Raw genomic sequence first — 131891 nt, 5'->3', positions numbered from 1 at the left:
TCCTCCCGCTATAGGGGCACTTACCACATGGCTGAACCCAAAGCCTTCCTGTCTCCCCTGCTAGACTTGAGTTCCTGGGCACCTTTATTCCTCAGGGCCTGGCATGGATCTGGCATAGAGCCGAATGAATGAATGAATGAAGCTTGCAGGTGTAAATGAAGGAGTGAATGGATGCATGGATGAACAGATGGGATGGGGAGTGAATGGGTGGTTAGAAGAGTGGGAGGATAAATGGATGGGTGGGTGGGTAGATGCATAGAGGGGTGGATAGCTGAATGGATGCATGAATGGATGCATGGATGAGTGCATAGCTGGATAGATGCATGGATGAGTGGATAGCTGGGTGGATAGCTGGATGGATGCATGGATGGGTAGATAGCTGGATGGATGCATAGATGGGTGGACAGCTGGATAGATGCATGGATGGGTGGATAGCTGGATGGATGCATGGATGAGTGGATAGCTGGGTGGATAGCTGGATGGATGCATGGATGGGTGGATAGCTGGATATATGCATGGATGGTTGGACAGCTGAATGGATGCATGGATGGGTAGATAGCTGGGTGGACAGCTGGATAGATGCATGGATGGGTGGATAGCTGAATGGATGCATGGATGGATGCATGGATGAGTGGATAGCTGGATAGATGCATGGATGAGTGGATAGCTGGGTGGATAGCTGGATGGACGGATGGGAGGGTAGGCGGATGTGGGGTGGGTGGGTGGATAAACAAACAAGCGAGTGTATGGTGAACAGATGAATGGATTCCAGACAGGGTCAGGGAATGAAGGAGGAAGTCACCCTCCCGAGGAAGTACGGGCTTGCCCCTCTCTGTCCTCTAGAACAGCTTCCCTTTCGAAGAGCCTCACTCCCTCCCACAAACTGAGACCACTGCAGGGTAGATTCAGAGAATTCCTCTGGATTCCCCTTCTTCCTTTAGCTCTAGGCTTAGCATTTTATGGGTTCAGACAAGGCAGGAGAGGGGAAAATTTACTGAGCTCCCACCATGTGCCAGACACCGGGCTAGATATTTCTACAGGCGTCGTCTCATTTAGTGACCACAGCACCACAGTTTTGTGAAATAGCTTCTATTATCCCAATTTTACAGCTCAGAAAACAGGCTCTGAGAAGCTGAATGAATTGCCCAAGGTCACATAGCTTATGCCTAGCAAGGATGGAATTTGAATTCAAAACCTGCTCCTGCAGCCACGGAGGGATGTGCTGGAGATCAAATGACACGGAGGACTCAGAGGCAGTGCTGGCTCTGAGTTCCAGTCCTGGCTTGCTCTCTGTTTTACTGGGAGACTCTGGATGAGACCTTGTCCCTCTCTGGGCCTCCATGTCCCTGTGGGGACTTGATGCCCCTGGAGGTCCCTTCCAGGTGAATGTTGCAGAAATTGAGGTGGCTGTGAACAGCTCCTGGCCCTCCCTGCAGGATGCTCCCTCACTGTCCCTGCCAGATAGGGGCCAAAGAGCAGGGCCACCCATGAGGTAATGGTTAACTAAACCTGACATCCCATCTATAAGGAGCCACCCCAGCTGGCCAAGACTCCACAAGATGCAGGGGGTGAAGGTGCTTGCGGGGGTGGTGGGGGCTGCTGCCCTTTTGGGGTTGGGGATCATCCTGGGCCACTTTGCCATCCCCAAAGGGGCCGACTCACCAGCCCCCAGCATCTCAGCCTCCCAGGACCTGGACCTGGGGATCCTTGAGACCATCATGGAACAGCTGGATGCCAGCAGGATCCGGGAGAATCTTCGGTGAGAGGCCTGTCTCCCCGCCCCTCCTGTGTGCCAGGGGGCTCTCCCTGACCTTGGCCACCCTGCCCTCTGCCCGCCCCACAGAGAACTCTCCAGGGAGCCGCACCTGTCCTCCACCCCCCGCGATGAGGAGCTGGTGCAGCTGTTGCTGCAGCGCTGGCGGGACGCAGAGTCAGGCCTGGACTCGGCCGAGACCTTCGAGTATGAAGTGCTGCTGTCCCTCCCCAGCCAGGAGCAGCCCAATAGCGTGACCGTCGGTGAGTGCCTGTTCAGGTTTGGGGAGGCCCGTGGGGCGGGAGAGCTGCTGGGCCCCGCCCTGACACTGCCCGCCCTACAGTGGATCCCACTGGGAACATCCTCTTCTCCTGCCGCCGGAGCGAGGAGAACGTGACTGGGGAGCAGGAGGGTCCCGATGTGGTGCCACCTTATGCTGCCTACGCTCCCCCCGGAACCCCACAGGTGGGCCTGGAACACCCTCTCCCCACTGCCATGGCCCAGCTCCCCCAGGCTCCCACCTCAGCTTCTCCCATCCTGACCCAGGGGCAGCTGAGGAAAAGTGCGTCAACTAGGCTCATTCTCCCCTAGAATTTACTCGCCTCCACACTCCACTGCTACTCCTTTCCCCCATCACTTAGTCATTCAACAAACACTAATGGCCTCTGCTCAAGGCCAGGCCTGATACAGGGTACCTGGACACAGAGGAAACCAGGTGTGACTCTGTCCTTGGGGCGCTTACAAGCTCTGGGTGAGGTGGGGGAACAGAATCTAAATCCTTCATCCTTCCACCCAGCCTTCCCTCTCCTTAACTCACCCCGCCCTTTTCAGGGCCTGGCTCTAAAATCACTTCCTCTTGGGACTAGGGCCTCCTTGTCTATGCCAACCAGGGCTCGGAAGAAGACTTTGAGGAGCTACAGAATCGGGGCATCGGACTCGAAGGCACCATTGCCCTGACCCGCTACGGGGGTGTAGGGCGTGGGGCCAAGGTGAGCAGCAGCTCCAGGGCAGGGGGCTGGGTGGGGAGAGGAGCCCAGGAGTGGACAGGAGGAAGTGAGGGGAAGGGGAGGGAGCAGTGGTGAGTGGGGAGCTGAGCCCTGGGCTCCAGGTAGGAGGCGAGCTGTATTTGTGCTGTTACCACTGATGTGCTGTGTGACCTTGGATGACTCCCCTAACCTCTCTGAGACTTAGGAAAGAAAAGAATCAGGCAAAATTTTCAGCTTGGATGTTCTGAATCTAGTCCTCCTGTGAAGTCAACCTTCTGAATATTCAACTTAAATCCCTCCTTTTGCCTTCCTCCCAAACCTGTTTCTTTTCAATTTAAAATTTTGACTAAGTATTACATATCTATGGTTTAAAAAAATTTTTTTTTAAATAAAAAGATATAGAATGACAGAAAGGAATAGGTAGTTAGTGTTTAGTGGGTACAGAGCTTCAGATTTGCAAGTCAAAAAGAGTTCTGGAGACGGATGGTGGTGACGGTGGCACAGTAACATGAACGTATTTAATGCCACTGAACCGCACACTTAAGTGGCTAAGACAGTAAATTTAGTGTTATGTGTATTTTATCACAATTTTTAAAGAAATGCCCATGATAAGAGCTGCAAAAAAAAAAAAAAAAAGAGAGAGAGAGAGAGAAAGAGAAGAAAATGAAAGAAGAAGGCATGGTGGAATTATACAGATTATAGAATTTCCAGTTTTAAAAAAAAGTAGAGGGCCAGCCCAGTGGCGCAGTAGTTAAGTGTGCACATTCCGCTTCTGCGGCCCGGGGTTGGCCCGTTCGGATCCCGGGTACGGGCATGGCACCGCTTGTCAAGCCATGCTGTGGCAGGCATCCTGCATATAAAGTAGAGGAAGATGGGCACGGATGTTAGCTCAGGGCCAGTCTTCCTCAGCAAAAAGAGGAGGATTGGGAGCAGATGTTAGCTCAGGGCTAATCTTCCTCAAAAAAAAAAAAAAGTAGAAAGTGAAAAAGTCCTCGTGTAAGGCCATCCTCCAATGAGGTAGCAACTTTTTGTTTGTTGAGGGGATGTCTCCCCAGAATTTCTTTTGGAAGAAGCACGTATGAATATATAGTCTTATTTCCCGATCTTTTTACAGAAAAGTAGCTTACTACACCCACTGTTCTGAGATGCGCTTTCTTTACCTTAACACCTTCTGGAGATCATTCTCAGGTGGTACCTAAACTCTGCCCTTCTTTGTCTTTTTTTTTTTTTTTTTTTAATGCACTGTTTTGTTTTCATTGTGGTAAAATACATGTAGCAAAATTTACCATTTTAACCATTTTTAAGTGTCAATGCAGCAGCATAAAGAACGCTCACAATATTGTGCAACCATCACCACTAGCCATTTCCAGAACTCTTTCATCATTCCAGACAAAACCCCGTACCCGTTAAGCACTGACTTCCTCTTTCCCCTCTTTCCCCTCCCCAGACTTTCTGTGTCTATGAATTTGTCTATGCTAGGGACTTTGTACAAGAGGAATCATACCATATTTGTCCCTTTGTGTCTGGCTTATTTCACTTAGCATAATGTTTTCAAGGTTCATCCATGTCATATCAGAATTTCCTTCCTTTTTATGGCTGAATAGTATTCTCTTGCATGTTATATACCACATTTTGCTTTTTCATCCATCCGTCGACGGACATGTGGCTTGTTTCCACCTTGTGGCGATTGTGAACAGTGCTGCTATGAACATGAGTGTAGGAGCCCAACCTCGTTCTTTTACATGGCTGCATAGTATTCCATTGTAGGATCTTCTGCGTATTTAATCAGCCCCCACTGATAAGCACTGGCTTGCCTATGCCCAATAGTCTTGTGCTATCTCAAGCAGCATTGCAATCAATGCCTTGGGCAAGCATCATCTTGCAGACTGGAGGGTAGATCCATTCCTGGCTTCCACAGCGAGGGAGGGAGAGGAGCAGGACGTGCCCCCTCCCTGCCCCTCCCCTAAACACAGCCTCCTCTGCCTCCTGCAGGCTGTGAATGCCGCCAAGCACGGGGTGGCTGGGGTGCTGGTGTACACGGACCCCAGCGACATCAACGATGGGCAGAGCTCGCCCAGCCAGACCTTCCCGTACTCCTGGGGCCTGCCTCCCTCGGGGGTGGAGCGAGGCTCCTACTTGGAGTATTTTGGGGACCCCCTGACTCCCTACCTTCCAGCAAACCCCTCCTCCTTCCGCCTGGACCCTGACAATGCCTCCGGATTTCCCCCAATTCCCGCTCAGCCCATTGGCTTCGAGGATGCAAAAGTCCTTCTCTGGTGAGCTTGGGTCCTGGGGTCTCCTTGCCCACCCTCCATTGGTCTCCAAGCTTCCCCCTTCACACCCGTCCTTGCTCTGAAGGGCCTCTCTGTCCTCCTCAGTAACCTCCAGGGAGCCTCGGCCCCAGAGACCTGGCAGGGAGCACTGGGCTGTGAGTACAGGTTGGGGCCCGGCTTCCGGTCTGATGGCAACTTCTCAGCAGACAGGTGAGAGGGGCCCTGTCTCCCCACCCTCCTCTCTGCTTCCTTTGTTATGCTTCCCTGGCCCTGAGTCCCCTCTGCCCACTTGGAGGCCTGGCCTTTCCCTTTCTCCTCTCGGCCAACCCCTCCCCTGACTCCAAAATATCCGTCTTGTCTTTGAGGGAAGCCAGTGAAACAGCTGCGTGCCCCATAAGGCCCTGTGGGGTCCCCCCCATCTCATCTCAGACCTCCACTCTCCAGCCATGCCCTCTCTTAAATACGGCAAGCTCACTCCCAGATCAGGGCCTCTGCACCTGCTGTTCCTTCCGCCGGGAACACCCTTCCCTACGCTCCTGCATTCGTGAACTGCACTAACCCCCTTACCTGCCCCTAGGTATCCTCTCTCACGTCAACGTGTTAGTGTCCTCCCAGGCCTCTTCGCCTCCTGCAGTTAGTTGCCCACTTCCTTGTGGTCTGTCCCACTCAGGAGACAGAGGCCCACGAGGGCCGGGCCACATCTGTCTTAGTCATTGCCCAGAGCCTGGGATGCTGCGGGCATACACTAAGCATCCAATAAGTGTTTACTGAGTGAATGAGTGAGTGAAAGGAGAATTGGAATCAGAAGTGCGGGCTCTAGCCGTGCTGCTTCTCCTGGTACTTCTGGGCAAGTGACCTTGCCATGTCCCCCTCCCGCTCTCGGCCTCAGTTTCTCCTGCATGCGGGAGGGGGGAGTGGGCGGCGTCAAGACATTTGTCACCTCCGTCACTCCTCCAGCCAGGTGAACGTGAGTGTCCACAACCGCCTGGAGCTGCGGAACTCCTCCAACGTCCTGGGGATCATCCGCGGGGCTGTGGAGCCTGGTGAGCGCCCCTCACGGCTCCCTGTGCCCTCAGGCCCCGCCCCCTCCGCCGGGCCTGCCTGACCCCGGCCCCCGGCCCCGCCCCCAGCCCCGCCCGCCTGACCACGCCCCCCCCCGCCCCGCCCGCCTGACCTCGCCCCCTCCTCCCCGCCTGCCTGGGCCCGCCCCCTCCCTCCCTCCTCTCCGGGTTCTGACTCTGCTCCTCCCGCCAGACCGCTATGTGCTCTATGGAAACCACCGGGACAGCTGGGTACACGGAGCCGTGGACCCCAGCAGCGGCACTGCTGTCCTCCTGGAGGTCACCCGCGCCCTGGGGACCCTGCTGAAGAAGGGTGAGGACGCTCCCTCCCCTCCTGCAGGGATGCTCCGCCCGGGAAGCACCTCCAGCCCACTCTTCTTTGAGCTCGTGGGCGTCCTGCCCCAGCTCCTCTCTCTCCTCCTCCAGTGTCCACTTGTGCCCAGAGCGAGGGCCCTGGGGGCGGGCATGCGGGGACTCCAGCCCTCGCCTCGCCCGAGTAGCCCCGTGTGGTGGAGCTTCTGAGAGCCTTCTGTGCCCTCCAAGGCCCGAAGCCCGGATGCTGCCGAGAGCAGGGCCGTGCCCGGGCTCGTCCCCAGGGGCTTCAGCTGAGGCGGGGATCGACAAAGTTGTAACTTAACAAATATGTCCCCGTGCCTCCAATGTGCTAAGCCAGTTCTAGGCACCGGAGATCCCGCAGTGAACACCCAGAGTTCCTGCATGAAGTGACAATTGTGATAGGTGCTATGAAGAAAATACGCAAGGGGCTTCCCAGGGGCAAGCCATGGCCGAGGGCGGCTTCTCTGTGGAGGCGGCAGTTCGGGGAAGGAGGGGGAAGCTCCCCGTAGAGGGGACGCCGTGTGGGAAGGAGGGGTTGGGCCAGGTGGCAGAGGTGGCAGGGCCAGGCCACTGGCAGCCCAGTTGGGGAGTGGAAAGCTGGGGAGGGATTTTAATCAAGACGGTGACATGATGGAGTACAATTCTAAACGGCTTCCCCTGCTACACTGGGAGAGGGCAGGGCAGGCCCTGCTTGGAGGGACCAGTCAGAGGTATCGTCATCCTCAGGCCAGGAGGGATGGCGGGGCTTGGACCAGGCGGGGGCAGGGCAGTGAGGAGGAGAGAGTGGGAAGACCTTGGGGTCTGTTAGCGACAGAGGTGAGGGGGTCTGAGCAACCCAGCGCATGGCAGTTCCATTTATGAAAAAGCAGAGTCAGAGGGCAGATCTAGGGGGAAGAACACGAATTGGGTTCTTCCCATGTTGATTTTTTTTTTAGTTTTTATTGCGGTAAAATATACATACCATAAAATGTACCCTTCTAACCATTTTTAAGTGTACAGTTCAGTGGCACTAAGTACATTCCCAATGCTATGCCACCATCGCCACCATCCATCTCTGGAACTTTTTCATCTTCCGTGACACAACATCCTAAAGTTATAAGTACCTAATCTGAATTGGTAGCATCCTAACTTCAAGGGCACACAAAAACTCTCCTCCCATAAAGCTGTCTTTCTCCTTTATGTTACTGATGTCACCAATTACATCTTTATGTGTTGCGTGCCCATTTGCATATTGATTTTGAGGTGCCCAGGAGTCACTCCGGGGGACAAGGCGAGCAGGCAGTTGATGGTGCTGATCTCCAGGTCAGAAAAGAGAGACACTGGGGAGCCGGTGGCATAAATGGTCAGTGACCCCACAGGTGTGCTTGAGACCAGCTGATAAGGAGGGTTGGGGGAGAATCTTGTGGAGAGAGGCTGGGCTTTGACCGTAGTGCAGAAATTACTGTCTTTGTCACTGTTGTTGTTGAAGTGTTTTATTTTGAAATGATTTCAGACTTACAAAAGAGTTGCAGAAATAGCCCCAAGAGGCCTCATATACCCTTCACCCAGATGCTGTCCCGTTACTCATAAATACATCATTGTATATTCCCTAAAAAAAATTTTCTTTCATAACCACAGTCCCAGGATCAGAATCCGGAAATCAACAATTTTGCCAATTGTTCCTATAATGACCTTTAGAGCAAAAGAATTTTCTGGAATGAGAGCCAATCCAGGATCACACGTCACATGTGTGGCAGCTGCCCGTGTCCTCTGTCATGATTCCTTAGCCATCCTTTGTCTTTCGTGATCCTGATTTTATTTTGCTGAATGTCCTTCGATTTGGGCTTGTCTGATTAGATTCAGGTTATGCGTTTTTGGCAGGAAAAAGTATGGGAATTTGTCAGTGCAAGCATGTAATTACTTTATACTTTAAGAAATTTCATTTACAACAAAAAGATGAGGAAGGATCGAAGGGGACCGAGTTGCAGCCAGAGAGGGGAGCACAAGCAGGAGAATGTGGCCATGCAGGGTGAGGGGGAGTCTGGAGGAGGTGAGGGGGCAAGCAAGGAGCACCAGCGCTTCTGGGAGCAGTGTGAGCACAGAGGCTGGAGATGGAAGCCAGGCTGCATAGGGCTCGGAGAGGCGGTGTGGGGCATTGTTAAAGCCTCTGAAGTCTGGAGCCAGACCCTGCATTTGAACCCTGGCTCTGCTGCCTACCAGCTGGGTAACCCTGGGCAAGTCGTTTAACTTCTCTGTGGCTTGGTTTCCTCAGCTGCGAAATGGAGACAATAATAGTCTCCCCTCAAGGCCTTGTTGTAAGGATTGGCTCAATGTGGATAAAGCCCTAAGGAGAACGGAAATGTATTGTCACCAAGTAAGGAAGGTTATGGGCGAGTTTTACAAAGGCAGCATGGAGGAGAGATGGGTGGAGGGTCAGGAGGTCTTCTCAAAGCATACCTAAAGAAGAGGGAGGCAGGGCGTTCTGGCAGAAGGGACCACCTGGCCGAGGGAGGTTGGTGTTGGGGACAATTTGGGGGGGTGTCACAGAGGAGGGGGCTGGGTAAAGAAGGATGAAGCCTCCAGGAAGGCTTGGCTGAAGAGGTCCCGGGACCTGCCTCCTGTCACCGGCTGCTTCACCCCTTCCAGCCCTTCCCTCTTCTCCACGTCCCCAACCTTTTCCCTGAGCCACCCGACGATCCTACCCTCCAGCCCTTTATCCCGCTCCCCAGGCACCTGGCGTCCCCGCAGATCAGTCATCTTCGGAAGCTGGGGGGCAGAGGAGTTTGGGCTCATCGGCTCCACAGAATTCACGGAGGTGAGTGAGCCCCGCAGGGTAAAGGATGGTGGGGGGGGGGGTTCCCAGAACCGGGCAGCGCCAAGCTGATGTCGCCTCTCGCACCCGCAGGAGTTCTTCAGCAAGCTGCAGGAGCGCACGGTGGCCTACATCAACGTGGACATCTCGGTGTTTGGTATGGGGCGCGGCTGGGCTGACTGGGGGAGGGGGAAAACGAAGGGACTGGAGCCCGAAGAGAGTCATTCTCCGATCCTCCCACAGCCAATGTCTCCCTGAGGGCGCAGGGGACGCCTCCGATCCAGAGCGTCGTCTTCACTGCAGCCAAACAGGTGGAAGGGGCGGGGCTGTCCTGGGGGCGGGGCTGGGTGGGACCGAGCCTGGGGCGGGGTTTGTAGGACCTGCGGGAGTGTGCCTAAGCTGGAGACCCGGGTGGGCCGGGCCGAGGACCCGCGTGGTTGTTGGGCCTGGGGAGGGGCCAGCCCGAGACTAGATGCCCCTCCCGGCCAGATCCCGGCACCAGGCCGCAGCAGCCTCAGCATCTACGACAACTGGATCCAGTATTCCAACCGTAGCAGCCCAGTGTACGGCCTGGTCCCCAGGTGAGCCCAGGTCCAGGAAGGAAGGGGGGCCCCCCGGGACGGCGAGCGGGCCTAGCACCCTCCAGCCCGACCATCTTCCTTCCTGCAGCCTGGGCACGCTGGGTGCTGGCAGCGACTACGCACCCTTCATTCACTTCCTGGGCATCTCCTCCATGGACCTCGCCTACACCTATGACCGGGTGAGCGGGCACCCCTCCTTCCTCTAGCTCGTTACCTCACTCTGCCAGCCCTCTCCTCTCCTGCGGGCTGCGCTAGTGCAGACTGAATCCGGCGCCATCACTCCGTAGCTGTACTACCTCGGCCAAGTTTCTTACCCTCTCTGAGCATCTGCTTACGCTCATCGACGTTATTTTATCAAACTTAAGATGCTACTGATTTGTAAGCTGCACCGTTATGATATGCACTACTCAGGAGGGAAAAAAAAACACTGCCAATCAGTTGTAGGATGACATTGACTATAAGAAGCATCCTGACTCCAGAGATCTTAAAGTGCGAAGACACGTTTATCTCGGAATAAATAACAGTATAAAACAGGGATGACTTATCACATTGGTGTGAGGGTGAGTTAAGGGATGCAGGGGGCCCAGCCTGTGTCTCCCATTTGATGCTCCAAAAGCCCCTTCTCCCAGTCACGGCCACACTGCTCCTGGGTTGGGGAGCTGGATTTGAATCCTCTTCTGACTCCAAAGCCCCAGTCTTTTCTCCGTCATGTGACCTGGGAAAGTGATACTTGACCGAGCTCTGCCGCTTATTAGCTGTGTGATGTCAGGAAGGTTACTTAACCTTTCTGAGTCTGTTTGCTCTCCTCTAAAGTAAGAATTCTAGAACCTTCCTCATGGATGTGGCAATGAGTTAATAGAGATAATGCCCCTACATTGCTCACTATAATTGAACTTCCTCCCACTTTCCATCCCAAGCCTGTCACCTCTGGCCCTTGTTCCCCTAGAGCAAGACTTCAGCCCGGATCTATCCCACCTACCACACAGCCTTCGACACCTTTGGCTACGTGGACAACTTTGTGGACCCTGGTGAGGAGGGGACCAAGGAGCGTCCTGAGGCTGGAGGAGGGTGGGCTCAAGACTGAGCCCTGACCTTGTCGCCTTCCCTGCAGGCTTCAGCAGCCACCAGGCCGTGTCCCGGGTGGTGGGGAATGTGCTTCTTCGGCTCAGTGACAGCCTCTTCCTGCCTCTCAATGTCAGTGACTACAGCGAGACCCTCCGCAGCTTCCTGCAAGCCGCCCAGCAAGACCTCGGGGCCCTGTTGGAGCAGCACAGCATCAGCCTGGGTACGGAGCTCCCCGACACTGAGGTACGGGGAGCCCTGCACCCCCAGGACTAAGACACTGGCCGTTCCCCACAGGGCCTCTGGTAGCCGCAGTGGACAAGTTCGAGGGGGCAGCCGCGGCCTTGGACGAACGGATATCAGAGCTGCAGAAGGGCACCCCCGAGTGAGCAAGGGCGCAGCAAAGAGGTGTCTGGGAGGGTGGGTTTCAGGGCAGGTTGCAGGCTGGCAGCTGGGCCACTGGCTCCAGAGTGACCAGCAGGTCCTGCCGCCTCCAGCCCCCTGCAGGTCCGCATGCTCAACGACCAGCTCATGCTCTTGGAACGGTCCTTCCTGAACTCGCGAGCCTTCCCAGAGGAACGCTACTACAGGTGAGCCCATCCCGGTCCCGGGAGGTGTGTGGGGTGAGGCTGGGCACTGGGCACCGCCTGAGGGGGAAAAAGGTCAGAGTCTCGCTAGCCCTTAGAGCACATGCCAGCCCGAGACTCCAGGCTCAAAGGAGGGAAGGCAAATCGGTCAAGGTCACCCTGGGACTAGAAGCTGCATCTCCACTGCTGTAAGAGCCTGAGCTTTGAGGCGGTCGGCAGGTGCTTTTGTGCCTAGCTGTATACAGGAGCTGAGCCTGTGCCAGGCTGAAGCTCCTCTTTCCTGGCCCCCGAGTGACCCTGGTCCTCCCCCATTTCTCCCGTCAGCCACGTGCTCTGGGCACCCCGCACGGGCTCCGTAGCCACATTCCCGGGCCTGGCCAATGCCTGCTCTGCAGCCATGAACACAGCCCCCGGATCTGCAGCCTGGGCTGAGGTGCAGAGGCAGCTCAGCATTGTGGTGGCGGCCGTGGAGGCTGCAGCAGCCACCCTGAGGCCTGTGGCTGACCTCTGACCCCAGCCCTCATTCTTCAGCTGCCCCACTACCCTTATCCTACCCACCTCCAACTCCGGGACTCCAGTCTTCCTGATGCCCGGAGAGGGCATGACCACGGGACCCTCTCAAGCTTCTGAAGCAGCAGCTAGGGGTCCCACCAGTTGTGGAGACACGAGGGAGTGACAAGCCCCAGATGAAAATCTCCCTCATCCTGGCTCTTGGTTGGCAGAAGGGGACAGTGGGAAATGGCAAAACCACCAACTGCTCTTGCTGGTGATTGAGCGAGGATGGGATGCATAATGCCAACCTTAGATGCCAACTCAGACCACCAGGGCCACCCCTCAGGGACCAGCAGGGAAAGTGAGGCCCAGGGTGGACAGGGCCTTGCCCAGTCTGGGTTCCTCTCCCCATGCCCCTGGCATGTCTTAACTCTTCCCTGCCCTCCCCCAAATAAATCAAGCCTAGCTGTTGTCCCTACAAAACAAGTTCCTTTTATTGTGTGGGAATCATGAAAAAAGAAACCCGAGTGCTAGGACCCAGTCCTGGCTCTGGGAGACTGCACAGCCCCTCATGCTGGGGACGTGGGTCTGTCCACACCCTCATCTTCCTCCTCTGCCATGACCACCTCCTCCAGGGTGCGCCCTCCGAGTTTGCTCCCCACCAACACTTTGCAGGTCCCGGCAGGCGGCAGCCCCTCCTCCGTGTAGCGACCCCTCAGGAACACAACTCTCTCCTGTCCATCCAAGGGCAGCCCGTGGGCCTGGCACAGCTCCCGTGCCTCCTCGGGCCCGTCCAGGGCCAGGAGGTGGATCATGAAGCCCAGGGGCAGGGTCTGGCCCTTGGGGGTGCTCAGGGCACGAGCGAGGCGGGCCAGGGCTCCGCGGCGGGCACGGCCCACGTGGCACTGCACGGCGCAGCTCTGCAGGTAGGGCAGGGTCCGGAGCAGGCGGAACAGGCGGGCGGCGTTGCCTTCCCGGAAGGCTGAGTCGACTGCCAGGGCCGTGCGCAGGGCCGGGCAGAAACGCAGGGCAGCGGGCAGCTGCAGAACCTCATGAAGGGCCTCCACCGAGCCTGTGAGGGCGGGAAGCCACAAAGAGAATGCATCCTTCCTGGATCAGGCCCACCTTCCATCCCAGCCCCTCCTCCCATCTTCCCTCCCACCAGCTCCAGTCCTCAGCCACGCCCACCTCCTCGGGCCCTCCCCCAGGCTCATCTCCCGCCCTCAGTCCCGCCTACCTCCCGCTCTGACCACGCCCCCACGGCCACGCCCACCTTCCCTCCCCCTTTCCCCACCAGCCCCTTCCTGAGCCAAATCTGAGTGAGTTTCCTGAGGTTCCAGAGCCCCTTCAAAGAGTCTGGATCCTCATAATAAAGTGAGGCAGCGTTTAGGGATTAGGGAAAAGGCCCAGATAATTTAACGACTTGCTTGAGACTGTCCTAGAATTCGTATGAAGTAGAACCAATCAAATCCAAGTTGTTTTTTTTTTTGAGGAAGCTTGGCCCTGAGCAAACATCCACGACCATCTTCCTCTACTTTATATGTGAGGCGCCTGCCACAGCATGGCTTGATAAGCGGAGTGTAGGTCCACACCTGGGATCCAAACCAGTGAACCCAGGGGCGCTGAAGCAGAGCATGCGAACTTCACCGCTGCCCCACCAGGCCGGGCCCCCAAATCCAAGTTTTCTGACTTCCAGCCAAGCCCTTTCTCCACTGCCCTAGCGGACCCACAGATTAGGGAGCGGGCCCTGCCACACCTTCTCCAGTCTGGCTGGTAAGGCCATTTCTTCGAACAGATTTTGCCTCTGCTTCCCTTCGAGGAGAAACACAGGCACGGGAACCTTGGGCCACTTTTGTAAACTGAGGCTTCTGACCCATTAGCGGGCTGTGAAGTCAACAGCATTTTATTACAATTAAATAGAACAGAACTTATTAGAATGCACCATCCATCCGAAGAAAGGATCTAAAGTCTTGAAATTTCTGTCTCAGATATATTTGTGGACACATGTATTCTTGGCTGCCAAAAAAAGTTTGAAAATCACTCTCTAGGACAACTCACCATTCCAACTCCATCCCCTCCACTTTTATTACGAGAAAACTGAGACCCAGAGATGGGGAGGGACAGGCCAGAAGGCCCCCGTCGGGGCTTGGTGGATCTTGTGCATTGACTCGACACACATTTAGGAGGCAGGGACGGAGAGGGAGCCAACGGTGAGATGCTAAAGCTTCCCTTTCCTTCCTGGGCCCCCGCCTTCGCGCTCTGCCCGCCGCCCGGACCCCGACTCACCCAGGTTATAAAGCAGAAAGAGGCCCTGGAAGGCGGCCTGGCGGGGGTGCGGCCCGGCGCCCCGCGCGTAGCAGCGCCGCAGCGACCCGAAGCCCTCCTGCACCTGGGCCTGCAGCAGCCCCGGGTCCGCAGCCCCGCGCGCGGCGTCCGGTCCGAGCCGCGCCACCACGGCCAGCAGCACGGCCAGCGCCGCCTCCAGCACCACCGCCGCCTCGGCGTCGCCTGCGCCCTGCAGGGCCAGGTCCAGCCGCACGGCGCGCAGCCGGTCCGCCACGAAGCTGGCCACCTCAGCGGGGGACGCGTCGGCGCGCTCGGCCACCTCGCCGGCCAGGTAGCGCACGGTGGCCAGCAGCACGGGCGGCGGCCGCAGCTGGTTCGGCGGGGGCCGGGCCTTGCCGGCGGCCGGCCGGCTGTACTCCTTCACCGCGCGCTGCGGGTCGGCGCGGGGCCGGTCCCCGAGGCACCCGGGCGCCACCTCGAAGCGGTGCAGGCGGCGCTCCTTTTCGCGCTGGGCGCGCTCGGCGGCCGGGCACATGTCCGGGCACGTACCCACGGGCAGCTCGCAGCCGGGCATGGGTGGGCTGCGGGGACAGGATGGGCGCTCAGCATCCCGGGGACGGCGGCCGCCGCCCGCCCCATTCTGCCGGAGGCACGCCGAGGCTGCCGGAGGCGAGGCGGGGCCTACCCCGACTGGGCCCTCCTCCCCGCCCGGGTCTAAGCGTCCCCGCCGCCCATCTGGCCACCGCCGTCCTCTCACCGCGTCATGTCACCTCCCACTAATCCTCGAGCAGGCCTCCCGAGATGCATCGCGCTGTAGTTCAGCGCCGCCACCTCTGCTCGGCGCGCTGAAGCCGGGTTAGTTTCCCATCATGCGCCGCGCAGTCCAGGTCACTCCCATGATGCCCCAGTTTGTAGTCCCTTCCGCAACCAATGGCTTTGCAGGAGGGGCGGGACAGAAGCGGAGCCACGCCTCCCCGGGCTCCCGCCCACTGAACCTTCAGTGTTTGGCTTTGGGACCGTCTCCCTAAAAGTAGGTAATCTGGTTCAATCGGCCTGTCGTTCTCCGCTCCGTTCCTTTGGAGACTTTTCTCCCCATTTTCTAGATCAGGGGTCAGCCAACTTTTTCTCCAAAGAGCCAGATAGCAAATGTTTTCGGATTTGCAGGTTGCAACTGCTCCACTCTGCACCTATTCAACTCTGCTGGTATGGCAGGAAAGCAGCCATAAATACTAAAGAGATGAACCCAGTTGTGTTCCAATAAAATTTTATTTCTAGATACTTAACTTTCATGTAATTTCCACCTGTCACGAATATTATTCTTTTGATTCTTTTCAACTATTAAAAAAATGTAAAAACCATTCTAGCTCATGGGCCTTACAAAAAAAGGCAGTGGGCCAGATTTGGCTACAGGCCGTAGTTTGCAGACCCCGGTTCTAGATGGGTAAACAGAGTTTAGTGACCAGAGCTGCTGCTCACACATCAAGATAGAGACAGGCAGGATCAGAAGTGTGAGTCCCTGATGCCAAGGTGGCAGGTGCGGTCAGTGAGCTAAGAATTCGTTATTTTTCTCATTCTTGGTCCAGTTACATACAGAAATGGCCCCTGGAGTTACGAGACCAGGAGATAGGGCCAGGCACCAGGGGAAGGCAAAGGGGGTGCTGGCAGTGCTGGAGCTGGAGTCCTGGGGAAGGGTGTGCTCCCTCTCAGGGCGGGACTGGGGACAGGTGCAAGTGCAGGATTTCCTCTGCCCGCTTCAGGTACTCGGCTGCCTTCTTCTTCACACCCTCCCGGCGGGCAGGCGATGGGTCACCTGTGGAGAGAGGATGGCTCAGCTGAGGTACCTGGCCCAGGTACCTAACTTCAGAACCCCTGGTCTGGCCCCTTCCAGTTCACAGAGCATCAACAGGTGCCTTTACCCCCCTCCCTGGGAGTCAAATCTATTCTCCCCATTTTACAAATAAGAAAACTGAGGCCACAAGAGGAAAAGAAAGTGCCCAAGGTTACACAGCTAGCCAGTGAAGAGCAATTCTGATGCCTGAACTGCTGGGTTTTGACTCTGCCTCCCCTTCACTGCACCATCCAGGACCCCAGGCCTGAGCACCCCCTCTCTAACCATACTCACTGGGAACTCCCTGGAGCAGGATGTGCACGCCATCCCGGTAGCCCTGCAGAGCTGCAGGGTAGGCGCCTGCCTTCTCGTCTCGCAGGGCCTGAGTGATGAGCTCTGTGGCTTGGCTCAGATAGGCAGGGGCGGGCCCTCCTTCCTCGTCCGCTTCCTCTTCCTGCCCTCCTGGCTCCCACGGTTCCTGGTCCAGCCTTTCGGTCTCTGCCTCCATCGCTGCCAGCTCACTTATGTGGGCAGGACTGGGGCCTGCACCTTCTACAATCAAATATGGAGGACTCAGGCCAGACTGGCCATCCCTTTCCAAGGGCCTGCTGCTCATCCCTAGACCTCTCTTGCCCATCAGGGTACCAACCCAACCCCAGTGCAACGGAGCAGTGCCCGAGCAATCCAGAAGCCACTTGTGCAGAGCAAATTAGCCATGATCTACTTGATCGCTGGAGTTCATGTGCTTTTGTAAAAACAGCCTTATCTTCCTAATTCTTTCTTTAGGGACACTTTGCCAGTAGTTTGCAAGCTCTGGGTCACTGTGCTACTTTCTTTTTTTTTTTTTTAGTTTTTTTTTTTTTTTTCCTTTTTCTCCCCAAAGCCCCCCAGTACATAGTTGTATTTCTTCGTTGTGGGTCCTTCTAGTTGTAGCATGTGGGACGCTGCCTCAGCGTGGTTTGATGAGCAGTGCCATGGATTCGAACCAACGAAACACTGGGCCACCTGCAGCGGAGCACACAGACTTAACCACTCGGCCACGGGGCCAGCCCCTGCTGTTCTACTTTCTTCCTGACTACAGTTGATCTATAAATCTAAGAGTTCCCTCCACAAAGTTTACTGAAGGATGCTAGACCAACGACACCAGGCCAAGGGTAGAAATGCTCCAAGCCTTGGAATAACAGATTCAGAGAATCTCAGGGCTTTTTTGAGGTCTTACAATTTCAGCTGAGGCCTCACATATGAAGACAGTGGTGGTAGGCATCCTCACGTTCCAGAGAGAGGGGCTCATTATATCCCCTAGGACTGGCAAAGAAGTGGTCAAACATCCCCTCTGCAGCTTGCACACAAGGAGGCTAGAGATCTGGTGAGTCTTTGGCATTTCGAAAGGACTTTGAAGGGAAGGTGCGAGTGCAGGAAGCGCCATAGCACACCCCTGTCCTGGAGAGGGAAGGGCGGGCATCTCTCCAACCCCATCCAAGTGACCCCAAGAGGAGACCAGGGGCCTCAGGCACGAAGGGAAGATGGTATGTCACTTCTCAGCGGGACCTACAGCCCTCCCTGTGTCGCTAATGGAACAGAAGGCAGAAGAGTTCTTGGGACACTCGAATGCTCTAGTTCAGGAGTTTGGTGTATATGATGAAGACAGAGCCAAGTGCGGGCTCCTTGCTGGAGAAGTCTGATGGTGAGAGGGTCGCTGGAGCTGCCCATAACAGCAGGGCAAGGAGAGGAAGCAGCATGGATTCACAGGGCAAGGATTTGAGAGCTTTCCAGTGGGCTGAGGGAATGTCTCATGGGAGTCACCTCTGAGGACAGGGTCCTGCCCGAGCAGCTGCCCACCGGGCATCCCAGGGGGCTCAGCTGGGGCAAGGCAGAATAGTGGCAAAAAAGGGAAGCCAACAAAATGGGCTTAAAAAGACTGTTGAGGGAGCTGGCCCCGTGGCCGAGTGGTTAAGTTCGCACGCTCTGCTTCGGCAGCCCAGGGTTTCGCTGGTTTGGATCCTGGGCACAGATATGGCACCACTCATCAGGCCATGTGGAGGTGGCGTCCCACACAGCAGAGCCAGAAGGACCCACAACTAGAATATACAACTATGTACTGGGGGGCTTTGGGGAGAAGAAGAAGAAAAAAACAGATTGGCAACAGATGTTAGCTAGGTGCCAAAAAAAAAGAGTGTTGAGGAATAAAAAATGAAACTGTTTCATGATGACGCCAAAGTGAGATCAGCCACTTCAAGACCCCAGTTGCTGTAACAGCATAAACTCAGAGATTTCAGAACAAAGGGATCCAGTGTGTCAGAGCCTGGGACCATCAGATCTCTAGATCTCAGAGCCAGGGACTCAGGACCTGGCCCTCCATGGGGGCCCTTCTGTCTCTGGTCCCCCGCACACCGGCAGCTGCTCTGGGGGCTTCCCCTCTGCTCTCTGAGCCAAGGCCTCACCTCCCTTGACTAACAGTCCTCTCCTGCCTGCAGGATCTGCAGCCGGACCCTGAGCCAGCCAAGCAACACCCATCCTGGGCTTCCAATGGAAGGAACCTAAAACCCTCCTAGAGCAGTGTGACCCCTGCTCATTCCAGAACTTTCTCAGGGAGCAGATCCCATCGTGGGAAGTGGCTCATTCTCTTTGTCCATCATTGTTCAGTGTACAGCAGGGTACAGCTTGCAAAGCCATAGCCAGGGCTGAGGCACCCGGGGAGGGGCGGTGGCTTCTAGTTCTCATCAACGCTGCCATTTGCCTGCAGGGGGCGCCATTCTCGGGCTTACACAGGCACCACAGGGCTAGCTCCTAGCTCTGCCTGCCTCCTTGTCCCTAAGGAGCTCCTGCCCCAGCCCCCCGCACCCCTGCACCAGCTTGTTACCTTCCTTAGAGAAGGGGTCGAAGAGGGCAAGCTCAGCCTCCGTGAGGGGGCCTCGGGCAGGGGAACTGGACGCCTCCTCGGTGCTCCCACAGTCAAAGAGGAGATCCAAGGCCTCCTGGGCAGGGCTGGATGGTGGGGGGTCCCCTGAGGAACAGATCATGGGGGACATTCACGGCTGCCCATCTGTTCCCAGCTTTCAAAACGGAACAACCCTCTCCCTGAACCCCTGCAGCCATCAGGGGAACAGATAAGCCCACTTTTCGGGTTTGTGCCCATTTTACAGATTAAGAAACTGTGGCCGAGAGAAAGGACAAGGCCTGTACAGAGTCCTTAGCAGGTTAGTGGTAGACCAGCTGGGACACACCCCAGGCTTTTTACTAAGATCACCGAGGAAGGAGTGTGCCCTCCACCTCCAGACCCTCCAGCCCTGGCTCCCTCGCCCTCTCTGATGTACCTGGCACCTCCAACTCCTCCAGGCCCCTCCTCTCCGCAGGGAGTGGCTGGGGCAACCAGGGCTCATCAGGCGGGGGTGTGGGGATCAGAGGGGGTGGCAGGATGTGCAGGTCCCTGGACACCTCGGAGGGCTGTGTCACCTCCCCTCCCTGCAGGAGAGAGAGACCAGCATTGGGGAGTGACAGGCTGCAGCCTGGTGGGCAGGAGGCTTCCCAGGTGCTGGGGTGGGGGGCGAGCAGGTGCACATACCCGGAAGAACTCCTTGAGTTGGGGGCTGTTGTTGAGCGCAGGAATGTGCACAGTGAAGCGAAGCAAGTCCTCAGCCCCTTTCCGCCGCTCCTCGATCACCGAAGCTTCGAAGCGGCCTGCAGCAACCCAGGACGAAGGGTGGGGACAGAAGCAGTGACCACTTTTCCTGGTTCTGCCTGAGAGGATCCCAGCAGCCCGCTGTCCCCTCCCCATTCTCCCAGCAATCTTCCCTGGCGCCTCCAGGGGTGAGGGCGCTCGCAAGGAGGGACCAATCTCCCTCTTCACCCATTTACCAGATATTTATTGAGCGCCTACTATGTGCTAACTTCAGAGGGTGAATGAGAGAGAAGCAAGGTCTCCGCCCTCATGGATATTACATCCTAGACAGGGGAGGCAGGCAACCAACAAGAAACCAAACAATCTCAGACAACTTTGATGTGACGTGGAGGAAAGTGAGGCTCCGAGAGGGGAAGTGACTTGCCCAAGGTCACACAGCAAGCAGCCCCATTTTTATAGTTTCACTGCTCTGTTCTAGGTATCATGCAGAGTTCTCTAACTCTGGCCTGGTTATCGTGCTGCCAAGGGGAAAAGCCTGCTGCACCCCCAACTGCTGCCATAACCTGCCGGCAGCGACCCTTCATCTTGCAGCAAAAGGCATGTCATGTGACTCTAGACACAAGTAACAGCTCTGCCCTGTCCAACAGAGATATAATACGAGGGGCTGACCCGGTGCCACAGAGGTTAAGTTCGCACGTTCTGCTTCTTGGTGACCCAGGGTTCGCTGGTTCGGATCCCGGGTGCAGACATGGCACCGTGTGGCAAAAGCCATGCTGTGGTAGGCATCCCACGTATAAAGCAGAGGAAGATGGGCACGGATGTTAGCTCAGGGCCAGCCTTCCTCAGCAAAAAGAGGAGGATTGGCAGCAGTTAGCTCAGGGCTAATCTTCCTCAAAAAAAAAAAAAATTATTGAGCCAGTTGACACTCTTTTTTCAGTGTGCATTCCACTCGCACAGCTCAGACTCGCCACAGCTCTGCTGCTCCACACGGGGCTCACGGCTGCTGTGTTTGGACAGCGCAGGTCTAGCAGAAACACTGGCTTGTAGGCAGGAATTCTGGTTCTGCCACTTACAGGCCAATCCTCTTCCTCTCCCTGAGCCTCAGTTGCCTCATCTTGAAAATGGGGCTAATGAGGACAGGACTGTTAAAGGGCCACACACTCAATAAGGGCGAGGCTGCTCCGAGCCTCAGTTTCCCCATCTGTAAAGTGAGACCATCTTGAAGGGCCCTTCCGGCTCTCTGAAACGTGTCTTTGCTGGGAGCTTCAGGCACCCTCCATCCAGCCCCCACCAGCAGGGTCCCCTTTGCCAGCTCTCCCTCCCTCTTTGGCCTGAAAGCCTGGCTCAACACTCACCAAACACCTGGGCGCGGGGGAAGGTGGGAAACTCCTCCAGGCGGCGGAAGAGGTTGCGGTGAGTGTAGGCCAGGTCTCCATGCAGCTTGCGGAAGTCGCTGTAGCGCTTCCAGACCACCACCTACGAGGGACGAGGGTCGAGGGATGAGGGATGGGGGACAAGGGATGGGACGCTTGACCCGGCCCACCCCCAGCCTGGTCCTAGGGTGGGTGTGGACAGGGCACAGCGTCCCCTCCTCCCAGGGCCAGGGAGGAAGCGGGGCTGGTCTCCTCGCAGAGTGACCAGTGGTTCCTTTACGTTTCCAGATCTGGAATGGGGGAATGGTCCCCCTTCCTCCCAGGAGCCTCACCTCTTTGACATCCTCTGGGTCCCTCTTTGAGATGAACTGAGGAAAAAAGGCAAAAGCCAGGTGAGACCAGAGACTGACATCCGATACCCCATCACCCTGTACGATCCGAGGACGCCCCAGGTACCTCCCAGCCCCTCTCAAAGGGGCAGTGCCCTTTGGCCACTGGCGTCAAGGTGTCCTGGCTTTAAGACTTTGAGCGTAACTTGGAGCAGTTTTTCTACTATGAACCTCAGCTTCCTCATCTGTCAAATGGGAGGATCCCCACAGGCCCGGCCAGACGGCTCCATCCTCAGCCCAACTTTGATCGCAGTTCCTTCAAAGGGCCAAGTCCCGCATCTTCTTCTGAAACCACAGCACCCCAAGTTCTCTCGAGAACCGAGGTTCCATCCCAGGAGCCCCTCCTTCCTTAATGGAGGAAGCCCCTGCACTCAAACACTCCGAGACCCCAAAGAAACCGTCATGGGGTTGTGACCCCTGGAGGAGCAGACTGGGGTCGGAGGTGGAAAGGAGACTCGCTTCCATTACTACTGGTTCACGATAATTGAAAAATAACATCCTACAGCTTGGAATATCTGACAGTTCTCAACAGCTCCTGTTCGTTTTCCTAGATTCCCAGCAAGGCAGACATGATTAACGTGCCCATTTCAAAGATGAGGAAATGGAGGCCCAGAGGGGGGGCCGTGACTGTGCCAGGTCACACACCCAGTAAGAGGGACTGATGGGCCTGACACCCTGGCCTTTGCTTTTCACAACAGATTTGCCTAAAATATTTTGAGTAAAAGAAACTATGATTAAAAACCACTGAGGAAGGTATACCTGACAAAGGACTCATATCCAGAGCATATATAAGGAACTCCCACAAATCAATATCAAAAAGACCAACGACCCAACTTTAAAAAACGGGCAAAGTACTTGAACAGGTGCCTCTCACAAACGAAGATGTTTGAATGGCCAATAAGATTATGACATATGCTCAGCACCATTAGTCATCAGAGAAATGAAAATTAATACTTCAGTGAGACACTACATACCCACCAAGAATGGCTACAATCAAGATGCTGATGCTATTGCGTGCTGGTGAGAACAGGAGTCTAAAACGGTACAACCACTTTGGGAAACTGGCACTTTCTAGGAAAGCTATACATCTGCCCATCAAATGACTGAGCAATTCCACTCCTAGGCATATATCAAGGAGAAAAAGGGCATATTTCCGTAAAAAGACTTGTGCACAAATGTTCATACGACTTTACTCAAAACAACTAAAAAATTTTTTTAGAAACAACCCAAATGTCCAACAACAGGAGAATGAATAAACAAATAGTGGTATATTCACACAATGGACTACTATTACAAGCAATCAAAAGGAACAAACTACTTACACATCCCACAACACAGATGAATTCCAAAAACACTAAGCAGAGTGAAAAACAGTACTTGCTGTGCAATTCCATTCGTATGAGGCTCAAGAACAGACACATTAATCTATGGTGACAGAAGTCAGGATAGCAGTTACCTCTGTGGGAAGAGGACTCTGATTGGAAATGTGCAAAGAAGCTTTCTGGGGTGATGAAAAGGTCTGTATCTCAATCTGAGTGGTGTTTGCACAGATGTATACATGTGTAAAAATTATTGAGCTGTACACTTAAGATCTGTGCCTATTACTTTATGCATATTATGTCTCCGTTTAAAAAATTTAAAAAGTGAAGCAATAAAAAAATTGAAGAATACCAGCAAATGACAAACACAAGCTGCAGAACGCCACTGTGTGTAAATAATGGTAATAAAGTGAACGCATATATTTGCTTTTAAATGAGTTTATCTGCAAGAATAAATAAGAAACTACCAGCAACGGTTCCCATGAAGACAATGAATGGGGATGGTAAGGGAGGAATAATGATTTATCTTTAAAAGTTATAAAAACATGAAAGTAATGCACGTTACTTGGTTAAAAAGCCAAAAGGAAGATTTAAAGGAAAAGGTTACAGTCCCTCCCCATCCTTCAGTTCATCTTCTCAGGGACGCTTTTTATTTGTATTTTTAGGCATAGGAAAGATATTATAAAAGATTTGGGGAAAGTTCATTTTAAACATCTAGGATTCTGCACTTAAATCCCTTTGGAAGCGTCTTCACGTTTTGCCTCATCTCAATAGTTTCTAACGCATCGGTTTAATAGTTGCCCAGTTCAAAACTCTAAAGGGACAAAAAATTTACAGTGAGAGGTCATCCCCCAAAGATATCATTCTGCAGATTTTCTGTTATACTCTTACTATTTTAGATTGTTTTCGTGGTTTCCAATGTGTCTCTACAGATGTGCCTATAACGCTGTGACCGTCCCGTATTTCACCTTTAGTCCTTATCGACTCCCTGCTGCGACTGTGAAGGCAGAGACTTACTCCTTAAGTTCTTTTCGTATGAATATTTCAAGTTAAAGACAGATTAACTTTTGGAAAATTAAAAATAACTAAACTCTTTAAAGGTCTTTCATGTAAATATCAAACAAAGCAATAAACAAAACTTACTCCAACAGACTGGAGAACTACTATTTGGGCTGAGTCACAATTTTCATATCAACTTAAAGAAATTCAGTCTGAACCCCAGACGCGACGGGTCGAGCGTGGGCACCCACACCCCACGGGTCTGGGAAGGGCCGTCCACGCCCTTTTAAAAGGACAGCGCCCTCCGATGGCCCCGCCCCTTGAGGGCTAAAGAAGTAAACGAACGCTCCCGGCACAGCCTCCCCTTAAAGGGGAAATCCATTTCTGTCGTCTAAGAAGGGCGCTTCCAGCAGCTCCTTGCCTTAAGGTAAAACACGGCTCCGCCTCTTGTTAAAAGGGTAAAGGTCCCCGCTGGGCCCCACCTCACCTGCGCGGTCACTTTGTACTCGGTGTAGCCCTTGGGGTGCGTGCGGGGATCGGAGACTGTGTAGTGCCGCAGGAAGTCGTCCTTGGCCTGGCGGGACATGGCAACCGAGCCGCAGCGGAGCCGACCGCCGGCCTCCGCCTCCTCCGGCGTCGCCCCCGCCCCTCCGGGGCCGCCTCCGCCGGCCACCGCCTCTCCTGGGCCTGCGCCCTTCATCCCGGGGCCCAGGGAGCTGGTCGCAAGTGACGGCGCAGTTCTCGGCCGGGCGCGCTGCCAAGGGAACGTCTTAAAAGTTCTCGGTCGTTGGTAAAGCGTAAACTAGGTTATTTAAGAATAAGGATTCGGGAGGTTTGATCTCTCATCTCTGCCAAGCGATCAAGCCCACCCTATCCGAGCGTAAACCCTCATCACGTGTCTCCAAACGACTTCTCATCTGCTTCCAATTCCCTTCTTTCATCCATCCACCCAACTTTTATTGTGTCCAATACGTGCCAGACGTAGCCAAGTTATTTCCCTGTCTCCCTCCATAGGATTCGCTAAATCACGTTTTCTGGAAGGGTGAGGGGAGCACGAGGGTATCACCGGTTCTGAAGTCAGACTTCTTACTTAGCTGTATGAGTTTCCATGACTACTCAAGCCTCAGTTTCTCATCTCTAGAATGGGGATGTTTATAATGGAATCTGCTGCCGGGGATGTTTCTTTTTTTCCTTTATTGATCTGTCCAGCATTCACCTCCGCTTCTGTTAGTTCCGTAGCACCAGATCTTTGTTGGAGGGAGTTCTCTTGTATGTGTAGCCCTCCAGCCTCCTACCCCAGAATCCAAAGGTGCCAGCTCCTTTCCTTGCCCCAGGTCCCAGATGAGGGGGGCAGACTGTCTCCTGAATCCTGAGTGAGTGACAGAGGGCACAGTGTCTGGCAAGGGGACCACTTGTTCCTGGAGTACAGTGTTGGCTGTGGGTTTGGCTGCCCAGCCTCTGGAGCACTCTGCTCCTCAAGCATGGACGTCCAGCCTCCATGAGAATGTCATGAGTCCCCAGCATCCTTCCAAGAAAGGTCCTTTCTGCTGAAGGCAATTGTAATCTGTGTCTGGGGCGGGCCATCGAGCACCCTGACTGATACCACTGCCACCAGGTTATGGAGCTTAAATGCAGTCACATGGGTGAAGGGTTCAATGGCTCATGACCGCTCTTGTTACCGGAACCCAAAGGTGGACATTCCAGAAAGAAACACAAAGGAGATTTCCAAATCAGACTCTTGGAAGCTCGGAAACGAGGTAGTTCCTCCAAGAGGTGTTGGGGAGGAGGCTGGGATGGGGTGGTGGCCCCTCACACGACACACCCCAGGGCGTCTCTAAAGGAGCCCTCTGGACATGGCTCCTGCTCTCCAAAGCTCTCCGGGCAGGGCTGCGGCCCCGGTCTCCTCCTCGCCCTTCCTTCCCTCCCCGCCCTGGCCCAGCAGCTCCCAGTTCTCTCCTTTGCCCCTTCTTTCTCCCTGTCCCCTCCAAGCCCTTTCCTATCTGGATCAATTTAGCCCCCGGCCTTTTCCAGATCTCCAATTCCGCCAGTTCCATCACTAAGAGAAGCAGACAGAAGAGTCTTTTTTGAAGGTAGGGGAGAGGGGAAAGCTGCAAAATCACAGCTGTAGGGGGCCTGCTCCCCACATTCCCACTAGGTCTGCTGGACCATGAGATGCAGACTTCCTGCCACAGCCCATCCTTCCCAGCCACAGGCCTTTGAGATGAGCACAGCCTTGTTATTTTCTTGTTTGTCTCTAACCATGCATAATTTGCTTTTCAAATCAAGAGTGTTCTTTACTAAGGGTCCCAGGAGGACTGGAACACTGGGGTGACTCACCCGGATCAGCGGACGGCTGAGCTCACATTGGTTGGATGTGCTTGAGCTCCTACTGGTTCAAATAATGATAATTATAGCCAACATTCTACAGTGTTTATGACACACAACACACCCACGCACTTGGTCCTCATCCCAACCCTAGGAAGTAGCTGCCATTATCTTTCCCCTGATGGGGAAACTGAGGCAAAGACAGGTTAGGCAACTTGCTCAGCATCAACCAGTGAGTGGCAGAGCTAAGGTTTGGCTCTGGAGCCTGGGTGTGATCATTTGCCACAGGGTTTGGGAACATGGGGACCAGTGTCACCCTGCAGAGGACAGCAGGGGTGGTTCTAATTTTCTACACTGAAGAACAGTTTATGTTTTATTTTTTGAGGAAGATCAGCCTTGAGCTAACATCTGCTGCCAATCCTCCTCTTTTTGCTGAGGAAGACTGGCCCTGAGCTAACATCCGTGCCCATCTTCCTCTACTTTATATGTGGGACGCCTACCACACCATGGCATGCCAAGTGGTGCCATGTCCGCACGTGGGATCCAAACCAGCAAACCCTGGGCCGCCGAAGCGGAACGTGCGAACTTAACCGCGGTGCCACCGGGCCGGCCCCAACAGTTTATGTTTTAAGATTGTCCACCCAACCTCCAATTCCCTTTTTCCATCCTAACAGAGCCCAGATTTTGCAGGGGTCTCCCCTCCAGGAAGGGAGCCTGGTGCCAGTTTGGAGTAAATGTCTGTCTCTTTCTGACCTTCCCCTTGGGAAAACCGCCCTTCCCTCAGTAGACACAGCAGGCCGCCTCTCGCTGGCGCTGAATCTCGAGCAGAGACAAAAACTGGAACTAGTTAGCAGAGTGTAGTGGCTGAGCGTGCTGGGTCCGAATCCCAGCTCCCCCTACTTCCTAGCTGGGTGGCTTTGAGCAAGTCACATTGTGCGCCCCACCCTGCGACCCCCGCCGTGAGCCAGCCCTGCTTGATGCTCACATCCTCCTACACCTGAGTCCTCAGCCCTCCCCATTTCCCAGGAGCCCTTGCTCTTCAGCTTGAGCCAATGCTGCCTCGTACAGCTGTGCAGGTTGTCCACATGCATGTGGGTTCCTGGCTACAGCCAGAAGTTGAGAGCTGAAATTCAGCCCAGGTCTCATTCAACAAGCCATAAGCCCCAGGTAGGGCCGTGTGCCTTTTTCTAATTCACACCCATGAGGGCAGCAGTTGCTCTAGTAAACTGTCTCCCCCTCCCTCTACCTAGAAAACTTCTACTCATCCTCTGCTCCCAGCTTAAATGTCACCTCCTCTGGGAAGCCCGCCTGGATTCTTCCAAGTGGAATCAGCTGCCGCGCTGTCCTGTGCGTCCATAATTCTTTGCACGTCCCCTTGACACAGCAGCAGTTAACCCTCTGACTGTGCCCTGCTGGATGGAGGGTTCCAGGCAGTCTCTAAGGCTACTGAATCAACAAACGACTTAGCCAGGAATTGGGGCAAAGAATGGTTTATTCTCACAGCTGAGCAAAGGACGAGGCCCACAGCCTCGAGAGCAGCAGAGGCAGCCCCCTCCCGGCCCCAGCCCTCTCCTCTGGGTATAGTGGCTGCAGGTGAGCCGGGGCAGGGGCAGGGTGACAGCCGGGGTGGCAGCCTCCCGCCACGGGAGCCAGCTGGCCGTGGGGAGCAGTGGCAGCAGTAGCAGGTTCGAGGAGGACGAGGAAGGTTAGTTGGGCTGGTGGACTCCCACCCGCCATGGATGGTGCTTGCTGAGGGCCTGGTGGGGGGGGGCCTGGACTGCGAGGTGGGGGGGCAGCTGGAGCCACTCAGTCGGCCGTGAAGATGCGGCTGGAGATGTCATCCAGGAGCCAGTCGATGCCGGACAGCAGGTTCTCCCCGGTGACGGCGCTGCAGCCCTGGATGCACCAGTGGTGGCTGCGGATGGAGTCCAGCTCCAGGGCCTGGGAGAGTGGGAGGTGCTGGTGGGGCCTGGGGACCACAGGTCCTGCCTGCTGGCAGCCCCTTCCCTATCCTGGCCCAGGGGAAATCCATGTCTCCCTCAAGGTCCTGCTCTAGGAAGCCTCCCCTGGCCCCTGGTGAAGACTTGTCAGCCCCCAGATGCACCTGGGCTCTCTGTACACTGCCATGCCAGCACCACCCCTTAGAATGGAACAGCAACACGGGCTTCCGGGTGTCTGCTAGGACCAAGGCATTGTGCTATAGATCCCACAAACATCCCCTCATCCATTCCACCCAAGACCCCATGAGCCAGGGATTGTATTGGCTGTTTTATCAAGGAGGAAACCAAAGCTCAGAGAGGTTAAGCAACCTGCCTAAGGTCACACAGCTAGTAGGTGTCAGAACCAAGATTACAACCCCACTCTTTCTCATTCTGGTGCTCAAGCTCTGGAGTAACAGTTAAGACACAGGCTCTGGGGTCAGATAGTATTTAAATCCTGGCTTGTCCACTTACTGGCTGTGTGACTTTTGGCAAGTTACCCAACCTCTTAAGCCTGCTTTACCACCTATAGAATGACAACAGTTCCTGCCTCATGAGGCTGTTGTGAGACTTGAATGAGCTGATCCACGCAAAGAGCCTAGCACGCAGAAAGCACTCACTCCCGTGGTTACTGTGATCCTCTGGAAAAATCTATTTGCAAGGCTGCCTCCCCCCTGGTTGTGAGGCACCACTGAGTCTTATTAATCACCAAATCGCCAGAGCCCGGCACAGGTCCTGCCACACAGCAGGGGCTAACAAATGCTTTTTAAGTAAATTAACCAAGAGACGTGTGCCCCACTTCCTCCGTGAGCCCGCGCCGAGGCCTGGACTCACCTCGCGGATGGTGTTAGAGGACAGCGCTCCGGGCAGGTCTTGCTTGTTGGCAAAGATGAGGAGGGTCGCCCCGGCCAAGCGCTGGGGGAGAGAAATAGAGGGGCGCTGGGGAGGGGCTCAGGGCGCCGCCTGAACCCTCCTCCAATCACCCAGAGCATCTTGGGTCAGAGATCAACCGGAAGATGAGGGCAAGGCCCCGTGGTGGTGGGAGAGGCCCAGGTGGGGTGGGCAGTGTGGACGCGGCCTTTGAGGCTGGCCAGACATGGGGTGGAGGGAGCCCTGGGCTGGGCCGGGGCGCTGCTTCCAGCTCATCACGACGCAGTGGGCACCTCTTTCCCCCGTGCCTCAGTTTCCTGTTCCACAAACAGGGAGCAGGGATGGACAAGATGATCCCTGAGCCCTCTGTGGTTCTAGACTGCTCCGTCTGATGACCTGACATGCAGGAAAAATGCCGGGCCCAGGGCTCTGCTGGAAGTCACCTTCCTCTTCCAAGTTCATGTAGCCCTTTAACTGTCCCACCACCCTGACAGGTCCCTGCCTCTGATTCTAGTTATTTCCATATATGCACTGGGTCCTGGGCGTCCCTCCAGGTGGGTGGGTGGATCTAGCCCTTACAAAGGGCCTGATGTGCCAGGCCTGGGCACGTGACAGCCATGATCTCCATGGACTTGCTTGACACCCCCAGGAGGTGGCTACTGTTATGCCAGGTGACCACAGGTCCCGGTATGCCCAGGACAGTCCCGTTTATGCCTGTTGTCACTGAATAATTTTTTTTTGAGGAAGATTAGCCCTGAGCTAACTGCTGCCAATCCTCCTCTTTTTGCTGAGGAAGACTGGCCCTGAGCTAACATCCGTGTCCATCTTCCTCCACTTTATATAAGGGACGCCTGCCACAGCATGGCTTGCCAAGTGGTGCCATGTCCGCACCCGGGATCCGAACCAGCAAACCCCAGGCCCCCGAAGTGGAACATGTGCACTTAACCGCTGAACCACCGGGCTGGCCCACCGGGCTGGCCCACCCCTGCATAATTATTAACAACAACTTTCACTCTTAAAAGTGTCCTGGTTTTCAGCTAAATGCAGTGCAGGACCCAGGATCAAATCCTAGAACAGAAAAAGGGCATTCGTGGAAAAACTTGATGACGCTCAGGGTGGTGAAGCGGGGACATCGCAGCGATGTGAACCCAGGTCTCGGTCCACAGCGTGCCCCGCCCGCAGCACTGTGGGCCTCCCCGGACCAGGTAAACATGTCTCTGCCTCCCTAAGAGTGCTGGGCACATGATGAGGGCTCAGAGAAGGAACAGACCGCGCCCCAGGGCTCCCTCTGGGGTCAGGGGCCCTTCAGGAAATCTGCTGAGGAAGGCGTACACACTGCCACATATGTGCATAAAGTACTGGGGCCTGGATGCCGGTGGAAGCCCAGCTCCCCCCGCTCGGCCAGGCACCCTGCTCACCTCCTCCACCAAAAGGCTCTGGAGCTCCCGCTGGCAGTCCTGCATGCGCTGGCGGTCGGCACTGTCCACCACCCAGATGAGGCCATCGGTGCTCTCGAAGTAGTTCCGCCAGTAGGACCGCAGGGACTTCTGGCCACCCACATCCCAGATGTTCAGCTTGAATCTGCACAGGGACGGGGTGGCTGGAGGGTCAGCCTGGCCCCTTGGCTGCCCTCCCTGCCCTGCTCCGGGCGGCCCGCCCACAGGGACCCTGCTCACCCCCGGTGCTCCAGGGTCTTGATGTTGAAGCCCAGTGTCGGGGAGATGGTGTCGATGTCCTCCCCATTGAACTTCTTGAGGATGGTGGTTTTGCCAGCATTGTCCAGACCTCTAGGTCACAGGTTAAGGAGCAGTGCCTGTGCTCTGCAGGGTGGGGACGTCATCACAGTGCCCCTCTCTTTAGGGGCCGAATCCTTTCTCACTAGGTATCCAAATGCGTTGAGCACATGCCTGACCCACAATCGGCCCATGATAAATGTGAAGGTTTCAAGAAATAAATATCTTATCATCTCCTCCTGACCAAATTCATTCCACGATCTTTACTGAGTATCTGCTACATGCCAGGCCCTCCTCTGTGCAGGGCGTACCCCAGAGTCAAAGCCCCCACCCTGTGCAGCTTACACTCTTGTGCAAAGACAGTTGGTAGAGTGCAAACAAATGAGAAACAGGTCCTGTCGGAACCAGGGGAGCATTAGAGACACAACGAAGAGGCTTCCAGAGACGCCCATGGGAGGAGCTTCCCTCAGCTCAGGCGCCTCTCTGAGGGTCTTGGGGTGAGGCCCAAACTACAAGGCGCCAGCTTTCTTTTTTTTTTTTTTGAGGAAGATTAGCCCTGAGCTAATATCTGCCGCCAATCCTCCTCTTTTTGGTGAGGAAGACTGGCCCTGAGCTCACATCCGTGCCCATCTTCCTCTACTTTATATGTGGGACGCCTGCCACAGCATGGCATACCAAGCAGTGCCATGTCCGCACCCAGGATCCAAACTGGGAACCCCAGGCTGCTGACGCAGAACGTGCGAACTTAACCGCTGCGCCAGCAGGCCGGCACCAAGGAGCCAGCTCTTTGATGGACTGAGGGAAGAGCATTCTAGGCAGAGGGAACAGTAACAAGTATCTGGAGGAAGCCACTCTCGCCTGTTTCTGGAATATTCCAAACCCTCTGCTGCTGAATGAGTGTGCAAACAGGTGAGTTCACCAGCTGGAGGGAAGCACCTCCTCTTTCCTTCCAACACTTAAGGGGGCCTGCAGCTGGGGGGGCCCAGGCCCTGGCCTCTGCAGCCTTTCTGCTCTTCTGACTGGGTGAGTGATCAAACCAGCGAAATGGGGGCGAGAGAGAACCTCTCGTGAGACCCAGCCTCAGCCCGATTCCCCCTCCCCCTTAACCCCATCATCCACGTTTCCTTCTCCCCTGGATCATTCCCATCAGCTGACAAGCTGGTGTCTCTCCCGCCTTAGAGGATGCAAACAACACCCTCTCTTGATGCCTCGCTCCCCTACTTATTTCTCTATTTCCTTCCCCTTATAGCACATCTCAAAATCCTTGTCCATACTCACCCTCCCAATTTTTGTCCTCCTGCTCTTTCTTGAACCCATGAGGTTTTTGCTCCCACTGCTTCCCAGAAATTGCTCCCGCCAAGGTCAGTCTCTAAAGACCCCCGCGTAGCTCTCCCGTGGTCGTGCAGTCCCCACTCCTGGGCTTCTTGCTCCACCAGCAGCACCTGACAGAGTGGCCTGCCCCTTCCTCTGCTCCAGGACATGCCCTCTCCCGGTACCCCTCCTGCCTCCCGGGGCTCTCCACCTCATCTCCCTGACCTCTTGATCCAGGTATGCCTGCGTTCCCTTTCTGTCTACAATCACCTTCAGTGATCTCATCCAGGATCACGGCTTCACATCCAATCTTTATGCTGACGACGCCCACATTTATATGTCCCACCCAGCTGCTCCCCTGGACACCGGTCCCTATATCCAGCTGCCTATCTGACATTTCTAAGGTGTCTCACAGGAGCCATCTCAGCAAGTGGCTCCTCATTCTTCTAATTGCTCAGGCCAGGAACCTAGCAGTCACACTTGACTACCCTCTCCCTCTCACACTCATGTCCAACCCAGCAGTCATTCCTGGGGGCTCTACTGTCAAAATGTCCCCCGACTTCCATCACCTCACTGCTTCCATCCTGGTCCAAGCAACCATCCTGTCTCACCCAGATTATAGCAATGGCCTAACTGGTCTCAGATCATGCCTCCCCTCTGCCAAGAACCCAAAGGCCCCACGTGAGGCGGCTCTTCCATCACCTCTCTGTCCTAATCTAGTATTCTCCTTGCTCGCTCTCTCCAGCCACACTGCCCTCCCTCACGTTCCTTTGAACACACCAGTTGAGTTCCTCCTTTGAGGCCTTTGGACCTGCTGTTCCCTTTGCTTAAACAATCTTCCCCAGATATCCACATGGTTCATCCCTCACCTCGATGTCTTAATGAACCGTCACTTTCTCAATGGGGCCTTCTTCAACCACCTTATTTAAACTGCATTCTTCTCCATACATACTATATATTTTACTTATTTGCTTTGTTAACATCTTTCTCCCCCAGCATTACAGAATGTCCATGAAGGTGGGATTTTTTTATTTTGCTCTTTCCCCCAGCCCCAAGGACACTGCCTAGCACCTAGTAAGCGCTCTATACATATTTATCGCCTGAGTGAATTCTCTGTGCCTTTCTCGGAGCTCTTTAAAACGGACATGATGTGACTATATTATTTTAAGTTATCTGCACACATAAATGTCTTCTCTCTCCTGCTAGGGGAACTCGGGGTGAGGGCCGCCCCCCTCTCAGATCACAGAGTCCCCAAGGGCCCGGCACAGAGGAGGGCGAACGAGCGCGGACGCCTGCTAAGCGGACTCAGGAGGTCGGCGAGGCCCTGGGGCCAAACAGGCCGAACGGCCGCAAAGAGACGGACAGTTGGCCCCACCGGCGAAAGGACACGCGGAGTCCACACCCGCCTCCCCGGGGAGCGGAGGGCGGGGCCCGCACGCCCCCAGGAGTCCGACCTTGGGGGCGGGGCCGGGCCTGGCATCCTCGGACAGAAGGCGGAGGGCAGAGCTGGGGAAGACAGCCGCCCCACGCTCGGGACAGACCGACGGACGGTGGCGTCCGGGTCACCTCCAGACCCCACCCCACCCCTACATTGCGCGCCTTCAGGCCCACCCACTTGGCCTTGGGAACGGAGCCCTCCCCCCCCCGCCCGAGCCGGTGGTACGGCCCTCTCCGGCCCCCAGCCGGAACGATTGGTAGGGCCCACGTGCGTGACGCACACGGGGCAGTTGGTACGGGCCGACCGGCCGCGCCCCCCGCGCCCAGTAGGGGGCGCCTGGCACCGCCGGCCGGGCAGGGCCCCGCTACCGTCGCGGCTGCGGCGTCCGGCAGGATACAGCATGAGAAGACGCAGCTCCCGCTCTTTCTGCTTCATCTTCTTCAGAATGGTCAGAAGCCCCATGGTCCCCGGAGCCCCCTCCCGGCCGCCGTTTCTTCCCAGTCCCGGGACCCCTCGCCCTGCTCCTATTGGCTATCACGCCCACCGACAGCTCAGCCTATTGGTCGGCCCCTCGCTGGGTCCCGCCCTCGCTCCCACGTGACCTCGAAGTCTCCCGGCGCGGCCGCAGAGATGGTCCCTGTAGCGGTGATGGGCCTTCTGCGCGGCCACCTGCCTTAACCCTTCGCATCCCGAGGGCTTGGCGGACGGGGGCGCCGCCATTCCTTCTCCCGCAGGACCCCAGGCTCGGCCGGGAACGGAAACCAGAGGTTCCTGGGTTGTATCCTGGCCGCAAAGAGAGGAGTCAGAACCGAGAGCCCCGGGGAAGTTGACGAGCTCGTTCTGGGGCCAGCAGAAGGCTCTGTTCCCCGGAAACATGGTGCAGATCCTGCTTATCTTAGGCCTCCCCCTTTCCCTGGCTCTTCAAAAATGGTAGAGAGTGGGCCGGGGGTTCTCCATCGAGGGCTAAAATGCCCCCTAGGAGCCGTTTCGAAATGTGCGGGGGGTGTCCTTGGGTTGTCCCAATTACAGGGTAGAGTCCTTGTCGTTTAGAGGGCAGGGGACAGACCCGCGCAAAGAATTGCCCTGCCCAAGATGCCCATCGTTTCTCTGTTGAGAAGCACGATTCATTTTGCCGATGAGAAAATTGAGGCTCAAATGGTGCTTAGCACAGCGACTGGCATTTCGTAGGTGCTTTGTTGTTGAATGAATGACTTTGTCCAAGAATTTGGTTCTTGACCTTGGCGCTCAAGTCCAGAAAAAATGAGGGAACTGAGGCCAGGGACTAGGCAGGTGGAAAACTGACAAGGGTGAGCCTTATTGTCTTATTTTGAGCCCTTCTCCCAGCCCTCTGCGGGGTAAATGGGAGTAGGCAGCCCTGAGTAGGTTGTGTTTGATGCGTGGGAAACAAGAGTCAGGCCAGAGCTGAAGGTGATGGCTAACTTCTGTGTAATTGTTTATAAAGCACTCCACCCTTCCTACTTCACCCCCCCACCCCCACCCCCAGCGACCCTGAGAGGTTTGTTTCCTCTTTGTAGATGAGACAGTAGCGTCAGAAAGTTTAAAGAGCTTGGGCAGCCATTTAAACTCAGGTCTGGTCGACAGTAGAGTGCACTGCTTTTCTGGGTCCCTGGATGGTGTTTATCTAGAGAGGGAGAGGTCTGGAGCCATCTGGAGCTTCCCATCCTGCAGGAGAAGGTTGTGGACCAATGCGAGCTGGACAGAAGGGGTCCCCCCTCGGTCAGCACCCTTTACCCTCCACCAAGCACACACCAGGGAAGAAAGTGGGCATAACTCCTGTTCAAAGGCTTTGAGACACGACTAAGATCACAGTGTGCCTGCTGTCCTGCCTGCATGAGTCTCTGCGGCAGAAATTCCAGCATCAGTGCAGGAACGCTTGGGGCAAGGAAGTTGTCTGTGGCGTGGTGTGGAACAGCAAGAAATTGGGAAAAACCTAAGTGCTTTCAGGGGGATCAGTTACTCAAACTTCGGTCCGCGAGTGGGTTCCATGAAGCTTTTCAGAAGAGTGCGGTGGAGTAATACCGCCCCTGCGTGGAAACACGTTCGTGCCATATGAAGTAAAAAAAAGTGCATTTCAACCCTATTTTAATTTTAAAAATAACAACTCGCTAAACAATGTTTTTCAAGCTATGGGATGCGGCCCATTAAGTAGATTGTGAAATTACTTTGGCGTCACAAATAAGTTGAACCATAGGAAATCGCCTGTATTTGACCGTTTTGACTTAAAAGATATCGGTTTCATGTGGTTCAACCTTGTAGCATTAGCAAAAATTGAGTAGAATGAACAGAACAGAAGACATTGCTGCCTTTGCCCTTGAAGCAAACAGGTAGTGTTGAAACGTTTGTTTCAGATCTTAATATGGATGTGTGTACCCCGGAGAGTTTGAGTCACAAAGTTTGAAAATTGCTGCAATTCGACTGTTAACTCTGGAGTCAGTTTGAGGGAAACTTCAAATGATTACCTTAACCACTTCTGGATTGTTTTACTTTACTGCTGCCATGAGCCTTGAAATCCTTGTCTCAGTGTCAGGGTCAAAGCCCCTCCCTGTCCAGGCTGTAGTTGGAGCTCCCTGGGGGCCACACATTGGGACGACAAGAAATAGCAATTAAAAGAACAACCTGGAAGCTCTGTGAAACAGTGGGAGACCAGGAAGTAACTATTCACCGTTTGAGTGATAATCGCCAGTAGCTAGAAATCTGGGGTGAGGTGGGGGGGCTTTTAAAGACAAAAGGTAGAGGCCTAGTGACAGGCGTATTTTCATTTCTCATGGGAAGGAGGAAAGAGTGCTGTTAAGGAAAGAAAATCTATGAGGAATACCTTTGTACGAAAACTGGAAAAGAGGATCTATAGAGCTGTAGTTTTGTATAACTGAGTATATACATTCACAAGAAAGAATAATTAAAACACACAAATCTTACAGCTGCGAAACCCGCCTTTGACAGGAGAGTTTCTTGGGGCTCAGTAAGCGGATTGTGACTCGAGGATAGGGTTCTGGGTGCCTCTTAAAAAGGTGTGGTTTCCCAGTGTCTGGGGAGGAAAATGTGGCATTATCATTTTACTTGTAAGAGGTAGAGTCTTTCTGATCCCAGCTGTCCCACTTCCTGATTTTTATGACATCCCACTTTACTTTTATGTCCCTAAAGGAAAAATAACAAAACTGTTTATTCTGGAACAACAACAAACGCCCGGGGAGAAGACCTTGCTTGGGTTATAATTGCTGATCATTCAGCATTAGCAAGAAGTATACCTAAGTATTTCTTTGTATATATAAATATTTTAAACTTGTTCCAGATGAATTTTCTATTTGATTCTTTCAAACTATAATGTTTATGTGAGGTTGTTTAAAATAAAGTTACCGTTTTGATAAGAGAAATCCTGTTTTTCTCTCTAGTGAGACACCTCTGTGATACAAGTTTTATTTTTTGGACCGTGTGCACATGACAGAAGCACCAGCCAGCACTTGGTGGCAGCATACCCAAGTGTAAGTTTTGTCCTACTAATTAGTAAACAAAGAACTGAAAGGTTGGGGGCCGGCCCGTGGCTGAGGGGTTGAGTTCGCACACTCCGCTTCAGCAGCCCAGAGTTTTGCCGGTTCAGATCCTGGGCGCGGACATGGCACCGCTCATCAGGCCATGCTGAGGCAGTGTCCCACATGCCACAACTAGAAGGACCCACAACTGAAAATATACAACTATGTACCGGGGGGCTTTGGGGAGAAAAAGGAAAAATAAAATCTTTGGGAAAAAAAAAAAAGGAACTGGAAGGTTGGGTGTGAAACCTGGTCACTGAAATGGCAAATGCCCATAGACCACAGTTCCCCCCTGGCCTGCTCTAAAAACCTCACCTCTTATCTTCCTGTGGGCTTTAAGTATCCAAGGGTGGCCCTGTCCCCAGTGTGTGTGTCCAACATACAGGCGGCAGCTGAATGCCTCAAATGGCAAGTCAGTGTTCAAGCATCCTCGTTAGAGGTCTCAGCCCAGCTGCCTCATGTGGGAGGCTGAGGAGGTGTCCTCTCGAACTTCCAGATGGCAAAATGAGCTGTTACTCACACCCCTGCCAGCCACCCGAGGATACATGACATCCTCAGTCCTCTCCAGAACCTTAGGAGTAGGGAAGGACTCCAAAATCTCAGCTCTTCCAGCAACCGCATCCACGTCCACCTCTCCTGTGCCTGTGGCATCCTCCAGGCCAGGCTGTGCTGATGCCTCTTGTCCCCACGGGGCCTGGCTGGGAATGCAGGGGAGGAGATGCTGGGCCTTCACGCAGCAGCAGGAGAGCCAGGTACCGATCATCTCCACCCGACGGGTGAGCCAGGGTCCCCAGTCACCCAGACGGCTGCAGCAGCCTCTCTGCTCCCAGCCCCCCGCTGTCCGCTGGGTGCTCCCTGTGTCTTTCAGAGTTCGAGCCCCAGGTCTCCAGTGGCCTACGTGATGCCCCCTGCCAGGCTCTCTGCCCCCGATCACCTGCTCCCCCCTCCCATTACCAATCCTTCAAGACACCAGGCCAGCGCATTCCCACTGCCCCTAAACCCTACCTCCCTGTCACCTCCCTCTCTTCAGTTCTTCTCTCAAATGATGTCCAATATCTCAAAACCTTTTTATGTTCAGATGTCTCCATGAGGCCCAGCCTGACCACCCTGTTTACATCTGAAAGTGCCCAGCCCCCCACTCACATTCCCCAAACGCTCTACCGTGCTTCATACTCGCTGTGACACGCAGGGCCTTCCGCCAGCCTGTATGATTCCCCTGAGGTATTACCTTGCCCTCCCCACCCCCATCCCCGCTAGAACGGAAGCTCCACCAGGGCAGGGATTGGGATATTTTCTGGTTTTATTGAAAACTAATTGACATACATCACTGTATGAATGTAAGGCATACAGCATGATGGTTTGGTTTACATACATTATGAAAAGGAAAAAAATGTTCTTCTGGTGAGAACTCTTAGGATTTAACAACTTCCCTGTGTATGGTACAGCTGCATTCATTTTGGTAGTCATATTGTACATTACATCCCTAGCACTTAGTTATCTTATAACTGGGAGTTTATATCTTTTGTTTTTCTTTTTTTGCAGAGGAAGATTCGCCCCACGCTAACATCTGTGCCAATCTTCCTCTTTTTTTGGTATGTGGGTCGCTGCCACAGCATGGCCACTGACAGATGAGTGGTGTAGGTCTGCGCCCTGGAACTATACCTGGGCTGCCAAAGCAGAGCACGCTGAACTTAACCACTAGGCAACCAGGCCAGCCCCTGGAAGTTTGTATCTTTTGATCGCTTTCCTCCATTCCCCCTCCCTGGACCCTCTGCCTCTGGTATTGGATCCTTTTCTTTTTAAACAGATGTCTTCCAGCCCCTAGAACAGGGCCTGCCACACAGTAGCTGCTCCGTTAATATCTGTTGAGTAAAAGGGACAGAGGTGGAGGGTCTGTTAACTGCCTTCTAGCTGCTCACTCAGCCAGAAAGCATCAGAGCCTGTCAGCCTTGTTCCAACCACCAGGCTTCTCTGCCCCCAGACCAAGGCAGACATGGTCCCCGCCCTCCGAGATCCCACAGATGCCAACTCCCAGACCAGGCTCAAACCGAGGAGGGCATCTCATAGGCACCCCCTCCCCACGGGTGTCCCGAGAGGGAGCTGAGGCCTGGAGTGGGAGGCAGGTGAGTGGTAGTGCCAGGGGAGGAACCCGGGGCTCCTGTGCCCACACAGCCACCCTTAGTTCAAGGTTCAGCCCCTTGTTCGGTAAAAAGCCCCCTCTGTTCACTCAAATGGCACAGACTCCTTGGGCTCAGAGGTGTCCATCTCCCACAAGGCCTCAGGCTGGCCCCAGCCTCCAACCACAGCAAGAGGGGCCCGGAAAGCTCAGTTGTCACTTTCCTCCATTTTACATCCGAGGAAACAGTGGTAGCACGTGAGCTGCAGGTGAACTCGTTCTCCTGGGACCCCATCCTAGCCTTTCTTCTGGATGGGCCCCCAACCCAGCTTCAGGAACCCTGGCCCCGGACCTGTGGGAGGCCCCATCTTTGGTGGCGCTTCAGCGTGGCTCAGTAGTTCTTTCCTTGCTGCCCCACAGCAGGTTTCCACCAGGTGTGAAGGCTCCCTGCCCTTCCAAGGCTGACGTGTCCCCGATATTTCCACTGCAGAGCTGGGACATGTTAGCTGGATCAGCGAGGAGTAAGATGGGAACAGCATGCCAGGGCCGCTGCAGAACCCAGTCTGCCTGCTCTGCCGCCTCCTTGCACTAGGCCACGTCCCCTCCTCTTGCTGAACCTCAATTTCTCCAGCAGTAAAGCAAGGGGACTGGATGGATGATCTCTAGAGTCCTCTTTTTTTTTTTTTTTGAGGAAGATTAGCCCTGAGCTAACTACTTCTGTCTTCCTCTTTTTTTTTGCTGAGGAAGCCTGGCCCTGAGCTAACATCCATGCCCATCTTCCTCTACTTTATACATTGGACGCCTACCACAGTATGGCGTGCCAAACCATGCCATGTCGGCACCCGGGATCTGAACCGGCGAACCCTGGGCCACTGAGAAGCAGAACGTGCAAACTTAGCCGCTGCGCTACCGGGCCGGCCCTCTAGAATCCTCTGACCATGACTGACTGCCAACCTGCCTCGCCAAAGCTCTTGGCACCCTTGCTCCACTCTTCGGGCCGAGTCGGTCAAGGCGAGCGCACTCCTGTCTGTTGCTTGCGAGTGGCTGGCCACGCTGGGTTGGGCTTTATCCCCCACCCAACCCTGGCCCTGCAGGCCCTTGCTCATGACCTGGCCGGCCGCTTCCCTGCATTGACCTCTGAGGGAGGCCTTTCTGTCTCTCAGAGCTCTTGTGGGCACCTCCAGAGAAGGTAAGAAGAGAGAAAGCCATTCGAGGAGTAGAAAGGCTCCCTTGAAGGCTGGGGTGACAGTCCTTTCTCTCCAGTGTCTGGGATCTCAGCAGGGGGCCCAGCCTGGGCTTCTCTGCCATCTGCAGTGGACATTGGGAATGTGACACCACAAGGGAGGCCCAGTGAGGGCCACTGAGACAGGAGGGAGCTCGCTGGTGACCACTTTCCATATGTGGCTTCGGTGGTCATGACAGCCCTGGCAAAGCAAGGCTATTATCCTCATCTTACAGACAAGGAAACTGAGGCCCAGAGAGACCAAGGACCTTATCCAAGGTCACACAGCTAGAAGTGGCAGAGCAGAGATTTGAACCCAAGCCTGTCTGGGACTTGGACCACCTAGGAAAATCCAGGAGCTGTGGTCACCACTGGCACATGCCGCAAAGCTTGGGAAGCTCCCTGACACTTCAGCACTCGGCTGTTTCTTATTTATACCGCCTGCCCACTTCCAGAATTTGGAGTCAGCTTCCCAGAAAGCCGTGATGTTAAAGGAATAGCAGAGAATCAGAGGCACAAAGCTTTGGAGGCAGCAGAGGTCTGGCGGGACTGGGGTGGGAACGTGCGCCAGCTCCCGCTGAGAACTGGGCAGCGATGGTGTCACAGAGCCTGGTGAAGTCCCCCAGTTGCTGGGAGGCCCGGCTGTTTGCAGCTTCCAGCTTGAATGAGTGCTCACAAGGTGTGTGCTGAAGTGAAAGTCAGTCCTTTCCTGCTTGCACCCGGGGGAGTCCCCACAACGTCGCAGCCCCCAGTCCATGCCCAGCATTCAGTTCGTCTGGAACCTTCCCCTCAGCCAGGCTTTGTTTTCTGGCTCGCGGGTTCCTGTGAAGTAACGGGAAGAGAGAGCGTCGGACTTGGTGTCAGAGACACGTGGGACATCGAGTCTGTCCCACCTGGGGATGTGACTCGCCCAAGGGATGTACCGCTGAGCGGCAGCTTCCTCAAATCTGAATCGGAGCCACGGGGCTGGCGTCAGCCTAGCGTCCATTCTCCCTTCTCCCGCCAACAGCACCCCGATGCCCTTGGGGAGTTGCCCTTCCCCACCCTCTGGTTAACATGGGGCTGACCCTCTCCCCTGGGCTCCACGAAGGGCCTGGACTCCGGCCTTGCCCATCTCACCTTACCTCCTGGCCACAGTGGCTGATATCAGGAATCAGCCGCATGACTCGAGCCAGACCAGGAGAGCCAGGCCTGCGACCTTTGTTGAAACTTGGGAAAGTGGCAGGGGGTGGAGGGATGTGTTCCGCTGCTGGGGCAGCTAAGCTGGTGTCTCTGGTGGCCATCTTACTACCATGAGCGGGCCCTGCCTGAGAGTGTACCCAGCCCAGAGGAGAGCACACAGGATAAGACATTGACTCCTGATGACATTGTTTGGGCATCATGATCCAGCCATGCCTGAAGCTGGTATGCTCTAGACTTGTTAGTATCTTAAGCTTGACTTAGATCATTTATAAAACTAAGAATCCAGAGAACCCTAATTTCCCATCTTTTGAGACTCCTTTGTAAGCATGGGAAATTTTAATCAATTTACATCAGATATTAAGTGCTGCTTCTTACCTGTGGACACAGTCATGAACTTTTTTTTCATTAAAAAGTATTTCATTAGAAAAAAAAATCTCAGGGCCGGCCCGGTGGTGCAGCCGTTAAGTGCCCATGTTCCGCTTTGGCAGCCCGGGGTTCACTGGTTTGGATCCCGGGTGCGGACATGGCACCGCTTGGCAAGCCATGCTGTGGTAGGCGTCCCACATGTAAAGTAGAGGAAGATGGGCACGGATGTTAGCTCAGGGCCAGTCTTCCTCAGCAAAAAGAGGAGGATTGGCAGCAGATGTTAGCTCAGGGCTGATTTTCCTCACAAAATAAATAAATGAAATTAAAAAAAGAAAAAAATCTCATCTCTGTTCTTACGCTCCACCATTTTTTCCTTAAAATTAATAATAATGGAATAAAATACAAGCCTGACGATAAGTGAACAAAAATTCATCAAATATTTATTGAATGCCTTTGTTGAAAGTGTAACAGATGTTTATGTGGCTTACTGTGTGCCGGGCACTGTTCTAAGCCCTTTGTATATCTCACTTCGTCAACTCCTTATATTATTAGCCCATTTTACAGGTGAGGCATAAAGAGGTTAGCTAAGTCACTTGCTCAAGATCAAGTTCCAGGCCTGGGATGGAGCCCACCCATCCTTCAATGTCCTTCCCGAAGAGCCCCTTCTCTGATCTCCCCAACAGGAAGTGCCCTGTGCCCGCTGCAGATGCCCCCACAGAGGCAGAAGGCCGTCACCCCCCTGCCCTGCCCTGCCAGTCGATGTGCTGGGCGTGTCCCACACCCCACTGGGTTGAAAACTTGTCTCAGCTCAGGCTCAACTCCCATGCGGGCCCATCCATAGTTGCCCCTGGGAAGTCAGTAGCGAGCCTCAGCACCCCCAGCAGCCGCTGGCCTCTTTCTCTGCTATCCATCATCTGAAGCTCCTGCGAGGTGCCCCGTGGAGACCGGGCCTCAAACAAGGGGTGCATATGGTGGGGGGTTCTAGAAAGAGGGTCCTCATCCTGGGCAGCTGGAGACCCCTGGCATCTCTCCAACCCCAAGAGGTGTGGGAGGAAATTGGGACAGGAATTGAGACAGCTAGCATGTATCAGTGCACTAGCTCGTCCCAAACCAGCCATGCGACCATCCCCTTCCTGTGCCTCAGTTTCCTCACTGGTAAAATGAGGAGGCTGGTTAGGGAGAGTCCCCCAGGAACCCAGGTCCTGTGGGAATGAGTAAAGCAGAAGTTTCTTTACTTATCCAAGAAGGTTTTGGGGTTCTCAGCAAGCTGCCTACTGGACTTCCATTCCTTTATTCATTAATTGAGCACCTATTATGTAGAAGCAGTGCTTGAGGCATTGGGCATGCTTGAGGGACCAAGACAGGCAGCAATCCTGCTGCCCAGGAGCTCAGTCTGCAGCTCTGGTTTTGGGAAGCCTCCGAACTTCCACCCACGGGGCTGCAGGCTTTGAACTTCTGGACCAGGCCCTTCTATACTGGGTGCGGAGAAGGACTGAGGGCTTGGAGGAGAGAGGTGTGTCCTCCCTCCAGCTCTGCCCCCTCCTGCGGGGCCACCCGGCCTCTCTGGGCATTAATTTCCTCACCTTCTGAGCGAGAGGTTGGACTGGATGGCCCTGAAGCCCGCCCTGCCAGCCTGGGAGGGCATCCAGCTCTGCGGGGAAGCCTGCACAGCCATTCCTGGTTAAACATTACCCACTCCGTGTCCCTCCCTCCCTGTCGTTTCTCAGGCAGATGAAGCCAGAAACGCTTCCTTCTTCCTCCAGGGCTCCGGCCTCCTGGGAGGGCCCAGAACGCTTGCTGGCTGTCTCTCTGCCACTTGAAGCCAGGGTCTTGAGAGGGGAAGACTAGGGGGTTCAGGTCTGAGGCTGGGGATGGTGGGGGGGGGGCACTTGGGCCCCAGCCACGTCCCCCCAGATGTTTTTTCTTGGTTACATCATGCGTGGGGTTGGCCCAGATCCCTCCCCGTGGAGCTCATGGACTGGCTTAATGAGCCCCTTGGGTGCCCGCCTCAGGCAAGATGCCCCGGCCCTCATGGTCTCTGGAAAACAAAAATAATTCAGAGAAATTGGGGCTGCTTCTCTGCATGGTGTGCCGCACTTCAGCGTCTGTTCCCAGGCCCCTCACCAGCAAGGAGGGCCAGGCCCAGCTGTCAGGCCCAATCTCGCCCACCCAGGCCTTTTAAATTATGAGCCTGCATTAATCCTGCGTTTCCATAAATCTCGGGAATGAGAATGGATTCCAGCTGCATAGTGCTTTACAACACTGTGTGCAAAGAGTTTTCTTCCCGTCCCGTTCTGCTTCATCTTCAAAACAACTTTGTAAAATCAGTCTGATTTCTTTGTCATCCCCAGCATACACTGAGAACACTGAGGCTCCAGGCAATGGACCTGGTGAATAGAGTGCCAGGAGTCAGTCACATCTTCTGACTCTAAAGCCCAAATGGTTGCACAGCCGGCGCTAGACATAGCAGGGAACCCTTACTCTCCATGCCCTACTCATGACAGACATCACTAATCAATCATGGCATGGCAGACATTGTTAATCAATTGCAGTGCTCTTTTCTAATAAGCTCAGAGGCTGCTGTGAACTCAACACAGTACTCCAGGACACCATTACTTCTCAGAAGATCAGACCCACAGTATCTGCCATTCCTGTGATCTCACACCATCAGTCTTAAGCCCTGAGGACGCACGTACAACCCCCAGATGCTCTTGTCACCAGACCACAGGAATACATTGCTCATCAGTTGCCATGAGGTTCTTGGAGAGGGCTGTTGGAGAGGGCTCCACCCCCGAACAGATGTCCCTCACCAGCATGGTCTCTCGCAGAGGGACAACAACTGTGCAGGTTTGCCTGAGGCTGTAGGGTTCGCCAAGTCTTTAATAGAAGTTTTATTATGAAACACTTCAGGTGCCCCCCAAAGTGTAGATATAATGTAATCACAGAGAACTGTGTTCCCACAGTCTCAGCAACAAGACACCAGAAGTCCCTGTGTGTCCCCCTCAGCCCCCCATTGAGGCCACCACTCTCCGAATTTTGTGTTTCTCATTCCTATGCACATTTTTATACATTTATTACATATTTATGTACCCATATTATTAACCTTTACAGAAATTAGGTTGCGCAGCTTGTCGCAGCTTGTTATTTTCATACACGTGGATGTTGTGGGCTTGTAGGAGCGATGTTAAGCGCAGCTTTGAATCTCCCATCAGGTCATAATTGCAAATATCTGTCGAGCCCTTCCTCTGTACCAGGTGTGGTTTCAGGTGCCTTACCTGCCTTAATTCATCTAACAGTCACAAAAAAATTATTTGTATCCCCACTTCACAGATTTGGAAACAAAGGCACAGAAAGGTGAATGACATACCCAAGTCACATAGCTTGGAAGCTGTGCTCCTGACTGCTGGATGTTTACTCTCTCTACTGCTGCGTGGTCTGTGCAATGAAAACACAGTCCTTTATCCATCCTCTTTTAGGGCCATTGATTACTTCTGCAGACATGCCTCAACGTGGGTCTCAGAGGGTTTGGGGGTGCTTGTATTATCTTGCTTGGTTCCTACATCAAGCCTGTGAGGGGATGTTTGTATCATCCCCCACCCTTTCCAGATGAGAGACCTAAGGCTCAGAGAGGGTGAATCACCTTCTCAGAGCTGCACAGCTCCAATGCACCAGAGGTGGGCTGTGAGCCTGGGCTCCTCCAATTCCAGAGCCCAGAGACACTCTCATATGCCACAGGAGCCCTCGGTCCCCCACTGGCTTCTCCTCTCGGCTCTGTCCCTGGCAGCCTGCCCTCCCTCCCCACACCTGGCCATAGGGCTCCGTCCTCCGGCCACCCTCCTCCTCCCAGAGAAGGGGCCCAACCGGAAGGCCAGTTCATGTTAGGAAATTCCAGCCACGTGAGCCAACCCGAGCCAGGGATTCTGAGCAGCCGGTGGCTTTAGGAGAAACTGAAACTTGGCATGCCGGGGGCGGAGTGGTCACTGGTGATTTAAAGAGCTTCCACTTCCTTGGGCCCCCAGAGGGCACTGGGAGGTCACAGCGGACGAGGAACACCTCGGATGTGAGCCTCTGCACCCCTGCCCAAGCCATGCGTCTCTGCAGGGGGGACGAGCTGCTGGCCCGGACGGTGAGTACAGGGGCCGGGGCCAGGGATGAGAAGGGGGACGTGCCGGGGAGCCCCAGTGCCCAGGCAGGGAGGCATGCGGTCAGGCCTACTAGTCCCAGCTCTGTGCACATGGGCTGTGTACCGTGGGCTCCACACACCCCCTCTCTGGGCCTCAGTTTCCCCGGGATTGGAAAGAAGGCTTTCCAGCTCTCATATTGCAGATCTAGCCTCCAGCTTAGAACTTGGCCTCTGAATACCACTCTCTCCTAACCCACCTGTCCTGGCCTCACTGCCCTCACGGGAGCCTTCTCCTGCTGGACCCAGGCACAGAAACCTGCCCCCTTCTCTCACCCCCGGTTTTTCCCCCAGGCTCCAGTCTCTCGGCCCCTCCCCCCAGCACCTGGAATGGGCCTGCTGTGGCAGTGAACCTAGGAGCGTAGAGACCTCAGCCAGGGAGGCCAGGGTCTTGCCTGAGCTCCCTACACTCCGAACACACCTCCCAGAGGGGCCTGTGGAGGGGGGGTTCGGCTGTGGGGTCTCCAACATCCCCTCTTACCTGACCTTCCAAAGCTCCGCACTTTTGGGTTAAATATTTCATGTAAGTTTCATGGACTCCCTAATTTGGGGTCTGGGGGAGGGGAGGGTCGCAGCTGCCAACCTTTGAGTCCACTCTCCTGTCAAAAGGACTCGTGATTCATTCATTCGAGGTTGCAGCCCCCCTACACTTGGTCAGGGAGTTTTGCCTGTTTTGTTCACTGCAGTGTCCCCTCAGTCAGCGCTGGGCACACAGTAGGTGCTCAATAAATATTTGTCAAGTAAGTAAAGATCAGCTTCGGCACAAGCTGGGCATGGCACGGAGACTGGAATCAGACCTGGGCCCTGCCCTCACACACGGAGCTTAGGGCTAGGCAACGCAACACCTTGACCTGGAGGATAGCAGACTCAGAAGACAGGGGCTGACCTTTATTAACCCCTGGCTCGGGGCTGGCCTGGGGCTGCCTGCTTTATGGGCTGTGAAGAAGGCACAGGTACGGATGAGTGAGGCGGCTCACCTCAGAGAAGCAAGTGGCTTGCCCAGAGCGACAGGGCCGGTAAGGAGAGAGTGGGTGTGAAGTCAGTCTTGTCTGGGTTCAACCAGCAGGCTCCCAGCTTCCTCGATTGTCCTCCCCCAATGTGAGCCGTGAGTAGGACATGTGGGTGAGGCTGACATTCCGACCAGATGTGCTGTGCCGGCGATGGGGTGTGTGGGCCCCGTTGGGGTGTGCAGGCGCGAGGGGGCGGGGAGCCAGAAGGGCGTGGCTTTATAGACCTCAGAAGGGAGGCCGCAAGCCCCTGCTTGGACCCTGAGCCCCTGCTTGGACCCTGAGCCCTCCGCCTCACGCCCTGCAGGACCCAGAGGAGCATCAAAGGCAGCTGAAGAAGAAACAGAAGAACCGGGCCGCCGCCCAGCGCAGCCGGCAGAAGCACACGGACAAGGCGGACGCCCTGCACCAGGTGGGGGGCGCCTCCCTTCCCGACGCTGACTCCACCTACCTGGCCCGGCCACCTCTTCTCCATCCGCCCATGAGCAGTTTCCCCTACTCTGCCGTGTGGTCCCCGGCCGCCTGGGTTTGGGAGGAGGAAAGGGCTCTTTGGCTGAGACTGGGAAATTCCTGGGTGCTGAGTGCACACTGTGTGCCAGATCCATGCTGGGCTCCAGGGACACAAAGGTGCCTCCGCGGCCGGCTCTGCCTTCAGGGTGTCCCCAGTCTAGGGAGAGGAGACAGGATGTGGAGGGAAACAAGGAGAACCCAGCACCTGCCCAGCTGAGACATTCTTAAGATGGAGGTCGCTGCCCCTTGCCCCGCAGGTGGAGCTGTGATGAACCACCCGGCCTGTTAGGGTTGTGATGCGGATGGCCAAGACCACGCTGTGACCGCTCTGGTTCAGGGTTAAGATGGGCTGGCTCTCATTAGCTGCAGATCACCTCCCTCACTGAGCTTCACTGTCCGCATGTGAAAATCGGGATGATAATCCAGGTCCACTGGCAGGACCCTTGTGGAGACTCAAGGAGGCAAAGGAACCCAGTAGGGCAGGGGAGGGCTCCACCTGCACTTGCTTCTTGACCTTGGATGGTAACTTGACCGTGGATGGTAACCTGACCCTTGGAGATCCGCTTCTTCCTCTGTGCAGAAAGAGAGGACACCACCAGTCCGTCCCGGGGGAGGATTAAGAGCTGGGCTCAGACCTGGCCCTCGGGGCTGCATGCACGTTAGTCCTTATAGTGATGAGTAAAATTCACAGTCCTCTGTGCCCAGAGGCCCTGTGCTCTCTGCAACCCTCAGCCCTGCCTGTGTGCCCTCCTCTCCTAACATCCTACACTCTGTTCTCCCTGTTCCTTCACTGGCTGAGCACACCCGGCCTCAGGGGCTCTGCCTTGGCTGTTCCTTCTGCCTTCACACAGCAGTCCAGCTAGATCCTCCTTCTTTCCAATTGTTTGGCTTAAATGCCACCTCCTCAGAAGGGCCTTTCTAAACCTTCTGATCTAAAGAGACCTCTCCTTGCTACTCCGCTTTATTTTTCTTGCTAGCACTGACTTTCTATTACATGTTTAGATGTTCGCTGCTTGCCTCCCTCACCAGAGTGTAAGCACCACGAGGGCAGGGAAGTATCCTGTTTCCTGCTGTTTCCCCGTCACCTACAACAGTGCCCGACAAATAGGAGGGACTCAGTAATTCTCTGGGGAGCGAAGGACAGAGTCAGAATAAAGTGTTCTGGGAACACATCGGTGGGGACAACACACAGGTAAGAGCATCAAGGTGATAGAGAGATGAAGTCTGAGCTGGTCTTGAAGGATGAATAGGAGTTTTCCAAACAGACGAAGGTAAGAAAGGCATTGCGGGCAAATGAATTAGCGCCAGCATGGGGCGAGAGAGCAGCACCCTGGAGATGTCGCGAGAATGAGGACTGATGCCCAGGATGGCGCCTGCCTGGCAGGGGTAGAGACTTCGTGTTTTCCTTTAGTCTTTCCTTCCAGAAACGCCTATCGAGCGTCTCCTGTGTGATGGGCACAGTTCTAAGTGTTGACAGCTGTGAGCACAGCCGACCAGATCCCTCCCACGCACCCATCCCTGCTCCCCAGGGCTCGCCTTCTCACAGAGGAGCCAGGCAGATGAATGAATGAGTGAGTGAGTGAGTGACTCATTTCTGAAGGTGACTCGAAGACTTTGGAGAATTTAGGTGATGGGTGACCTAATGACATGTTTTAATAACCTCATTCCACCTGCAGAAACCAGCCTAAGAGTGGGGCTGCTGGTGCCTTTGAGGCCCGTTAGAACTTTGGGTCCTGAGTAACATTTTTGTGTCATTCAGCCTGATGAGCTGTGGAAATAGTGTTCTTTCTGCATTTTCTCCCGTTGTTGTCGTCATCGATGATTGTTTAGAACTGCACGTTGATTATTGTCCCTGTGGGTTCTCAGAACCCAGTGTTCAGTGGATCAGAACCTAACAGATGCTGTTTCGGGGATGCTGAATAGAAAACACCCGTGCTGCCACCCTGTCAAATGGTACCCAGGACTCCTCCCACAGGCCTCAGTGGGCGAGCTCTGGGCACTGGGGAGGTCTGGCAGTGGCTCTAAGCAGCCTAAAGGTGTCCAGGACAGAAGGATGTCCAAGTTGCCACGAGACGGCCACATCGGGATTAGCCCCGAGGGGCTGTGTGCTGCAAGAGTGTCCAGGCAGAGGAGACAGGAAATGTGGCAAGGAAGCGGAGTCCACCTGAGGGACAGGAAGTGAGGGGGAGCAGCTGATGTCGGAGAGATAAACCTGGAGGTGTGAGCTGGGGCTATGACACACACGGGGCGTCATGGGAGCCTTTAAAGAGGTTTACTGTTCATTTATTGACACAGTTGCCGAATGGCTCCTCTGGGCCCGGAGAATGGGGTGGTTTTGGGGGGCACCCCAGTTAGGGGGCTGGTGGAGCTCCCAGGTGAGTGGAGATCGCAGGCTGGTAGAGACCCGCTGGCTCCGAGAATTGGCAGTGAGGATGGAGAGCAGGCAGATGTGAGCCGCATTAGGAGGTGGAATGGGGAGGACTTGCTGGTGGTTCTAGGGCTGGCCAGAGAGTAGCCGAGGGGCCCCAGCTCAGACATTCGCATGGTGGTGGTATATTTCCCCCTAAGCTGAGGACCCTGGGGGAGCAGGGAACATGGCTCATGCTGGGCCCCTGATGCTGGCTGACATCCCCCTCCCCGCCCATCTGCTTCTCCCTCCAGCAGCACGAGTCGCTGGAGAAACACAACCACGCCCTGCGGAAGGAGATCCAGGCCCTGCAGGCTGAGCTGCTGTGGTGGAGTCGGACCCTGCACGTGCATGAGCACCTGTGCCCGACGGGCTGTGCCTCCTGCTTGGCTCCCACGCCCCCCGGCTGCTGGACCCAGGCAGGGCCACCCCCAGGCCGTGTGCCCCACGGACAGCACGGCTGCCAGGAGCAGCCAGACCTGTTCCAGACCCCAGGCCCCTCTCCTTCTGCTCAGCAACTCTCTCCAGATCTGCATGGCTCCCCTGGCCTCCTCCTCTCCCCTCTGCCCTCACTGTCCCTTGGCTCCACTGCGGTCACTGCGTCTTCGGCCCAGCTCTCCTCCAGCCCTGTCGAATCTGCCTCGCCCACTGGCTCCACCCTGCTGAGACCCTCCTCCAACCTCAGTGCCCTCCTGCCCAGCCCAGGCCAAGCTGCCCCTCCCCAGCCCCTTGGGCTAGAGCACCCCACCAGGAGGAAGCTGGAGTCCTCCTCCCACAGCCCCTTGGCTACTCTGGGGCTGGCCTGTCTGCAGGACGGGGAGCACAAGCCTGCCTTCTCAGCAGCAGACCAGCAAGGCCTGGGTGTGGATCCTAGCCCCCATCCCCTCCTGGCCTTCCCCCTGCTCTCCTCAGCTCAAGTTCACTTCTAACCCGGCCCCCAGAGCCGGGCTGGCCCCCTGGGCTCAGGAAGCACCCTCAGCACCCAGGCATCTCTTCCCTTGCCACTGGAGGCTCTCCTTCTTGGCTGACCAGCTGGCCCAGGATTTCACCGGGGAAAGGAAGCCATGACAGCATGCCCACCCTCTGCCAGGCCCTGTCACTGCCACTGTCTTATTTCACCCTCAGGGTCATCCTGCAAAATCCAGATTATCACTGCACTTTTTCAGATAAGGAGACAGAGGCTCAGAGGAGCCAAGTGACTTGTCCAAGGTCACATAGCCTTTCCTGGGACCTGAAACACCAGTATCTGTTGTCCTTCTCCTGGTAGGATCCTGGCCCAGGCACCCTAGGGGCTGAAGTCCTGGACACTGAGGTCTGGTGTGAGGAGGTTTAAGTGCTGGGAGCAGGGAGGGGCTCTCCCTTCTGATTTGTGATTCCCAGGGCCGCAGAGCCCTGCTGAAACCTCACCCTGGCTGAAGCGGCTTAGGGAGTGGCCAAGCAGGAGCCCACTTCTTCCCCAGCAGTGTTTTCAGAGCCAAGGAACTGAATCTGTGGGTTGAAGATGGGAGAAGCCTGCGATAGTCCCCCCTGGGATTTCTACAGAACAGGGTACCCCATAGCCATAACAAGGCTTCAGAAACATTCTGCAGGGTCAGCTCTCCGGGCTATTCCCAAATAGCTCCCTGCCTCCCTCCTCCCCGCAAGGCCATGAGGGACTCCTGAGAGCCATTCATGTCATGCACAAAAGGCCTGAGGAAAGAGCAAGGGGAGGGTCAGGTGCCAGGTTACATTTAAGCAAGTGCTGGTGGCAGTGAGACCCATGTCTTCTCTGGGACCACCTCCATCTCTGGGCAGCCCCTGACCCCTATTACCCTCGGCTTCTCTGAGCAGCGCCCCTCATTGCTCTTCGGTTTGATGGCAGCTGGAGGATCAGGGGCCAGGACCAGGTGGAGCTCAGCTGCAGTGTCTACTCCAAGGGAGGTTTCTCATTCAGACTCAGGATAAACGCTGTAAGGGACCTGAGACCAGAAACTCCAGCTCTTCACGCAGATTTTCACACACGTGTAAACAGACACTACACTAGTATTTGACCCACTCCAGGATGCTGAGCACAAGTCTTGGCATGTATGTTATGGTAAATAAATTAAAGTGTTTTCCAATTCTTTTTGCTTTGGCCAGTTGTTTAAAGCTCTAGTGTATTATATATTGTTGAAGCCAAAGGGCCTTTGAAAGAAGAGGGAATTAGAATCTCAGAAGTGAGCAATCCCTTGTGGACCTCGTAATCTAATGCTCCTCTCATTTTGCAGACGAGGAAACTGAGGCCCAGAGATGGGATGGACTTGCCCAGGGTCACACAGTAAAAGTAGGTGGGATGGTCGCAGGATTGTGGATGGCGGCAGAGCTGGGGTCACCAGGCAGAGAGAGCAGACTGGCAGGGAAGCCAAGATGCTATTGATTGGAGGAAAGCTAGAGTCTGGGACAAGAGCCGATACATGCACCATGGACCAGGACATGATGGGGCCTGAGGATCCCATGGTCTGGCTTGTGTCTACATACCCTAAAATATGTCAGGCACTGTGCTGTGTTTTACTTGGGTTAACTCAATGATGCTTCTAATAAGTCTGTAAAGTAGGTATAGTTATTATCCCCACTGTTCAGAAGGGGAAACTGAGGCCCAGGGGAGTCAAGTAACAAGCCCAAGGTCACAAAGTTAGGAAACGGTATAGACCTGATGCAACGTCAGGAGCACTTAACCACAGGCGATCCTGCCTTCTGTCTTTCCCATACTGTCCCTGTAGGCCCTGCATGGAGGGGCCGACACGTGCTAATGGACATGACCAAGAGGGCAAAACTCTCCCTTAAGCTCAAAACCAATAAGAGAGGGGAGTGGCTAAATCAATGTTGGTACACTCCTATGACACAGTACCGAAGAGGTGCTCAGAACAAAGAAAGCTTTGAAGAGTGTTTAATGAGGTGAGAAAATGCTTACAACATATTAAGCAGAAAAAGTTGACTGTGCGACTGTCACTATAGTTTGCTTAAAAACATAAACAGAATCAAAGGAGTGGGAGGAGATGCTGTAGATTCTTGAGGAGGGCTATGAGCTCACATCTGTGAAGCCACAAATTTGCAAACATAGCTATCACTCTATCACTATGGCATTAGCCTTCCCCGGGGTGGAGTACATCTTAGAAATCTGTGTCTGGGTATATCTATTGCTGCATAACAGATTACTCTGAAATGCAATGGCTTAAACAACAAACATTTACGGTCACACGGTTTTTGTGGAGCAGGAATCTGGGCGTGGCTCAGCTGGGTGCCTCTGGCTCACGGCCTCTCACAGGCTGCACTCAATCTGTTGGCCAGGGCTGCAGTCATCCGAAGGGTCGACCGGGGAGGATCCACCTCAAGACTTACTTATACGGCTGTCTGCAGGCGTCAGAAAGTCCACTTCCAAGCTTGCTCACAAGGTTGTTGGCAAGATTCAGTTCCTTGAAGGCTGTTGGAATGAGGACCTCAGGTTGTTGTAGGGTGTTGGCTGGAGACATTAGTTCTTGCCACATGGGCCTCTCCATAGCACTGCTCAATATGGCAGTGGGCTTCCTTTAGAGCAAGCAAGCTAGAGAGGAGGAAAAGTGAGCAATATGGAAGCCATGGTCTTTTTGTCACGTAAGTGCAGAAATTATATCCTGTCGTTTTTCCTGTATTCTCTTCAGTAGAGGCAAGTTGCTAGATCCAGTCCACACTCAAGGGAAGAGGATTACACAGGACATGAAAAAACCAGAAGAGGGGATCTTTGGGGGACATTCATCTTAGAGGCTGCCCACCATCCTGGGCGCGAACCAGCACTTTCTTGGATCCCTTCTTTTTCCTTTCATCACCAGCAGTAGCAGTGGCTTTCTTTGGGGAGGCCATTTTTCAGAAGGACCCAATTTGGGCCCCTTTGCAGCAGTAGCCACGCCCCCAGCAGTGAGCAAAGAGGATCTGCGGGTTGGGGCTGCAGCAAGGCCCCCGGCTAGAGACTCACAGCCTCAAATTAGCCTTGCAGCAAGCACAATGTGGATGCTCCCTCCTCAGAACGACCTTTGAAGTGATGCGTGGACAGTCAGTGCTGAAATAGCAAGTATGTGTGGGCTAAGAGTCATCTATGCTTTGAAAAGTAATCACTCATTGGAGGACTAGAGTTTAAACTCAATTTAAACTCCTCTAGCTGTTTTTTTTTTTCTTTCTTTCTGGTATTCACCTCTATAGTGGGTTGAATGGCAGCTCCCTAAAAGATATATCCACCCAGAACCTGTGAATGTGACCTTATTTGGAAAAAGGATCTTTGCAGATATAATTAAATTAAGGGTCTCAAGAGGAGATCATCCTAGATTATCCAGGTGGGCCCTAAATTCAATGACCAATAAAAGGAGGTCACCAATAATTGGAAGAGAAGACACAGAGGAGAAGGCAATTGAAGGGAGAGGCAGAGATTGGAATCAGGCAGCCTCAAGCCAAGGAGCATTTGGAGCTACCAGAAGCTGGAAGAGGCAGAGAAGGCTTCTCCTCTGTGGCCTTCAGAAGGAGCGTGGAAGCAGAGAGAGTGGTGAGGAGGCTGTTGCAGTCATCCAGGCGAGCGACAGTGGTGCCATGACCCAGGTGGTAGCAAGGAGGTGGTAAGAAGAGGTCAGAGCCCGAGTGTGCTTTATAGAGAGAGCTGATAGGATGTGCTCATGGATTGGATGTGGGGAAAGGAAGGAAGAAAGGATGATGCTGTGTTTTGGGGCCTGAGCAATTGGTGGTTGGTAGTGCCAAAGACCAAGAAAGATTGGGAGAGGAGCAGTTCAGAGTGGGTGGGTGGGCGGGACATCAGGAGCCCTGTTTCGGCCATGTTCAATTTGAGATGCCTATTTGTCATCCAACTGGATAGAAAAGAGTTTGGAGATCAGAGGAATGGTCAAGGCTGGGTATATGAAAGTGGAAGGAAGCAGTGTAAAGATGGGTGGATGGACCATGAGAGCTGGGCGAGACGACCTGTGAGGACACTTGCAGCTATATCTCTATGAGGGCCTCTTCCTCTTGTGCCCCCAGAGCTCTCTCAGCCTGGCACTCCTTCCCTCCTCACTCCCGTGGGCCCGGAATGTGCCCCCATCCTTCCTCTTCAAATGCTTCTTCCTCTAGGAAGCCTCCCATGATCTTCCAAGATGAAAATGACCCTCTTTTCCTCAGGCTCCTCATCACACCTATGTGCCTTTCACTGGCATCTACCATTTTCCTTCTTGTGTGACTGTGCCTCCCTATCTTATCTCTCTCAATGGCAGAAACCTGTCTGCCACATCACGAGTACTTTCAAACAGCCCACGCGTTGGAAGGCAGTAAATCATGGTGGTTAGAGAGCTTGAGCTCCAGTGCCAGACAGGATTGGGTTCACATCCCGGCTCCACAACTTCCTGGCTCAACTTCTTCAAGCCTCAGTTTTCCCTCCTGAAAAATGGGAATTAATAAATGTACCCACCCAAAATCAACTCTATGTATATGTGTGTATGTGTATACATATCCATATATATGTGTATATATAATATGTATTATATATATAATAGAAGAATATATGTTCACCAAAAGACATGAACGTTTGCATCAGCCATATTCATAATGGTAGAAAATTGGAAACAACCCAAATGCCCCATCAACAGGTGAATGCGTAAACTGTAGAATATTTTACACAGGTAATGCTACATGGCAATGAGAATAAGCAAACCACAACTGTCTGGAGCGATATGAATAAACTGCACAAACTTAATGTTGGGCTATAGAAGCCAGACACAAAAGAGGAGACAGTTTGTATAATCCACTTATATGAAGTTCTAAAATAGAAAAAAACCTAATCTACTCTGTTAAAAGTCAAGATAGTGGTTATAGTTGGAGGCTAGCACCCAGAAGGGGACCTGAGGGGCCTCCTGGGGTGCAGACACTGTTCTGTTTCTTGATCTCTCTGATGGTTATGTGAATGTATTCACTGTGCGAAAGTTCATTGAGCTGTATGTTTATGATCTGTGCTCTTTTCCGTCGTGTCTGATACACTTCAATAAAAAGAGGTGAATGTAAGGAGCATATCACAGTCCCTGGCATAGGGTAAGTGCTCAACAAGTGTTAGCTGTTAGGAAGGAATGAATGAAAGAACCCTTGCCTTGCCCCCCAGGTAAAAGCAATTAACAATCAGAACCATGGACAGATCAGAGTGGGCCCTCAAGGAAGGCTGGAGGACCAGGAGGAGATCTCTGTCCTGATACAGGGGACTTGAGGCAGGCGAGAGTCTGACATCTTTCTTCTTGGATTAGTGGTTTAGTGTCTTCTTGGGGGACATTCCAATATGCAGGAAGGAGACTATTCCTGCTGGCCCGTGGGTATCCGTGTGTGTGCGTTCATGCAGAATTTCATTCCATTTTGAAAGTCTGCCGCTCCTTGTTTTTCCAAGCCAGTGAAGGCTGAAATCCCCCTAGAGAGTCCAGTCCTGGATCTAGGATATCCAACAGCTTGCTCAGGCTCTTTCAGGCTTTCCTCACTTTCTTGGGCTTGTGTTTATCCGGTTAGGAGGGACAGCGAAGAGAGTTCAGGCAGGGTGAAAATAACCTACGACAGAAGACCTTCTCTCCGTCATGCCCAAGCTCCGGGAAGGTAAGCACATTTTGTTTGTATCAATTTAATGAGCTGCTTTATTTGGTAGTGAGTTCCCTGTCACTGGAAGTATCCACACAGAGGCTGCACACCTCCTTGTCAGGATATTGCAAGGAGGATTCCTGCAACATGGAGAACTTACCCTGGTGGCTCCCGAGGGCCCTCTGAGCCTAAAATTCTATTATTTAATTCAACACAAAATTTCCTTGAAGCCATGAACTACTTCTCTGTGCATGAACCCCACCCCCACCCCCACCCCCATCCCCACCCCCACCCCCAGCAATATTTTCCCTTTTCCTAAGAATTAAAATATTTCGTGCTCAGTAGGAAAACTGAAAAGCGTTAGCCATACCATTGAATACTACACAGCAAACAAAGTAACGAACTACAGATACATGTGACAACTTAGATGATTGAATCGTTACAACACCACTGAGTGAAAACAGCCAATCGAAAAGGCCACATACTATACGATTCCGCTTATGTGATATTCCCAAAATGACAGAATTATAGAGATGGAGAACAGATTAGTGGTTGCAAAGGGTTAGGGTTGGAGGAGGAGGTGAGTGTGACCATAAAGGGTTACATCTTGGAGGAGATGGGACAATTCTGTATCCTGCACATGGTGGTTACATGAATCTGCACATGTGATAAAACGACATAGAACTGCGTACACACTTTACAGTGATGATGATTTTCTGGCTTTGACATTACACTAAGTCATGTAAGATGTAATCATTGGAGGAAAGTGGATGAAGTGTACAGGTCCTGTCTGTCATGTCTTTGCAACTTCTTGCGAATCTTTAATTATGTCAAAATTAAAAAAAATCAAGAGCATAGCAAACGCCACTGTTAACATTTTAGCATATTTCCTATGAATTATTTTCTTCACACATATTGTGATCATATTGTGTATAAATTTTGTATCCTGAAATCATTCTCTTAATAGAATATCACAGGCACTTTCTATGTTCTTAACTCCTCCACAAGCAACCACTTTAATAGTTGTGTAATAGGCTGATTTCATGGATATGCCGTCGTTTACTTAACCATCCATCTCTTGTTGAACACTGGGCTGTTTCAAATTTTTCACCACTATAAATACCCTCATGATGAATATCTTTGTGCAGAAATGGTTCCCTACATTTTGAATTCTTTTCATAGGCTAGATTTCCAGAAGGGAAATTATTAAGTCAAAGAAAATAATTAAAACAATTAAAATAGTCTGTCTATTTTTGTGGGGGAAGCCAGTTGCCAGTGGCCAGTTGAGGCCACTCAAGCAGCCCTGTGGAGAGGCCCAGGCAATGAAGAACTGAGGCCTCCTGCCAACAGCCAGCACCAACTCGCCAGGCATGTGAGTGAGCACTTCGGAAGCAGATCCTCCAGCCCCAATCCAGCCTTCAGATGACAGCAGCCCCAACCTACATCTTGACTGCAACCTCATGAGAGACTCCAAGCCAAAACTATCCAGCTAAGCCACTCTTAGATTTCTGACCCACAGAAACTGTGTGTGAGATAATAAATGTTTATCATTTTAAGCCATTAAGTTTTGGGGGAAAATTGTTACACAGCAATAGATAATTAATACAAGGAGTTGGCTAGGTGATGATGAGGATTCATATGGGAGGGAAGGAATTCCAGGCAAAGGGAACTGCTAGCATTGAGAAGGGCCAAGAAACGAGAGAGAGGATGCCTTTGGGGATGGAGTAGGCTAGGCCTTGTGGAACCCTAACCCAGCTTCAAGGCTGCCTCCTCCCCAAGTGCCCCATGGCACAAAGGGGCTTGATCTAGATCTACAGCAACACCAAAGGGGGGTCTGAGATGGCAAGTGGGGGACAGCTATTGAAGTCGCAGGCAGTGACTACACCAGAGCTCTGAAAGTCCTTTTGGATTGAACGGTGCTCCAGCAAGCTCCAGGGACCCCGAGGCCCGGGCCAGCTTAGGGAAGAAGGAGCTAGGAAGGACTCAGTGAAGATCCTCATTTGCAGGAACTGGCAGATGCCGGAGGAGGCAGATGACATGGAGGGGAGAGTCACACACACCAGGTTCCATGTCTGACTCTCACTTACCGGGTGGCCTTAGGCAAATTATTTAGCATAATGGAGGCTGTTTGTTCATCTATACAGACAAGACTCGTGACAAGGCTTAGCTGGCTAGGCTGGGGGCAGCTAAACGGGGTGGTTCATGGGAAGCCCCTGGTAGAGGACACGACAGACAGTCACATTTGGTGTCTGTTCATTCCATTTATTTCCTCCCTGGGTAAAAATGGGGGTGAGGAGGACAATGAATGAATGTGGCTACAGGAAGGTGGGCTTGTTGGCTCACAGGTACCTGGGACTCACCTTGGATACCCAGCTTCAGCAGCATAGAGGCAAAGCCAGGTGTCCAGGAAGAGAGACGTTGGTGAGTTGTTGCCCTGAGTTACGGACCAGGGCCATCCAGCTGCTTGGGGAGGCCAGAGAAGAACAGATTTGCACAGATACTTCCCAGAGGAAAATAGATGAAGGGTCAATCACGTGGAAAAGTGCTTGCTATCATTAGTAGAAACTACTGACGTCAATACGCTACTACTACACACCTGTCAGAACAGCTAAAATAAAAAAGGTTGACAGCACCAGACGTTGGTGTGGATGTGGAGGAACTGAACTCACACATTTTTGGTGAGAGTGTGAAATGGTACATCACTTGGCAAAAAGGTCTATACAATGAAACATATATCCATCTGATGACACAGCAATCCCGCTTTTAGGTCTTTACTCAAGAGAAATGAAAATAGACGCCCACGAGACTTGTAAAGAGTGTTCATAGCAGATTTATTCATAATATCCCAAGCCAGTGAAAGCCCAGGGTTCCACCAAATGGAAAACGGATAAATAAACTGTCGTATATTCATACAAGAAAATATTACTCAGCAATGAAAAGGAACAAACTAGGCTTATGCAACAATATGAATAAATCTCAGAAACATTTTGCTGAGTGGAAGAAGCTTTACACAGAATAGTACACACGACATGCTTTCATTTATACGAAGTTCTAAAACAAGCAAACAATCTACGATGAGAAAAAATTAGGACAGTGGTGACCTCCAGGGTGGGGGTGGAAGTCGGGGCAGGGATTGACTGGGAAGGGGCACAGGGAACTTTCTGGCACGTTGATAATGTTTTGTATCTCAATGGGGGTTTGGGTTTTACAGGTATGTGCATTTGTCAAAACTCAGCAAATGTACGCTTAAGTTTTGGGCATTTCGTTTTATGTAAATTTTATCTCAAAAGAAACAACTTGTAGGGGCTGGCCCGGTGGCATAGTGGTTAAGTTTGCATGCTGGCTTAGGTGGCCCAGGGTTTGTGGGTTCGGATCCCAGGCACAGACCTACACACTGCTTGTCAGGCCATGCTCTGGCTGTGTCCCACGGGCAGAATAGAGAAAGACTGGCATAGACGTTAGCTTAGCAATGATCTTCCTCAAGCAAAAAGAGGAAGATTGGCAATGGGTATTAGCTCAGGGCCAATCTTCCTCACCAAAAAAAAAAAGAAAGAAAGAAAAAGAAAAGTTGTAAATCAACATTGATCTCTACTTTGTTTTGTTTTGTTTTTTTGAGGAAGATTAGCCCTGAGCTAACTACTGCCAATCCTCCTCTTTTTGCTGAGGAAGACTGGCCCTGACCTAACATCCATGCCCATCTTCCTCTACTTTATACGTGGGACGCCTCCCACAGCATGGCTTTTGCTAAGCGTGCCATGTCTGCACCTGGGACCCAAACCGGCGAACCCTGGGCCGCTGAGAAGCAGAACATGCAAACTTAATCGCTGTGCCACCGGGCCGGCCCGATCTCTGCTTAATGATGTGTATGCTGAAGTATTTAGAGGGAAGTATACTGATGTCTGATAACGATAGAGTCTAGGAGGTGGGCATTCAACTTCTCTGTATGTTTGAAGATTTTCACAATAATTTTTTTTATATTGAGACAAAAATCACTTGGGATCCTTGGTACAAATGCAGAGTGGCTGTTGTGCCCCACCCTCCCCACCCCCCCGGAATGTGACTCCCTGGGGCCGGGCCTGGGACCCCGTGTCTAGAACAGGTTACAGGGAGAATTCTCTAGGGGCTCAGTCTCCCAGTTAGGTCCGAACGCAAAACCTTCTCAGCCAGTACTCTTCTGAGGGGGTCTCTCCAGCATCTGTCTCCCCTCCTTCCTGGGGTTCTCCGCTTCTGTCCCATAGCAGCCACCGCCTGCAGGAATCAGCTCTCATTATCAAAAGCACAAAGGCCTCCAAGGTCTAAGCTGAGCCCAGAAGGACAAGGCCTCTTTGAGCCGCCCTAGCCCACCCCACCGCCTCCCTGAGCTCTACAAGGCTCACACCTGGGGGCTCACCAGCTCAGACACCCAAAAGGCAAAGCAGGAGAGACAACTGGCCAACCAAATGATAGTCTCCACCCTCAGGAGACCTCCCTGCCCCCAGCGCCCGGGGCTGCTTCTCTGAGCTGGGTCAGCCCTCCCTGGGGCCCTGCCTGGCCAGTCTCTGGCCTCCAGCCTCCCCGAGCTGAAGGCCGAGGGCTGCAGCCTGGTGGGTAATGAGCCTGGGAAGCCCACAGGGAAGTGGTGGGGGCTCAGGGGCGGCGGAGCCCCAGCTGCTGAGGAAGTGGCTCAGTCCCTCGGCCTGGGAGATGACAGCCGCAGAGCTTCAGGGAGCAGCGGCTCTTAAAGGTGACAAGATCCCATTCTGACCCTCTCAGGGAGGTCGCAGGCCTGCCTGGGGAGTGTCCCAAGAGCTGCAGGGGACTCCCTTGCTCCCGGCATTCCACGGTTCCTTCCCACATCCTGGGCTTCTTTACAGGTCATGCTCAGCATTTGTTCTGTCCTCTGGGGCTCCCTGGTGGAACCACTCAGTGGGAAGGGTGCCACTTAAGGTCCCGCATGACCAGGCCCCTCTGAGAAGCCCTATAGGAGTCTCTGGGAGAAAAGGACCAGGAGGGGGTACAGTAAGCCCAGCTCCAGCTCAGAGCAAGTGAGACGCTAGTCAAGACAAAGGAAATCCCCTGAAGATGGTCAGATGGTTGTGATAAACCGCAGCAATGACGCCCCCTTGACAGTGATCGGCCCTGGGCTTGGCTGTGAGAAGTACCTGGATTGTAGCCACAGCCACACAAGGGAAATGCATCATCCAGAGGCTCGCCGAGTGTGGTCCCCACCAGCAGCATCAGCATCACCTGGGAACTTACTTTCCTTGTTCGACAAGTAAATTCTCAGGGCCCCTCTTCCCCAGACTTAGGAATCAGAGACTTAGGGATCAGGCCCAGCAATCTACAAGCTCTCTAGTTGATTCTGATCCACGTAAGTTTACGAACTAGAGCTGGGCTGCCAGAAAACTTCCTTCATTCACAAACTCATTCATATTCATCAGCACCTCCTATATGCTAGGCCCTGTGTCAAGCCCCATGAGGAGCCCGAAGTGGGGCAAATTATAGTTCCTACCCTCTAGGCAGACTGACCAGTTAAGTACAAAGCAGGGCAAAGAGCCCCAGGAAAGAGTGGATCTTTCTGGCTAGGAGAATTAAAGAGGGCTTCCCAGAGGAGGTGACCTTTGAGCTGGGCCTTGAAGGATGAGTTAGAATCCATAGGCAGGGGCCAGCTCTGTGGCTGAGTGGTTAAATTCGAGTGCTCTGCTGCGGCAGCCCAGGGTTTGGATCCTGGGCGCGGACATGGCACCGCTCGTCAGGCCACGTTGAGGAGGCGTCCCACATCCCACAACTAGAAGTACCTGCAACTAAGATATACAACTGTGTACGGTCTCGGGGCGGGTGGGGCAGTTGGGAAATAAAGCAGGAAAAAAAAAAAAGATTGGCAACAATTGTTAGCCCAGGTGCCAATCTTTGAAAAAAAAAAAAAAGAATCCATAGGCAGAAAAGGAAGGGACCAGGGGAGGGTTCCAGGAACATTTTTCTGAAGCCAAAATCAAACTTTTAAAAGTATCTTATTACTTTGGGGATAAATTCAAATGCTTCAGCATCAGCTTCTCCATGATCTAGCCCCTGTCTGCCTCATCAACCCCATCTCCAGCCACTTCACACCTGCATTCATGTATCTGAGTAAAGCTGAACTTCTCATGGACGCATATACACACAGCATGTGATTTCTTGTTGCCAGGCCTTTGCTCATGCTGTCCCTTCTGTCTGGAATACCTTCTCTGTGTCTCTTAGCCTAATACCCACCCATTCTTCAGGGCTCATTTCAGTGTTTTCTCTTCCAGGAAGCCCTCCTGACTCCTGGCTGGTTGAGTTCCATTCTCTAGGCCCCCCCAAGTCTTCAAACACAGGTGCATGAACGCCCTTACTGCATTGTATTAAAAATCTGCTTTATATGAATCCGTCTGTTAGAATGTGAAATCCGTGTCAGTAGGCATCTCCTTCAACTTTGTGACCCTAGAGCCTAGCACAGTCCCTGGCATGCAGCGGGCTTTCAATAAATATTTATTTTGCAAAGGAAAGACGTAAGGGAGAATGTTAAATAGGAGGACCAGGAAAAAAACAATGGCAGGGATGATGAAGTCTGGCCTTTTGCACATTCCGAAGACAAAGGTACAAAATGTTTTCCTCTCCACAAAACCTGGAACAGAAGAAGGTGCTTAGCAGCCAGGAGCGTCTTGCCACCTGCTTGCTGGCTTGACAGATCTGGCACATGTGCTTTGAATCCAGTTGTCATCTGCTGAGCGTTGCTGCTAAAATGTTCCAGTATGCGAGGATGAATCCACATAAGTCTCTTTAGCACTGTAAGTTGGTTTCTGAGTTGGGGCACAGGTTGATTAATTCCCAAGAACCCCAAGGGCACGTGAAAAGATGCTCAACATCATTAGTCATTAGGGAAATACAAATTAGATCTACAGCCAGGTATCATCCACATCTATTAGGATGGCAAACATTTTAAAAACTGAAAATACCAAGTGCTGGTGAGGATGCAAAGCAAATGCAACTCACCCCCTCTGCGTGCGGGAATGCAAAACGGTGCAGCCACTCTGGAAGACAGCTTGGTGGTTTCTTACAAAGCTAAACATACGCTTACCATATAACCCAACAATCCCACTTCTAGGTTTTACTCTAGAAATATGAAAACTTAAGTTCACACAATAACCTATATGTGATTGCTTATAGAAGCTCTACTCAAATGGCCAAAAATTGGAAACGATCCGAACATCCCTCAATAGGTGAATGACAAACGAATGGTGGTATATCCATACAATAGAATACTACTCAGTTATAAAAAGGAATGAACTACTGATACATGCGACAACATGGATAAATCTAAATGCATTACGCTAAGAGAAAGACCCCAGGGGCTGGCCCCGGGCAGAGTGGTTACGTTCATGCACTCCGCTTTGGCGGCCCAGGGTTTCGCCGGTTCAGATCCTGGGCGCGGACATGGCACCGCTCAACAAGCCACTCTGAGGCGACGTCCCACGTGCCACAACTAGAAGGACCCACAACTAAAAAATATACACCTACGTACCAGGGGGCTTTGGGGAGAAAAAGGAAAAAATAAAAACCTAAAAAAAAAAGACTCCAATTCCAAAAAGTGACATACTGTATGACTCCATTTATATGACATTTTGGAAAAGGCAAAGCTTTAGGAACGGAGAACAGGTTGCTAGGGGTTTGACTACAAAGGCGCAACATGAGGGAATTTCTTTGAGTGATGGAACTATTCTCTATCCTGATCTATCCTTGAATCTACGCATATGTGAAAAATCATAGACGTACACACCCAAACTGGTGAATTATGGTACTATATGTAAATCAAAAACAATTTTTAATACCAGTTTAAAGAAACAAAGAATCCCAAGGGACAAGGCAGTCAACGGGCCCATATGTGGCTTCCCCTCACTGTCACATCTGTAGTGGCCAGTGTCTGTCCCACCTCTAGCTCTTCAGACAGGGCCAGCAGGCCTGTACAACCCTCCAGGGTGGCTCACAAAAGCAATCTCCAGGATGATGTCACAGGATTGAACACACCCCCAAACAATCCTCCAACCAGTTTGATTTCAATGTCATCTCCATGATGAGGCAGTTGACTTTGCCTTGTTCACCAAGGTATCCCCAAGGACCTAGCACAATGCTTGTAAATAATAGTTAATCAGTATTTGTTATCCCTTTATCTTACTGCCTCCAAACTCCTGAATCCACCTCCTTCACTTAAATACTCACCTCAGCCCCCTTCTCCAATAATATCACTTACTCTAACTCCTCTCCTGGAATTTTGGCACTTAACATTCCTGCTCAGGGGTTGGCTCTGCCCCTCTTCCGGCTCTTCCGGCCTAAGGGTCTCCTGCTGTCGCAGGTGAGAATTCCTCCCTCTCGCTGCATTTCCATTATGGCCCCTTAGCCAGAGGCCCAGAGGAAGCAGCCCTGTCGTCTTCACAAAGGATGGTGCCCAATATGGGGCTGGCGCCCTCCACGGCGGGAAGGAAATGCCCAGGGGGCCTTACCAGGTGCTGCTCCCACCCCTCAACAGCGGTGTGTGTGTTCGTGTCTGCCAGGAGCCACTTCGGTTCAATCTCACTCACTCAAAGTGTTGGTGTGTTCCTTTTATCTCACTTGACATCCCGTAGTTGCAGATGACGGGAAGTGGGATGTTCAGCCATTTGGGGTGTAAGAAAGCCCTCTGGTTGGAGTCCCCTGGGTTTCTGCCTATTTCCCTCCAGGATGGTTGAAATTGAAGTCTATTTGTTTCCAAATAGTGGTTATTTCCTCTGTCCTTCATACCTGGCCAGGGGCCCTCCTCCACAAGACATCATCATGCACGTTATCCAGGTGGCCATTTAAGACTCATGACTTTCGTCACCACAATCTTAGGTGCAAATCATATCAACGTAGGTAGATTACAAGTAAACAGCACAGGTACAGAACAGTTTTCTCCAGCTTTATGAGAAACCTGATTCCTTTACTCTGTGTGGAACCCATCCCCACCCCATCCAAAGAAGAAAGATCTTTCTCTTGGTTCCCAGACGTGGCGAGCACAAGGGATAGGGACCCAACAGCAGCCAAAAGGCAGCCCTGCGCTGGAACTCAAGTCTTATCAATTTGGTCAACTTTTACTCTATGCCAAGCAAGGTTAGAGTGACAAATGTATGGCTCAAGAGTTGTGCCTGTCCACAAATGTGTTAGCTTCAGTCCATACAGTGTATTCGTTTTTCAGTTAGTTGCCAACATTTTTAAGTTGAGAGATTTCCCATGGAAATCAGATCTGGCATCACCAGGCCACACTTCCCACAGGCCTCCCTTCAGTGAGAGACTGGATAGCAGATGCCGTCTTGAGATGGGACAGGTGCCCTCCTGAGCTCCTCCCCTCTCCTCCCCCCTCCCCCACTTCTTCCTTTTCCTGCCTTGCTTTCCCAGGCCGTTGCACATACTACCCAGTAGCAGGCGCCCTGTTGCCCTGAGTATGAAAAGACATATAAGACTCAGCCTTCAAGGAGTGTAGTATCTGGGCATGCGGAATAGGGTTTTAGAATGGGGTGAGTTTTGGGGGCCAGGGTTCAGATCCTGCATGCAGACATGGCACGGCTCAGTAGGCCACGTTGAGGTGACGTCCCACATGCCACAACTGGAAGGACCCACAACTAAAATATACAACTATGTATGGGGGGGGGGGCGTGTGTGTAGGGATTTGGGGAGAAAAAAAAGAAGACTGGCAACAGTTGTTAGCTCAGGTGCCAATCTTTAAAAAAAAGGGGGGGGTGACAGAAATAAAACCACACATCTATGGACAGCTTATCTTTGACAAAGGAGCTGAGGGCATACAATGGAGAAAAGAAAGTCTTTTCAACAAATGGTGCTGGGAAAACTGGAAAGCCACATGTAAAAGAATGAAAATTGACCATTCTTTTTCACCATTCACCAAAATAAACTCAAAATGGATCAAAGACCTAAAGGTGAGACCTGAAACCATAAGGCTTCTGGAAGAAAACGTAGGCAGTACACTCTTTGACATCAGTATTAAAAGGATCTTTTCGGACACCACGCCTTCTCAGAGAAGGGAAACAATAGAAAGAATAAATAAATGGGACTTCATCAGACTAAAGAGCTTCTTCAAGGCAAATGAAAACAGGATTGAAACAAAAAAACAACCCACTAACTGGGAAAAAATATTTGCAAGTCATATATCTGACAAAGGCTTAATATCCAGAATATATAAAGAACTCTCGCAACCCAACAACAAAACATCAAACAACCCAATCAAAAAATGGGCTGGAGACATGAACAGACATTTCTCCAAAGAAGATATACTGATGGCCAATAGGCACATGAAAAGATGCTCATCATCGCTGATCATCAGGGAAACGCAAATCAAAACTACACTAAGATATCACCTTACACCCGTTAGAATGACAAAAATATCCAAAACTAATAGTAACAAATGTTGGAGAGGTTGCGGAGAAAAAGGAACCCTCATACACTGCTGGTGGGAATGCAAACTGGTGCAGCCACTATGGAAAACAGTATGGAGATTCCTCAAAAAATTAAAAATAGAACTACCATACGATCCAGCCATCCCACTACTGGGTATTTATCCAAAGAGCTTGAAGTCAGCAATCCCAAAAGTCCTATGCACCCCAATGTTTATTGCAGCATTATTTACAATAGCCAAGACATGGAAGCAACCTAAGTGCCCAGCAACAGACGAATGGATAAAGAAGATGTGGTACAGGGGCTGGCCCCGTGGCCGAGTGGTTAGGTTTGCGCGCTCCGCTGCAGGCGGCCCAGTGTTTCATTGGTTCAAATCCTGGGCGCGGACACGGCACTGCTCATCAAACCACGCTGAGGCAGCGTCCCACATGCCACAACTAGAAGGACCCACAACAAAGAATATACAACTATGTACCTGGGGGCTTTGGGGAGAAAAAGGAAAAAAATAAAATCTTAAAAAAAAAAAAAGGATGTGGTACATATATACAATGGAATACTACTCAGCTGTAAAACAAAACAAAATCATTCCATTTGCAATAACATGGATGGACCTTGAGGGAATTATGTTAAGTGAAATAAGCCAGCGAGAGAAGGATAATCTGTGTATGACTCCACTCATATGAGGAATTTAAAACTATGGACTAAGAACAGTTTAGTGGATATCAGGGGAAAGGTGGGGTGGGGGGTGGGCACAAAGGGTGAAGAGGTGCACCTACAACATGACTGACAAACATTAATGTACGACTGAAATTTCACAAGATTGTAACCTATCATTAACCCAATAAAAAAATAAAATAAAATAAAATAAAAAGGGGGGGTGAGTTTATGGGTGGGGGAGGCATTTCATGGAACTACACGAGCTGCAAAGACGGAGGCAGGACAATACAATAGGACTATAGGGATAAGAGCTGCGGCCACTGGCTACCTCTGAAGTGGGCAGGTCCATCGTCGGGAATGCAGCCCACCCAGCAGAGGACGGGCCAGATCGCTTAGTAATTCACAAGGCCCTGAGAATTGGATCAGCGGGAAGTGGAACAGAAAGTGCTAGGCTTTGGAATCCCACAGACCCGTGTTCGAGTCCTGGCTTATGCACGAGTCGCTCCCATTCCCGGGCCTCCGTTAAACTGGGATAGTCACCACGGCGTTACGGCACCGGGGTGAGGATTAAAGGAAAGCGTGTGCGGAAAGCGTCTGCACGATGCTCGGCACACAGGAGGGACTCCGCAGTCGACAGCTCCCGACCCGACCACAGCTGGCACGTAGCATGCGCGAAATGAACCTTCGGGGGCCAGGTCCCGGAACGACTGAGATGCGCCGGGAGTCGGTGATGCGGAAAATGGGGCTGCGCGCCGCTCCCCACCTCGCGCACCCCACGGGCGGCGTCGCAGCGGCGCGCACGCGCACACCGGGGCCAAGCCTCGGAGCATGCGCCCACCAGGATGGGGCGGGGGACAACTGAACGCAGCAGCTGCGCGTGCGCAGAAGGCCCGGCGGGCGGTGAGCGCAGCAGCGCGTGCGCAAAAGGCTTGGCGGGCACGCTGCATGAGCCGAGGAGCCGGCGAGCAGCGAGGCGATTCCTCCAGCACGGCTTCGTGCGAGGCCTGCGCCCGCCCTCCTCAGAGAGCGGTTCTCAGTCGGGCCTCCGGCCGCGGCCCCTTTAGGAGGCGCGGAGACCCCTCAGTCAGTGTGTGAGACAGCCTGGCCGAGCCCGGGAGTCCCTGGGTCTGAGGTAATGGCCCGCAGCGGCTGGTGCCCCGGGAGGTTGGCTCCTCGTTGCCTTTATTTTCTGAGAGAGCGTTCTGGCCCGGCCGCGACCTCCGCGGCTGCCCCCAGGGCACGCGGCCCCGTGGGGCTGTTGGCGCGGGTCACAGGCGTCCGTGGGCCTTGGCCGGCGCAGGGCCGAGAAGCGCGTCTCCCGCCGCAGGGGCCTCGGGCGGAAGTCGGGCTTCGGGGGGAGCCCCGCCCCGCCCGCGGCCTCTTTACAAGAACGTCTCCCAGGGACGAAGGCGTTCCTGCCCTTCTGTCACCCCGCCCCCCTCGCCCCGGCCCGGCCCGGCCAGGCAGAGCAGCGCCACGGGCCGACCCCTTCCGTGGACGCGTGCCGTCGCGCACGCTTTAGTGACGTCAGTGCGTTTCCGGCTCTCGCGTGCCTCGTGGAACCCGGAAGTGAGCGGGGGAGTCGCGGCCCTCGGTGCCGTGCTGCGCTGAGCGCAGCACGTGCTTCCGTCCTCGCCTCCGGGAAAGCGGCTTAAGCGGCGCTTTTATCGCTACAGTTCGTTGTTCAAGCAGCTAGGCGTCATCCTTGGTGTCCCCCTCCCGCACCCCATCGAGTCACCAAATCGTGGCTGGCCATCTCCCGAGCCAGTCCGCTTCTCTTCGTCTCCGCTTGGACCACTGAACGCCCTGCGTCTGTCTGCTTCTGCCTGGAACCGCAGGAGTCTCCTCGCTGGTCCTCTTCCGTCTGCTCTTCTTCCGGCTCATTTCCCACGTGACGACCGAAAGGCTTTTTCTTTAGCTCCCAGCCTTGCGGTCGCACCCCTTCTCTCTGATGCCCTTCGCGGCCTGCCTGTTGCTGGTAGGGTGGACTCCACGGTCCGTCACCTGGCCTGTGAGGGAGGTCCTCTCCCCTTCTCCGCCTGTACTTTCTCCCTGGATCGTCTCATCTGTTCCAGGAGCAGCAGATACTATCTGAATGCTGGTGACTCCAGTTTGTGTTCCATCCGGATTTCCGTCCCTTGCACACTAGGACACCGACCCCTCTGCATACCCGCTGGGGTGTCGAGCAGGCCTCTCAGACTTAACCAGAATAGAACCACTGGCTTTTCTTCACAAACCTCTTTCCCTGGAATCCTTCCCCATCTCGGTAAAGGGTATGTCCCATTATCCACCTAATAGCAAAGGCCGAAATCGGAGAGCCGTTCTCGATTCCCACATCCAGTCTGGCAGTCTAAAATACACCTCAAATTGGGGCTGGCCTGGTGGCATAGTGGTTAAGTTCCCGCGCTCCACTGTGGTGGCCCGGGGTTCGGATCCTGGGCGCAGACCTACACACCGCTCATCAAGCGCCGCTGAGGTGGCGTACTGCATAGCACTAGAAGGATGTACAACTAGGATATACAACTATGTGCTGGGGCTTTGGGGAGAAAAAGAAAGAGGAAGATTGATGACAGATGTTAGCTCAGGGCCAATCTTCCTCACCAAAAAAAACGATAATCTATTCACTAATTACTGAAATCCCAAAGTCCAAATCAGCAGCATCTTTATCCCGGACTCCTGCAAAAGATTCCTAACTGATCTCCCTGCTTCTACTCTTGTCCTCTTAGTGTTCATCTTCCTTTCGGCAGCTGGAATGATATTTCTTTTTTTCTTTGAAGATTTTATTTTTCGTTTTTCTCCCCCAAGCCCCCCAGTACATAGCTGTATATATTTTAGTTGTGGGTCCTTCTAGTTGTGGTATATGGGATGCTGCCTTGGCATGGCCTGATGAGCGGTGCGGTGTCCACGCCCAGGATTCGAACCTGTGAAACCCTGGGCTGCCAAAGCAGAGCGTGCTCACTTAACCACTCAGCCACGGGGCTGGCCCCTGGAGTGATATTTCTGAAGCATGAGTCAAATCATTTCACTCCTCTTTATACAACCGTTAGCATAAAATCTGAACTCTCCACAATGACCTACAGGCCTTACCTGATCTGGCTGCTGCCTGTCTCTCTGACTTCATCTCCCTCTACTCTGTCTTCATTCTCTACGTCCCAGTCACACTGACCTTTCTATCCATCACAGGTCATCGATGCTTGCTGGTTTTGTCTGCTTGGAGTGCTTTTCTCCTTGACTTTACGTGGTTTTTTCACTTTCCATTAAGGCCTTGACTCAGTTGTGATCTTTTCTGAAAGGTCTTTGCTGGCCACACTAGCTAAGTAGCCTCCCAGTCACTCTCTACTACAAAACCCTATTTTATTTTCTTCATAGTACTTAGAATACTTCAAATTACATTTATTTATTTATACATTTATTATTGCTCTCCACGCCTCCTGAAATGTAATCCCTTAAAGACAAGGAATCATATCTCTCTTATCATGCATTCTGTCAGTGCTCAGAACACTGCTCGACGCATAGTAGGCTTGCAAATGTGTGCTGACTGACTCACTGCTTGTCTCAGTAGTCTTATCTCATAGCACTGTCCTTGCCCACTGTGTTCCAGGTTATATACTTCTCTGTTTGGAAAGTGCCATCCTCTCTCCTGAGGTCTCTTGCATCTGCTGTTTCCTAAACCCACCCCAGACCCCACACCCACTTGCCATTTATCCTTCAGATATGAGTCACTTACTTAGAGATGACTTCCCTGACCTCCATTCTAGGTTAGGATTCCCTTCCCATATCACCTTATCCTTTTTCATAGCAGTCATCACATTGAAAATTATTTGTAAGCTCTTTGCAGGCAGGGACCAAGTTCTATTCTTCCCTCATTTTATCTCCAGCATTTAATGTCTGGGACATAGTAGGCATGCAAATATTTGTGAGCTGAATGAATGACTGTTGAGTGAATGCAAGATTGAGAGGATCAAATTATATAAAAATTAGGAGAGCAATTGGCATTGAGTGTAGGTTAGCTGAATCTGCCCTGCCTACTTCATAGAAGTTTTTGGATCTTGTGAGTTAGGGATAGGAAAGCATTATAGAAACTGAAAGTGCTTTATAAATATGAGAATTATTTTTCTTTTTTTGCTAAGGCCTATTCACCATCAGATCCCTATGGTTTGATGATCTTTCAAAGTATAAAGCTTTATGTTTCTTAGCAATAATGCCTGATTCTGTTATTTTAGAGCTAGTTTAGGTGGTAAAAATATAAAGAATTGAGGCTAATGTTGAGGCCAGATCATAAGGTAGCTACATTCTTGACACTCTTCGTTCAACTGGACCATCTTCCTTTAGCAATACATGTGAGTTTTAATCTTGCCGCAGATGTGTGACCTTGGCCAAATTAGATGATCTCCTCAAGTCAGGTATATCTTGGTAAACCTAGTGAATATAATTCCTGTCTCCCCAATATCTCGCCAGAATCGGATTAAAGTTAGTAAAATATTTCAAATTTCCTGTGTGAAATTTGCTCCCTTTATATAAAAGGTAATTTCGTTTTCTTATTAATTTAATTTCTTCAGAGTCTGCCATTGTTTCATGCCAAGAACAAAGCTGTATATTTTAGAAGCTTTCTTTTCACATTTTCCTGTATCTGTCTTGTGTCACTCAGACCCTCGAGATGTGTACATCAAGGACTCAGAGTTTATAGCTCAAAGTTGTAAAAGATGTTCGTTCCTTTTTCTCTTGCTAAGGATATTCTGTCCACCACTTGCCTTTCTGGAACTATTGATCCTTTGTTTTTTCATTTTTAATCTTCTCACTTAGATGTACTGCTTCAGGGCAATTCACCCAATGGTATAACCAAAAACTAAAATGTTCCTCATTGCCTACAGTTTTACATCCAAATGCTTTTTGCGTTCCAGGGGTCGGTAGGATTTTTCGAGTGCTGCAGTGCATTCAATGTGGTGTGTTTGCTAATAGGTTGATGATGTAACAAACCACAGCTAGTGGGCAGGGTGGTGCAATGAGATACCATTCTGTTGCTTTTCCAGAATAAGCACACTCCTCGACCTACTGACCAAAGGTGGTTTTCCCATTAGCTTTTCGAATGGTTAAGATGGGGGTGGAAGAGGCACTTAGGTGCAGAGAATAACTTAAGAGGTTGACTTAGACACCTTTTTTGTCTATTGAGTTGTCCATGGGGCCTTTTGATTTCATTTCAGGGCATCTTCCTACCTCCCCTACCTACCCCCGCCCCAATCAAGACAAAATCTGACATAGTTCCAAGGGCAAATCTATTCCTGAACAAATGCCAAAGGCATTTTAAAGATTGTGTCTTACCAGAGAGAGTAAGAAGAAAGCTAATGAGAAAGAGAATAGCATCAATAAGCGTGAAAGTATCCTGGGTAGTCTGAGATCAGTCTCTTCATGTCCCATATCTTAACATGTTGCTTTGTTTTGAAAAAGGCTATTTATTGAGTCATCTCTGTGGACAGCACCATGATGAGCAATTGTACGTGCATTATTTCATAACCATCCTAATCACCCTGCAAGATGAGGAAACTGAGAATAGTTCCGTTTGAAAATAGAGCTTGAAGACAAATGTGAATGTAACCCTTTACACCCCAAGACGTGATTCTAAGAACTTTTCCTCAAAATATCTTACTTTTTTGGTTTGATGCCTTTGTACTCAGATTGATTTTGCCTTGAGTCATCCAGAGTTATGAGAGTGACCAGGGTTACAGTTTAGTGAAATGACTGACTGGATGATGTATTTTAATGGAAAATGTCTGGGCCAAAGGAATCAACAGTCTTGGGGGAGCTAAACCTGGTTCCACACTGAGTTTTATGACCTTGTGGAAGTCATTTCCTTCTTTGGTCAAGTCACTTCCTGCTTGTCCTCTCTAAACCGAAGAGCACTTCCAGCTATAGACGACCACGAATCTCTCGTTGGAAATATAGACTCTCAGAGAGTGAATCTACTTCAGCAAAAACAGGCAGACCTCTGAGACCAGCCAAGGACTTTTGAGAGTGGAAGGAGAGTTGGTCATCTGTCTTCAATCTCAGGTCTAAAACTTGGATGTTGGATTCATAGCTTCAGTGGGATTTCCCTATTATGTTACCCATACTCATTAGTGGTTGTAGAGCCTGTCATGTTAGATCTGCTCAGTAAGTCTATTTTGAACAAATGCTTATGAAAGCTCTTTTATTCTTTAACACTGTAGAGGATTTTCCCGTCAATATCACCAGAGATGTTTAGTGACAGTACTTCCTTGTTATCATCTCCTTCCACCTCAATAGTGAATATGTATCATTATCTTCATACAGCATTCAGCGCTTCTTCAGGTTCTGTGCACCGACTCAGATGTTTCTGTATGCAAAACAAATTACTAAAACCTTGAAAACTTTCTTTTTCTAACATCAGTGCCTATGTGTCATTTAAATCTAATTATGGGGAATTTTCAAGGAAAGATTCTTGATTGGGATTTGTCGGATTTTGCACTGAGATTAAAACTAATCAGTTTTCCTCTCCTGAATTTGTTTTTCTACTGAAGCATTAAGAGAAACTCTTCAAATCTGTCAAAACAGCTAATGTTTATATAATCCTCTAGAGTTTATGAAGTGATATTTACAGCATTATCTCATTTAATCCGCACAACAATTCCAGGGGTAGGGGGGATCCCCATTTGTATATGTAGAAACTGAGAAGTGAAGAGACTAAGTGACTTGGTCAGGGTCTAATGATTAATAAGAGGCAGAGCTAGGATCAACTCCTTGGTCCTCCAATTCCAAATCTTATGTCTTTCCTACTATTCCATGTTGCCTATAATTTTTCTTCTTTTGTTTTAAAGCCATCATGTTTTGTGATCACCTGAAAATGGGTTAAAGTCTGACCCTTCATCTGCCAGATCCCATCAACATAATAATAGTTACTAGGACATAGTGTCACCATGACTGCAGTACTCGTGTTGGAAAATAACCTTGTGAAATCTTTGAACCACTACTATGTGGTTGTTTTGGATTATGCTGTCTAATCCTTATTTTCAAATGAGGTAATTAGTGTGTGATGTTTGTTTCTGAAACGGGCAGCCAGCAATTAACAAGAACAGGCCCCAGCAAGAAGAGGACTGTTTTCACTTCTTTCAGACAGCCAGCTGTGGTGCAGCAGATGAAGTTTCTTCTCTGGATCGTCATTTCCAACAAATGTCTTTCATTTCCTTTGCCCTGATGCTCCCAGCCCTCAGTCTGTGGAGAGAAGTGATTGCATTTTAGAAAAACCCTCTGAATAACTGAAAGCTAAATTTTTGTGGCAGCAACCTAAGTCTCACCAGGTGGGCTCCCTGCTACTTAGAGAAGTCATCTAGCACCAAAAACACATCAGATCTAGCCTGGGTTCCTGCTATGCCTCGGGCATGGAGAATCGGCAAGTCTTTTCTCAGGATATGAACAGTATTTCCCCTCTGGTAACTTTGCAGTTGGCACCGACTCTTTCTTTTCACTTTTGACTGCAGTTCTAGTCTAAATAGTCTCATCAGCTCTGGCTCCAACCTCCTGTCATTCTAATCCCAGGCAGCCGAGATCAGACACTGGGATAGCTCTTTCCTGGCAGACCCAGAGCTGAACTTGGGAAATTGTGGGAAATTCCATTCTTTGGGCACATAGATTTTTGACTCCACCATACAAGAGTTTTCCCTGCTGATTAGAAATGGTATCAGGGTAAAATGGAGGAAAGACTAATGAAAGTAGTCCTTTATATGTGTATAATATTTTAGTACTTATGAAATGATTTTATATTCATTATCTTGTTTTTTTCTTCCTAATAAGCAGGAAGCAGAGTGGCTAAGTGGTTAAGAGCATCAAGTCTGGATTTATACTGCCTGCGTTTGAAGCCCAACTCCAGTATTCATACCTATGGGAAGATTACTTTATCTCAGTGCCTCAGTTTCTGCATCTGTCAGATTTAGACTACTTATCTCATAGGCTTGTTGTGAGGGTTAAGTGAGGTAATATATATAAGGCTCTTAGAATAGGGCATGACAAAAAGTTGTTGTTGTACAAATTATTGTGCAAATAAGAAAACCAAGACCCAGAGAAACTAAGTAGGGACGTTGGAGCTGAGACTCAAACCTAAGTTATTCTTACTTTGTGCCTGTTCTGTCTATCCCATCTCAGCTGCCTCTGAAATCAAGACCTTGCATTGTGTATAGGTAGCTTTGATCCTCAGGAACACTGGAACTCTTACTGTCTTTATTTCTTATTTAAACTTTCATATGAAGAGACAGAAAGCGCAGGATTTATTATTTCTACAAATAAAAAGAGGCATGGAAAAGTCCTAGTGACAGAGAAAATCACAATGTGCTTGATTCTGGTGTGTACCAAATTCCCTTTTGGAGGAGAAGAGACATGCCATCCTTCTTTTTCCATCTTTCCCCTTTCCTGAGTTTCCCACAGAGAGGACCTTAAGTGGGCAGAGATTCTGAAATAGGAAAAGTAAAACTAGTAAGTGCTAGAGGGATAGTAGGCACTCTTGTGGCCAGAGCAGTCTCACATGTAGTCAAGAGGGAGAGTGGTTGAGAGGTAGGAAGATAAGGCATTCCTTGGCACCACTGGGAAACAGTGCACACCCTTATTTGCTGCATTGGTTGTGGCAGGGAGGTGTGCTCAGTCCTTAACTTCACCTAAAATTAATAGTGGAGGTCTTCCTAATTGTGCCACTTATTGGTGCATCCTTTAGATTGTTTCATTATTTGACTTTGGCCCTCTTTACTTTGGCCTAGGTTCCAGAGAAAGGGGGGGGGTCAAAGGAGGAGAATAGATTCAAGAGATATTTGGGGGATAGATTTAATCCTAACAACAAAAAAAACCCTGTGAGTCATCAGATGTTAGTATCATTAGTCTCATGGAAGAAAAGTGATTTGCACAAGGTCATAATGTAAATGACAAAACTTGAACTCAGGTCTTTTGACTTCAAGTATAGCAATCATCCCAAAACACCATGGGTTCTCCACATGCAGGTAGGAGAATAGTCCGGGTGGTTCATATCAGAACTGATCCTGGGACATAGGCAGTGGTCCTGAGTGTTAAACATTTTACTCCTGAAGAGATGCTGCAGGTGGGGCAGCCTCTTTTTCCCATACGCAAGGAGCCATCTTTAGGTTTTTAATAATTCTGTAATATTTCTACTTTATTTAGGCTATCGTTTGGAAGCAATGAGTTTAAAACCCTTCACCTACCCGTTTCCAGAGACGAGGTTTCTTCATGCAGGACCCAATGTGTATAAATTCAAAATCAGATATGGCAACAGCATAAGGTAATTTTTAAACCAGGAGTGTAGCCTTTGCAAACACAGGTTCGTGCATTCCCGCAGGTCATCCCTTCTCTGAAGGGATGGCTGAAGTAGAACCTTGTAGGACTCTCTTTCCCAGGTATTTTATATTCTGTGTATTATTATTCATGTAAGTTTCTAAGTTAGTGGTGGCATACCTTTGGAGCAGTGGTTCTCAAAATTTTTTATCTCAGGACCCCTTTGTACTCTTAAAATTATTGAGGATCCCAAAGAGTTTTTGATTGATTGTGTTATACCTGTCAATATTTATCATACAAAAATCAAAACAGAAAAATTAAAATAACACACATTGATTTAAAAATAATATATCATTAAATGTTAACAAATAACATATTTTATTAAAATATCTTTAAAAAAAATAATGATGGGGCTGGCCCCTTGGCCAAGTGGTTAAGTTCGCGTGCTCCACTGCAGGCGGCCCAGTGTTTCGTTGGTTTGAATCCTGGGCGCGGGCATGACACTGCTCATCAAACCACGCTGAGGCAGCGTCCCACATGCCACAACTAGAAGGACCCACAATGAAGAATACACAACTATGTACTGGGGGTCTTTGGGGAGAAAAAGGAAAAATAAAAAAATCTTAAAAAAATATAATAATAATGAGAAGATTGGCATTGTTCACATTGCTGGGATTTACCCCAGAAATGCAAGGATGGTACAGTATATAAAAATCAATCAATAAAATACATGACATTAATAGTATGAAGGGAAAAAAAGACACGTGTTCATCTCGATGCAGAAAAAGCATTTGACCAAATCCAGCACCCTTTCATGGTAAAAACACTCAGTAAATTAAGAATAGAGGAGAACTTCTTCTACATGATAAAGGCAAGATATGAAAAACCCACAGCTAACATCATACTTAACGGTGAAGAACTTAAAACTTTTCCCTTAAGATCAGGAAGGAGACAAGGATGCTCACTTTCACCACTTCTGTCCAACATAGTACTGGAGTTTTAGCCAGAGCAATTAATCAAGAAAAAGAAATAAAACGCATACAAATGGAGAGGAAGTGAAACTATCTCTATTTGCAGATGACATGATCTTATATGTAGAAAACCCTAAAGAATCTGCAAAAGAACTGTTAGGGCTGATCAATGAATTCAGCAAAGTTGCAGGATACAAAATCAACATGCAAAAATCAGTTGTATTTGTATACATTGGCAACAAACAATCTGAAAAGAAAAATTCGATTTACAATAGCATCCAAAAGAAAAGAGTGCTTAGCGATAAATTTAACCAAGGAGGTGCAAGACTTGCACACTGAAACCTGCAAAAAATTGCTGAAAGAAATTGAAAGCCTGGTGGCATAGTCGTTAAGTTCAAGCACTCGGCTTCTGTGGCCCAGGGTTCATGGGTTCAGATGCCAGGCATGGACCTACACACCACTCATCAAGCCATGCTGTGGTGGCATCCCACATACAAAACAGGGATATTAGCACAGATGTTAGTGACAATATTCCTCAAGCCAAAAAAATTAAAAAGAGGGGTGTAGTGGTTGAGTTCGCTCCACTCTGCTCTGCTTTGGTGGCCTGGTGTTTGCGGGTTCAGATCCTGAGCGCAGACCTAGCAGCACTCATCAAGCCACTCTATGGCAGCATCCCACATAAAATAGAGGAAGATTGGCACAGATGTTAGCTCAGCAACAATCTTCCTAAGCAAAAAGGGGAAGATTGGCAATACATGTTAGCTCAGGGCCAGTCTTCCTCACAGAAAAAAAAAAAGAGGAAGATTGGTAATAGATGTCAGCTCAGGGCCAATCTTTCTCCAAAAAAAAAAAAAAAAAGAAAAGAAAAAGAAAGTAAAGAAGACCTAAATAAATAGACGTCCTGTGTTCACGTTTTGAAAGACTTAGTATCCTTAAGATGGCAACAGTACTCAAAGCGATCTACAGATTTAATGCAATCCCTATCAAAATCCTGAAGGCATTTTTTACAAAAATGGACAAACTTATCCTAAAATTTATATGGAACTTCAGGGGACCCTGAATTGCCAAAACAATCTTGAAAAAGAACAAAGTTGGAGGACTCACTTCCCAATTTAAAAAGTTACTACAAAGCTACAAGTAATCAGAAAGTGTGGTGCTGGCATCAGGACAGACATAGACCAATTGAATAGAATTGAGAGCCCAGAAATAAACCCTTACATCTATGGCCAATTTATTTTCAACTAGAATGCCAAGACCATTCAATGGGGAAAGAATAGTCTCTTTAACAAATGGTTCTGAGAAGACACCAAAAGCACAGTCAACAAAATAAATTAGATAAGTTGGACTTCATTAAATTTTTTAAATTGTGCATCAAAGGACACTATCAACAGAGTGAAAAGGAAACCCACAAATGGAAGAAAATATTTGCAAATCATATATCTGATAAGAGTTTAATATCCAGAATATATAAAGAACTACAATTCAACAACAAAAAGATAAACAACCCAATTAAAAAATGGACAAAGGACTTGAGTAGACATTTCTCCAAAGAAGATAAACAAGTGGCCAGTAAGCACATGAAAAGAGGCTCAATATCATTAGTCACTAGGGAAATGCAAATCAAAACCACAATGAGATACCCCACTTCACAACCCTACTAGGATGGCTATAATAAAAACAGAAAATAACAGATGTTGGCAAGGATGTGGAGAAATTGGACCCCTCATCCATTGCTGGTGGAAGTATAAAATGATACAGCCGCTATGGAAAACAGTTTGGCAGTTCCTCAAAAAGTTAAACATAGAATTAGCATATGACCCAGCAATTTCCTTCCTAAGTATATGTCCAAAAGAACTGAAAACAGGGCCTCAAACTTGCTTATACAACACTGTGCATGGCAGCATTATTCACAATAGCCAGAAGGTAGAAACAACCCAAGTGCCCATCAATAGGGGAATGGGTAGACAAAATGTGGTTATATGTGTGGTATAAACATATACACAATGTAATATTATTTAGCCATAAAAGGAAATTGCAAAAGGAATGAAGTTCTGTTACATGTACAACATGGATGAACCTTGAAAATATTATGCTAAGTGAAATAATCCAGTAAAAGGATAAATTTTGTATGATTCTACTTGTATGAACATTAGAACAGGAAAATTCATAGAGACAGAAAGCAGATTAGAGGTCACTAGGACCTGGGTTGGAGGAGGGAATGGGGAGTTATTGCTTAATGAGCACAGTGTTTGTGTCTCGGGAGATAAGCTTTGGAAATAGATGGTGGTGATGGTTGCACACTATGATTATGAATGTAATTAATATCGCTGAATTGCATCCTAAAAATGATTAAAATGACAAATTTTAGGTTATATATAATTTGCCACAATTTTAAAATATATTAATTTAAAAGTAATAATATATCCATTAAGCGTTAACACATTTTTATTAAAAATAACTACATTTTCCAAAACAAAAAAATTAATGAGAAGATTGGCATCGTTTTAAGTTTCTGCAAATCCCCTTAATGTTTGGCTTAATAGAAGACTGCTAGATTATCATATCTGCTTCTGCATTCGGTCTGTTGTGAGTTTCTTTTTGATTGAGTTATATGAAAAAAATCCAGCCTCACGTGGATTTGGAGTTGGGAAAGGCAGGAATATATCAATAGCCTTCTCAGGTCATTGTGGTCATATTCTTCTCAGGTCATATTCTTCTTTGACTCTCATCAAAACTTGACAAGTGGTAGTTGTTTTGTTTTTTGGTTTTTTTTGAACGTGGTAGTTTTTTAAAGGTTAGTTGCAATCTGACATCTGAAATTACATCAGCGAACTTTTTGAACTCTGCTACATTAAAAACCATTGGTCTAGCTTGTTCTTTGAATGACTCGTTTACCTAGGATGATTTTGTAACATGATAACATTTCATTGGTCATTTGGAAAATATTGGTCCACTGACTTACGCAGATTGTCCCGAATGTTGACACATTTCATTAAACAAGATCAAAAAGCCATATTTACTAATATCACTACCTACGAATCTTACCAGAAAAATGTTGAACTATTTGGAAGCTGTCAACCTCACAGTGGTGGTTAGAAGTTTCCAAAATTGAGGTTTTTGCTTGAAATTCCAAAATTTATCATTGACAATAAATACTGTCAGTTGTTTTCCTTGAAGTGATAAGCTCACTGTTCATTGTTGAGAAAATGTCACATTCCCAGGTCTGAATAACAATCAACTGATGGTTCAGGTAAAATACCATTCCGTGAAAAGAGCTGCTAGTTCAGTTTGCAGCTTAAACATTCATGCAAGTACTTTTTCTCAAGACAACCATCATATTTTCGTATGCAGAAGTGCTTTATGCATACTTCCCATTTTATCACATGATATATTAAAAAGACATATATTCAAGGGTTGAGATTTTATAAAATTATTAGTTTTCTACTGCTTCCTCTAGGATGGTAAAGGAAACTGGATTTTTTTCCTGTGCAGTTGTAGAGATTACTACAACTGCTAGCACAGGTTAGTGCAAATGGCTAGATTTGTGCTAAGGCACCAGGAATTTTGCCCACCATTGCTTTTGCCCTAATGGTTACAAATGTTAACACAATGAAAAAGACAAACATCTTGATATTATTATGAAAATAGTTTTGCCCTTGGAGTCCCCTTGCAAGGGTCTGGAGGACCCCTAGGGGTCCACAGACTACTTTGGAGTACAACTGGTCTGACAAACTATTAACTTTCACAGTGGGAATTGCAGGTCTTGGGAGATCAACGGAGAAGATAGTTTGGTAGGGCCTTGTACTGACTCTCCGACCACACCGCCTGGGTGATCGCTTCTCCCACGAGCACTGGGTCAGCACGTGCAAGTGTTATTTACTCACATTCTTCTTTTTTATAAAGGTTTTATTTTTCCTTTTTCTCCCCAAAGCCCCCCAGTACCTAGTTGTATATGTTTTAGTTGTTGGTCCTTCTACTTGTGGTACGTGGGACGCCACCTCAGCGTGGCGTGATGAGCAGTGCCATGTCCGAGCCCAGGATTCGAACCGGCGAAACCCTGGGCCGCTGAAGCGGAGTGCTGAACTCAACCACTCTGCCACGGGGCCGGCCCCCTAGTCGCGTTCTTTAGCTCAGTGGAAGTGTCATTTTTGCTCTACTGACAGTAGAGTCTGCTGTCTCCAGAGCTTTCCTTTTTGGCTTACTTATCTCTTGTCTGTTTACCTTCTAGAGGGGAAGAGATACAAGATAAGGAAGTCATCGTCCAGGAGCTGGAGGTAGGAAGCAGACATCGTCTGGGAAAGTTATTCTTTAAGCAGAGGATGTATCCATATTCAGGTTTTAATTATTTCCTAGAAACTGAGTCACAACCTCCACTTGATTACTCGGCTTCTCCCTGCCGCATTTCCTCTGCAAAGAAACTACTGTTTTTCCAGGGAAATTAAAGCCTGTATCCTTTCTTAGTTCTCTTACTTGAAGTGTCAGCACCTTTGAGGCTGAGAGTTATTTTGTTTCCACCAGAGTTGCCAGCCATGAGCAGCTCTCTTTTGTGGCAGCTGGCATAGAGAAAGCTTCCGGAGGACTGCTGCCTTCCAAGGCTCTGGGAAACCCTGCCGCCTTCCAGGGCTCTGGGAAACCTCACCATCCCAACCACTGCCTGGTACTTGACGTTCAGGAAACTCAACTGTAAATACACAGACAAGGCTGCTGTGTCTGCATTCTAATTGGAAACATTTGCAGTTGCTTTAGTCCCGCTTCATTTTCAACCCTTTTCTACCCACCTCCTCTAGCTTTCGGTCCTCCGACAAGAAGACTGAGCAGGTGGACAGCTTTGTAAATTGGTGAAAGCATTGGGCAAGGAGTTAGAATTCTGGGGGCTAGCCCTGGATTCCAGTCCTGGCTGAGCCATTAATTTGCTATGTGACCCTAGGCAAATCATTTATCTCTCTGGGTCTTAATTGCCTCGTTTGTAAAATGAGAATTTTAAACTAGTTGATTCTCTTCTAACTTTACAACTCGGTGATTTATGACTATTGTGATTTATGAAGATATATGCTGCCATATTTCAAAGAATTCAAATACAATTAAAATACATAAACCCAAACTATGAAACCAAAAATTTGAGTCATAGCCTGAAAGGTACCTGTGGCTCTTTAGGTAAGTGTTAAAAGATACATTAGGATCTTGCAGGACCTTGGAGACATCAGAAATAATAATTATTTTAATATAGGACCATGACAATTTTCTGCTTATTTTAATTATGAGTAGAGCAGAATTTGTTTCACTTTGTATCAGTTAATTTGGGCAGAGAAAAGCTCAAGGCACCATAGTAAAGTGCAGAGAGCATAGACTTTAGAGGCAGTCAGACCTAGATTTGAATTCTGGTTCTGCCTTCACAGTGCGACTTTGGGCAACTTGCCTACCTTCTCTGAGTCTGTTTCCTCACCTGTCATTGAGGTTGATAAATAAGACCTGTTTTCAAGATTGTGGTAAGGATTAGAAATAGATGTGTTCAACACCTGGCGCACAGTAGCTCAATGAATGATAGCTAGAGAGCATTTGTATACATTTATAATCATATTAAAGTTTTCAAAGCACTTTTTATACCTTGTCTTTCTCCTACTCTCATTATTTTTGAGGCAGATGTTATCATCCTCTTTCATTCATCTAGAAAACACGTACTGATAGGCAGTATAGCTGAATGGTTACGAGGGTGAACTCTGGAACCCCACTGCCTGGGTTCATATCTTGGCTCCACTATTACTAGCTGTGTAATCTTGAATAAGTTTTTTTTACTTCTTTTTGTCTCAGTTTCCTCATCTGTAAAATGGGGATAATGGAAGTGTCTATCTCATAGGGTTTTTTGTTGTTAGTGCCATTGAGTGGATTCCGACTCCTAGTGACCCTGTGTACAGCCAGGTGAACCCTGCCCGGTCTTTTTGTGTCATCCTCTTACCTTCAGGTGCTGTATCAGACGATGCTCTGCTGCTGTTCCCTGGGTTTTCATGGCCGGTTTTCTCAGAAGTGGGTGGCCAGGTCTGTCTTCCTAGTCTGTCTTAGTCCAGAAACTCCTCTGAAACCTGTCCACTATGGGTGACCCTGCTGGAATTTGAAATACTGGCAGCATAGTTTTCAGCATCACAGCAACACGCAGCCATGACAATATGGCAGTCGACAGACTGGTAGTGTGGTTCTCTGACTGGGAAACAAACCTGGGTTGCGGTTGTGAGAGCGCTGAATCTTACCACTAGACCACCAGGGCTGGCTCATAGGGGTTTTGTAAGTATTAAATTAATGTGTATAAAACCAGTAACACTAGCTATAGTGGTTACTCAATAAATATTAGCTATTAAAATTACGAGCTAGATACTGTGCTAGTACAGGGAATACAAAGATAAGTAAGACACAGTTGCTGCCTTCTGTGAGCCTAAATATTAGGAAAATAAGGCTTAGAGAGAGAAAAATGACAAAGCTAAGGCTGAAATTCAGGGTTTTTCCCCCCATAGAGATCTAGTAGTCTTTTTATGATCCCAAATTGTTTCATTACTGTATACTAATAGGCATAGGTTAATTAGAGACTAATCAAGATTTTAATAGTAGAATAAAAGATTTGACTTATGCAAAAGCAAAATAACTATTTGTCAATAAGTACCAGTAGTATTCATTATTCAATATATGTTATTGAGGACCTGTTATGCGTCCTCTCTGGTGGACACTATCGAAGGGATGCTAAAATAAATCAGGTATATATTCTACCTCAAGGAGATTTCTCAGTAAGGAGAATAAAACGTGTGCATGGAATGTAGTAAAGACCCGAGGCTAACTGCTGTGAAGTTTGAGACTAACAGTTCCTTACAACTTGGGGAATCAGGGAAAACCTTCTGGAGGAGACGGCTTTTGAACTGTACCTTACAGGATAGGTAGGATTTGGACATATGCTGATGGGTGGAAAGGGCATTTCAGGCAGAGGGAGCAGGCTGTGCGAGAGCATAGAAATGGAGAAACAGAAGTCATTTCAGGGAACAGCAAATCGTTCAGCTTTACTAGTATGTAGGGTATGTGAAAAGCAGTGACAAGTATAAATGGAAAGGTTGGCTGAGACTAGACAGTATTAAAGTCACTTCAAATATTTTTTCCAGGATTCTATTCGTGTGGTCTTAGGAAACTTGGACAATTTGCAGCCATTTGCTACAGAACACTTCGTTGTATTTCCTTGTATCCTTTCATTTCCAAATGGAAATGAGCTACAGCTCACCTCGTAGATTCAAATGGAAGCAGCAAACCCGTAGGCAGTTTGGAGGGTAGGTCAGGAAAAGAAGAAAGGGTCTTATGCCTAAAATAGTCCTTGGGGACTTGTACTGACTTCTTTCCTCACTCCTTAGCACCTTTTCCCAGATAAAAGCAGATGGGAGAGAGTGGCCCACCTGAAATTCAAACATGGGGAAATTGTCTTGGTCCCCTATCCATTTGTTTTCACTCTGTATGTGGAGATGAAATGGATTCATGAAGACTTGTCGCCTGGTAAGTAGAATGATGGAAGTTTGGATGTGGAGAAGAAAAAGGGGAAGATTGAATGTTCAAGAGTTAGCAATGCAAGCTGAGTATGGCAAGATGGTCCGCCAGCCTGGGCCCCCACACTGAACAGTGCAGAGGTCAGGAGCAAGCGCCAAGCCAGACTGCCTGGTTCAAATCCTGGTGACTTTGCCACTTAATAGCTGTGTGACCTTAGATTAATTCCTGCTTAATCTTTCTGTGCCTCCTTTGTGAAATGGTGGAAAGTAATAATAGTACCTATCTCACTCAGTTGTTAAAAGGCTTAAATTTATAAGTATTGGTAGATGGAAAGCACAAAGTCTGACACTGAATAATCACACAATGAAAGAGACCTGTTATAGAAATACTTCCTTCCTCTTAGAGTATTCAATGACTTTCACCTTAGTCGTGTCTTAAGGGCATCCCTCAATCTCCCAATTTTTAATATCTGAGGACCATCACTATTTTTACTCATAGAGGGACAAGTAGACACCTGCCAGTTTAATTTTTAAAAGGGTGCAAAGGCCTTGTGTCAAAATATCTCCCCAATTCACTTGTCACACATGCCGGAAGTTCCACTTTTTTTCTTTTGTAGTAGGGTCCTCCCTCTTTTTTTCTTTTCTCTTTTTTTTTTGAGGAAGATTAGCCCTGAGGTAAGATCTGCTGCCAGTCCTCCTCTTTTTGCTGAAGAAGACTGGCCCTGAACTAACATCTGTGCCCATCTTCCTCTATTTTATGTGGGATGCCTGCCACAGCATGGCTTGACAAGTGGTATGTAGGTCCACACCCAGGATGTGAACCAGCGAACCCTGGGCCGCTGAAGCAGAATGCATGAACTTAACCGCTGTGCCACCGAGCCAGCCCTGAGGGATCCTCCCCTTTTAAGTGGCATATCTTTAGACTACAGTGCAAATCAAACCCTTTTCAGATTGTAGATGACAATAGTTCTAAAATAGGGGAGGAAGAGAGTTTGAAGACACTGTATTTCTAGGAAAAGTGGTACCAGGCAGAAGGGAGAAGGGCATACACAGGTTGAGGCCCAGTTCTGAGAAGTAGATGGTAGCCAGAAAGCCAGGTGAAACAGCCTTGGTCCATAATGACATTCAAATTTCCTATTGTAGGGAAACCAGTAAACGACTGTCCTCTTGGGTTGGTAAGTTTGCCTTTTCTGTACAAAATGAAAATTGCCTTTATTGCCTCTTGTTGTCCAAAAAGTCCTTTTCTCATCTCTTCCTCTTACTTTGCCCCTTGGTTGCTGCCCAGGGCCAGTCAGAATTGTCTACTTGAGACCGTCGTTTTCCCCTTGGCTAGATTTCTGAGCCTATCTCTAACAGAATGGTCTAGCCTTACCTGCAAAGCTGGTGTTAAAAGTTACCTTTGGCAATTTACAGATGAGTTTAAGGGGAGTTGTGTTCACTGTGCCCTCATGAACTGTGAGCAACTCTGGAAGAGGGGGAGTCACAGGAATCTGGTTCTTTCTGCAGGTCCTTCCTGAGAGGAAAGCAGCAGGAGCCATGATGAGGAAACGAAAACGCGTGGAAGTGCCCAGCTCCCCCGGCAGGCCAGGACTGGACAGGTCAGTGGTGTTGGGAGAGAGCCTAAATCCTGCACCCCAGTTGGCTTTGCCAGCTCTTGCTGCTGGTTGATCTCGTCCTTGGGCAAGTCATTTTCTCTCTCGGGGCTTTATTGGTACCTGCCTCGTCCAGTGGGTGGACTAAGGGAAGGAAGCAAGTTGGTATTTGTCATGTAACCTGAACACAGTCCCCTCCTCAGCAAGGCAGGATTCTTCTGCTCATCAAGGTGAAGGCTGAGAGGCAATGTGATCAGATCTATACAATTGAATCCAACCCTTATTCAGTGAGTACTTACTGTGGTCGTACTACCAGAAAACACAGTCAGAAGGCACAAGACTCAAGTCCCAGAATATTATACAAGAATCTAGAGAAACCCTCAAGAGCTTGAGAACAAATAAAATATAATTCTATTTTACCTAGTGTGCAGTAAGCTTTTGGAACTCTACCTTAAGGGGTAGTCCAGGCTAAAATGTAAATGTCTGCGAGAGTGTATGTATCAATTATTGAGTGAGCTGCTGCAATATTAGGGGAGTATTGAGCACATCCCTAACATTTTGAAGTTGCTATTGTGGAGGCTACTTATTTTCTTCTTTTGATTCTCTGTCAGAGACAGAATGAGTCAGTAAGACAACTCAGTGATTCTCGTTAGCACCCAGAGAGGGCTGCTGGAATAATCCAGGGTGTGGTTTGCTCCCAGCCCAACGTGCTTTCAGCCCAGGTTCACAGATAGCAGCTGCTCTTTTCCTGGGACTGTGTGGGTCCTGAGACATCCAGGAGCGGCGAGGGTAGACCACGGGGGAGCTGACCCCTACACTTTCTGATTGCACGTGTCACGGAAGAGGGAGGAAACGCCTTTCCTAACCAGGTGGAATGTGAGGGTACTTGGAGCTGTGAAACTTGGCTTGGTTCCATTTGACTGAATTTTCCATGGAGACGAGGCCTCACATCTTTCCTTCCTCTGGGTCGTGATACGTAGTGAAGAATTTCAAAATCTGATACCTGCTGTAAGTCGTATTCTCCCTTTCTCAGCCCCTAGATTCCTAAATGTCTCAAATTGGGATTCTACCGTGAACTAAAGCAGCACCCAAAGAGAATTTGGCTACAGACTTATTCTGCATGCCAGGAGTGGTATAAAAATAGCCAACCTGCTGAAATATTCATTTGGGCCATGTTTGCTTGAATGTGGTGATGTTGCTGCTGCCAATAACATTTCCTGGGATTTTTTCCTCCTACCACAGGGCCAAGATGGGGACTTCCAGCCAAGACTCCAGCAAAAAGAAGCCCCCTATGGAAACCAGAAGGGTAAGCACCAAAATAGAGGCTTCGAGGCTCTTGGCTGTTCCCGCTCTGTTGCAAGTCAGGATTCCTGTTACCAGCACATCTTGGTCCTAAGTACAGACTGAATTGACTGAACTCATTCTCAGGTTTCACTGTCTGCAGAACAGCATTCACCCATTCCACCTTTGCCACAACTGTCCCCAAAGTGCCTGTGTAATACACACATCAATGAATTCTCTTGTTAAAAGGTCTTCTCTTCTCAGCTTAAAAAGCTACTTCTTTTTTTTTTTTTTGAGCTAACAGCTGCTGCCAATCCTCCTCTTTTTGCTGAGGAAGGCTGGCCCTGAGCTCACATCCGTGCCCATCTTCCTCTACTTTATATGTGGGACGCCTACCACAGCATGGCTTGCCAAGCAGTGCCGTGTCTGCACCTGGGATCCAAACGGGCGAACCCCGAGCTGCCGAAGTGGAACGTGTGAACTTAACCGCTGTGCCAGTAGGGCAGCCCCAAAAAGCTACTTCTTGTACTCGGCAGTTGAGATAAGAAAATAGGTCTGTTGAATTGAAGTGGGAGTCAGTATAGAATTTTCTCTCATTTGTTCTCTCTCTCTCTTTTTTTTTTTTGAGGAAGATTAGCCCTGAGCTAATTTCTGCCACCAATCCTCCTCTTTTTGCTGAGGAAGACTGGCCCTGAGCTCACATCCGTGCCCATCTTCCTCTACTTTATATGTGGGACGCCTGCCACGGCATGGCTTGCCAAGCGGTGCCATGTCTGCACCCGGGATCCGAACCAGCGAACCCCGGGCCGCCGAAGGCGAACGTGTGAACTTAACCACTGCGCCACTGGGCCGGCCCTAGAACTTTCTCTTTAGAAACCGTTTTGCCTTCATGTGCTCTGGGGTCTGAGTCTGGGAACATCTGGTTTTTACAGACGAGCTAGGCCTGTATCAGTACAGGACGCTGGTGAGAGAAAACTTCATTTAGAGCAGCGATGGGCTGGCCCCAATAGTGTTTGATTTCATCTGTGAAGTCTCTTCTCCATATAGATATTCATATATCTGCTACTCATCCATTTCGAGGCTTCTTTTCCACAGTAGTGTCTAAAATAGTGCCCTTTTTCCCCTCCCCTCTTGAAATAGCTGTTATTTGTGCCTTTTTCCTACTTCTCTTCTATTTCTCCAAAGTAGCTCTGACCTTAAGTATCCAGATGCTCACAACTCACCTCCCTCACCTTCCCAGGACCCATAACATGAACAGGTATCAAGCCAACATTTACGTCTGCGTGCATTCAACGAACTTTCATTGAGTGTCTACCATGTGCCAAGTGCTGGCGATATCATGCTGTCCTCTGAAAACGCCAACAGTGTAAAGCTAGGCAGTGTAAAATTGCTGATGGATGTGCTGTGTGCAGAATAAAGGAAGCGCAGGGTACAAAGGAGAACCTCGCCCAGATCAGGTGGATGTGAGGGAGGGTTCCCAGGGTAGCTCAGAGAACTCAAGCCAGGAGGAAAGAGGGCAGTGCTTTTGGTGACTGCAAAGTGCCAGTGCTCCTGGAGCTTAGAGCACAGGGCTGGGAAGTGTTACTGGAGAGGTCAGCACAGGCTGGATCACGAAAGGCCTTAAGGCAATGTCCAAGATGACAGGAATTCCCTCAAACATTTTTAAGTAGACAAGTGAAGTGATTGTCATTTCTAAATGATTATTCTGTCTCCTGGTCACAGGCATTGTGTTAGGTGCTGAGGGCACCCAAACGTGTAAAGCCTGGTTTCTTTCCAGGAGCTTACTGTTTCTCTGGGAGGAGAGTGAATCCTCAGGGACTCACGCCTCTGCCTCTGTGGGCAAGGGCAGGGTCTAGGGCCCTGTTGTGCCGTTGCCAGCTGGCCCACAGAGTGATTTTAGGCAGTTGGTTGCCCTCTTCTATACTCCCATCCTTCAGAGAGGCAAGAAGAAGAAATGAGAAAGTACAAGAGGAGTGCGTGGAGCTCTGGAGAACAAAGACGCTTTATACAACCGAGATAATTACTATTAAAGGAACATTTCCCTCACTCTCTACCCTTCGTACCTTCCTATTCTTAGTCTGACACATCATCTCCCTTAAGAACAGTACCCACAGTTTCTTACTCAACATAATTACCTTTCCAACCTGATACTGGGTTTAGAAAACACTCTGAGCAAAAAAAACCTGAAAAGAACATGTTTATTGATTTTGACTCAAAGCCCAAAGACGGTCTCCATTGTAGACCCTGTTCCCGGAGAGAGGATTTCTCCTAAATTGAAATGATCACAGTGACTCTCAGTATAGCTCACTTGAGCTGGAAGAATTGAATTTGCTCCTATGGTCCAATGCTTAATATTTCCTCTCCCCTTTGGGGAAGGTTAGGGTGCAGGATCACAGTAAGTGTGGATTGTGCACGTCTGAACACATTGGGAGCCCGTGCGGGGAAAGCTCAGAAGAGTACAGCACGTATCTGAATAAGGTCTCTGTTTCATAAGAGGTGTTTGGAGAGAATGAGAAGGAAGGGCAGACCCATTCCTTTTGTTACTTCAGGTCCCAGACCTAGAGATCCAGACTTTGGAAGATAAAAAATGGGAGAGAACAGACGAATGGTCCAGAAGTGAAACAGACTGCCATGCGCATAGCTTTTTTTTGCCGCCTCTGCTTGAACTGCACTTCTATGCAGATCCGGCCCTGAACGTACAGAGGACAACCTTGCATCAGGTTTTCAGGGTATTATGTCCCCTAGATGGACATCAGTCTTATTTCAGGCTGTAATGTTTTTCCTGACCTCTGACATTTGCCTGAGAAGACCTCTCTCAAGATTTCAGGAGAGCACAAAGCTAGACTGTCTTGTGAGTGGAGTCTCCGTGGTTCAGAGGTAGGCTTTACTTCTGCCCTAGGGTCTTTGCCCTTCTGGTCCCCACTACCGACCCTAATAGATGCATTCAATGCAGCAGGATTTAAGCCCCAAACCATAGTTTCATTAAATTTGTAAGAATCATTCTCTCAAGCTAGAAATCAGAACTGGGCCCTCTAAATTCCATCTCCATCCTGTCCAGAAGAGGTGAGAGATGGTCTTCCTCCCCAGAGTTCCCTTTCACATTTACAGGAATATGACTTAGGTAGCTACCTAGATAGTCTGGCATTTGAGGGCTTGTGGAGAAGCTTATCTCAGAAATATCAGCTTATGCTTAGGATGGGGCTACGTCCTAACTTTCTTAGGGGCTTGCCATGCCTCTGCCTCCCAGACCCACCTTGACAGTCTGCAGCCCCTTGCTATGGAATTCTTCACCAGCAAAATATCTCAAGGAACTCTCCAGCACTGCTGGGTAGTCAGGCCTTTGGGTTCTGCCTGGGGGAGAGCAGTGTCCACGTGGCAGAGATTTCCAAAGAAAATATATGAACCATGTTTCTGACTATCAGGTTGTCCACTGGCAATGTTGTGGGCTTGGAACCTGGTTGTAGGACGTCCCCTTCAAAGTACAAAGGAAATTCTATAAAGGGGCAGCACAGGGAGAAATAACAAGATTGCGTTGTGGTGTGCTGGCTGCTTATGCCATAGTTATTTGTCCACTGCCCCAACTCTAGCCATGCTGATCATATTGACTCATTAATGGCACTGTGCCTTTGTACATCAAGTCCCTGTCTGGAATGCCCTGCTCTCTGACCATCTCCTCGCCCCTGTTATGACGAAACCCCACTCATCCAGCAAGGCCACCTTCAAATAGCACTTCGCCTTTGAAGTCTTCCTTGACTGACTGCCACCCACTCTATTTACGTCCTCCTCAGCAACCACTTGTGGGGTAGTCTTATCACACTGTCTTATAATACTTAGTTTACCACTAGGTTATACATTTCTCCGAGGTAAAGTTAAGGTTCTCCTGATTTCTGAAAGCTCAATATTCTGTCCTTACTAATAGTTGGCACTCAGTAACATGAAATGGTAAATTAAACCTAGCTTGTTTTGTTCTCAGCTCTTAAATCTTATGATTTTAGAGGAGGCAGTGATTAGGAAGCTGGAATGGAAAAAGGACAGTCCTGTAGAAGGAAATATAGACTCTGCCTGGGCGGTCAGAAGCCAGGCCCTAGCACTGATATGAAATCAGTTCACCAGGAAATAGCATTCAGACCACCAAGCCGTGTAGGAGTAAAGTTTAAAACTTTTCTTGGGAAATGGTGCACCTACAACACGAATGACAAACATTAATGTACAACTGAAATCACACAAGATTGTAACCTATCATTAACTCAATAAAAATAAATAAATAAATAAATAAAAATTTAAAAAAATTTAAAAAAAAAACTTTCCTTGGTCCTCTTTTTATCAGAACAGGGAAAGAAAAACCCAGCAGGAATGGCAGGAGACTCCAGCGTTTGATATCACCAATGTCCAGGACCAGGGTAGGTTCTGGGAAGTTCATATTTATTCTCCTTTAATGATCGTCCTGTCGCCTTTAGTTCTCTATGAGCAGAGAAGCACAGAGCTCTGAGTCTGCGCATGCTCAGCAGGTGAGGCGCCCTGCTCCCATGGAGGTGCCTGTTGGCCATCCTCTGGTCTGGGGGCCTGCCCTCGAGTAACAGAAGCCCCCTGGCCCCCAAGAGGAGTGAAGGGAGGCGATGCACGTCCTTCCTATGCTGCTGATAGTGAAACAGATGCTTCCACTGTTTCAGAACATTTTCCTGTGGGGTGATAAGTTTTACAGAAAAGTCGGGAGGGATGTGTTTCACTTTTCTGTCTTGCTGGAGAACGATCTCTGGGAAGCCGTCTTCCTTCTTCCCTTCTGGGCGTTAGTGTTAGTATTGAAGGCGCAGTCAGTGCTCGGCAGGGCTGGAAATGCGTGTCGAGGTTGCCCTTCCAACGTGCTGATCTTTCACCCAGCGTGAGGGTACAGTGTGGACTGCAGTTGTCGCAGATGCAGGGCTGTGAGCATGTGCGTTCTTCAGCAAGCTGTCATTCCATGTGAAGACACACCAGCCGTGGTGGGCGGCTGGGACTTGAGCAGTATAAAAATCTCAGGGGCCTCACTTTGAAAATACTCCAAGGACAGAATAGCATCTTACTGAGCCGAGATGAAATTGGGAAGGTCAGAACAAACAGATCACCTGGCTTCAAACAAATCCTGGGGTGAGGCTGCCCTTGGCTCAGGCCAGGGGTCCTGCCTCCTGCTCACATGAAAGTAGCCCACGGACTAACACCTCTTCCCTGCCTGAGTGTTCTCCTTGCAGATTCTAAGTGTGGAGATAGCGTAGCAGGGCAGATTGTCCCACCAGTGCCGCAGAACAATCCACCTCCACCTGAAGGACCCACAGAGCTGGGAACCAGTGGCTTCTTTGGGTTTCTAAGGTAGGACAGACTTCTCTCCTGCCAGCAAACTGAGACTCGGAGAGATCTAGCTCCAGAGTGTGCCTCGCTGAGTCTCTCAGGGACTCTAGAATAGAGAATAAAGCAGAACACTGCATAATCTCTCTTTGTCCAGGACAGATGATGGGGATGAGATTGAGCACAAGGGCCCTAACTGTGAGTTTAGTGAAGACTGTGTCTTGTTCGTTTTCGCACCGCCCAGCCCACCCCGATGTTCCCAGCGTCGGGCCTGGCTCCATAAGTGCTGCTCAGACAGAGGCTTGTCTTATTGTACTTGGGTCATTCAGATGATTTGTTACCAAAATGCTTCCATTCTCCCCTCTGAATCTAGGCTGTCTTCAGAGTGCTTTTGGCAGAGGACAGTCAACAAATCTCTTTATCTGTCTAGAGCTCAGCCATCCCGTTGCAATTCTCCTTCTCCATTCCTCCTCTTGAGTGTGATCTAATTTGGGTACCTTCTCCAGCACTGTTCCAGACTTGAGTTTCCACTCAGTGGTTCCCCAGAGCCAAAGTGCCCTAGCTAATGGAGCCTTAATGGGACTGGGAGAGGGGAAGGGACGTCTAGAGTCTCAGCCTGCTCTGCTCTCCTTCCTGCAGCTCGCTCTTCCCGTTTCGGTACTTCTTCAGGAAGAGCAGCCAGTGAGCCTTCCATATGCAGCCGTGGGAGGAGTGCCTCTCGCAGGGGCTCCTCTCACTCCCTCCTCTGCTTCTGACATTCCAGTCCTGGGGAATGAGGGCCCCACATTCCCTGAGTCTTCTTCCGGGTTTGTCCTGTCCTTTTCCCCTTTACAGTGGAATGTTTTTTTCAACTTAAAACACTAAGAAAAGAACGGAACTTTCTAAAATGCTCTAGTCTGAGAATTGTACTGCTCTGAGGGCCAGTTTAGGCCTTTTGTCTTCAGCACTTAGGATCCTAAAGACAATAAATTATTTATGAAGAGTTATTGACTGAGTTTAGTGAAGTAAAGAGAGTGAGGGAGAGCAAACTCCTCCTCAAGACCAGGGAAGCAATGCCCGAAACCTCCCCTGGGTCTACCTGGTCGTTGTTGACAGGATGCTTTGGAGGGTGGCGTCTGTACCTGACCTCAAACCCTAAACTCCTCTGCCAGGGGTTATGGAATGGGGTCTTGTAGGACTTACTGTCCTGAGCCCTGCTGATCCTCAGGGAATCTCTCCCCAGCCCACCCAGTTTGGCCCCCAAGTGCAGCCTCTCAGTAGATAAATGCTTCCCACCCACCCCTCTGACTTTTGACAGCAGTGCAGATTAGCTTATCAGACTCACTGGCAGTCTGTCCAGGTTAAGGTCCCTGGAGACCAGGGCACCTGAGCGCTGTCTTCATGTAACCGGAGGGCTGACCTGGGACAGACGGATTAGACTTGGGTTGTGCAGCCACAGAGGACCACAATCACAGACGGGAGTTAGGGAAACTCATTTTAGCTCAGAACAAAGAAATCACTTTTTAACTGTTAGAGATGTCCAGTATTAGAATGGGCCACCTTGTGAGGTTATGAGCCCTTGTCACCCTAGTCTTTAAACAAAGCTGATTATCTGTCAGATACTGGAAGGTTCCTGTGATGAGTGGAAGAGCTGGGACGGGACTGCTGAGGTCCTTGGAATCCCCTTATTTCACTGCCTTTACCTTGGGTGGGGAGAAGAGAAGAGGTGGGCTGCTGCTGTGGAAGGGCCCAGGACCTGAGGGGAGGGGGGCCCAAGGGGACGCTGTCACATGTGAGGACTGGGACAAGTTGCGTGTACAGCCTTTGCCCTCCTGTCCCAAACATGGCCTGTTTACAAAGCTGCTGAGAGGGAACTCCCCGATCTGGAGATCTGAGTCCATTCTGACTCTGACTAGTTTACAGTGAAGCCTTGGCAAAGTCGCTTTTGTCTCTGCTTCCTATTTTCTCATCTAGAAAATGAAGGGGTAGGATTCGATGAGCTCCCAACTGCCTTCCAGATCTGGCAGTCTGTGTGGCTGGCTCTGCCTTTCTGAGCGGGTCAGCAAGGCAGTGGCCCTGGGGGGTGGGGGCCAAATCACCACAGACTTCCTTCGTATCTCCACCCTGCCCCAGCCCCTGCGGCTACTGCTGACTAGGGGTCTTTTTCCAGCTGGCCATGTTCTTGCCCCAAGTGTAATTTAGCACCATGTACGGAGAGCAGGAGATTTGGGTTCCAAATCAGCCCTGACATTAACTAGCTGTGTGACGTTTAGTAACTTTCCTTCTCTCAGCCTTAGTTGCCTCACCTGTAAAAAGCCAGAGCCACAGCTAAACTAAACAATGCTCTTTGCTGGGGTTGACAGCTTCAGGCTCTTCCAGGAATCAGGTCCCTGTTATTCCAGGGACTAGGGGGAGCCCCACTCTGTAGCTGACCCCAGGATGAGAAGTCATCCACTTGACAGTGAAAGTGAAGCTCTGAAGTGGACTTAGGACCCCCATCACCCCCTGGCTCTGCCACCAAGCACATTTCCAGAAACTGCCCTGGTGTCATTTCCCTCGTCCATAAGAATCTCCTCCCCGACCCGTTTCCTCTGCAGTGGATAAAAGAGACAGGCAGAGTTGACTTTAGTAGTTTTAAGGGTGGGGTGGCAAGGCCCTGGACAGGGGAGTGGCCTGCCCGAGGTCACGCAGCAAAGAAGAGAACCCATGTGGCCACCACTCAGCCCAGTCTCCAGCCCTCTCTGCCCAACTGCACTCTAGCCGCTCACCCCACCAGCTCCTGGACTTTTCTCCACACCTCACTTCCCCTAGCCCTGGCCCTTGGGCAGCTTTTGGACACAAGGGAAGCAGAAAGCAGCAGAGGCGGCTCTCTGAGGACCACACCTCAGAGAAGAGCTAGATCTCCCAGGTGGGACTGCTCGAGGCCTCTGCAGGGAGGCAGGCCTGAAAGCCGATCTCCAAGAGGGCGTGGCTCCAGGATGCTGGCAAATAAAAATCCGGAGAGCCCGCACCGTCTGGAGACCAGCAGTAGGCGCGAGGACCCACTCAGCAAGCCATCACTCGGTTCCTGGGCCTTGGAAGTGGTAAGGCCCCTGAGGCAGGGGGAGCCCTGGGAGGGCCTCGGCACTGTGGATGAGGGTCCTGCAGGCCAAGAAGGGGCAGCTGGAGGGAGACGGAGGTTAGTGCTCCAGATGGTGGGAGAAATTCCGGGGGAGAATCAGTGCAGTGGGCTGACACACAAGTCACATCCAGAGACAGCTGCTCACACTCAGACCCATCCAGAGAGACACTCACAGGCAGACACACACACGCACCCAAAGGCAGACACAGGGAAAAGACAGCTCCACTCACAGAACTCAGAAAGACCAACCTAGCCAGGCTCATTCACCTGGAGGCATGCGGTGTTTAAAGAACTCGCCCTCCCACCTGCACACCCATCTAGAGACGTCTGTCTGCCCGCTGTGTTTCAGATGCCCATGGCGTCCCCCCAAACCCTGCTCCTCTGGTTGCTGGTCCTGGCAGTCACTGAAGGCCAGGGTCGGCAGGTGGCCATCCCAGGCTGCCACTTGCACCGTGAGTAACCCTGGGAGCAGAGAGCTGGGTGGGTGCAGTTAGCTGATGGACTAGACCAAGGGGCAGGTAGCACCCTCCATGTGGTTCGGGCAACAGAGCTGGGCGAGCCTTCGCAGAGGCACTGTCTACCACTCGCCTGTCTCCTTCTAGCCTTCAACGTGACGGTGCGAAGTGACCGCCAAGGCACCTGCCAGGGCTCCCATGTGGCACAGGCTTGTGTGGGCCACTGCGAGTCCAGTGCGTTTCCTTCCCGCTACTCCGTGCTGGTGGCCAGTGGCTACCGACACAACATCACCTCCGTCTCCCAGTGCTGCACCATCAGCGGCCTGAGCAAGGTGAGGGGCCAGCCCAGTGGGGGTTCCTTGGGGTTTGGGGGAGACAGACACCTAAGGTGGCCCAAAGAAGGGGGCTGGAACATGGACCCTGATCTCCCACAGGTGAAGGTGCAGCTGCAGTGTGGGGGGAACCGGAGGGAAGAGCTGGAGATCTTCACGGCCAGGGCCTGCCAGTGTGACATGTGTCGCCTCTCGCGCTACTAGCCCATCCTTTCCCCCCTCCATTCCCTTGGTCAGAGGGTTTGAGTTGGAGTATATCCTGTCTATCCCAAGCCTTACTGTGGACAACAGCTCCAACCTTCTTAAGATTCTGTGACTGTCACCTCCTGAGAAGAGGGGAGTTCCTGCCTCCGCCTGGCCTCCTAAGCAGCCTTTCATCATTTCCCTTCCCTCTCTGTCCCTAGCCCTAAATAAAGCAAGCAGTGCTCAAGTTTCTTTCTTTATTAAGTCTGCCCCCAGCCAGGGGAAGGGGGACAGACCACAGTAACTGTGACCCCCCCCTTGCCCCGGGACATGGGGAATCTCTTCTGCCTGTGCCCTCACCCCTCCCCCTGCCCAATAAATAAAAAGGGAACAAGGAAGGACAGGGGGAGGGAGGGGAGGGAAGGAGGATGCCCCAGGCCCAGGACAGTGTCTGTGTTGGGGGTGAGTGGGAGAGAATAAATAGACCATGGATCCCATGGTGGGGTGAGGAAGGACCTCGCGCTGGCACGAGGCAGGGCAGGCAAGGGGCTGAGTCCCCTTGCCTTAGGCTGGGAGCAGGGGGCGGGAACCTGCCTACAGTCTGGAGCCCAGCTTGGCAGGGCAGGGGCAGACCCCCGACGGCAGCTTCCTGGTCAACCTTGCCCTGGTCAAGTCCTGCCACAAGGGCCTGAGAGTTCTGTTGCCAGGACCACCATCTCTTCTCCTCTCCCCCCAGTGAAAGCTGCCCATGCTGGGCCAGGCAGGGAGCCCTCCGAGCCCCTCTGGCAAGGCCAGGGGTAGGTGTGGGTCTCTCTGGGCCCCTGGGCAGGAGAGGGGCTGGAGGGACTGATAGCTCTGGGTGTAGCTCCTCCCCTGCTGGGGGATCTCTAGCTCTGACCCCCACTGGCGGCCACCTGAGGTGTAAGCCGCTGGAGGGGGGCTTCTTTGGCCCCCTGGGTCCCCTGTAACCGGCGTAGCCGAAGCTCTTCCAGGCCTTGCCACAGCTCCTGACGCTCACGGGCCTTCTGCTGCTCCCTGGGGAGAGAGGGTGAGGCAGCTCCCCTACCTGGGACCCCACCTGCAGTGCTGCCTCCCTCTGCACCACCCCACCTGCAAAGGGACTCTGCGGGAGCCGCCTTCTTGTGGAGGAGAGCACTGAGCAGAGGCTGGCCCCAGCCTGCGGTCATGGAGCAGACGCGTTAGCCTGCCTCTCTGGCTGAAGGCTAGGAAGCTCCATCCTGGAAGAAGCCCTTGGGAGGAGGATTGGGGGCTGCGTGGGGAGTCGGGCACGGACGGCCCAGCACTTGGCAGGAACACAGGGAGAGACCTTAAACATCTGACCACATGGGTGTAGGGTCATCCTCTTGGTTCCCTCCAACCATGAGGAGCTGGTTCCTTCCTGCTTTTCTCCCCTCTCCCTCTGTGCCCAGCCCCTCAACACTCACTGCTGCTTCTCCAGCTTGTAGGAGGCTGTGAGCTCATCAAACAGCTTCCCGTTCATCTCCATGAAGGTCTTGAGCACATTGTAGATCAGAGATACGATGGTCCTTGGCAGGGTCAGGGGAGCGGGTGAGGAGACGAGAGCAACTTCAGTTTGACCTCCCTCTCCAGCACTCTGTCCATCCCCGCTCCCAAACACAGCACGCGGCCCTGGACACCACCAGCACTGCCCTCTTCCTGCCCCCTTCACTGCCCCTCGGCCATCTTCACATGCCTTCCCTGATCCTCTGGGCAACCCCAGGCCTGGACGGGCGGCCCTGGACCCAGCTTCCGTGGGTTAGGCCAAGGCCTGGGCACTCACTGATTCCAGTGCTCCTTGGAGACCTGATAGAGGGTCCCAAACACAGCAGGCAGCACGGTGTGGCAGTTGTCCTCAATGAGGCTCAGGATGTACTCATTGTTCCAGAAATACAGAGCCCGCTCTGCAACCTGGGACAGCGGGATGGCAGAGAGTGCCTGGCAGTGGCTTCCCTGCTGTGCAAGGCCTGGTGTCCATGCCCACCCCAAAACCCAGGGCGCCCTGCCCCCACACACCCATCCTCAGGGCTCATCTGACCCCACGGAGGAAGCAGTGGAGCGAGGAGAAAAGAGCACTGGCTTTAGGGTCCAACGCTCAGGGTTGAATCCTAGCTCTGCGACACACTGGCCATGTGACCCTGGGCGAGGCATTTAACCTTTCAGCCTCAGTTTCCTCATCTGCAAAATGAGGCTAATAGTAGCTGCCTCTCCAGGGCTGTTGTAAGAATAAACGAGATATTTAATAAACTCAAGTAGCACAGTCGAGGTGAGGCAGAACTGACTTCCACTGGGTTATGGCTCACAAGAATGGGAGAAAGTCTGTGCCCACAGGCAGGAAAACACCAATTACAAGCCAGTCTGAGGATGTGGGGAAGCCTGGCTGGGCCCTGAAGGGCACTAATGAAACTGAAGGCCACTAGGAAAAGGGGAGAAGTGAGAACAACCCATTCTGAAGCACATTTCAGTTTTCCAAATATGTTTACACTCCAATCTCTTCAGCCTTCATCACCACCTGTGAAGAGCTCACTGTTGGCCCACTTCTCAGATGAGGAAACTTAAGCAGACTCAGAGCGACGCAGTGATTTGCCCAAGGTGCCTCAGCCAGTGGGAGGCAGCTCTGAGGCTTGACCTCGGTCTCCTGACCCTAAGTCCATCGTGACCCCATTGTCAGACCCAGGAGGGTCTGGAGGAGAAACTGAGGGCAGAGGGAGCTATGTTAGGTCAACTGCCCGACCCTCCTAGTCCATACCCCAGCTCCCACCCTCATCCGTCCCCGCCCCATACCTGGAAATGGGGGCTAGACACACAGCGAGCCACCTGCTTGAAGAGGGGCTCCTGGATCTTCACAAACTGGGAGGGCTCAATGACATCAAGAATCTCTTCCATCTCCCCCAGAAACATCACCTGGCGGGTAGGACACAGTGGGCAGCAGTTCCCATCCGCCCTGACACACCTGCCTGCCTCCAGAAGCTGAGCCCTGCCACCCTCCCTCTGGTGGACGTCAAAGCCCTTCTTCATACCTCCTTCTGGGTGCAGGTTTTTGGCCAGTATTTGAGCAGCCCCCGGATCACCTGTGGGAGTTGAGGCAGGAAGGAGTCAGACCTGCAGGGCTGGGGGCCTGCCCTCCCCCCAGAGGTACTCACGTGCTCTGTCAAGGTGGCGTCCTTCTCCAGGAACTGCACCACACAGTATGCCAGCTGCAGGGGGCGAGAAAGAGGACTGGGGTCAGGAATGGACCAGGGCATGCTGCCAGATGTTTGCTTACTTACTGCATCTACTCTCTCACTCACTAAACATTTACTGATCACCTAGGGTGCACCAGGCACCATGCTCAGTGTGCGGGGACACGATGATGACCTCACATGGGAAGCATGCAGCAAACTAGGCCTTATAAGTGTTATGAAAGGTTCCATAATCAAAATCTGTATCACAATCTAAGGGAATATGGAAGCAGGAGAGTTTAGTCCTGCCCAGGGCAGGTCAAGAGGGAAGGGGCTGCGGAGGCATCACAGAGCTGATGTCTGAGATCAGCTTTAAAGGGTCATAGGAATTCTCTAAGGAAGACGGAAGAGAATTAGTAAAGACAAAGAAGGTGAGAGAGGATCCCATGAGTTCGTGACTTAGTGTGGCTGGACCCAGTGTCAGTCTGACCTGGCTGGCTGCCCTGACTCCACCTGCGCTTACCTGGGCGTGAAAGACAGACAGCGACTTGACGGAGTGCAGAGGAATCAGGACCCGAACCAGGAACTGCTTGTGCTCGGTCTTCAGGGGCAGTGCAAAGCCATTGATGATGCTGAGGAGGAGGCAGAAGAGAAGAGGAGGGCTCAGATGACTGGGCCTCAGTCCTTCCTCCCAGAACCCTGATGCTCCAGCTGAGGCCCGGGGAGAGTCACCTTCCTAAGATCTCCAGCAGCTCAGCCACGCCATTGAAGTGCTCGAGCTCATAGATGAACCTGCGAGAGGAAGAGAGGATGCAGAAGGGCTCAGAGCAATCGGAGCAGGCCCAGCCCCGCTGTCAGCCATCCTACCTGCCCACCCCCACCCTGCATGCTAATCCAACTCTCTCCCAACCCAGAGGCTATGCTCTTCTCAGTACCCCAAACCAGGCCCCACTGAGACCCATGCCCACCTTCGAATTGTCCCTCTCAGCCCAGCCACTGGCGCTACCCCACGTCCCGGCTCAAACCTCTATTCTGAGAAGCATTCCAACTCATCTCTCCCTCCCCCAGATCCTAACCCTCCTTGCCTGGTCCCCACCCAGTTAGCAGGCACCTAGCCTGCATCCTTCACTCTTCATGCCAGTCAACCAAAAGAATGACAAACGCTTAGAGCATCTACTCTGTGCTATGTACATCTCAAAATTATCTCAAGAGGTAGGGCTTATTAGATCCATCATACAGATGAGGAAATCGAGGCTCAGTAGTTCAGTGAAACTTGCCGCTAAGTTAACAAGTGGGGGATCGAATGAACTCCAGGCTCCTGGAGGACAGGGATCACGTCTTGCCTGTTTTGTAGGTAATAATGATAAGAGCTAACGTTTCAGAGTCCCAGCCTATGTCCACAACTATACTGAGTGCTTTCGAGGCATCGCCTCGTTTCATCTCCATGACTGTCCCTAGGTTAGCATAGCTATCATTCCCATTTTAGAGGTGAGCTAGGAGACAGTTTAAAGAATTTGCCCAAGTTCAACCAAATATTCGAACCAAACTCAAACACAAGCCGTCTAACTCCAGAGCCAGTCTCAACTGCGAGGCCACGTGGGCCCCTGATGCACACTGGGCACTGGTGCTCAACGCACATTTGCAGAAAGAATCTCTTTCTTTGGGTCCTTATGGCCCAGCAGGCACAATAAGGGTCAAAAGATTTAGATTCTAGGCCGCCCGGACTGACCTAGGCCCTGCAAACCACTTCATCTCTCTCAGCCTCTATTTCCTCATCTGTAAAATGGAAATAAATACCCTTTCTCTGCTGACCTCCCAGGCTTCATAGAATCACTATTATGTAATATGTTGCTGAGAGAGAACTCAGTAAACCAGAGTTCCACAGGGCCCCCAGCCCAGGAGCCTTTGCCTCAGCCCTCTCCCCACGGCTCTCCCCCTCCCTCCACAGGTCTCAACTGGGCAGGCAGCAGGCACCCACCGGAGGAAGATGTGGCTGCACTGTTTGCGGATGTACGCCCGGAGCCCCAGGAACTTGCCATAGACCCGGTGCAGGATGGTCTTGAGGTACTCACGCTCCCGGGGGTCCTCGCTATCAAATAGCTCCAGGAGCTGTGGGACCCGGGGTCGGGGGTCAGGCAAGAGGACGAGCCCGCGTTGCTTCTGTCCTATCCCCATGCCCCTCAGAGAGCCTGCCCCTGCCCCATGGCACCACCCAGCCTGGGCTCCCCACTTCACCATCAGGACAAACTTTTGATCCACGTATCTCTTGGCCACGGAGGGCTGGAAGTCTGGGCTCTCCAAGAAACGCAGGAAAAACTCATATACCAGCTGGGGGAGGGGACAGACGAAAAGGTGAGTTCAGGAACAGCCTCCCCCACTCCCCCTGCCCGCATGGCCCTCATCCAACATTCCAGGACCTAAGGAAACCCTTGGACCTCTTCTGAAACTCAGATCCTACCTTCCCCGCCCTCATACCTGCAGATGTGGCCACGAAGGCTCAAGGTTGGGCTCGTCCTCTTCAGGGTCAAATTCAGGGTTCTCACTGGGCGGCAGGGTCCGGAAGATATTCACTGAGATCTGAGGGGCAGAGCCAGTGTTCTTTGAGGAAGAGCCCCTGAAGGCAGAAGCCGGGGGTCCCTCACCTAACCGGCTCAGCTCCTGCCCCAGCAAGCAATTCATTCCTTGCCAATCATTACCCGACGCCTAGTTCCTGGAAGCCCTGGGCCGGGGCTGGGGACCCAGGGGTGAACGAGACACATCCCTGCCCTCTATTGGGTGCAGGCCAGCAGGGTACACAAGACGGAAAGCAGTAAGGTCTACGGACAGCCTAGGCAGCAAAAGGGAGATTTCTAGCTTGGGCATTGAGAGAGGCTTCATGGAGGAGGCAGCACGTGGGCCAGGCCATGGCAATAAAGGATATGGGGGGAGTGCACGCCAGGCCTCGGGAGAGCATGAGCAAAGTGCGGGCTGGGACAGGCCCAGGAGACACTGAGTGACCTATGCTGGCCCGTGCTGGGCAGCAGGGGGGCTGGTGGGGAGGGGGAAAGGAAGATGTGGGCCCTGAGGCCAAGCTGAAGAGTGGGGGTTTTATTCTCCACACAGGGACCTGCGGGCAGGTCAGTAGGGTTCCTGTGCCCCCGAAGCCCTCCCCCGAGGCTGGGTGCCAAGTGCTCACCATGCGGATGATGTCTGGGTAGACAGGCTCAATGAGGACCCCCCGGGTGCTCCCCACACACTCCACCAGCTCGTTGAGTGCTGCCCGCTTCACCTCCTTCCCCTTCAGGTCAGCTACACAGTCCAAGAAGTCAAACATCACCCCACACTGGGCCAGCTTCCGGCTCAGCAGATCATGCAGCTCAGAGGCCGGCACATCTGGGGAGGAGGCGGGGGACTGAGCCTGGGTCCCAGCTGCCACAGCTCTGGGCAGGGGCGGTCCCTACTAATCCCTGGGGCAGCCTCCCCTGCGCCCCCCTCCCCTACCCCATGCTCTGGTGCCATCCCCACTCCTTGCAGGGGGCAAAGAGCTCCTGCCCCATCCTCCATTCCTGCAGGGTAAGGGAGCTTCATCTCTGCTCCTAACCTAGGCTCAGAGAGCATCATGGCCTGACTTTAAAGGAAAGCAACAGACCCTGGATGCCTGGGCTCTCCACAGGTGCCCGGAACAGCCCTGCCTCCCTCTCTTAGGTGGCACTCCGTTCTAAGAGCCAGAAGTGGGGAGAAGGGTCAGGGCTGAAGATCTCTAGGGTGCCCTCTGGCTCAGCCAGTCAGGCCTTGTGGTCCAGAGGTGGGGGGACTACACAGTGATGGCAGGGAGCCATGCTGAACACCTGCTCCAGAAAGCAGGGCTGCTAGTAGCCTCCTGGAACCCAGGCTGTGGGCCCCACCCTTGGCCCTGGTCTGCCCCCCAGGGTGGCGCCACCTCCAGATGCCCCACCTCCAAGGATGACAGGCCAGTCAGGCCATGCGTCAGCAGAGAGGGCTAGAGAGCTGGGGTGTGGGGGTCAGCTCCGACGGTGGAGTCCCTCTCGTGGAAGGGGCCGTCCAAACTGCCTCTGATCACAGCTGCCAGCTGCTTCTCCCTACCCCCTGCAGCCTCACTGGCCACTCTGGGACTCAGGTACCCTGACAGCCAGCAGCCAGGCTCACCTTTGAGCAGGGGCAGTGGAGTGAGCTCTTGCTGGTTGCTCTGATAGCGGAACTGAGAGGAGCTATGGGAGCGCCGGGGCCGGGCCCTGCGGAGGGAACGGCGGGAGAAGCCGTCCACCTTGTCGGGTGGGGGCACAGGCGACAGCCCCGGGGAAGAGGGGCTGGTGGGGGTGCTCGCAGGGGGCAGCTTTGTCTCCATGGCGGCCAGGCGGTGGGTCGAGCCTTTAGAGCCCCTGGGGTTCCCTCTGGGCCTGGAGGATGCTGAGTGAGGCTGGGCTGACTAACTTGGGCCCATCATGGGGGGAGAGGGGGGCACAACCACAGTCCTGGCCCCCCCCCCAGGGCCTTTGGCAACTGCCCAGGCCTGGGGGGCAGGCAGGGTAGAGGGGAGGATGCCTCAGGCCTCTGGTCCTTCCTGGGGTCCCGAAGAGTCCAGTTAGGGTTCCCACCTGGGCTCTTTTGAAAACGACGTCAGGGCAGAGAGGTCAGCAAGAAAGAGACAGAGAGAGCCTGTCAGTTCTTTCAGGAAAGACAGTGTGTGGGGCTGCAACTGAGTGCCCAAGTCTTCTTTTCCCTCCTACCTTTGCCTAGACCCTAAATCGCGGTGCAGCCCCCTCCAACAGGGGACATGTGCCTCCCTTCTCCCCCCCCACCGAAAGGTCCCAGGCTCCAAAAAAACCCCTCTGGGAATAAGGCCTATCCCCCAAGCCAGACCCTACCTAGAAGGGGGCCCTGTCCCTCATCCCTGGCCCCCAGCAGAATGTGGCCCTATTCCTGCTCCACTAATCTGGCTCACCAGGGACTTCCCCCCCAAATGGGGGCCCTATCCCCATGCCACCCGCCTCCTAGAACCCAGTACCCTCCCCCACCTCAGCTCCTCCTTCCTCGCCCCCCCCCCCAAAATCTCATCCGCTCCCCGGTGCGGGGACACTCACTTCTCGGAAGCCCAGACTTTGGTCCCCGACCCCCAGGGGCTGCTGGTGGGGAGGGGGGCAGCTAGCTGTTCAGGGCTCCTTCGCAGCTGTTCCGCTCGGGGCGCTGGCACTGGGCGGCGGCGCTCCTGGGTTCTCTCTCGGGCTCCGGGGGAGCCGGAGCATGCCCCCAACTCAGGCCCCAGTCGAGCGCGGGCACCCGGCGGGCTCTGGGCTGGCGGGCAGAACGCGGACCTCTCCTCCAGTCGTGGGACCCGACCCAGCGCGGCGCGGCGCCGCGGGAGCCCCAGCTCTGTGCGCACCGGCACCCGCCGCCCAGCTGCTCAGGATGACATCAAGTCACCTCCCCCCGCCGGGCCCGCACCTCCCCGCGGGCTGGGGGGGGGGGGGGGGTTGCTGCGTCAGGAAGTTCCTGGGGCCGCTGGGAGATGTAGTCCTCCGCACCACTTAAAGAGGGCCGCCAAACCAAAGGGGTAACCCCTGAGGGCACCCGGGGACAAGGCTGAAGCAGAGTGGGATGGGGTCCAGGGGGGGCTGGGCTCCTGGGTTCTAGAAGGGAGACTGCATAGAGAGAGAGGCGGACTCAGGAGTCTGCACCAGGAAGCTGGGGTGACGCCAGGACACTGGCATGAAAGAGGCCCAATCCTACGCCAGGTTCAAAGATTTGGCCTGCTCCATCTGTGCCCCAGGCATTCCAACCCCATGGGAAGCCCACCCTCAGCCCAGAATGGCTGGACACTTCCGAACCCCCTTGGAAACCCGCACTGGACTGGTTAATAGTCTGCGGTGAGCCAGTGCTTGCTGGGAGGGGTGTGGTACACCCAAGGCTGCTGGGAAATGTAGTCCGTCCTCAAGCCTGCAGTCCCCCTCCCATCCCTTGCTGTTATGGTGACATCATGGTCTGGGGTTTAAAGGGCCAGCCTTGGAGGGGAGAAGCATCAGGGCAGGAGGTGCTCCCTGACGTTGCCACCCCACCCCAGGCAAGCTGGCCTCCCTGGATGGACCTCCCGGCCCCTCTGGGCCTAAGATGTGCTAGTGGGATTTCTTGTTCAAAGCCCGCTGCAGGGATGGTGGGATTCCAGGAGTTTAGTATTCCAGCCAAAAGTTCCCGGCCTGCAGGCCTGGACCCCTTCCTAGGGCCCTGCCCCCCAGCACCCTTTATTCCCCTGATCTCCAGCCCCTATGCCACACTGCAAAGTCTCCACTCTGAAGCATTGCCTGGATGAACAGCGGTCCCTGTGAGCAGCAGGAGTGGGCAAGGAGACCTGAAAATGAGGCCAGGGAGGGGGCTGGGGGCTGGGGCCCTCTTCAGAGTTTTCCCCACCTGCCTTGGGCCTTGGTGACCGCTCAGTGCCCCATGGAACCCTGTAGCCATCTTCCCTGTTGCAGATGGAGACTGGGTGCCCAAGAGGTGCCCGCTGCTGGAGCAACAGAAAGCCAAGGCGTCAGTCTAGCCAGGCCAGGATCCAGGACCGTACCACTGCAGAGCTGGCCAGCGACCCCCTTGCTCAGAAATCTTCAGCAGGCCTTGTCCACCCGGCCCTTGGTGTCCTTGTCTGTCAACAGAAACCCATAGTCTCCTCCTTGGCTACCTCCCAGCCTCAGGAGGTAAAGCCTCTCCTACATCCGGGCACAGCAAGCCGGGGAAGGGCAGGCCACTGAGCCTTCTACAGCCAGGAGAGGACCCCAAGGCCCAGAGAGGGGAAGTGCTCTCTGGAGGAGAGGAGGTCACACAGGCCATCCTCAAAAGTTGAGACCAGGGGCCAGGCCCCCACCTCATGGCCTAAGTCAGGAGGGCACCAGCTCCTGCCCCCCACCGAGGCACTCTGGGGCTGGTGCCCTACACTCCGAGGGTCTCGAGACCAGGCTGACTGTGGAGGGTTGGTGCTTTGTACAAAGCGGGTGCTTGATTTGAGGATTGGGGGACCGAAGAACATAAGATTGGAGGACATAAGATTTCTTGTAGGAAATGGCGTTTGAATTGGTCTCAAAATAGATATAATATCATGGCAGGGCGGAGTGCAGAGTTGAAAATTCTTTTCTTTTTTTTCTCATCTTTATTGAGATATCATTCACATACTATAAAGTTCACCCTTTTGTTATTATTTAGTGGATAGAGAGCATCAGTTTCTCAAGATGAAAAAGTTCCAGAGACTGTGTGCACAACAATGTGAATATACTTAACGCCACTGAATTGTACACTTAGAAATGGTTCAGAGAGCAAAACTTGTGTGTATTTTACCACAATTTAAACAAAATGCAAAATCCAGGCCCACCACCATGGACCAAATCAAAAGCCACAGCCCCCAGCTCCCCACCATGATCCCTTCCACACGCGTCTCTGATCCCACTGATGAAATTCCCAGAGGGGCTTCTTCTGGGTGGGCCCCACCCCCCAGGGCCCCTGAAGCCTAGAGCACGCAGTTTGCCTGAGGAGTTTCCACCTATCTAATGTGGGGAGGCCCCCAGGGAGCCCCACCAAGCCGGGCCCTCCCCCTTCTCTTTCTATGGGGGGAAACCCTGACTCCATCCCTCTCAGAGCCCTGAGTTCTCCACCACCCCATTGTCCAGTAAAAGCTCCCGAATGCAGTGCCCAGGGCCAGTGTATTTGTTAGGACTGCTGGACCTCAAGGGGGACCTGGGAGTTCATCCCAGAAACACCCCTATGAGGTCCCCAATGCCACCCTCCCTCCTAAGAGAAGATTGCCGCCTTTACCCTGCTGGGGTTTTATGCTCTCGTTCTGCTCCTAATCCAGGCATGGGCCAGGCTGCGGGATGACTGTCTTTGGAGTTGGGTTTCTGTGGAGCTGGCTGTGCCTTGTCTGGCAGAGGCGGCGGGGAGGACGTTTGTGCCCCTCTGAGTTCTGTCTCCCCCTCTGCTCTGGTACAGACATGACACTGTCCTGGCCACAGGGGGATCAGACTCAGGAGTGGACTCGCAGGCACCCACTAAGGGACAGACGTGGCTCCCAGTCAAGTTACAATGAGAGACACGTGAGTGCAGCCTCACTGGAGCAAAGTCCACCCAGGAAGCAGCTGCCCCAGATTGGGGGCCTGAATATAGGGAATGGCCTTGTGTCCCCAACCTTTGCACAGGGTGCACCCCATTCCCACTGCAGGCGAACAGTCTCCCCCTCCTAGACTGGACGCCGGGACAACTTTTCCTAAACTCCAGGATATGCCCATCTGTATTCTCGCTGCTTTTGGGAGGAGAAACGATGCTTATTCATTCACTTGTTCCAGCCTCTGTCTTCCTCTTCCATAAAATGGGCATATTAACAGTGCCTCCCTCATTGAGTGCCTCCCTCAGTGTAGTGAAGAGCAGATGAGGTAATGAACATAAAGTGACAAGCCCAGGGCCCGGGACATCAGGTGGGCTCAATTCATGATGTCTATATTTTTTTTTTGAGGAAGATTAGCCCTGAGCTAACATTTGCCGCCAATCCTCCTCTTTTAGCTGAGGAAGACTGGCCCTGAGCTAACATCTGTGCCCATCTTCCCCTACTTTATATGTGGGACGCCTGCCACAGCATCGCTGGCCAAGCAGTGCGAAGGTCCACACCTGGGATCCGAACTGGCTAACCCTGGGCCACCGAAGCGGAACGTGTGAACTTAACCGCTGCGCAACCGGGCTGGCCCCTATTTTTTTTTTTTTATTAGTTTAATAAACATTCCATGAACACACCACCACCCCTGGCCTGTCACGGGAGACAGGCAGATCTCTTGATTCATTCCACAAGCATTTTCTGAGCAGCCATCCTATTAGCATGCCTCCTTGAATGGGGACTTCCCAATGTTTCCCAAATTCTCTTAGAGGCGGTTCCTCAGTCCCTTCCAGGTAATGATTTGTCTCACCTACTAACCTAACCCCAGGTTACAGAGGATAAAACAGGCTCACAGAGGAGTAGTGACTTGCCTGAGGTCACACAGAGTTGAGACTGGGATCCAGGTCCCTGCCCCTCGGGCCAGGGCGTTGCCTTTACCTCGGGCTGACTTTGGCATTAGATTGCAGTAGAATCCATCTCCCAGGTAAGGCTAAAATAGATTATAATTACTTGTGAGCGTCTCTTAAATCACTCACGATGTAAGAGGGTTTGTGTGACCAACCCTGCAGAGCAGGGGTCGGCAAACTTTTTCCGTAAAGGGCCAGAAAATAAATATTTTAGGCTTCGCAGGCCTCAGTCTCAAGTATTCATTCAACTCTACTGCTGTAGCAAGAACACAGCCCTAGACGGTCCTTAATTGAATGAGCATGGCTGTGTTCCACCAAAACGTTGTGGCTGGACACTGACTCGTGAATTTCATATGATTTTCACGTGTTGTGAAATCTTGTTCCTCCGATTTTTTCCAACTGTTTAAAAATGTGAAAGCCATGCTTAGCTCACTGGCTGTACAAAAACAACAGCCTCCCTGCTCAAGGGTTTTAGAATCCAGGATTAGAAATACGAAAAACTATTATTATTTATTATTCCAGAGAGAGGCTGGAGGCCCAACTGCAGAGAGAGGGGAGGGTCAGTAAATCTGCTGAATATTCCAGGTGAGGAGTGGAAAAAAAGACCTCCTTGCTGATGGACTCACAGTAACCCTAATAAACCTGTTATCTGTAAAATGGTGACAGTAATCTCTACCTTAGAGGATTGTTATGAGGTCTGAATGAGATAAAGGATGATAAAGCGTTTCGTAAAATGCAAATGTTCATTCACTTAATTGTTTCTACAGCTGCGTGCTGCGGCTCTCACACTGACTTCATTCCTCTGGGAAGCTTTTTACGAAGTTTGACGGGACACTGTCCCTTTAAATCCTCCCCAACTACCTCAAGCCGTCGGACGAGTCGGCACATGCGCAGTCCTTTGCGGAGCTGGCACCTCCAGCAACAGCCTTCCCGGAGCCTGTACAGGCGAGGTTAAAGGCCGCCCCGCCCCAGAATTTATACGCAAGCGTAGATCAAAGCTGGGAGCTCTATGTCTTGCAGAGAGCCCGGTCCCTTTTTCGCGCCCGAAGGCTCCGCCCCCCGCGGCCAATCAGTAGGCCTCGCCCTTTGCAATGGCCAATGGCAGTGAGCGTGGGGGGCGTGGCTGAGCCTCCGGGGGTGCGGCCTGGCGCTGAGAGAAGCGGCGGGGTGAGCCGGGGGCTCTAGTGAACAGCGCTGCCGGAAGGGGATCGCCGGCGGGCGGCGAGCGGAGGCGGCGCGGGCCCGGCGGTCTCCGAGATGTCACGATGGCTGTGGCCATGGTCGAACTGTGTGAAAGAGCGGGTCTGCCGCTACTTGCTGCACCACTACTTGGGTCACTTCTTCCAGGAGCACCTCAGCCTGGACCAGCTCAGCCTCGATCTGTACAAGGGCAGCGTTGCCCTGCGGGATATCCACCTGGAGATCTGGGTGAGGAGACAGGCCCGAGTCCGGGAAGGGGCGGGGGCGCAGCGATCTGAGGCTCCCGGAGAAAGGGTCAGGCCGGGGGAGCAGGCACCAGCGTGGAGAGGCCGTGGGAGTCTGGCCCTTTCCAGGCGTCGGAGAGACCCGGCTCATCGCCTCCAGAGCCAGAACCTGCGCGGGATGGGGTTCCTGCCTCCTCTTCACTGGAGCAGAAACAGGCTGGAGGGGGAGATGTCACTTGTCTGGAGAATGCCAGAATGAGCACATCGAGTTTGGGGCCTGAGTTGAGGAGCGTGGTGCCGAGGGGCTAAGGAGAGGGGGAGGCGGGAGTGGAGGAACTAGGGGGCTCCGGTGGGACCTGGCCAGGGCAGTGACAGAGTTGGGGCCGTGCAGCTGGTCAGGGAAGGCTGGTAGAGGCCCGGAGCCCTGCTGAGGGCACCTGTGGGAAAGGTGCCCTGACCTCCTGACCCCACCATGGTCCTGGGCCTGGTGGGTGGCATTAACCTCCTGATATGGATGTCAACAACTTCGTCAACACCCATGTTGATCAACACCTCGTGTGACTGCTGTCACTCCTTACTTCCTGCTTTAGGGAGAGTGGGATGGACCAAGCGGGTGTTTGGGGATGGGCTTGGGGGAGTCAGCAACCCCACCTGGAGGGAAGCCCCCAGGAAAAGTGGAGCGGTCTGGCCTCTGGCAGGCAGGAAGCCCAGGGAGATGCTGGGGAAGCAGAGAGGAGTGAGGTCTGGGTCAGAGGCCTGAGGCTGGGGGCGGTGACTCATGGCTCAGCTGACCTGGGAAGTTGCAAAGGAGCCACCAATTAGAGGCGCCAGCCCAGAGCTAGCACTGGGTCAACCCTCCATGCCAGGGCAGCAGGAGTGCGCATGGGGCAGGGGTCTCTGGCTGAGACAGGGTGCCTGGCTTCAGGGTAATCGGGGCGGAAGAGCTGGGCTTTAGGGGCCAGCCAGGCCTTCCTGAGCAAATGTAGGGTAGGGGGAGACCCCCTGAGCCCAGAGTTGGGGGCACCTCCCGGTAGCCTCTTGCCTGTGAATCCCAGTGGAGGAGGCCTTTTCTGACCTCTGACTTCAGCCCCTTAATCTGGCCTGAAAGAAATGACCTAGACCTCTAGGCCACCTCTTTCTACTTCCGATCCCAGAAAACAGTCCCACCCACCCCACCCAGCCCCAGTGCTGGCGATTGAATTGGCTCCTAGCGAGGCTGCTTTCGGGGCTGGCCTCCGTGGAGGAGTTGGGCCCTGGTGGAGTGCAGGTGCTTTTCCAATAGCCAGCCCCTCCTCCCAGCTGCTCGGCCTGCAGCCCCTACCTTGAAGACCCCAGAAGAAGCCGAGTGCCTGCGGACCCTGGACTGCGATGGAGTAGAGAGGCCTGGGTCCCAGTCTCAGTCCCTACAGGACACTGGGTGACTAGACTAGTCGCTTCTCCTCTGTAGGCTTCAGTTTCCCCATCCGTGGATCTCTGGGGGAGGAATTTGGACTGGATCCCTATGGGCCTTCTAGTTCTGTCATGTATGTGTTTATTCACCAATCCAGCAAGTGGTTACTGAGGCCCTCTCTGGGTGGCACCACATGCGCTGTGGTCACACAGAGAAAGCAGGTAGGCTGCTGCCCTCAGGGAGCTCCCAGGCTGGTGTGGGTGCACTTACTCCCCTATTTGTACCTGGGGGCTCGACCTTGTGCCTCAGAGATGTTCAGCACACCAGTGTTTGGAGTTGGGATGGTCCCCTCAGCTCAGGTCAGCCCCCTGCCTGCCTATCCTGGACCCTCCCCTTGAACCCCGTGCTCACCCAGAGTGAACTTGGGGTGCTGCTGCTCTCTGCTGGGCCTTTGCACATGCTGTTCCCATGCCTGGAACACTCCGCCTTCCATCCCCTCTGCCTGGCTTCCCCCCTTCATCCTCCAGCTCTCCCGCCTTGGACTTGAAAGATTGGGCATGAGAAGATGATGCTGGGATAGGGTGGGCCAAGAGTAGGGATCAGCATGAGCAAAAGTAGGATCTCTGCAGTAGCATGTGGAGGGATGGGGAGAGCGAGGCGCTCTCCAAGGTGGAACAGCCAGACGAGGGGTGCGGCAGCCGGGGAGACAGCCAGATTTGGGGTTTCCCTGAGCCGGCTCTGTCCCCTGCTACTCTTAGTCTGTGAACGAGGTGCTGGAGTCCATGGAGTCGCCCCTGGAGCTGGTGGAAGGCTTCGTGGGCTCCATCGAGGTGGCCGTGCCCTGGGCTGCGCTGCTCACCGACCACTGCACCGTGCACGTGTCAGGCCTCCAGCTCACCCTGCAGCCCCGCCAGGGCCCAGGTGAGTGCAGGGCGAGGCTGGGCTGAGGGCAGAGCAGGTGGTGGGAGGGGGCCTGCCTGCTCTGAGACTCTCTTCCTACCAGCAGGGCCAGGGGCCGCCGACTCGCAGAGCTGGGCCTCATGCATGACCACAAGCCTGCAGCTGGCTCAGGAGTGCCTGCGGGACGGGCTGCCCGAGCCCTCTGAGCCACCACAGCCCCTGGAAGGGCTGGAGATGTTTGCCCAGACCATCGAGACTGGTAAACGGGCCCTTCTCCACCACCCTGCCCCTCTGAGGTCCACGGGACAGAGGGGGCCCAGACGGCAGTGAGGCCACCCCCCTGCCCCAGCAGGGGAACTCTGCCTGTCCCTTGCTGCTCCACGTGACCTGAGACCCCTCTCCACCCCTCAGTGCTGCGAAGGATCAAGGTGACCTTCCTGGACACTGTCGTGAGGGTGGAGCACTCTCCAGGTGACGGGGAGCATGGCGTGGCAGTGGAAGTCCACGTGCAGAGGTAGGGCAGGCCAGGTGGGGTGGGCTGGCATGAGGAAGAGGGGAGTGGGGGGCTGCAGAATGACTCTGTCCTGCCCCACCCCCAGCCTGGTCTTGGGAAGGGCACGTCTGAGTGGGCCTGGGCGGTGGCCGAAGCAGGGGGAGGCAGGCTGTGCTGTGAGCCTGGAGCAGTGTTCAGGGGCCAAGGCTGGGGCCCCAAGGATCAGATTCCATGCCGTGGGTCTGAGGAGCGGTGCTGAGCCCCCAAGCTGGCCATGGAGGTCCAGGATGGCCTGGCTAGGATGGGACAGCTCTGCAGGCCAGACTCTCTGACCCCAGACCCCTAGAACAGAATACTTTGCGGGGGGGCTTCAGGCTCAGGGTACCTGGGCAAGGGCTGACCCTGCACTCCCCAGACTGGAGTACTGTGACGAGGCAGTGCGGGACCCAAGCCAGGCGCCCCCGGTGGACGTGCACCAGCCTCCCGCCTTCCTGCACAAGCTGCTGCAGCTGGCGGGGGTTCGCCTGCACTTCGAGGAGCTCCCCGCACAGGTGGGCCAACTCTGAACCCACAGTCTCTTTCTCCTTCTAATCTCTGTCCTCTCTGGCCCTTGACCCCTCTGCCCCCCCATCCCTTCTGACTGTCTCTGACCTCATCTTCTCCACCCCTTCCCTCCTGTATCCTCTCATCTCCCAGGAAGAACCCCCAGAGCCCCCCTTACAGATCGGCAGCTGCTCAGGGTACATGGAGCTGACGGTGAAATTGAAACAAAATGAGGCCTTCCCAGGCCCCAAGGTGGGTCCCGAGGCCCCTGGAGAGGAGGGAGTGGGCCCCATCTCAGACTCCTCCTCAGCGATTCTGACCTTCCCTGGGACAAAGTGGGGTCGTTGAATGGGGAAAATTACTGCCTCCTTGGCAACTGGAGAAAATGAGGCTGAGAGAAGTCAAGTTGGGGCCAGGGTCACACAGCTAGTTGGTGACAGAGCTTAGGCTGGCAACTGGCATCCTGTCCGCTCAGGATGAGGGCAGGTGGGTGGTGGGTTTAGGCTCCATGGCTGCCCCATCTGCCCCCAGCTGGAGGTGGCCGGACAGCTGGGCTCCCTGCACCTGCTCCTCACCCCACGGCAGCTCCAGCAGCTTCGGGAACTGCTTGATGCCGTGAGCCTTGCCGGTAAGGCCTCTGGGAGGTCCCGGGGGTAGGATGGCTGGGGAGGGCCCGGCCCGGCTGGCTTCACACAAAGAAGTGTCCTCTCTGTAGACCCCGAGTGCCTGATTGACAAGCTCAACAGGAGCCGGCCGCTCGGGGCTGAAGACTTGTGGCTGATTGAGCAGGACCTGAACCAACAGCTGCAGGCGGGGGCTGTGGCCGAGCCCGTCAGCCCAGACCCCCTTGTCAATCCTGTTGTCAGCCTGGACAGCACTGGTGGGTGTGGGGCCAGAGCTGGCCGTTAGCAGGGTGGCTAGTGTGGGTGCAGGAGTTGGAGTCGAGCCCGGCTGGCCCTGACGCCCCTCCTCTGGCCGCCAGACCTCTTCTTCTCCATGGCGGGCCTCACGAGCAGCGTGGCCTCGGCCGTCTCTGAGCTCTCCCTCTCCGATGTCGACCTGGGCTCCTCTGTGCACAGCGACTCGGCCCCCCGTCGGCTGTCTGCCCAGGGCCACCCAACTGGTGAGTGCTCTGGGGCAGGAAGAGCTGGAAGAGGACCCAGTACCGACGTGATGTCACATGCGCATGCCTGGAGGTCCACCGTTGGTGACTTGGTTCCCTGGGGATGCTCAGTAATGGACAGAGCCTAGGTTTCAGCGTCAGGGATCTTGGGCCAAGCTCTTCGACTCTCTGAGACTTAGTTTCCCCTTCCATTCAAGGGAGATGAGATCTGCCCCTGCCAGGCTGTATGTTGGCCTATGTTTGTTGAGAGCTTGTGTGTCAGGTGCTGGGCTGATGCTCTATTCCTTCTAGTCCCTTCCACTCCCTTGACAGGGTTGAATTGGGCCTGGTCTCAGCACCTGGCATAACGAGGCTCCATGTCACCCCTGCCTGGCCAAGCCCCCTGCCAGAGCCCCTGCCAGCTGGGTCAGGGCTTCTCCCAGCCTCCAGCCTGGTGTCTGTCACTCTACTTGGGATGCCCGTGAGCTCTGGGGAGCCTCTGGTGAAGCTTCTGTCCCCTCAGGCAAGACGGCCCCCACGCCCCTCCCAGACACCCTGCGCCCTGACTCGCTGCTAAAGATGACCTTGGGGGGTGTGACCGTGACCTTGCTTCAGACGTCCGCCCCGTCTTCTGGACCACCTGACCTCACCAGCCACTTCTTTGCCGAATTTGATGCCACCAAGGATGGGCCCTTCGGTTCCCGTGACTTCCACCATCTCCGACCGCGCTTCCAGAGGGCCTGTCCCTGTAGCCATGTCCGGTACAAGCCCGTGGCAGAGGCCTGAGGAGGGTCTGCCTGAGCTCCCCACGTCCGCCCTCTGATGCCCAGCTTCTTCGCTGCAGGCTAACGGGTGCTGCCGTGCAGCTGTCCTGGGAGCTGCGGACCGGCAGGGGCCGGCGGACCACCAGCACGGAGGTGCACTTTGGGCAGCTCGAGGTGCTGGAGTGTCTGTGGCCCAGGGACACTTCGGAGCCTGAGTACACAGAGGTGAGGGCCACGGAGCATCAGTGTGCACGCCAGGGCCTGGAGGTTCGGCTGGGCGTGGGGCTTGGCCTGACTTTCACCTCCTGTGTCCCATCCCAGATCCTGAGCTTCCCCAGCAGCCTGGGCTCCCAGGCCTCAGCTCGGCCCTGCGCCCACCTGCACCACACACAGACCCTACGCCGTGTGCCCAAGGTAACCCACCCCTCTCCAGACCTAGGGGCCCTTGGCTGTTTCCCGTGGTGTGTTGACCCCCTCCCACCAGGCTTCCCCGGTGTCTCCCCACTCCCGCCCTCCACCCGCTTACCCTGTGCTCCAACCAGAGCACAGCCCGGGGCCCTTGAATATGTCTGCGTCATTCTCAGCCTGGTTGCCCCTCTTCTGGCTCATCATGGCAATCCCCTGCTGGCCTCCAGGGCTGGGAGTGGCGAGTATTGGGTAGCTTTTATTAAACCAACATGGTTTTCTGCCTTGGGCAGGGTGGTGAGGGTCTCCCATCCCCTCCTGGGTCCCCTGCCCGAGCTTTTCTCCTTACCACCCAGGAGGGCTCTGTGTTCTGTTTTTGCTCAAAGGGGCCCCTTCCCATCCTGCCCTCACCCACCCCACAGCCTTCGCTGACCTGAACACCCTCGCCCTCAGAGCCGACCCCGGCGCCCAGCTGCCTGCCATTGCCACTCAGAAATAACCCTGGACCTGGCTGACTTCCAGGCGGATGTGGAGCTGGGGGCCCTGGACCGGCTCACTGCCCTGCTGCACCTGGCCACCACACCCCCTCCCGAGCCGCCTGCCGGCCTGCTGGTGAGATGCCCAGCAGGGGCGGGGAGTGGGGCACGGACCCTCTGCCTGAGACCACAGTGGTGGGGGCCCTCATGGCACCTCTGACCCCCCACCTCCTGCAGACGGAGCCCCCCGCAGCTGCCGAGCAGCAGACAGTGATGCAGCTCTCAGCACCCCGGGCCACACTGCGGCTGCGATTCCCCATTGCCGACCTGCGGCCTGAGCGGGACCCGTGGGCAGGCCGGGCTGTGCGGGCTGAGCAGCTGCGGCTGGAGCTGAGCGAGCCCCAGTTCCGATCAGAGCTGAGCAGTGGGCCTGGTCCCCCGGCCCCCACCCGCCTCGAACTTACCTGCTCTGACCTACATGGTGAGAGCCCCAGGGGGATGACACCAGGTGCAGGGGGCTTGGGGCTACAGAAGGGGCTGGGACATAGCGGGGCAGACCCTGGCCAAGGCCTCACCAGCTCTGTGGGGCATCAGTATTGCCTGGCAGCGAGCAGAGTGGACCTTTATCCCTGGGCTGCTGCACACCATGGGCATGAGGGAGGACACAGGTCTGTAAACAGTAAAGGACAGTCACTGCGGTGGGGGTCCACGCCCCCGCTGACCCCACCTGGCATTGGGGAAGAAATAATCATGAGAGGCAGCAGTGATAACCCCCCACCCCGCCCATCCTCTCCAGGCACCTATGAAGATGGGGAGAAGCCCCCTGTCCCCTGCCTGCGGGTCTCCAGAGCCCTGGATCCCAAGAGCCCTGGACGCAAGTACTTCCTGCCCCAGTAAGTGGGGTCTCTGGAAGGGGCAAGCAGGAGAGGAGGGCTTTGCCACTGAGGGTGGTGGGAGGCCATTCGGGACCAGGGGCTGGGGGCTTGCATGCCAGTGACAGGCCTGTGCCCCGGCAGGGTAGTGGTGACCCTGAACCCCCAGGTCAGCAGCGCACAGTGGGAGGTGGCCCCGGAGAAGGGAGAGGAGCTGGAGCTGTCGGCCGAGAGTCCATGCGAGCTGCGGGAGCCCGAGCCCTCGCCCTTCTCCTCCAAGAGGACGATGTACGAGACAGAGGAGGTGAGGCCCAAGGCGTCTCAGAGGTGGCTGTGGGCCAGGGAGCAGGCCTCCCTGGGGCACCAGGTGATGTGACTTGGCACCAGTGAGAATTTCATCTCTTCTATCATCTTGGGTCACTGGGAGTCGCAAGCACTCCAGCCTGTGGGGCCGGGAGAGAGAGCACTGCTGAGGGCAGGCCCTGGTGGCTGTGGATCTCCATCAGGAAGACCAGGAACCTATCCCCTCAGCTGTTTATCAGCCATGTACACTTGGGCCTCAGGATCCTCTTCTCTGAAGCTGATGAGGGTTGAGTGAGAGGCAGTTAAGGGCCTGGCCTCTGTCCAAACGGCCTGGGTTCAAATCCAGACTCTCCCACTCAGTGGCTGTGTCATCCTGGGGAGTCGCCCACCCTCTTGGAGAGTTACCTACAGATGAGTTTCCTCATCTCATAGGCCTGTTGTGGATAAAAGGGTTTCCCATACCTGAGGCCCTCAGAGCAGGGTTGGCACATGGTCGATGCTTCGCACGAGAGGGCTGTCAGACAGCCCCGCAGAGAAGGGCTTGTGTGTATGAATGAGTGAATGAGAATGAGTGAATGGTGGGAAGTCAGGATGCAGGCCTGGGTGATTCCCAGCCATCTCTCAGATGCCTTTCCCCGCCCCCCATCCAGATGGTGATTCCTGGAGACTCTGAGGAGATGAGAGCCTTCCAGAGCCGGGCCCTGGCGCTGTCGCGCTGCAGCCTGGAAGTGGTCCTGCCGAGTGCCCACGTCTTCCTGCCCAGCAAGGAGGTCTACGAGAGCCTGTACAACAGGTGGCGACACGGGCAGGGAGGGGGCTGGCAAGGGGTGGGCCGGGGTGGGCCAGGCTGGGCCTCCCTCACCACCGCCGTCCATCTGTCCACCTATCTCAGGATCAACAACGACCTGCTCATGTGGGAGCCCGCTGACCTGGTTCCTGCCCCCGAGCCTGCTGCTCACCCTTCGGGCTACCCGGGCCCTTCAGGCTTCTGGCACGACAACTTCAAGATGTGCAAGTCAGCCTTCAAGCTGGGTAGGATGGGCATCCTGGTGGGGGCCCGGGGCCCCCGGAGCTGGGCAGGGCTGGGGTAGCCCTCCCAGGTGTCCTTCCCACTCGGCTCCTTGATCTCACCCCAGACTCAGACTCCGATGACGAGGATGCCCACTTCTTCTCGGTGGGGGCATCAGGCGCCCCCCAGCCTCCTGCCTCCGAGTCCCCGAGCCCTCACTCCCAGAGCACCTTCTCTACCCTGGTGACGGTGCTGACGGGTCGGATCACAGCCCTCTGTGAGACCAAGGTGAGGGCAGCCCAGGGAGAGGTGAGCCCCTGACTCCAGAGCCCCCACTGGCAGGAGAGCAAGACCGGGGGAACAGCTCCAAATTGGGAATGTGGGAAATAGGCCTCAGTGGGGGTGAGTGTAGTCTGTCCAGCCAGCTGCACTCACCCCCCACCCACTGGCCCACCCGTCCCGATACGCCCCATCATCCAGTTACTAGCGCCTGCTGTGTGAGGCAGGGGTCCACATTGGCACCATTGGCTGCTAGGAGGCAGGCAGAGCTGGGATGACTCTTCTGGCAAAAGCAGCAAGTGCTGCCCTGGGCCTCTGGCAGAGTCTGGGTAGAGGCTGGAGCTGACCCTCATGAGTCAGGGCTCCAGGAGGCCCCCTCATCCCTGAGGGTGGGGCAGCGGCGGGGTGCAGCTGGTGGGGCCAAGCCACGTGCTGTGTCTGCAGGACGAGGGCGGGCAGCGGCTGGAGGCCGTGCACGGGGAGCTGGTGCTGGATGTGGAGCAAGGCACCATCTTTAGCGTCACTCAGTACCGCGGCCAGCCAGGACTCGGCTACTTCTGCCTCGAAGCCGAAAAGGCAACACTCTACCATCGAGGTGTGAGGGCTGGAGGCCAGTCGCCTTGGGGTCTCTAGGGTCCATGGTCAGGGGTGGGGGCTTGCAGGAGGGCTGTGGGCCCTGGGTGGAGTGGGCGATCAGCCGGCTTGGCAGGGGCTCACCAGATGCCTCCCCAGCGGCCGTGGATGACTACGAGCTGCCCAGTCACCTAGAGCTGCCCAGCTTCGCTCCTCCAGCCCAGCTGGCCCCAACCATCTACCCATCGGAGGAAGGGGTGACTGAGCGAGGAGCTTTGGGCCCCAAGGGCCAGGGCCGCGTCCCCCACATGCTGTCCACTGCTGTGCGCATCCACCTGGACCCCCACAAGAACATCAAGGTACAGCCACACCTGCTCTGGCCCACCCACTTGGCTGGGGCAGCTGCCTCCCTGGTGCATGGCGGGCTGGGCTCCCACTGCACTGACTGTGCCCCCCCCCCCCAGGAGTTCCTGGTGACACTGCGGCTGCACAGAGCCACCCTGCGCCACTACATGGCCCTGCCAGAGCAGAGCTGGCACTCCCAGGTGAGGGAGGGTGCCATGGTGGGCAGGTCTCTCGGCTGGGAGGAGGCGGGTGTGAGGGGCATGGCCTGGGCTGAAGCTGGCTTTCCTGGGCAAGGGCTGTGGTAGGCAACTGATGGGCAGCATATAGGGAGCTGGCTGGTTAGAGGAGGAAGGAAGCTCCCATCCTCACCGCCCCTTCCGCCCTGGCCCCTAAAGCTGCTGGAGTTCTTGGATGTGCTGGATGACCCAGTGCTGGGCTACCTGCCCCCGACGGTCATCACCGTCCTGCACACACACCTCTTCTCCTGCGCCGTGGACTACAGGTACCCAGGCTGGGCGGGCCGGGGCCGGGGCCGGGGCCGGGCTCTTATGCGTAAGGAGCCTGCCCCAACTCCAATGTGACCCCCAGGCCCCTCTACCTCCCTGTGCGTGTCCTCCTCACCGCCGAGACCTTCACTCTCTCCAGCAACATCATCATGGACACCTCCACCTTCCTGCTCAGGTATGCGGGCTGCTCCCCCACTCCCCCACCCCCCTACGTCCAGCGGGACTGCAGCTGCCACTCCCCCATGCTCCTGCCTGCCTGCTGTGTGTCCTCTGAGCTTTTCTGTTCATTCAGGTTAATGATCCCTCCCTTAGGAACTCCTGGAGGGTGGTTGGACCTCAAATCAGAGCCTTAAAAAAAGCATTTGTGGGCTCTGACCTGATCATTTCCCACTGGTGGTTGTCCTGAGGATGTGAGCATAAGAGAGGTGGAATGCGCGCCTCTGCGCTGTAACTTCAAACAGCCAAAACTTCCAAACAATCTAAATGCCCTTAAATTACAACCTGGCTCGGTAAACATGGCCCACCCAACCATTAGTTATGAAGCATAACTGAAAAATACGGGGAAATGCTTTAGTACAATAATTACTGAAGAAGGCAGGATGGAAAACTACGTATGTTTTAAAAAACAGATTTATGAGGGGGTATTTATATACATCTATGTGGCTTCATAGAAAAGACTGGAAGGAAAAGTATGGTACTTTTTGCAGAATTTGGGTGCGGGCTTATGAGGGATTCTCCTTTTCTTTTTTATTGCTGTATTCTAAAATGTCTTCAAGGAGCTTGCGTTATGTTGCCATTAAAATAAGGACTTAGTTTAAAAGAATAGGGAATGTTGTTGGGGGAAAACAGGACACTTCCGTCCCGGGGCTGCTGTGAGGCCTCAGTCAGGCGGAGGAGCCGGAGCACGTGGAGAATGAACGAGAAAGTGCTGCCGGCCCCGGCGAGCACCTGCTGTCTGGGCCTGTGGCGCAGGAGACCCGGCCTGGTCTCCCGCAGTACAGACAAGAACGCCCGGGCCAGAGAGGGCCCAGCACTAGTTTCTTGTGGGCTTGGGAGCCCCCCCCACCCCCGCTGGCTCCCGTGGAGCTGCCGCCTGCAGCGGCTCCTGGGCCCTTCTCAGCCCTGTCCCCCACCAGGTTCATCCTCGACGACTCGGCCTTGTACCTGTCCGACAAGTGTGAGGTGGAGACCCTGGACCTGCGGCGAGGTGGGCAGGGCCCGGGCGGGGCTCCCTCCCCATGAGATGTGCTCACCCGGCGGTTGGCTGGGTTCTCAGCCCCCACACACGTGTGCACGCCCAGTGGGGGCACCGGGGCCGGGAGTGGGGAGGCAGTGGGAACTTCTCCCACCTTCTGCTGCAGATTACGTCTGTGTCTTGGACGTTGACCTCCTGGAGCTCATGATCAAAACCTGGAAGGGGAGCACCGAGGGCAAACTGGTGAGTGTGGCGGTCACCCAGGGTCCCCCAGCCAGAGCAGGCAACACGTTCCAGGGAGGCTTCAGGACATCACCCTTTCCCCACGCACCATCTCTCCTCTTCTACTCGCTGGGCCTGGGCTCAGGTCATGGTCACTGCCTGCCTGTCCCATGCTGGGCTGTGGTTGTTGGCCCCCTGGAAAGGACCAGGTCCACCATGTGTGTCCCCCACTGTGAGCCCCGCCACCAGAGGGCAGCTGCGGTCAGCGCAAAAGCAGGGCCTCACGAGTCGGACAGCCTTTGTGGGTCCCCAAATTCCTCACTTGTAAGTGGAGATAATAGGCTGAGGTCAGGGAGAAAGCAGCCTGGGGAGCTGGCCCAGCCTTCGGGTGGGGTAGGGGTGCTCTGGGGCCAGCGGCACACAATCAGGCACCCAGGTTGGACTGGGCGAAGCCCTTTGTGCAAGGAGCGCACTCCTGCTTCTTCCAGCGGCCCTGGGCAAAGCCCCTTTCACCCTCTGCACTCAGTATGCCCGTCCATTCAGTGGGGTTGTTGGGCAGGCTGACACACCCAGGGGAGGCCCAGCGGGGCCTATCTATGTGTGGTGGGCATAGAGCCTGGGCTGATGGCGTCCCCACCCCACCCCGCCCCCACAGAGCCAGCCACTGTTCGAGCTGCGCTGCTCCAACAACGTGGTGCACATGCACAGCTGTGCCGATTCCTGCGCCCTGCTGGTCAACCTGCTCCAGTACGTAATGAGTGAGGGCGACCTGCACCCCCCACCCCGGCCCCCCAGCCCCACGGAGATCGCCGGCCAGAAGGTACAGGTGAGGCCTGGCCACACAGGCTACCAGAGCTCTGCCAGGCCCCCTCCCCTGCCACATCCCCCAGGGGCCTGGAGATGAGGGAGCCCTGGGCCCCACCCCCCCCTTCCTGTCACTCATTCACCGCTCCTCCCCTGCCTGGCCCAGCTCTCCGAGAGCCCTGCCTCCCTGCCCTCATGCCCCCCAGTGGAGACGGCCCTCATCAACCAGCGGGACCTGGCCGACGCCCTCCTGGACACCGAGCGCAGCCTGCGGGAGCTGGCCCAGCCTTCAGGTGGGGTGGGGGGTGCTTTGGGGCCTGCAGACACAATCAGGCACCCACGTCGGCCACCCCCTCCGAACGGCCTTTCTCTCCCGCAGGTGGCCCCCTCCCTCAGGCCTCGCCTGTGTCGGTGTACCTATTCCCAGGTGAACGGAGTGGGGCCCAGCCCCCCTCACCCACTGTTAGGGCTCCCGCTGGCAGCTTGGGGTCCCGCCCAGAGGCCAAGGAAGATGAAAAGGAAGCGGAGGACGATGGAGACACTCTGGACAGTGACGAGTTCTGCATCCTTGACGCTCCTGGCCTGGGCATCCCCGTGCGTGGTGGGCAGGCGGCGCGGGCCAGGAAGGGGTGGGAGAGGGTAGCGCGGTTTCATGCCCCTCTAGGGCTCCTGCTGTGAGAGGCAGGAAGTGGTCACTGTCATTGGGGAGGTGGGGCTGGGAGGGTCGCCTGGGGAGGCTGCCCTGACTCCGGGCTTGGAAGGAGCGAGTGGATTTCCCGAGGAAGAGAGAAGGCACGGCATCTGGGGCAGGGGGGCGGGCCATCAGGTGGATGAGGAGCAGCGTGGTTAGTGGGAGGGTGAGGAGAGCCAGGGGCTGCAGGGGCGCTGACCTCCTGGGCCCACGTGCCAGTGGGAATCTCCAAACTCACTGTCACATATGAGCAAGACCTTAGTCCCGGGGAGAAAGGGCCAGCAGAGCGAGGGGCACTCAGGCTCCCCCTGGACAGGGCCCTCAGACATATTCCCTGGGCACTGTGGCCCGCGAGAGTCATCTTTCATCAGAAACAGGGAGGGAGGCATGAGGATGGAGGAGAAATGGGGGGCGGCCTAGACTAGGAGAGGTGTCTGTGCCACCTGGATTCACATGGCCTCCTCCCTGCAGCCCCGAGATGGGGAGCCCGTGGTGACGCAGCTGCATCCCGGCCCCATCGTCGTGCAGGATGGGCACTTCTCACGGCCACTGGGCAGCACGGACCTGCTGCGGGCGCCCGCCCACTTCCCGGTGCCCAGCAGCCGCGTGGTGCTGCGTGAGGTCTCGCTCGTCTGGCACCTCTATGGGGGCCGAGACTTTGGCCCCCACCCCGGCCACAGGTGAGGAGGAGCAGGTACAGGTGGCCACTGTGGCATGGTGGCCCACTCACCCAGGAAATGGGGTCTGGACTGGGGTCCAGCTCTGACCTTCAGGCGCTGGTAACCTTGAGCCAGATGCTTGCCTCCTCGCTGGCCTCAGTTCCTCCTCGCTTGCCCTGCCCACCTGCCAGGGCTGAGGCCAGAGAGGGTCCCTGGCCTCAGGCTGAAGGACCTGCTTGAAGGGAGGGGGCAAAGGAAGGGGCTTCCCCTGAGTCCATTTGTCCCCTGTCCCTCTTCCCAGAGCCAGAGTCAGCCTCACGGCCCCCAGGGGCTCCCCTTCCCGCTCTTCTGGCCCCAACCGGCCGCAGAACTCCTGGCGGACGCAGGGGGGCAGTGGGAGACAGCACCATGTCCTCATGGAGATCCAGCTCAGCAAGGTGAGCTGGGGACTTGGGCTGCAGAAGGCCAGCCAGGGCGGGGGACAGGGGCCTCTTGTCCCTGCCGTTCAGCCAGTGCTTCACTCCACGGGAGCTCGCTGTGGCCCCTGGTTGTGCACCAGCTCCTGTGTTTATGGAGTGGCCGCTATGCTGCATCCCGGGTGCTGTTCTAGATGCTGGATACGGTGACGGGCAAAGCCCTGGCCTCCTGTCACTGGCACCGTAGTGGAGGGAGTAGGATAGACCGAGTCTGTCAAATGTGATGAGTGCTCGGGAAAGTGAGCAGGGAGGGGCAGGAGGGTCCTCGTGGAAACGTGCTCTTTGCACGAGGACCTGAGGAAGTGAGCCGGGAAGGGCTTCTCAGGAGGAGGACACAGCGAAGGCTGGGAGCTGGGAGCGTCCCTGCCGTGTTCCGGAAGCAGCGAGGAGGCCAGCGAGCCTGGAGCTGAGCAGGGAGGACAACAACAGGAGACGAGGCCAGAGATCCTGCCGGGACGGGCCGACAAGGGCCCTGCAGGCCACGGATGGTTTTGGTTTTTACTCAAATGAGATGTAGTCAGCACGCAACAGTGGCCATGCAGGGCGGTGGCAGCAGAGCGGGCAAGAATGGTCAGATTCTGGAGAGATCATGATGGTGGGAGCACAGGTTGGGCTATTGGAGTGGACGTGCATGAGAGAGAGAGAGAGAGAGCGGGTCAGGCTGACCTGAGATCGGGCACGTGCAGGTACCGCTTGCTGTGGGCGAGCCTGCGCAGCCCCACCCCCCAAGCTCACAAGAGCTGTTGTTGCTGAGAACTCTGGGATGTACTTTGGAGCACTGGCTGGGGCTCTCGGAGCACTGAGGGGCCGGCGAGCCGGTGCCGGGGGAGAGGCAAGGGCCTGAAGCTGAGGAAGGCCCTGCCCCGTTCAAGGGGCCGGAGAGAGGCCAGCGCACTGGCATAGCAGGAGCAAGGGCAGAGGGCAAGGCCTTGCGGGGCCATGGTGAGGAGTTTGCAGGCTCGAGATGGGCAGGCACATCCTTTACAAAGATCCCCCTGGTGTGCGGAGAAGGGGCTGGAGGGAACAAGCAGGGTAGCCATCCAGGGGAGAGCTGACAGCAGCCCCAAGACCAGGTGGCAGCTGCGGAGTGACAGTATTGCACACAGATTGGAGAGATGCTTTGAGGAAGCAAAACCAACAGGCATGGTTGATGGAGAGGCGGGAGGGCGAAGCCTGGACCAAGGTTTGTGCTTAGGATGACGGGGGGACGGGTGCCGCTTAGGTGATGGGAAGGCTATGGGAGTGGGGGAAGTGGTCCGTTGTGGTTCATGTGTTTGAAATGTTCAAAAAGTTTGAAATGACTGTGAGATGGCCATGTGGAGGTGTCCTGGTGGCAGCCACTGGGGCTGAGACGGGGCCGGGGGCAGGAAGGGTGGCTGGAGAGGGGGGCCTGGGGCAATCCCCTCCTCCGTGTCTGGCCCTGCCTGCCTGGCTCAGGCCTCTGTCCGCCCCTCAGGTAAGCTTCCAGCATGAGGTGTACCCAGCGGAGCCAGCCACAGGCCCCACAGGCCCCGCAGCCCCTGGCCAGGAACTGGAGGAGCGGCCACTGTCCCGCCAGGTGTTCATCGTGCAGGAGCTCGAGGTCCGCGACCGGCTCGCCTCCTCCCAGATCAACAAGTTCCTATACCTACACACGAGCGAGCGGATGCCGCGGCGCGCCCACTCCAACATGGTATGGGCCACCCTGCCGTCCGCCCTGGGCTGGGCATGGGACCCTGGAGCCACGTGTGCATGCACACACGTGTATGTACACAAACACACCCAGGTTGTCTGGGAGGCTGGCGGGGCTTGGGGGGCTCAGCTGAGGGAACAGCACGTGCAGGTGCAGGACTGGCTGGGCGAGCGGTGGGGCGCGGGCCCAAGGCCCAGCAGACACCCGGAGCTTGCCCTCTGCCCCCAGCTCACCATCAAAGCGCTGCACGTGGCCCCCACGACCAACCTGGGTGGGCCTGAGTGCTGCCTCCGAGTCTCACTGATGCCCCTGCGGCTCAACGTGGACCAGGTGAGTGGGCTGGGCTGGGGCGGAGCCCCAGGGGAACGCCGCTGCCTCTGAGCCCCTGAGTCTGAGCCGCTCCTCCCCACGCTCCTCCCCGCGCAGGACGCCCTGCTCTTTCTCAAGGACTTCTTCACCAGCCTGGTGGCCGGCATCAACCCCATGGTCCCGGCGGACGCCTCTGCTGAGGGTGAGAGGCTGGGCCAGGGAGGAGAGGGTCCACACCTCCTGCCTCCTGGCCATGCCTGGGCCCATGCCTGGTCTCTGCCCCCCACCCAGCTCACCCTGAGACCCGAGTCCAGCCCAGCAGCCCCCAGGAAGGGCAGCCCGAGGGCGTAGAGACGACTGGCTCCCGGGAGGCCGTGGGCGGTGGACACGGCTCCTCCTCTGCTGAGCAGCAGCCCATCTACTTCAGGTAGGGCCACGGGCGGGGGGCCGGGGGCTGGGGGCCCTGGGCCAGGCTGCAGCGGGGAGGTCAGTGACCCAAGGACCCCTTTCCCCACGCCCCACCCAGGGAGTTCCGCTTCACATCCGAGGTGCCCATCTGGCTGGATTACCACGGCAAGCACGTCACCATGGACCAGGTGGTAAGTGGGGCCGTCGGGTGGGGTGGCCACATGGGCCAGACGCTCTCTGGGGTCCCCCATTCTGTGGCCTGGTCTTTGGGGGCCGAGGGGCCAGGGCTTGCATCCAGGCACCTCTGGCTGCTGAGCGGCCTCCAGGGCTCCTGTGGGCCGGGCAGGCCCTGTGCCCCATGTGTGAACCTGAGCCCCTGCCCCACCCCAGGGCACCTTTGCTGGCCTCCTCATCGGCCTGGCCCAGCTCAACTGCTCCGAGCTGAAGCTAAAGCGGCTGTGTTGTCGGCACGGGTGAGCCCTCCACACGCTCCAGCACCCCAGCCTCTCTCCAGGGTCCCCATCTTCCCTTCGCTCTGTTCCTGACAGGCTGTGTGGCCTTGGCCAAAACATCACCCCTCTGGGGCCCGTTTCTCCTCTGTAAAATGGGCAGTCATCCCTCCACTCAGGGCTGGGTGGGGTCATGGGAGGTCTTGGGGTGCCTCAGGTCCTCCTGGCCCCATGACCCCTCAGTGGGTGGCTCTACCCCACTCCACCGTCCTCTCCTCTCCCCTTGCCAGGCTCTTGGGCGTGGACAAGGTGCTGGGCTATGCTCTCAATGAGTGGCTGCAGGACATCCGCAAGAACCAGCTGCCTGGTCTGCTGGGCGGCGTGGGCCCCATGCACTCAGTTGTCCAGCTCTGTGAGTGTCTGGCTTTGGGGGCTCTTGAAACTGCCTATACCTTGGGGCAGCCTAGAAACCACCATTGGGAATAGGTGGAGGAGGTCCTAAAGCCAGGTAAATGGGGGCAGTGCAGCCTTGGGCATCTCTGACAACCCCATCCCCCCAGTCCAAGGGTTCCGGGACCTGCTGTGGCTGCCCATCGAACAGTACAGGAAGGATGGGCGCCTCATGCGGGGGCTGCAGCGGGGGGCGGCCTCCTTCGGCTCGTCCACGGCCTCCGCTGCCCTGGAACTCAGCAACCGCCTGGTGCAGGCTATCCAGGTTAGTGGCCCGGCGTCCAGAGGTGCAGGGCAGGGAGGGTCTGCTCCACGGCGCCCTGTTCCATCCCCAAAGCTCTCCTGAGGGGGGCAGTTATGGGGGACAGTCACGGAGAGGAGAGGCCAAATGACTGGCCTGGTGCCTTCTGGGACCTGCAAGCACAGCCCTGTGGGGACCCGGCAGGGTCTCTAGAGAGGAGGCTGGAGGGATAAGAGGCACCTGAGGCCCCTCACCCAGGGCACTAAGCTGGGGTGTGGCGCAGCCGGGTGAGGAGGCTGGGTGCAAAGGAGTGAGGTTGAGTGCGAGACATGGGGGCAGAGAACAGAGCAGCCGGCAGACAGAAGGCAGGTCGGCCTCGGTGAGGGGCTCACTGATAATCCGTGGGGTGAGCGTGGGGGACCCCAGGTCTCTGCTGGGGCTGCCCCCAGAGCTGGCAGGGCGGGGAGGGGCAGGACTGCGGAGGCTGCGCACTCAGGGAAGCCGCATTTGTGACACCCCACAGACTGGGTGGGGGGGACACGGACATGGTGGTCAGCAGGAGGAGGGTTTGGGTCCAGAGGACATTAGCAGAGTCCCCTCAGGAGGCATGCCGTCCACGTGAAGGCCCCTGACCCCAGGAGCACCACCATAGGGGGGACAGGGATGGGGGCTTCCCGGGCTGGCCGGGGGTCCAGCATGGTCCTTGGAGGCTGGCTCAGGGCTTAGGGGCTGCCCGGGCCAGCTCTCCTCATCTGGTGCCCTCTGTGTCCCCCCAGGCCACAGCCGAGACGGTGTATGACATCCTGTCCCCGGCAGTGCCCGTCTCCCGCTCCCTGCAGGACAAGCGCTCTGGGCGAAGGCTGCGAAGGGGCCAGCAGCCAGCGGACCTGCGGGAGGGCGTGGCCAAGGCCTATGACACGGTTCGAGAGGTGAGGCCTGCCCTGCTCCCAGTTGTCCCACACCGCCCCCCGACCCAGACCCCTGCACTGACCTCCAACCCCTACAGGGCATCCTGGACACAGCTCAGACCATCTGTGATGTGGCATCTCGGGGACACGAGCAGAAGGGGCTGACGGGCGCTGTGGGGGGCGTGATCCGCCAGCTGCCGCCCACGGTGGTGAAGCCGTTCATCCTAGCCACCGAGGCCACGTCCAGCCTGCTCGGGGGGATGCGCAACCAGATCCTGCCCGACGCACACAGAGACCACGCTCTCAAGTGGCGCTCCGACGAGGCCCAGGACTGAACGCCAGGCACCCGGGACTCAAGGGTGCTGCCCGCCCACGGAGCCGGGCAGGCTGGGCCCTCAGGGGAAGGACCGGGAAGGACCCTGCCCGGCCCGCTGCTGCCAATCGCTGTGAGAATGGGGCCTCCCTGCCTGGGGCCTCGGGCCTGTCTGCACTTTTCCTCTGGGGAGAAAGGACACTGCCCCCGACCTGGGCCCACACTGCTGCCCCGTCCCAGGACAGAGGCTTCAGACCCTCGGACACAACCCCGCTCAGCCAGTGTCTTTCTGTGCCTGGGGGGTGGTCGGGGGACAGACACCGTGTGGTTCAATGTATTATTTTTAAGCTCCTTGAGCGTGTGGCTCAGTGTCTGCATGAAGTGGAATAAACTGTGCCACCGCCAGTCCCCTGGTCCTGCGTACCTGCCCCGCCCTGGCCTCCATCTCCGTACCCACCACCTCCCATGTCACCACCTGGGGTCACCATCCCCTCCCTGCCCGCCCAGCAGGTTAACCCCAGCCCCCCCACCTCTGACCCCGCAGCCAGCCGCCCACCCCAGCACTCCTTCCCTCGGCCGCCCTGCCTCTCGGTGCTGGGCTCCTCCTCGCCACTCCCAGGGTGCCGCTGTCCTGGCCCCACTTCTGACGTAAGGGAGCTGAGTGAGTCAGGAGAGGAATGGCCCTGGGAGTCTGCCTCGCCCAGACCGCATTTCTTGGCTCTCTCCCTGCAGGAGCCCAGGGTCCAGCCTCACCTGGGGTGGGGTGTGAGGGCACAGCTAGGGGGACGCTGGACCGGAGCAAAGGGCTGGGCTCTGGGGTGCCCCAGGGAGGCCCAGACGCTGCCTGTGTGACCGGAGGCTACACCCTTGGTCTCTGAGCCCCAGGCCCTCCTCTCATCCCTCTGTGCTGGCCCCAAGAGGCTGCTCCTGCCATCCCCAGCCGGCTTTCCAGGTGATGGGGGTCTCCACCCTGGGGTCCGGGCACTGTGGCCGGAAGGGGTCCTGGGGCGTGAGCTCAGGAGTGTTCGTGGGATGGGAAATGCCCATTGTCTGCCCCCCCAACATTGTTTCTTGCGGACAAGCAAGAAGGGGCTGCTCCCATCATGCCCCACCCCCCAGGAGCGCTGCACTGAGGCGGGTGGGGAAACAGAGGCTCGGGTTAAGAGACAGATGTGGAGAACCCTCACCTTGCTGGGTCATCTGCAGACCCCTCAGGGCTTAGCAAAGGTCCCCCAGCTCCCCTTTCTGTCCTGGTGTCCCCTCTGAGGGAGACCTGGGCATTAATGAGCCGGTCACAAGTTGGTCCCGGTGGACCCCAGGGTCCTCGCTGCCCACGGTCACTTGGGGTGGAGGGAGAGCAAGGGAGGGGTGGGGCCCGAAGGGTCTGCACCACGGGGAGAGGCGAGGGGGCCTGGCCACTGCTTCCTGGATGGCGCCCCGCCCGCCTGGGCACAGTCCAGAGACTCCATCATGCCCTTTGAACCCCACCGCAATGGGTACTGACAGGCGGCGGGACAATCATTAACCGCCACCAGGGGCTGGGCCAACGGCACAAAAGGCGCTGGGTCCAGGGTGTCCCCACTTCCTCCTTGTGCCCTGAGGGCCAGCCAGGCGCCCAGGTAAGAGTCGGCCCGGGGTCAGGCCCCTGCAGCCCTGGGCTCCGGAGCCCAGCCCACCTTCTGCAGGGTCCCCAGCCTCCGAGGAAGAAAGGACGGGACCCAGACCACCGCTGGGTGACCCGGGCAAGTCCCTCCCAGCCCTGGGCCTCAATTTCCACCTGTGAGATGAAGGGGCCAGGCCTCCTGATTGGGTGGCGGCATTGCCGTTGCCGCTGCCTCCGCCAGGCCAGCGCTCAGTCTGGCCTGGGCGCCTTCAGGACGGGCTGCTGGGCTTTGGG

The 131891-nt window shown here is 53.6% G+C and overlaps 9 protein-coding genes and 1 long non-coding RNA gene across 22 annotated transcripts; 6 read left to right on the top strand and 4 right to left on the bottom strand.

Annotated features, from left to right (window-relative positions):
- Window positions 1-1544: 1544 nt before the first annotated feature.
- On the top strand, window positions 1545-12408 carry NAALADL1 (N-acetylated alpha-linked acidic dipeptidase like 1). Its single transcript, XM_044762105.2, has 18 exons — window positions 1545-1759; window positions 1844-2016; window positions 2097-2218; window positions 2620-2742; window positions 4732-5015; window positions 5118-5222; window positions 5970-6055; window positions 6267-6386; window positions 9118-9203; window positions 9294-9357; window positions 9444-9511; window positions 9690-9781; window positions 9870-9960; window positions 10728-10809; window positions 10893-11066; window positions 11141-11228; window positions 11341-11433; window positions 11755-12408. Exons 1-18 carry the CDS (start codon window positions 1560-1562, stop codon window positions 11939-11941), a joined length of 2238 nt encoding a protein of 745 aa, XP_044618040.1. The 5' UTR covers window positions 1545-1559; the 3' UTR covers window positions 11942-12408.
- SAC3D1 (SAC3 domain containing 1) lies at window positions 12392-15109 on the bottom strand. Its single transcript, XM_044762106.2, has 3 exons — window positions 14966-15109; window positions 14209-14789; window positions 12392-12994 (listed from the first exon to the last, which is right to left on the bottom strand). Exons 1-3 carry the CDS (start codon window positions 15013-15015, stop codon window positions 12492-12494), a joined length of 1134 nt encoding a protein of 377 aa, XP_044618041.2. The 5' UTR covers window positions 15016-15109; the 3' UTR covers window positions 12392-12491.
- A 346-nt stretch (window positions 15110-15455) lies between these two features.
- On the bottom strand, window positions 15456-24438 carry SNX15 (sorting nexin 15). Of its 4 annotated transcripts, XM_070488139.1 has the most exons (9): window positions 23880-24176; window positions 22740-22875; window positions 21361-21396; window positions 21011-21131; window positions 19599-19714; window positions 19351-19498; window positions 18897-19040; window positions 16331-16588; window positions 15456-16018 (listed from the first exon to the last, which is right to left on the bottom strand). In XM_070488139.1, the coding sequence occupies exons 2-9, from the start codon at window positions 22836-22838 to the stop codon at window positions 15912-15914; spliced, it is 1029 nt and encodes a 342-aa protein (XP_070344240.1). In that variant the 5' UTR covers window positions 22839-22875; window positions 23880-24176; the 3' UTR covers window positions 15456-15911. The 4 variants fall into 4 exon arrangements, with proteins under 4 accessions (XP_070344240.1, XP_070344237.1, XP_070344239.1 ...); XM_070488136.1 differs by lacking the exons at window positions 22740-22875; window positions 23880-24176 and adding an exon at window positions 24223-24436; XM_070488138.1 differs by lacking the exon at window positions 23880-24176 and having other exon boundaries at window positions 22740-23817.
- A 3096-nt stretch (window positions 24439-27534) lies between these two features.
- On the bottom strand, window positions 27535-34233 carry ARL2 (ARF like GTPase 2). Its single transcript, XM_014844887.3, has 5 exons — window positions 33789-34233; window positions 30586-30696; window positions 30328-30490; window positions 28874-28954; window positions 27535-28001 (listed from the first exon to the last, which is right to left on the bottom strand). Exons 1-5 carry the CDS (start codon window positions 33851-33853, stop codon window positions 27867-27869), a joined length of 555 nt encoding a protein of 184 aa, XP_014700373.1. The 5' UTR covers window positions 33854-34233; the 3' UTR covers window positions 27535-27866.
- Window positions 34130-39794, top strand: LOC123282023 (uncharacterized). 2 transcript variants are annotated; one of them, XR_011495167.1, is made up of 4 exons: window positions 34130-34268; window positions 36802-36891; window positions 37436-37691; window positions 38482-39794. It is a non-coding gene; the product is annotated as an uncharacterized lncRNA (long non-coding RNA). The 2 variants fall into 2 exon arrangements; XR_011495166.1 differs by lacking the exon at window positions 37436-37691.
- A 5939-nt stretch (window positions 39795-45733) lies between these two features.
- On the top strand, window positions 45734-52034 carry BATF2 (basic leucine zipper ATF-like transcription factor 2). 2 transcript variants are annotated; one of them, XM_014844888.3, is made up of 3 exons: window positions 45734-45951; window positions 47320-47424; window positions 50184-52034. In XM_014844888.3, exons 1-3 carry the CDS (start codon window positions 45913-45915, stop codon window positions 50856-50858), a joined length of 819 nt encoding a protein of 272 aa, XP_014700374.1. In that variant the 5' UTR covers window positions 45734-45912; the 3' UTR covers window positions 50859-52034. The 2 variants fall into 2 exon arrangements, with proteins under 2 accessions (XP_014700374.1, XP_014700375.1); XM_014844889.3 differs by having other exon boundaries at window positions 45742-45951; window positions 50187-52034.
- A 16449-nt stretch (window positions 52035-68483) lies between these two features.
- Window positions 68484-96460, top strand: MAJIN (membrane anchored junction protein). 4 transcript variants are annotated; one of them, XM_070488132.1, is made up of 11 exons: window positions 68484-68713; window positions 76753-76870; window positions 82063-82108; window positions 84971-85046; window positions 85227-85352; window positions 86486-86517; window positions 86849-86940; window positions 88177-88240; window positions 92543-92615; window positions 93441-93558; window positions 96325-96460. In XM_070488132.1, exons 2-11 carry the CDS (start codon window positions 76770-76772, stop codon window positions 96410-96412), a joined length of 816 nt encoding a protein of 271 aa, XP_070344233.1. In that variant the 5' UTR covers window positions 68484-68713; window positions 76753-76769; the 3' UTR covers window positions 96413-96460. The 4 variants fall into 4 exon arrangements, with proteins under 4 accessions (XP_070344233.1, XP_014700382.1, XP_070344234.1 ...); XM_014844896.3 differs by lacking the exon at window positions 96325-96460 and adding an exon at window positions 94174-94520; XM_070488133.1 differs by lacking the exon at window positions 84971-85046 and having other exon boundaries at window positions 85214-85352.
- A 4-nt stretch (window positions 96461-96464) lies between these two features.
- Window positions 96465-97850, top strand: GPHA2 (glycoprotein hormone subunit alpha 2). Its single transcript, XM_070488135.1, has 4 exons — window positions 96465-96596; window positions 96984-97086; window positions 97237-97421; window positions 97524-97850. Exons 1-4 carry the CDS (start codon window positions 96492-96494, stop codon window positions 97623-97625), a joined length of 495 nt encoding a protein of 164 aa, XP_070344236.1. The 5' UTR covers window positions 96465-96491; the 3' UTR covers window positions 97626-97850.
- PPP2R5B (protein phosphatase 2 regulatory subunit B'beta) lies at window positions 97848-106632 on the bottom strand. 2 transcript variants are annotated; one of them, XM_014844890.3, is made up of 14 exons: window positions 105865-106632; window positions 104930-105385; window positions 103959-104155; window positions 103259-103360; window positions 103019-103111; window positions 102762-102892; window positions 101516-101575; window positions 101307-101415; window positions 100766-100819; window positions 100643-100693; window positions 100407-100526; window positions 99406-99533; window positions 99050-99151; window positions 97848-98639 (listed from the first exon to the last, which is right to left on the bottom strand). In XM_014844890.3, exons 2-14 carry the CDS (start codon window positions 105126-105128, stop codon window positions 98492-98494), a joined length of 1494 nt encoding a protein of 497 aa, XP_014700376.1. In that variant the 5' UTR covers window positions 105129-105385; window positions 105865-106632; the 3' UTR covers window positions 97848-98491. The 2 variants fall into 2 exon arrangements, with proteins under 2 accessions (XP_014700376.1, XP_014700377.1); XM_014844891.3 differs by lacking the exon at window positions 104930-105385 and having other exon boundaries at window positions 105865-106207.
- A 4320-nt stretch (window positions 106633-110952) lies between these two features.
- On the top strand, window positions 110953-130401 carry ATG2A (autophagy related 2A). 4 transcript variants are annotated; one of them, XM_044762137.2, is made up of 41 exons: window positions 110953-111241; window positions 113386-113548; window positions 113634-113786; window positions 113939-114041; window positions 114436-114571; window positions 114717-114815; window positions 115095-115191; window positions 115279-115443; window positions 115546-115686; window positions 116189-116426; window positions 116510-116654; window positions 116751-116843; window positions 117288-117446; window positions 117548-117791; window positions 118107-118203; window positions 118327-118486; window positions 119136-119278; window positions 119378-119517; window positions 119622-119782; window positions 120218-120368; window positions 120506-120705; window positions 120811-120891; window positions 121087-121193; window positions 121280-121372; window positions 122334-122404; window positions 122559-122635; window positions 123270-123434; window positions 123585-123711; window positions 123798-124012; window positions 124581-124789; window positions 125070-125205; window positions 126701-126916; window positions 127145-127246; window positions 127343-127427; window positions 127517-127652; window positions 127752-127824; window positions 128024-128106; window positions 128373-128494; window positions 128643-128797; window positions 129550-129702; window positions 129780-130401. In XM_044762137.2, exons 1-41 carry the CDS (start codon window positions 111071-111073, stop codon window positions 130014-130016), a joined length of 5802 nt encoding a protein of 1933 aa, XP_044618072.2. In that variant the 5' UTR covers window positions 110953-111070; the 3' UTR covers window positions 130017-130401. The 4 variants fall into 4 exon arrangements, with proteins under 4 accessions (XP_044618072.2, XP_044618070.2, XP_044618071.2 ...); XM_044762135.2 differs by having other exon boundaries at window positions 123270-123440; XM_044762136.2 differs by having other exon boundaries at window positions 113631-113786.
- The last annotated feature ends 1490 nt before the right edge of the window (window positions 130402-131891 follow it).

The sequence above is a fragment of the Equus asinus genome, chromosome 17, assembly GCF_041296235.1.
Source record: "Equus asinus isolate D_3611 breed Donkey chromosome 17, EquAss-T2T_v2, whole genome shotgun sequence".
Lineage (NCBI taxonomy): Eukaryota > Metazoa > Chordata > Mammalia > Perissodactyla > Equidae > Equus > Equus asinus.
Note: the sequence above shows the minus strand (reverse complement) of the source record. Positions and strands in the feature narration are given on the sequence as shown.

Excerpts from the sequence above, each read along its gene's own strand:
- ATG2A (XM_044762134.2), top strand. The coding sequence starts at position 111,071 with ATGTCACGATGGCTGTGGCCATGGTCGAACTGTGTGAAAGAGCGGGTC. Across the intron at positions 118,204-118,326 it reads CGCAAGTACTTCCTGCCCCA|GGTAGTGGTGACCCTGAACC; the intron begins GTAAGTGGGGTC and ends GTGCCCCGGCAG. Across the intron at positions 120,706-120,810 it reads ACCCCCACAAGAACATCAAG|GAGTTCCTGGTGACACTGCG; the intron begins GTACAGCCACAC and ends CCCCCCCCCCAG.
- ARL2 (XM_014844887.3), bottom strand. The coding sequence starts at position 33,853 with ATGGGGCTTCTGACCATTCTGAAGAAGATGAAGCAGAAAGAGCGGGAG. Across the intron at positions 30,697-33,788 it reads GAGCTGCGTCTTCTCATGCT|AGGTCTGGACAATGCTGGCA; the intron begins GTATCCTGCCGG and ends CCTGTGACCTAG. Across the intron at positions 30,491-30,585 it reads AAGACCCTGGAGCACCGGGG|ATTCAAGCTGAACATCTGGG; the intron begins GTGAGCAGGGTC and ends GTCCCTGTGCAG.
- NAALADL1 (XM_044762105.2), top strand. The coding sequence starts at position 1,560 with ATGCAGGGGGTGAAGGTGCTTGCGGGGGTGGTGGGGGCTGCTGCCCTT. Across the intron at positions 2,743-4,731 it reads GTGTAGGGCGTGGGGCCAAG|GCTGTGAATGCCGCCAAGCA; the intron begins GTGAGCAGCAGC and ends TGCCTCCTGCAG. Across the intron at positions 9,358-9,443 it reads CGTGGACATCTCGGTGTTTG|CCAATGTCTCCCTGAGGGCG; the intron begins GTATGGGGCGCG and ends ATCCTCCCACAG.
- GPHA2 (XM_070488135.1), top strand. The coding sequence starts at position 96,492 with ATGCTGGCAAATAAAAATCCGGAGAGCCCGCACCGTCTGGAGACCAGC. Across the intron at positions 96,597-96,983 it reads GTTCCTGGGCCTTGGAAGTG|ATGCCCATGGCGTCCCCCCA; the intron begins GTAAGGCCCCTG and ends GCTGTGTTTCAG. Across the intron at positions 97,422-97,523 it reads CCATCAGCGGCCTGAGCAAG|GTGAAGGTGCAGCTGCAGTG; the intron begins GTGAGGGGCCAG and ends GATCTCCCACAG.
- SAC3D1 (XM_044762106.2), bottom strand. The coding sequence starts at position 15,015 with ATGCATCTCGGGAGGCCTGCTCGAGGATTAGTGGGAGGTGACATGACG. Across the intron at positions 14,790-14,965 it reads GTGGGAGGTGACATGACGCG|CCCACCCATGCCCGGCTGCG; the intron begins GTGAGAGGACGG and ends CTGTCCCCGCAG. Across the intron at positions 12,995-14,208 it reads CTTTCTGCTTTATAACCTGG|GCTCGGTGGAGGCCCTTCAT; the intron begins GTGAGTCGGGGT and ends CCGCCCTCACAG.
- MAJIN (XM_070488132.1), top strand. The coding sequence starts at position 76,770 with ATGAGTTTAAAACCCTTCACCTACCCGTTTCCAGAGACGAGGTTTCTT. Across the intron at positions 85,047-85,226 it reads ACACTTCGTTGTATTTCCTT|ATAAAAGCAGATGGGAGAGA; the intron begins GTATCCTTTCAT and ends ACCTTTTCCCAG. Across the intron at positions 88,241-92,542 it reads CCCCTATGGAAACCAGAAGG|AACAGGGAAAGAAAAACCCA; the intron begins GTAAGCACCAAA and ends TCTTTTTATCAG.
- PPP2R5B (XM_014844890.3), bottom strand. The coding sequence starts at position 105,128 with ATGGAGACAAAGCTGCCCCCTGCGAGCACCCCCACCAGCCCCTCTTCC. Across the intron at positions 102,893-103,018 it reads ATCAAAAGTTTGTCCTGATG|CTCCTGGAGCTATTTGATAG; the intron begins GTGAAGTGGGGA and ends CGGGTCCCACAG. Across the intron at positions 100,820-101,306 it reads TGTCTGTCTTTCACGCCCAG|CTGGCATACTGTGTGGTGCA; the intron begins GTAAGCGCAGGT and ends CGCCCCCTGCAG.
- BATF2 (XM_014844888.3), top strand. The coding sequence starts at position 45,913 with ATGCGTCTCTGCAGGGGGGACGAGCTGCTGGCCCGGACG. Across the intron at positions 45,952-47,319 it reads ACGAGCTGCTGGCCCGGACG|GACCCAGAGGAGCATCAAAG; the intron begins GTGAGTACAGGG and ends CACGCCCTGCAG. Across the intron at positions 47,425-50,183 it reads AGGCGGACGCCCTGCACCAG|CAGCACGAGTCGCTGGAGAA; the intron begins GTGGGGGGCGCC and ends TTCTCCCTCCAG.
- SNX15 (XM_070488136.1), bottom strand. The coding sequence starts at position 24,435 with ATGAAGGGCGCAGGCCCAGGAGAGGCGGTGGCCGGCGGAGGCGGCCCC. Across the intron at positions 19,715-21,010 it reads CCCCCGCGCCCAGGTGTTTG|GCCGCTTCGAAGCTTCGGTG; the intron begins GTGAGTGTTGAG and ends GGGTTGCTGCAG. Across the intron at positions 16,589-18,896 it reads CGACCCCTTCTCTAAGGAAG|AAGGTGCAGGCCCCAGTCCT; the intron begins GTAACAAGCTGG and ends ATTTGATTGTAG.